The sequence below is a fragment of the Quercus suber genome, unplaced genomic scaffold (genome assembly GCF_002906115.3).
Source record: "Quercus suber isolate HL8 unplaced genomic scaffold, Cork oak 2.0 scaffold_628, whole genome shotgun sequence".
Taxonomy (NCBI): domain Eukaryota; kingdom Viridiplantae; phylum Streptophyta; class Magnoliopsida; order Fagales; family Fagaceae; genus Quercus; species Quercus suber.
In genome coordinates, this window is record NW_027070070.1 from 320532 (window position 1) to 431067 (window position 110536).

The following is a 110536-nucleotide window of genomic DNA, read 5'->3' on the forward strand; positions in this document are numbered from 1 at the left end:
CATGCTGGTTTTGGTTGTATAGAATTTGGAGTAACCGAATGAACTGTGAGAAAAAAATTGAAAACGAAGTGTACTATGAAATTGTCGGAAATGTTTTCTTTCTCTGAAATTTAGAGGGCCAGGAGTCTTACTTAGATAAGGGGGTTTATGGACCGGGCCTGCTCCTTATGATTTTTTTTTCAAAGAAAAAAAAAAGGACTCGAGTTCATTAATGAACTTCGTTATATATTCACTCTTTTTTATTTACTAGTAAAGAATGCATGTGCTCCTCTTGGGTGAAAAAATTTAAGATAAAATTATTTTATAAAATAGTATCAAATTATGTATTTAAATTTAAAATAATTATTTAACATATAGCTATCTATTTAGTATGATAATATTTTAGGATAAGGTATTTGATATAAAATGATACCATGTTAGTGGTATCAAAATCCAGTAAGTGTAAGGCATGTCAGCAAAAAATAACTAATCCACTAATAATTGAAAAACATGTGTTAGTGGGTAGTTATTTTTACATACATGTCTCTTGTTTATTGAATTTTGATACGGATGATATGGTATATCAAAATCCAGTAAGCGTAAGGCATGTCAACAAAAATAACTAATCCACTAATAATTGAAAAACATGTGTTAGTGAGTAGTTATTTTTACATACATGTCTCTTGTTTATTGAATTTTGATACGGATGATATGGTATTATTTGATACAAAATACTTTTTCATTTCTTAGAACCTATTTACTAAAGACAGTATCTACTCATAAAAAAATTATATTAAGAATGATAACAAATGTCATCTTCTTCCAACAATAAATTAGGGGATGTGGATCAAGCGATATATGAGGAGAATAGGTGTGGCGTCAACTTTGCTGCTGAGTGCTGGGCCTTGAGGGACGGGCTGCTACTTGCAATTCAATTGGGCATTAAATATTTAGCTATTGAACTTGATGCTCTCACTATTGCTAAACTTGTATATGACAATTCAACATCTAATAGATCATACTCCCATATTCTAAATGATTGCAAGTTCCTCCTGAGACAATTTCATCGCTTCAAGGTCAACCATACCTTTAGAGAGGCGAACCGATGTGCTGACTTTCTTGCTCGTGCTGGCTGCTCATTGGATGAAGATTTTGTTGTATTAGATAATTTAGATTTACCATCTAGTAATGTATTACTTAATATGTTAAGTTTAGATGCTACTGGTCTGTACTCTTTAAGGCTCACAGCCTCGACTTCACCATTTATGGCTTATTAGTTTAATATATATATTCCTCTTAACCAAAAAAAAAAAAAACAACTAAATTTTGATAAGACATTATCACAGTATTTAAATTTTCGTAATGAATGATGACATATGCTACAATTGAAACTTTTCATCAAATTAAATACTTACAATCATTTGCAATGAATATTTTGTTATTCATACTTCGTTCTTTATCATTTTATTTTATTAGCATAACTACAATGCTTAACTTACTTAATTTTTAATGAACACATTTTTAAGAAAGAAAACAAATAAAAAAAGAACAAAATAACAAAAGACATATGTCATTGAAGTTTCTATTAGATAAAATTATAAATTTAGAAGATTTAAACCACTAATAAATTAGTATTCTCTAGGTAACAAATAGAATACCATACATCACCATTTTTACTTTCTAAGTATGACTAACACATAAAACTCAAAATACACGAAGAAAATTTTTGGAACATTAAAATTTAGTGAGGCATTTTAAATATTGCACAATGAAATTTTTTAGGAACCATAAGATTTTGTTAGGGTTTAATTAAGAGAGTAACAACAAGGACTATATACTTGTCTACAAAATATAAAGGTGGAAATTATTCAACTTCAAAATTGGGGATGAAACTACCCCAAACATAAAGAGAGAATATTTTTTTTCCATAATTCTTTTTTGTTGGTAAAACTATGGGTTTTTTTTTTTTTTTTTTTTTTTAACTTTAAATAGTGTGTTGAAAAAAAAAGTTAGCCCAAGAAAATTGTCCGTAAAACTATGATTTTTTTTTTTTGGATGGAAAACATGATAACTTTATTAAGGTGAAGAGAAATATGTGGCATCTTGAATCACAAGAGACTCAATAATGGATGGATTTTCCTCTATCCAAGTTACAAAATTATTAATTCCTTTGGCATATTTTGCCAAAGTATAGACTGGTTTGTTGCCGCTTTGTAGTAGATAGAGAAAAAGAGTGGATTTGAAGGAGTGCAACTTGTCTTGGATGCCGACGATGAGATTCGCGATAGCTATTAGGGGAGTGATGGTTAAACTGAATGCGTCAAAAACTATGAGTGTGCCAAAAACTATTTGTGAGTCAGTCTCAAAGATAACGCCCCTAATCCCAATATCCCATGCAAAAGAGGCAGCCTCATCCATTGCTTTTCCCTCCGCTTCCAACGGACCCAACGGTAAGGGGAGGTGTTTGCTCATGGCAGCAACCACCGATCCTTCATGGTCCCGTATCATGATATTTTCTCAATACCTTTATTTTAGCTATAGTGGGCCCTGGTATGATATTTTATAATTTTATTTTAGAGTAATGTTATTCCATAACATTTTCATAACAAATCCTTGGTGGTAAATTGTTATTGGTTTTATTGGGACAACCACTTTAAACTATGCATTAAAAAAAACTGATAAACTTTGTTATAGCAGCGGGTTAAAAGTCTCGGATGCTGATGATTTTGTGGTAAGTCCTGAGAAAATAAGCACGAAATCAGAGGAGACCGGTGGAAGCTGGCCAAGAATCCTCCGATGGCAAAGTTAGTCTCTATAATTCAAAAAAGTTGGAAAAATCTGAACGACCTACCATCCTGTTGGCGATCGTTTATATAGCATGTGAGTAGCGGTTACTTATTTGATAACCGTTCCTACTGCTGAGTAGTACGAAAGGTTCGGAGACAATTTCCATAACCGCCATGGAAGTTACATTATGGGTATGCCTTTCTCAACGGTTGGACTTGGCTTACAACGGTTCGTCTATTCTCACACCTGGCAAAAATACACACGTTTAAGGCTCGAAGTGCTCAGGACACACAACCTCGTCCGTCCTTGAAGGATGGACGGACGAGGTTGTCATGGACGAGTAAGGAGTACCTTCTCTTTGGACGACCCTTATGGACGAGATGTGACACGGATTTTTATTACACCATCAGTTGCCCCCTCGTCTATGTGGGTTGTCTAAAGGGAAAGAGGTGACCTTGCGTTACTTGGGTGAGCAACTAGTGTTTGCGTGCCACGTGTCATCATTTCAATGGTGACCAGTCTCATCGATTCATTTTTTCGAGATGAAGACCACATGTCATCATTTGGTTGGTTGCATTGTCTCATGTGCTTAGGTCAGCCATCTATAAATAATGGAATGCCCCCACTGCCCTCTACACTTCTGAGATTTTCCTTCCTTAACATTCATCGTCTAGAGCCTCGTCTAAGAGTTTCCTCGCATCCATAGTTTCAGTTCGTCCTAGAGCCAGGTATTCCCTCTTTTCTCCTCTTTTAGGTTTCCAAAATTTTCTTTTCAAAAAATGTCAGAAATAACTATCTCCTCGTCTAGCGATAGTATAGAGAAAGCTATAGACGAGTATTATGACAAGAGTAGTGATAACTCTAGTGACACCAGTAGTAGTAATGGGGGAAAAACCACAGACGAGGAATATGTCTCAGGGGTCCTTGGGCTTCCCTTAGAAGTAGTACAAAAACAACTTAGAAAAATTTCAGGGTCCCAGGTAGGTACCTCGTCCTCCATTCCTCTGTCTAGTCTTTTGGACGAGACGGAGATAACTGTATATAGTTGAGCTGTAGATATTCCTTCTAAGACGGACGAGGAAAGACTAAACAACCTTAGGGAATGGTACCAAATTCAAGACGAGTTTAATCCTAGATTGCCTGTCTGTGGAGAGTGGTGCTGTAATCCCTATTTTGGGATAGGTGTATATGAGGCTTACCTTCTAGGAGGTCTTAGGTTTCCTTTAAATACTTTTACCAGAGAATTGTTAGTTAGATTAGGTCTAGGAGTATGTCAATTCAACCCAAATGCATGGAGATTAATTATCTCTATGCAAATTTTGTGGAGGGAAGTGTTTGGAAGGGACCGTCCTATTACTGTGGACGAGTTCCTTTACTACTACAAACCTTCAGAGATTCATCAATCCCCTGTCTTTTATCAATTCACGGCCAAAGGTAAAGATTGTAGGCTGGTGAAATCCTTGGCCTCGTCTGATAGAAAATGGAAGACAGAGTTTTTCTTCGTCTCTGGATTCTGGGCTGGAAATCCTGTAGACGTTGGCTGGGATAAATTTGGTCGTTTTACTGGGGACCTAGGGAACTTTCGTCCTGAGGTTAAGTCCCTTAGCTTTCCCCCCTTCTTTTTTTATTTATTATTATTATTATTTAACCTTCTTTTATTTCATTACAGCCGTTGGACGACTTGCCTTGAGCAAGCTGCATCGTGACCGCGTCCACAGGGCTTGTCTACACACAGACAGGGATTTTCATTCCTTGGTCAATCTCAGACGACTTGCCAAGTGGGGGTTAGGCCCTAACTCATCTGGCCATACACCCTTAGCCCCCTCAAGCCGAGTCTTGATTATTTTTAACAAGGATCGGTTTGCTACTTCAGCCTGGCCATTTGCTTGTGGATGAGCTGGGGAGGAGTAGTGATTCTGAATCCTGAAGAGAATACAAAAATATTTGAAGAGTGCATTGTCAAATTGTCGTCCATTGTCGAAGACAATTTCCATAACCACTATGGAAGTTACATTATGGGTATGCCTTTCTCAACGGTTGGACTTGGCTTACAACGGTTCGTCTATTCTCACACTTGGCGAAAATACGCACGTTTAAGGCTCGAAGTGCTCAGGACACACAACCTCGTCCGTCCTTCGAGGACGGACGGACGAGGTCGTCATAGACGAGCAAGGAGTATCTTCTCTTTGGACGACCCTTATGGACAAGATGTGACACGGATTTTTATTACACCATAAAAAACAACAAACAAAAAACCAACAGAAGAAAATTGTGCGTGAAACAGTGAATTTTTGCTTACCAAATTTGACTAAACCAAAAAAGAAGTCTAGGAACACAACAAAATGTCACAATATTTTCACAGTACCTTTATTTTTAGCCATGGTAAGTTTCGGTCTTATATATTATTATTTATTTTATAGAAATGCTATCTCTATAATACTTTCATAACAAATTATAAATAACAAATTGTTATTGATTTAAAATGGACTCGCGACTGATATCACGTTTTTATCCATCAACAGTAGCTTACCTATGATTTGTTGTAAAATTAGTGTGAAAATGTTGTGGGCTTAGCATTTATTTATTTGATTTATAAGAAACTGAGATATCAACAATTGTGAAAATATTGTGATAACAACAAGTGTTACAACATTTTCACAAAACATTTATTTTCAATTATGGTTCGTCACAATCTCATATTTTATTTTTTTATTTCAACCTATAAAAAATTGACACCTCAATAATTGTGAAATTTGTTGTGTCAGTATAATAATATATATGTCATCTCATATAAATAATAAAAGAAAGAGCACAAACAGATAGCTGGAACAAAAAAAAAAAAAAAAAAAAAATCCCCCCCCCCCCCCCTTCTTTTTTTAATTTATTATTATTATTATTTAACCTCCCTTTATTTTATTATAGCCGTTGGACGACTTGCCTTGAGCAAGCTGCATCGTGACCGCATCCACAAGGCTCGTCTACACACAGACAGGGATTTTCATACCTTGGTCAATCTCAGATGACTTGCCAAGTTGGGGTTAGGCCCTAACCCATTTGACATAGCACTTGCACACAAAATTACTGTAAGAAAAAGTAAGTTTCAAATTCCAACATTCCCTGCATCTTGTATTTTCATTTTCCTTTGTGTCAAAGTAAACTCTCTTCGTCTTTTTTCTTTATAGGAATGGCAACCATGAGAGGTAACAAGGGAAATGAGGTAAGTGCTGAGGGGGCTCATCTTGAGCCTGATCGTCAAGCTCGTCCATTGACTGGAGATAAAAGGAAAACTATATCCAAAAACTTGGATTTGAAAAATCTCCCAAGTAGACGTGGCAAGAAGATCAAGTATGGCTCGTCCCAAGTGGTCAAGCCTACTGCGTCGTCCCACCAGCTAGCCAAAGTCTTTGATGTTGACTCGTCTACTCCCGTTGAGTCCACCCCGTCCAAGACTCCTCCGTCTAAAAATGTGTCAACCTCGTCTCAACCTTCCCATAAGGTCCCTTCAAATATTATTGAAAATGAAGACCTAGCCTAGGAATGTTTCAAGAATGTTGTTTCTAACGAGGATATAAACGTTTGCTATGACATGTCCCTTAAGGATTTTGAACACTCTGGTGTCCATGACCTTTTCAAGGTAACATTTATCCTCGTCCTGACTAAATTTTCATTCTCCTTCTCCTTTTTTTTTTTTTTTTTATTATTAATTTTTATTTGTTGTTGGTTTTTATAGGGCATGTCCAAGTTTATAGCAGCGTCTAGACAGGTCACAGGGTTGGACAAGACGAGGATCTTGTTAGAGACGAGGATACAGGAGTTGAAGGACGAGGCTAAACAATGGGCTAAAGTGGCTACCAAAACTACAGACGAGGTGAGGGAGTTAAAAACTTTGGTTGAGGATTTGAAGGCTAGTGCTGCAGAAAAAGATGCTCGTCTTGAGGACTTGCAGAAAAAGAGCGACGAGCATAGCATTCTCCTCTCCAAGGCAAAGGAAGACGCAGTGGCTGAATTCAAAGCATCTAAATAATACACTGATGTTTTGGATACTAACTATGCAGCAGGGTTTGAAGATTTTAGGATGGACGCTATTGAAAAGTTTCCTGATGTAGACTTTAGCTCCATTGTACTCAATTTGAATGCTACCACCACTAGCTCTCTCCTTCACCTCGGCTCTGAGGACGCCAATATAGAGGACGATGCCACGACCCAACCTCAGGACGACCCCAACATTGATGCCTCAGTTTAAAAAATATCTCAATGTTTATGTCTTCATCCAAAACTTCTTTTTCTTTTCTTTTTTTTCATTTTTTTTTATGTAATGCAAGTACATTAGGCTTGTCCATGTTTAAGGACGAGTTTTTATAAAACAGTCAATTTTGTAAGGGTGTTTGGACGTTTCTCGTCCACCCTTTTGAAACAATTTAATGATTGCTCTCTTATATATGCATACCTTGTTTAGCTTGTCTACATTTCACATATATGCTTGAACCACTTTTATCGAAATTTTACTAAGTGTAGTTTATTCATGTGAAATGATGATTATCAGCGTTACCCGTCCTTAGGTTTGGCTGATTCTAACGTTTAATAATGGTCAAGACTTTTGTTTTTCTCGTCCATGTGTTAGCACATTCTTGGCATCTATGCGCTAGAACGTTTTTGTGCATGGATAAGTATATTTCCTTGTCCATGTCATGGATTTGCACGTCTTATCTCATCCATCATATGGACGAATGTGCTTCGAGCATTAAAATTTGCTCAAGGTTTTACCTCGTCTTACTTCGTCCATTATATGGATGAATATGCTTAGGGCATTGAGATTTTCTCAAGGTCTAGGGTTTTACCTCGTCCTTTACTTTGGACAAGCACGCCCAGATTTCTGACAAGCTGACGTTACATCTCTACATCCAGAGAATTTTTTTCGTCACCGAATACATATAGTGACGAAACAACATTCGTCACCTAAGCTCCGTCACAGAATGTATTGGTGACGAAAATGTTTCGTCACCAATAAAAAAATGATAGGTGACGAAATTTTTTCGTCGCCAATAAAAAATGACAAGTGACGAAAGTTTTTCGTCACCTAATATTTTCGCCACTAAACCTTATTTTCAGTGACGGAATATTTCATCACCAAATGTTTTTTATTTTTTCCAATTTCAATAGATTAGGTCACGAAGTTTTGCGTCACCAAATTTTTGCTTATAGTCAGATATGGCGAAGAAAATTATCGTCACCAATTTTATTTTTTTATTAATATTCTTTACATTTACTTGCTATTACATTAACCTGTTCATTTCTAACCAAATCCATAAAATAAAATAAAAACACATCCATTCATTTCTAACCAAATCCATAAAAAAAAACATCCATACAATCTAAAAATGCAATAAAGATGTTCACAAAGTAATTACAGCCATTTATATACAAATGATGTCTTAGCTTTCAAACTTTACAAAAAATTATTTGAGTTCAAGTAGTCCCACAAAAGCTATCTTTTTGCCACCAATCTCATATCTGCACAAGTATAAAGGAAAATATATTAATAACAAACTAGACTGCAAACCTATATCCCTGATAAGATGTACTACAACAACAACAACAACAACAACAACAAAATTATTATTAGTAAGACAATGCAGAAAATGCCCACAGAATACCCAATAACAAACTAGAAAAATAATCATAATGCAACATCATATGAAGCCAAACTATCAAAGAAAGAAAACCTACAACATTCTCATCAAATAAAAACCAAACCCACATTACAAACCATGGAGAAATCATAAAGAATGCAGAAAAATCCCAATTTAAAACAAAACAAATAAAGCGAAATCCAAAACAAAAACCCAGCCACCATCATAAACACAAACCCAACCACCACAAAGAATAAAAAATCTAGCCAACACTAGTTTAAAATAAAAAAAAAACTAGCCACCACCATTAAAAAAAAACCACAGCCACCACTATAAACAAAAAACCACCACCACCATTAAACAAAAAATACAGCCACCACCATTAACACAAAAACTCAGCCACTACCATAAACAAAAAACACAACCAGCACCATTAACACAAAAACACAACCAGCACCATTAACACAAAAACCCAGCCACTACCATAAACAAAAAACCCAACCGCCACCATTAAACAAAAAACACAGCCACCACCATTAATACAAAAATCCAGCCACTACTATAAACAAAAAACCCACCATCACCATTAAACAAAAAATACAGTCATCACCATTAATACAAAAACTCAGCCACTGCCATAAACAAAAAACTCAACCATCACAATAAACAAAAAAAATCACCACCAACATCAAACAAAAAAACTCAACCACCACCATAAACAAAAAACTCACCACTACCATTAAACAAAAAACACAGTCACCACCATTAACATAAAAACATAGTCACTACCATAAAGAAAAAACCCAGCCATCACAATAAACAAATAACCCACCACCAACATTAAACAAAAGGCCCAACCACCACCATAAACACCAAAACCCAACCACACTATAAACAAAAAATCCAGCCACCATCATTAACACAAAACTCACCACCACCATTAAACAAAAAATCCAACTACCACCACAAACATCTATAATAAAACATTCATTACAGTTTTCCAAATATCTATCATTGAACTCATCTATAGTCTTAAACGTGTGAAAGAGAAAATCTCCAGGATGCATGATTTCATTCCAATGCATAGAAGATGCATAAGAAAAAAAAAAAATGAGCAGCGTAGAAAAAGATAGATTAATAAAACCTTCAAGAATCCAACTTCAATGACAATCATAACATGTGCAGGGTCCTCAAGCTCTGACTGACATCAATTTGCCACAAATTTTGAACCTAACAAAGAAGAATGAAATATTAGAAGATAAAGGATGGTGCCTAACTTATTAAGTTCAATAATCTTCATAAACACAGTCATTTTGTTCTATTGCATTGTAATCACAGTTTTTATAAATTCAAGAAATCTAGCAAGCACATAAAATAGAGAAATCTGAAGGTTATGTTTAGTTAAGAGGGATACATCAGAAGAGAAGAACATGAGATTTGAGGAAACTCACAAATTTTAATGAACTTCAACAAAATAGGAATCAAATCAAAACCATAGCATTACAAAATTCTTGGATTGTCTATATCCATCATTTAACCACTCTGGCAGCAAACAGCACGAAATATTCTTCTTCTTCTTTTTTTTTGGTTAAGTGAGCATCAGATGGAAACACAAAAAAATAACTCCAAAGTCACTATATACAAAAAAGAAACACTGAGACATGAGAAGTGAATGTGAATGTACAAAGAAATAAATGGCTTACTCATTAACAATGGTGATCAATGAGAGAGAAAGAGAGAGAGGATCAATGAAAGAGAGAGCTTACCGATCAATGAGGGAGGAGAGGCATGAGGTCTGTGGGAGGCAAAAATGTGGGAGTAGAGGAGCGAGAAAGATAGATTAGGGTTTTTTTTTTTCAAATAAAAAATAAATGAAAAAAAATGGCGTTGAAAATTGGGCATGGTGCTGAAAAAAAAATTAAAATTAAAATTAAGCTAAAATTATGTTGGCACTGGGAATCGAACCCTTAAGGGAGTGTTACTCCAAAAAAAAAGTGCTACCAATAGACTACTAAACAACATGTTATTTGTATGTAGAAACTAAATTAATCTATTCTAACACTGATAGACAAGTTTTCTAGAACAAAAAAAGAAAAAAAAACACAAATACATTTTTCAAGAACAAAATGATTGAAGTATATTTTTAAAATTAAGTAGCCACGTTGAAGCATCTTAAAAAATGAACTTAAGCAACAACACCTAATTACTATACATGGATTTTATCCAATAAAAAATAATTAAAAGAAAAAAAAAACCCTAAAAATTTGAGAAACCGCCTGAAAATTGGTCTCCACGCAAAAAGAAATCAAAAAGGTTCACTACGTGCTGTTGACTACTCAAAAGAAAAAACTGAACCTCTACTTTTAGTTTACAAACCGTGTGCTTCACTGCTTTGCAAGTCTGCTAGTGCTATTTGTATACACAACAAATCAATGAGAGCCACACATTTTTTTTTAAACAAATTTTAATATAGAATGAATGAGAGCCACATAATTTTGATATTCTCTTAAGCCTTTAGCTTTTGTTTTACTTGCAACATTGTACATTATACTACTTTTTCTTTTTCTTTTTTGGTGAAGTGTACATTGTACTACGTACTACTTCTCAAAAACATTATAATATATAGGCATAAATGCTCTTTTCGTCCCTACATTTTGGGGTCATTTCTATTTTGATCCCTACATTTCTATTTTATCATTTTTAGTCCCTAATCCAATTAACACTTGTTATTTTAGTCCTTTCCGTCAGCCACCAAACAGAAATAGCTAACATGGCTATCGAACTGATTAAAATATTAATAAAAATACACCATGGCTCTCGTCACCCATGCCACATGGGTTTCCCACCCCTTTATTCACAGGTGACCCTCACGTGACCCTCACTACAACCACAAATCAGTACCAGAAACTCAAAATCCCCCAAATCAGTACCAGAAACCCTAAACTCCCAAATTTTGAGCTTCGACCTCCATCCACACAGCTAATCCTCATCTCCTCAAACCACGATCAAAACAAACAATCTTCGAAGCCCAATGGAAGCAAGCTGCTCAACAAGTTCCAGTGTGAGGAGGAGAGCACCAATGACATGCTACTGTAATCAAAAACCTGTCCTAGTTGTGGCGTGGACTGAAGACAACCCTGGCAGAAGGTTCTATGGTTGTCCAAACTACTGAGTATGTCAATTTCAGTAAATTGTTTGAATGGGTTTTAATTAATTTTATTTTTCATTTTTCATTTTTCGGAGCATTATCTGTGTTTCAGGTGGGGAGAAAGTGTAGGTTCTTTCAATGGCGTGATGATAAGATATGTGAACGTGGTAAGGTGATTATCCCACAGCAAAGGCAAAGGATCATCAAACTTGAGGCTGAGCTTGCAAATTGCAAGAAGAGAGAGAAGTTTTTAGTTGTAGTTGTGGCATTGTTAGTGGTGATATTTACAGTTCTATGTTTGCTTAGGTAGGGGTGGAAATAACTTGTGTGGGTTGTTGTGCTTGGTTGGGCATGTAGGGTTGCAATGTTTATGTATGAAGGGTTGGCAATGTGCTCTATTTTAATAGGATTAGTTATTAGCAATGACACACTTGCTGCTTATTTTGTACTCTTTCTGTTGAGAAATAAATGAATACCTTTTTCATTCAATATGTGGATGTATGGATTGAAAATGTCCATGTTGAACCAAGTAGCAAATTTCCAAGTGTATGTAACAAATGAAACTGATATTAACAGATAACATATTCCAAGAAAGCACTATACTACACATATAAAACAAGACAGAAGGAAACAACAAACTCAATCTTGAAATCCAAACATCTTAATTAACATACTGTCAAACTTAACCTAAACATCTTTATAGTTATCATCAAAAAAAGCAAAAGTATGTTTAAATAACAAAAGGGCATTGTTCAACTGCCAATCTTAACCCAAACAACAGGGCATTATTTAACTAATACCAATTATATAAAATAAGGGCTTGGCTATAATTATACAAAATACAAGTCATTCATCAAAAGATATAAAACAACAAGCTATTCATTTTTTCTTGGAGCATGTGTTGATGACTGACTCCTAGCAAACTTGATAGCCTCTATGTATCTAGATGCATTCTTAGAATCATTCAGGATTTCTGATGTGACCATCCTTTTCCTCCTCAATCTTGAAATTGAATAGTTGGATGGTGCAATTGGATTGGAGTTGGATTGAACTGGATTGGATGATCCAGTGGGGGTTTGGTGTGCACTTGGACTGGAGCTATGCATGCTGAACTGGGGTGGTGAAAAAGGTGTGGCAGTGCTATGCATGCTGTACTGGTATGGTGCACTTGGGCTGGATGAGAAGTGTATGTTGGTCTAGTATGGTGCACTTGGACTAGATGAGAAGTGCATTGGACTGGATGAGAAGTGCATACTGGTCTAGTATGGTGCACTTAGGCTAGATGAGAAATGCACGCTGGTTTGGTATGTTGCACATGGACTGAAGGTGTGCATACTAGACTGGAATGATGGCAATGGACTGAGAGAGCTTGTCCATGGCTGAGTTGGTACACCAGGAGTGATGGTGTGCATGGTAGACTGGGATGACATAGATGGCTGAGGTGGTGCAAATAGGGTGGCTAAGCTTGGTTGAGCTTAAGCTTGAGCTTGTCTTGTTGGCTGATTGATGTTGGAATAGCTTCTGCATCTGCTGGTCTACAAACAAGAAATCCACATTTATTGACATGTAATATGTAAAAACTCTCACACATTTACTTGACAGAATCCTGTAGAATGTTACCTTATTGGCTGCACTGGTTCTGTTTGTGGTGCCTAGTAGGGAAGATTTTCCTCTAATCTCACCCTTGCAACTTCTTTTATTGTGCCCTATTTTACCACAGATCCTACACTGTTTGGAGATACCAGCTCTCCTACCTACTATCTCACCAACCTCCCTTGCTCTCTTTTTCTTGGGCCTGCCAGGCGGTCTTCTTTTGATAGAAGGCTGAACAGGTTGTACACCACTGGGCCTCCACATATTCTAGCCATTGATAGGTGTAATTACTGGATCATAACAGGCCTTATATGTGGAGACCTGAAAACACATGTGCACATACTGCTTAGCATCTTACCTATTGAAGAATATGCAGGAAACTGCATGGGCACATGGTATGCCAGTCGTATCCCATTTCCTGTAATTACAATATCTTTTTTCCAAGTCCACAGTAAGCTTTGCAGTCCATTTTTAACCTCAAACTGTGTATGACCTGCCCAACAAGCAAGCCACTTGCTGCTTGCAGTCTTTTCCCTATGCAATCCTTAAGCACTTTAGGGCATATCTCTGATTCAACTTTCATGATCTTTTGTTTGTTCTCTTGAAATCTAGTCATAAGATATAACCTGATGAACTCCAGCTACAATCACACACAAGATGTTAATCAAACAATGTATCTGACTAACTATTACTCAAAGGCTTAGATTCATACCAAAGTAATTATAGGCTTATATCTAAACTTCAGAATCCTACTGTTAAAACTCTCACACATGTTGTTCAGTACTGTATCACTCAACCCATCCTCATTGAACATGTGTTTGGCCCATATGGTGATTGAATGATCTTGCAACCAACTGTGAGCATCCTCATCAATTACCTTCAATTCATCCATCACCCTATCAAACTCAGTTTTATAAGTAGCTTTGGCTGCTTTCCAAAACAACTCTTTGATCAGAACACTAGGATGGTTCTTCCTGAGATTATTGTAGAGGTGTCTGCAGCAGATCTTATGCTCATATTATGGCCAATTATCAATGAAGGTCTGCACCAATCCCTGTGAGTACAACAACAACAATTATGGTGTTAGTAACTCTATACATCCAATATGGTAATGCATATAGATATGGTAATAAACATATGTACCTTCTGCTGGTCTGATATAAATGTCCATCTTGTGTTCTGACCTATGTCTGCAGGTAGCAAATTTATGAACCATGTCCAGAGGTCTTTAGTTTCAGCCTCCACTATAGCATACGTAAGTGGGAAGTACTCTTCATTAAGGTCTCTAGCAACTGCTGTGATTACTTGCCCACCTGACTTAGTCTTCAAGTGGCAGGCATCTAAACCAATTATTGGCCTGCATCCAGCCATAAACCCTTTCTTGCAACCCTCTAGACATATGTACAACCTCTCAAAATATGGAACCCCACATACCAAGTCCATCTCAGCAGCCAAATCACCTTCATTGAAGGTGTGTACCTTCATAAGTATGGTACTGCCAAGGCTATCCCTCCTCAACTCTTCACAATACTCCCAAAGTTGATTGTACTGTTGTGTGTGAACCCCATCAACATATTCTCTTGCCTTCTCCCTAGCCTTGCTGGCTTTTCCTAGAGTTATGTTTAGTGTAAACTTCTCATGTAAAACATCTTAGATGTCTTTTAGTTTCATGTTAGGTTGTCTTTTCATCCTCTTCATCAACTTCTTTCCAATGTATGAAGAAGTGCACCATGGATTCTTATAACTCCTAGTGCATGTGTGTTGCAGGTTCAGTGTTCTTATTTGGTAGCTCTTCTCTCTTGGTAGTTTTGTTAGAAATGCCACAAACTTGCAATTTTCCTGGCAAACTACTCTTACCCTCTACAAATCATTTTTTGCAAATCTAATCCCCCAGCCACCATTAACTGCATAATCGGTTATAACTTCTTTGAATTGCTTAAGTGTTGTGAACAACATATCTTTCTCAAATCTGATATATTCAGCCTTAGCAACTAGCTTAAACACTGGGAAGGTCTTCCGTTATCCCCTTCCCTTTCCCACAAGTGTTTTCAGCTCATCCTCAGAGCTATCATCAGTGTCATCCCCAATATCATCATCAGGTGATGATTCCTTAAGACTGTGCAACTCCTCACTGTCATAATCAGAGTTCATTATACCAGAACCCATTTGTACTGGTTTAGTAACATCCTCATCACAACCATCCCAACTATCACTATTGTCCTCCACAAACTCCCTCTCATCAGGATTCACTACATGTTCATCCTCTAGGCCACTTCCTTCACCATCACCTCTTCCATTGTCACTGCTATCAACTACATCCTTGTCTTCAGATGGGTGCTGAGTCACAGGTTCCTTACCTGCTCTCCTAGAATACACCTTTGCAGCATCAACCTCAACAACATCATCATCATCAACCTCCTCAACCATTGGTGTGTTACTTTCTCTCCTAGAGTAGGCTTGTTCAGCATCTACTTCAATGTGATCCTCATTATTATTGTTATAATCTTCACTACCATTTGTACTATTATCACTACTTTCGTCATTACTGTCATCATCATTACTGCCATGTCCTAAAAGGTTTTGCTCCACTACCAATGGCTGCACATCTGCCCCAACATGCTCACCTTTATCCACTAGTATAAGATTATCCACAAGGTGCTCCAAAAACACATGAATTTCTTCATGACCAATCACTAAATCTGTCACAAACATGGCATCATCATCATTAACTATCAAATGGAAATTAGCCATCTCTAGATCACTACCAAGCATTTTATACCAAATCATGCTCACAGAGGTGTACCCAAACTCCCTGCATATACGTTCAATCTCTGTCTTAGACCACCTATCAGGGTCACAATTGTCCACTACATCCACTTTACCTCCCATATATTTTTGAGAGTTATCACTAAAATACCCACCATGATGCACAAACAAGCTAAATAGCTCACTCATGTTGCATGCAAAACACATATAAACCACAAATTAACAAAACAACACTCATTAGTTAACAAAATATTAACCATTAGTTAAATAATACTGACTACATTCCAAAACAGCACTCATTAGTTAACAAAACATCACACATTAATTATTTACCAACTCAGCACTCATCTTTCCACAATCCACCACAGCTGTTTTGAATTATATAATATGGTAATGCACATTATCTTCAACAGGGGAGTAGAGGGACCACATTGGAAGGCACAAACAAACACATATTAAACAACAATATCATAAAAAAATTAAAATAAAATAAAATAAAAAGACACATGCATAGTAATCCACAAACAAACACAAGTTAACATTATATATCATAAGCATTTTGGCCCACTAATTTAGTATACATCACACACAGAATCAGTCATTATCTTCAACAGGAGAAAACGAGGACCACATTGGAAGTCACAAAGATGCACATACCTAGACAAGGACCAACAAACAATCAAAAGTAACTAAAAAAAAAAATCGATAAAGTCAAAACCCAAACAATGAATATACAAAAGCAACATTGTGGCCCCTACGTATAATATAAAGCTAGCTATATATAAGGACATACAGAGAGAGAGAGCTAATACTTGTGTGTTTGGTCTCTATCTCTGTGATAGAGATCTCACGGCTTTTCTTTTCTCTGCTATTCCAAGAAAAATGGGTTGGGTATATCTATTTCTAGGTTTGTTTGTCTGCGATGGTGGTTTGATGGCTATCTCAAATCGACAGAGAAGGTGGATTGATTTGGTTTAGGGGTTCACAAAAAGATAAGGTGGAAGGTAAACCGATTTGGGGGTTCAGTTGAAGCCATAGGTGGTGGTAGTGAGGGTCACGTGTGAATAAAGGGGCGGAAAACCCATGTGACATGGGTGACAAGAGCCACAGTGTATTTTTATCAATATTTTAATAAGTCTGTTAGCCACGTCAGCTATTTTCGTCTGCTGGCTGACGGAAATGACCCCAAAATGTAGGGACGAAAAAAGCATTTACGCCTAATATATATATATATATATTACTATTACTATTACTACTTGACAATTATGATTTAGCTTTGATACTCATGGAATTTAGGTTTTTTTCTTCTTATGATAACTATGATTAGAAGAAAAAAAATAGTAGTTTCAATTAATTAAGTGAATAAATTTAAAAATTATTTAATTTTTCTCTATCATTAATTCATAAATATATATATATATATACACACACATATAAATAAATAATAAACAATTTATTTTTAAGATTACAATTCAACATATGGTACACCCTTCCTTAGGCCAAGTGCTTATAAGGCAAAAGTGGGAAGCGTCTCTCTCTGATGTGGGATTGAACAAATTCGTGAGGGTGGCATCCACTCCTTGGCCCATTCCCAAAGCGAACAAAACCTGATTGAGGAAAATTTTGTTTCTCCCACAATTATGTTTTTACATTTTTGCTATTTTTATTTTCTAAATATAAGATGTGAAAACACACATAAATCTTTTGCAAATTTTTACCTCAATATTATTAGTAACAAACTTATTATATTTTTATTTTTATAATTATAAAATAAATATTTATGACGTCACCGGTCGGACCAAAAAACCAGTAAACAGTCACTTTTTTGGTTCTTTGTTCGTATCGGTTTTTAAAACAACGATAGGCACTATCACGGTTCTAAAAAATGTTACACCACCCAATAACTTATTATTAAATTCATATTTTGAAAATTTAACCATTGGATTACATACTTTATATGTTCTTAACAAGCATGCCAATTTTCATGTCAATCGGGTGTAATTTAGCATTTGATCTTTAAACTCATCTTTTATCTGTTCTTTTAAACTACAAAAACTTGAACTTAGACAATTCATTGATGACGTGACTATTAATCTTTAATCACCTTCAAATTTTGTAAGCATGAAAAATATATGAAGATAATGTAATCTAACAGTAAATTTGTTAAAATTCACGTCGAATTAAGAAATATAGGGCTGGGTTCAAGTTACACCTAATGTAACTCTAAAAAATGTTACACTACCCAATAACTTATTATTGAATTCATATTTTAAAATTGTAACCGTTGAATTACATGTTCTATATGTTCTTAACATGTATGCCAATTTTCATGCCAATCGGGTATAATTTACAATTTGATCTTTAAACTCATCTTTTATGCGTTATTTTAAACTACAAAAACTTGAATTTAGACTATTGATTGATGAGATGACTATTAATCTTTGATTACCTTGAAATTTTGTAAGCATGAAAAATATATGAAGATGATTTAATCTAACAGTAGATTTGTCAAAATTCTCATCAAATTAAAAAATATAGAGCTTGGTTTAAGTTACACCTGATGTAACTCTAAAAAATGTTATACCACCCAATAACTTATTATTAAATTCATATTTTGAAAATCTAACCCGTTGGATTATATGTTCTATATGTTCTTAACATGCATGCCAATTTTCGTGCCAATCGGGTGTAATTTACCATTTGATCGTTAAACTTATTTTTTATGCGTTATTTTAAGTTAAAAAAACCTGAATTTAAACAATTAATCGATTACATGACTATTAATCTTTGATCACTTTCAAATTTTGTAAGCAAGAAAAATATATAAAGATAATGTAATCTAACGGTAGATTTATCAAAATTCACTTCGAATTAAGAAATATAGTATTGGGTTCAAGTTACACCGGATGTAATTCTAAAAAATGTTACAAGACCTAATAACTTACTATTGAATTCAGATTTTGGAAATCCAACCGTTGAATTACATGTTCTATATCTTCTTAACATGTCTGCCGATTTTCATACCAATCGGGTGTAATTTACCATTTGATCTATAAACTTATTTTTTATGCGTTATTTTAAACTACAAAAATCGGAATTTAAACAATTGATCGATTACATGACTATTAATCTTTGATCACTTTCAAATTTTGTAAGCATGAAAAATATTTAAAGATAATGTAATCTAACGGTAGATTTGTCAAAATTCACTTTGAATTAAGAAATATAGTGTTGGGTTCAAGTTACACCAGATGTAACTCTAAAAAAATGTTACAAGACCTAATAACTTATTATTGAATTCATATTTTGGAAATCCAACCGTTGGATTACATGTTCTATATCTTCTTAACATGTCTGCCGATTTTCATGCCAATCGGGTGTAATTTACCATTTGATCAATAAACTTATTTTTTATGCATTATTTTAAACTACAAAAACCTGAATTTAAACAATTGATCGATTACATAACTATTAATCTTTGATCACCTTGAAATTTTGTAAGCATGAAAAATATATGAAGATAATGTAATCTAACGGTAGATTTGTCAAAATTCTCATCGAATTAAGAAATATAGGGCTTGGTTCAAGTTACACCTGATATAACTCTAAAAAATGTTACACCACCCAATAACTTATAATTGAATTTATATTTTAAAAATTTAACTGTTGGATTACATGTTCTATATGTTCTTAACATTCATGCCAATTTTCATGCCAATTGGGTGTAATTTACCATTTGATCTTTAAACTCATCTTTTATGCGTTATTTTAAACTACGAAAACTTGAATTTAGATAATTGATTGATGACATGCCTATTAATCTTTGATCACCTTGAAATTTTGTAAGCATGAAAAATATATGAAGATAATATAATCTAACAGTAGATTTGTCAAAATTCACATCGAATTAAGAAATGTAGGGCTTGGTTCAAGTTACACTTAATGTAATTCTAAAAAATGTTACACCATCCAATAATTTATTATTGAATTCATATTTTGAAAATCCAACCGTTGGATTATATGTTCTATATTTTCTTAACATGTATGCCAATTTTCATGTTAATCAAGTGTAATTTACGATTTGATCTTTAAACTTATCATTTATGCGTTATTTGAAATTACAAAAACCTGAATTTAAACAATTGATTGATGACATGACTATTAATCTTTGATCAACTTCAAATTTCTTAAGCATCAAAAATATATGAAAATAATGTAATTTAATGATAAATTTTTCAAAATTCACATCGAATTAAAAAGTATAGTGCTGGGTTTAAGTAACACTTGCTATAACTCTAAAAAATGTTACAAGACCTAATAACTTATTATTGAATTCATATTTTGGGAATCCAACCATTGGATTACATGTTCTATATGTTCTTAACATGCATGCCAATTTTCATGCCAATCGGGTGTAATTTATCATTTGATCTATAAACTCATCTTTTATGCGTTATTTTAAACTACAAAAACTTGAATTTAGACTATTGATTGATAACATGCCTATTAATCTTTGATCACCTTAAAATTTTGTAAGCATGAAAAATATATGAATATAATTTAATCTAACGGTAGACTTGTCAAAATTCTCATTGAATTAAGAAATATAGGGCTTGGTTCAAGTTACACTTGATGTCACTCTAAAAAACGATACACCACCCAATAACTTATTATTGAATTCATATTTTGAAAATTCAACCGTTGAATTATATGTTCTATATGTTCTTAACGTGCATGCCAATTTTCATGCCAATCGGGTGTAATTTACCCATTATTATCCATTTAACTAATTAAATCTAACCCAAACGGGCCAAACCTAACTCAACTAAATTATTATGGGTAAACCTCAATCCAATTATTATGGGTATACCTCAACCCACCCAATTACCCAATAATCTAAATTACCAAATTGCCTCTAAAACTTGCAAATAACCAAAGTACTCCTAAAATCCTCTAAAATTGCCGAAATGCACCTTAAACCTAGAAAATGACAGAAATACCTTTAAAATCATAAAATTACCAAAATACCCCTAAAACTTAAAACATTTCCAAAATATCCCCGGAAACTTAAAAAAAAAAAAACCCTAAAATACCCCTAAACCTAAAAAATAACCAAATACTCCCGAAAACCTTCAAAATAACCAAAATACCCCCGAAACTTAAAAATGACAAAAATACGTCCTACACCTAAGAAATGACTGAAATACTCCCAAAATTTGAAAATTACCAAAATATCCATGAAACCTAAAAATGACCAAAATACCCTCGAAATATGAAAATTACCAAAATACCCCCTAAACCTAAAAAATAACCAAAATACCCTCGAAACCTTGAAAAATGACCAAAATACCCCTGAAACTTATATATATATATATATATATATATATATATATATAAAATAAATAATAAAAAAAAACCAAAATAACCCCTAAACCTAAAAAATGACTAAAATAGCCAAAAATTATAAAAATGAGTATTTTGGTCATTTAGGGGTATTTTGGTCATTTTTAGGTTTGAGGGTATTTCGATCATCTTTTAGGTTTATGGTGTATTTTTATCATCATATAGGTTTTAGGGCCATTTTTTGTCATTTTATAGGTTTCAGGGGTATTTTAGTCATTTTTTAGGTTTTGGGAGAGTATTTTGGTCATTTTTTTAGGATTAGGGATAGTTTGGTAATTTTCAAGCATCAAGGCTATTTCTGTCAGTTTTTAGGTTTCATAGGTATTTTGGTTATTTTTTAGGTTAAGGGGTTGTTTTGGTAAAAAAAAAAAATTCGGGAGTATTTTGGCCAAATTTTAGGTTTTAGGGGTATTTTGGTCATTATTTAGGTTCGTGTGTACTTTGCTCATTTTTTAGGATTTGGGGGTTTCGGTCATTTATTAGGTTTAGGGGATATTTTGGCAATTTTTAGTGGTTTTTGAGCATATTTGGTGATTTCATGGGTATTTTGGTCATTTTTAGGTTATTTCATGGGTATTTTGCTCATTTTAGAGATTTTGGGATATTTTGGTCATTTTAGTGGGTTTTTAGCATAATTGGTGATTTTAGAGATTGTAGGAGTATTTTGGTCATTTTAGAGATTTTGCGGATATATTGGTCATTTTAGTGGTTTTTGAGCATATTTGGTGATTTTATAAAAATTGGCTTTGGGTAGGGTATGGATATCTATGGATAAACAGACCGGATAACAATTGCGTATGGATACTAATTGGGTAAGGTAATCAGATATCCATGGATAAATTAATTGGGTCAGGTATATATGGGTATACCCTGCCCATGGTCATCCTTAATTATTTGTAAACAATAGGTGATGCACACTTATTTTGTCACCAAAAACACCTCCATCTTAATATTGGATGATGAATTTGGAATATTGTCACCTCCGGTTAGTCTTTGGTTAAACAATAGGTGACGAAAATTTGTTTTGTCACCAAAAACACCTACATCCTAAAATTGGGTGACAAATTTAGAATTTCGTCACCTCTAGTAAGTCTTTGGTGACATGAATATTTCTTCACCCAAGGTTTGCCTTTTTTCATGACCTATAGTGACGAAATAAATATTTCTTCACCAATTGGTAAATCTTTGGTGATGAAAAATTGATTCTGTCACCAATTGGTACATCTTTGGTTACGAAATATTGATTTCGTCGCCAATTTTAAAATTTTTATAATATTTGGTGACGAATTCTTCTTTTCCTCACTAAATGTTATCATTTGGTGATGAAACTGTTTATCTTCACTAAATTTTGTCACCATAGCCCACTTTTGTTGTAGTGCTAGATAGTATATATGGAGGTAGTATACATCCAGATAAAACGTTCCAGTAGCTAATTAGACAAAGAGGAGGTTGGTATGAATGAATAAAACAAAACTGCTCTCTCATTGATCCACATGCTCCAGGCAGTGCACAAAAGCATTATATGCAATTTACTAATGCTATTGGATTTAGAGGTAAGTTCTATGCTTTGACTTTGCAGGGAACTCTTGCAGTGATAGAAGAAGATGATTCTCATCTAAAAATCACTTCTTTGGGTACAAAAAGGGCTATCCCTTCTGTCTCAACAAGGCATTTTAGAGAGTATTTGGTGGAGTCAAATGGGGTGATTTTACTGATTTTTCTTATCTCTAAGAAGTCATTTAATGTTGTGGATGGTGTAGAGGTTTTTGGGCTCGACTTTGTTAGACTTTCAAGGATTAAGGCAGAGAGCCTTGGTGATCAAACAGTATTTATAGGATATAATTCTTTTCTGTCTGTCTCTGCAAGCAGGGTGGGATGCAAGAGCAACTGTTTGTATTTTCATTTCACCCATAATGCAATTGATGATTGGTGGCAGTATGATATGGAAAGTGGTCGCATCACTCAAGGGCGGAGTGATACCAAATCTAAGACACAATCACCAGTTTGGAATTAACTAGCAACGTATTAGTAATATTGTCTAGAATAAATTTATATATTTTGAAATATTAGTTTCAGCTTTCGATGTTTGTATGCTCTTTTATTCCTTCTTCTGGAATGTATATGACTAATTTGAATAAAGAAATTGTCCCTTTGTGAGTTTGTGTTGATATAATATTGTACCTCTCTATATAATATTGTACCTCTCTAACCCAGGTGGGTTGGCCAAGTAGCTGGGGACTTGGTCTCAAAAGTGCTTGTCCCAGGTTCGATTGAGTGTGCTCCTCAGTTCGAGTCTGGGTACCTGCACTTTGAAAAAAAACTCTTGAGCCAGCGATTTATCCCACTAGGGCTCACCCATCACTAACAGTAATTAACCTCTGGTTGAAAGTCTTGAGGATACACGGTGGAAACCAAAAAAAAAAAAAATGGTACCTCTCTTGCACCGAAGGTTTCTATATTCCTTTTCCTTTTTGGTAAAGGCTTAAATTAATTTAGAATCTTATGCCAATCTCAACAAAAAGTTCACACTAATAAATTCTTAGTAGCTATCGTTTCTTTCTATCTTCTTTTTATATATATATAATCTTAATAAGGTATGAAAGTGAATGAATGATGTCATTTCGACTAAGACAGACCTTAGCTTTGAGTCCTTACTCCTTACTTCTTAGGACCTACTAAATGTATCATGCTTGACCTAAATCCCCCACTGGAACATTTTCATGTTCTTCTGACTATGTATTGGTCAGAAAAAACACCTGCTCACTTCATCCATTTATCTAATCTCACCTTTGTACCTTGGAAACCGTACAATGGTTATGATGGGTATTTGATACCTAAATTTTCAATTAATAAATATGGAACTAAACAAATGAAGGGCATGAATAAAGATGAAGATTGAATGATACGAAACTTGGTTATTTTGGGAATTCATATTAGGTCGTCATGACCTTACTATGGATCAGTAAAACCTAGCATTAGTTGTGACCACTGGCGGAGCCAGAGGGGGGCGAGGGGGGGCACTTGCCCCCCCTGACTCCTCAAAATTTTTGGTGCCCCCCTTGACTCCTCAAAATTTTTAATAATAGTAGTCTAAAGTAGTTATATACTGACATGGAGGAAACAAAAAAAAATGAAAGGACTTTTACTTGTTGAAAGTGACCAAACCATTGCTTTTGTCTTGTCCTACTGCAACTTGCACTTATTTCACTATTTTTTATTTTTTATTTTATATCATTTTTTACACTATTTTTACTATTTACGATACTTTTCACAGTATTTTATCCTTGAATGATACTAGAAATACTACAAATTTTACAACTTATATCTTACAAATTGACATGTCACAAATAACAAAAAAATCATTTCAAACATTTATTCATTATATTTTTTAAGTAACACTGATCACATTCTTACTCCATCAGTTTATAAATTTTTAGTAGCTATGAATTGGTTAATTTTGTTTATTTATTTTAATAATATGAAATATATTCATATTTGCTTACAATTATTTATTTATTTTGCTATTATTGTTGATTAATATTTTTTAGATTAATTTCACTTTTAATATCATCTTTTAATTTTGCCCCTTCTAAACTAAAATCCTGGCTCCGCCACTGGAACTTGTGACTTAGTAGAGTAGCTTCAAACATATCATCCCAAATCAAGTACTCGCTAATTAATATAAGCTAGCTACCTGTCAACTTTTGGAATACTAATTGAAAGAATGATGACCAGAAAATACAAATTTTTAATCTTGAGAAATGTGATTGCCTAGAACCATTTAGTGGCAATAACAAGTTGTTGAGTAAAATACTAGAAGTTTGTTTCTCTTTGTTGTAATAATTAGCAGCAGGAAAGCCGAACCAAACAGATACTTATCTTTGTTCATAACTATGGACACAAACTAGTAACATCCTAAAAAAAACACTTTATTAGACATTATTACTTTGCTAAATCACAATATTATATGTCATGAAAATATGACAAAATATATATAATCATTATTATGTTTATTCTTATTATCTGAGTAATGATTATATATTTATTTTCAAAATTCACTAGGTTCAAATAGTTTATGGTCATTATGTTTATACATAATAATAATTATTTTTATTCTCTCAAAAATTAGTTAAAATAAGCTTTCCAACCAAAAAAAATTATAATACACATAAAACAATTTTGTTTATTAATTTGTAATTTGAAAACGCTATCGTGAATTTTTTTTTCCCCATTATGCTAAACCAAATGAGCACTTATCTTTGTTCATAACTTCATACAGAAATTAGCAACATACTAAAAAACACTTTATCATACATTATTACTTTCCTAAATCACCATATTACATGTCATGAAAATATATATATATATATATATATAATCATTATTATGTTTATTCTTGATCATCTTTGTAATTAATTTTTAATTACAAAACCAAATCTAAAAATCAAAAACCAACTATCTCAAGAATCTATGGCTCGTGCTTGTCATGAAGCAATTTAAGAGCGAACAATGGATTCTTTCAATTGGAATACGTTTTCCGCGTTAGAAAAAATAACATTGCTACTCCATTATTTCATAATTTTAAGACACATTATATTGTGATTTAAGATAATATTGTATAGAGTGTTTTTTCGAATGTTACTACCTTCTATCCAAATTTAATTAAGAATATATAGTTACTCAAGACAAACTTACCTTAGACATATTGAGAACTAGTATTAGTTAAACACGGCCATTGACTAGCATTAGAAAGCTCTTCTTCTTTTTTAAGAAATAATTACAATGTACTGCTTAACCAGTAGCTCGAACCCTTACCCCTTTAAACTCCCGAGCATTTGTACATACCAATTTAATTACAAAGCCTTTGACTAAAAAGCTTTTATTTTAAAGTGAAATAAACTCCTTTTTTATTTTGTTAGAAAATTAAACCTGCCCCTAATGTATTTCTCATGCTTTACACTACATAATCATGTGCTCACCTTTGATCATGGCACAATTTTCTTAGCCAATGGCTATGAATTGTCGACTACAAATTGCCTCTAAAGCTTTAGAAAAAGCCACAATTTTTCTCAATTTTTATGGTGACACTCACACACCCTTTGGCATGTACTTTGGCACCACAACTTGCTTAGGTGTAAACTAATAATCGGCTTACATCACTTATACATGGTCCACCACTTACAGCAAATCAACAATTGACACCAAAAGAAGTTGTGGCAAAGTGTGTAATAAGGCATTGTTGTTGCGGGCTGGGCCTAGACCAAATTCATCACCAACGTTTGTTTTATTGAAGACCAATAAAGAAAGGGAACAAATTGGGTCGGACCTGTGGTAGTTAGGCGGGCCCAACATGTTTGATCCAATGTCCAAGAGGCGATTAGAAGTTAGAACAGGGCTTGTCCCTCTCACGTGTCCACCCATGGCCATAAGAAAGATTTAGTTTCCACTTCTGCAAAGGAATGAAACCTAAGCTTCAACAGCAAGATGGTCGCTTTAGATTGTTCGCCTTGACACTCAATGCAATGGATCATCAGTTTACGGTTATAGATAATCTAAGTTTCCTTTACGTCTTAATGTCATTTTTCAAAACAATATCTCCCCTTAAAAAACAATGAAAAAAAAAAAACATATACATTTAAATATGTGAAATAACAATATATGAACAGTAGTTATAGGCTCCCAATCCTAATTACATTGTGGAGATCAAATTTTGGAAAGGAAGTCACGTGTTAGGTTACAGTTACGAACAAAGCCTTCAAAGGTAAGCAACCATCGAAATAGAACTTGCTTCAAGAAAGAGAAATTACTTATTATTAGATACTCCAGAAGTATACTTCCTCCCTCTCACATTGAGGTAGACTCTATGGTAGGTGAGACTCACTCCTATGTGAGAGGGAGGAAGTATACTCCCGGAGTACCTAATAATAACCCTTCCTAAGACTAATTAATTGGGTATCATTTTATGTTTTATCCATTGAGTTTTACTACTAGAATTAGAGGAACTAATGGGTAAAAATGGAGGACCAAGGTACAAGAGGTCTATATAAAAACACAAAAGGAATGGCAGTCTTTATTTGAAAAAAAAAAAAAAAAAACAAAAGACAACAACTCTTAGCAATCTAGACGTTCTTCATTATTTTTTTAGTCTTCTCATCGCAGTTTTAGACCACTTATCTTTTTTTAAAAAAATAACATAGACAAAAGACACAAGGAATAGGGAATGAGGGAGTGGGAAGATAACCTTAGTTTTAGAACCTAATCTAACCTAATTTGCAATAAGTCTCATTTTATTTTTAATCATGACAAAATAACAATTGATTCATGGAATGTCCATGCAAATTGAAACTGAAAGAAGGATCAATTGGAGTTTTAGAAAATTTTCACCATTCCAGATATTAGTAAATATGTAAAATTTATGTAAAAGCTAATTGCTTTTTGCAGCTAAAAAGCCTAAAATTGAGTTGACATTGACATTTTATTCATTTTTTAATAAAGCAAAAATTGAGGAAAGTGATAATAAGTTGTACATTTAACATTGACATTTTTTTTTAATAATAAGTTGCACTTGCATTGCTAATAGTGATGATAAATTCATAATACTATTGCTTAGTTACAAAGTGTTGCCTCATAACTCTGAAGCTTAGATTTTCTATTAGTCAAGTCTTTACTTCACGTTCCTAAACCAATTTCAATTTGTATGAAACTTTTGGCATGTTATGTCTTCATATGTCTTGGTTTTGCTTTTGGCATGTTTGACAGTAGTAAGAAAAAATCATTCGGCTTCTTCTTCAAAATTAGTTACCAGGTACTCCTACCTATCGGAACAATTAAATCCATTATGTTCTAATTTAAATATCTTCATGGGTGCAAGAGCATAAATCAATGCTATAAAAACCTACAACTTGAAAATTAGTCAAATAAGAGATTACACAAAAATAAGGCTCAAGATCTATTCTTACTTCTTGTTTGTCATCAGCGAACCCAATTTTTTTCTCTATCATTGTTTCGTGGTAAACGCAAGTTATAGGCTTTTGTGGTCGTTGAATTTTGATTTTTGGAATTAGCTTTGATGGGACATAAATAGATACAAAAAGTTGAAGAGGATTTATATTCCTTACATATCCAAATCTTTTTTTTTAAAGAAAACATACACAACTTAATACGACACCTCCCAACACTACTATAAATGCCCCCTAGTAATTATGTTAATAACAACAATAACAACAACAACAATAACAATAAAAGTATAAAACACCACTGCACACTCTTAGTGCAATGGTCACTCCACAAATATAAGTGTTTGTAGAGTATGAAGGGAAATGGTCGAGATTCAAGTCTTCAGGAAGGAGCTTCACACACATATACACTTAGATTATTCTAAAATAGAATTTCTATCTTATATAAAAAATAAACAAATAAAAAAAAGTATAAAACAAACAACAATTTCAATAAGAATAAACGGGGTGAATTTTTTTGTTGAAATAATTATTCTAACTTAACTTTATGAGAATAAATAAAAATAAAAATTATGTGTAAACATAATAAACATAAAATATTATACCATTTGAACCTGATGTATATTGAAAATATATATATCATAGCAATTACTAAAGAAATTAAGAATAAATACAATAATCATTATGTATATTTTCAAAACATCTATTTAAGATAATATTGTATGAAGTATTATTTGTGATGTTGCCACCTTTTAACAGAAGTTAGGGTCAAAAATAAATCTCTTTGATTAGGATTAGTAGTGAGTGTAAAATACCTCTTCAACACTCTATAATCATTTTTATCTATTTTTTGCTTTGCACTATTCTTGGTTGTTTATTTATAGATAGAAATCAAATTTTTTGAGTTGGGAGTAATATAAGAAGTGCTACATTTTAGTATTTCTTCCATAAATTTTCAGTTAGGTTTAGAATTTGGCTCTCACTTATTTTTTGCAACAACTGAAGTGGTATTATTGGACAATCTCCACCGCTATTTGGCGAGAATTTACAAATTGATGTATAGATGCCTAATCCTTTACCCAGAATTTACAAATTGAATGTATACCCTTACCCTCCATCTTTCTTTAGTAAATAGATGCCTAATCCTTTACCCAGAATTTACAAATTGAATGTATACCCTTACCCTCCATCTTTCTTTAGTAAGCTTAATCTCTCCTATCTCAACCAATGTACCTTCATTTTATCATCCGCATAAAATCTTTGGCAAAAGAAAATAATTCATAAGAGTTAGTAGGTTTAGCTTCCACCACCGTAAGAAGCACTTCCTTTCCCGCCCTTGAGAATAATTTGCAATTCCACCATTAAAGCTTCTTCCAAAATCGGACTTTTATGTGTCCAAAGGCTGAATACTTAACTCTATCTATAGATGAGGGTAGACCCAAGTACTTTTCATGATGTTTCACTTCAATTGCACCTATTATTGCCTTGATAGAATCTTGAATTGGACTTCTATTTGGGCTATAATAAAACAGAAGTCTTGTCATAGTTTGACCCGATACAAGTTCATATGTTCAGATTAAAGAAATGAGGTTTCAAAACTCACGTTCATTTTCCCTACACAATAACAAGCTATCATCAACAACAAAAATAAGTGGGTAAGCTTAGGGGGATTAAATAGAAATTCTCAGAATTTTCCCTTCCATTTCCCCCTTTTGTAGCAAGGATGAAAACCCTGAGCACACAAAAGGAAACGATAAAGGGATGGCAGGTCTCCTTGGACAAGTGGGGTGAAACGTTTGATAGAATTCCTATTTATCAAGATACAGTAGGCCACCGTTGTTATACAACCCATATTACTAGTCCAATCCATTTCTCATCAAACGCCATTTTTCTCATGGTATTCTCTAGGAACATTCACTCCACCCTTTCATATTATTTGCTCATGTCAAGCTTGAAAGCCATAAATCCTATTTTTCCCACTCTTTTTTGACTCATATAATGAAATGTCTCATAGGCCATAGTCACATTGGCAGTAATTAGCCTTCCAAGGACAAAGACACTCAGTTTCAACTATACCGCTAGGGAGAATACACTTTAGCCTTTTGCCAAAGTATTTATGTTAGTTTGTAAAGTCTGTTACAGAAGCTAAAATTGACCTAAATTCCATCACTTTTCCTGTCTTTGGGGATCAAGGCAAATATATGTGCTATTAATAGCCTTAAGCTTGATCAGAGAAAATGCCTACATTGTATCCTAACTTATACAAATAAAATGCTGGACAAAAAAATACAAGCAAAGAGAACTAACTGAACAGATTTCGAGTCAAGTTGCTAGTAACCATTAAGTGTAGATTAGGCAGTATCTCTAGATGGATTCATTTTTCCTCTTTCCTTTATTATTGTTGGATTAAACTGTATCCCTTTGGGAGTGTGACCAAGTCATGGAGAGCTGCACCCAAGAAATGCAATCCAAATGCAGTGCTGCGTTGGCTTCAAATCTCCAACACCAATACCAGTAAAGGAGATCAACAACAATGCAATTTAACTGACCCTTGGCCACCATATAGAGTACCCCAGTATCCATGGAAATACTATCTGGGGTGCACTAATGGTATATTGGTGGCCAGAGGACCAACACCTTCAACCTACATTCTATGGGATCCAGTTAAGAGATCATGGCGTAGTCTACCTTTATGGGATGCCAGCGTTGAACTATATCCTCAACATTGTCATTAGGTTGTATGGTGATGGTCTTGACAGGCACTAGTCATCCAGCTTTCATGTTCCATAGGCTAATTGGAGCACATACAGGCACTAGACATCCATCCTGCATGTTTAAGTATATAATTAGCCAAAAAGGAGGAGAGTGTGAATGGATAAAACAAGACTGCTTTCTCATTGATCCACATGCTCAGACAAATCACGAAAGCATTATTTGCAATTTACAAATGCCATTGGATTTAGAGGTAAGTTCTATGCTTTGACTTTGCAAGGAACTCTTGCGGTGATAGAAGAAGTAGATTCTCATCTAAAAATTACTTCTTTGGGTACAAAAAGGGCTATCCCTTCCGTCTCATCAAAGCATTTTAGAGAATATTTGGTGGAGTTGGATGGGGAGATTTTACTGACTTTCTCATCTCAAAGAAGTCAATTAATGTTGTGTATGAAGTAGAGATTTTTTCAGCTTGATCTTGTTAGACTTTCATGGACAAAGATGGAGAGCCTTGGTGATCAAACATTGTTTGTGGGGAACAGTGCTGTGTGTCTGTCTCTGCAAGCAAGGTGGGATGCAAGAGAAACTGTTTATATTTTCACTTCAGCCATAACACAATTTATGGTTGGTGGTTGTACGATATGAAAAGTGGCAGCATCTCTCCAGGGTGGAGTGAACAATTCTAAGACAATCTCCAGTTTGGGATGAGCCAGAATGGATGTGTGATTTTGTCAAGAGAAAATTAATTTGGTATAATTATTTCAGATATTGATGCTTTTAAGCTCTTTAATTGCTTCTAAAATGGATGTGACTAATTTGAAAAAGCATTGTTGTCCTTTGTCTTGAGTGACATAATGTTGTACCTCTCTTGCATTGACCATTTCTATGTTCTTTTTCTTCCTTGGTTATCAAAGCAAATTAGTCTACCGTTGATGGCTTAAAAAACATAGGGTGCACTTGGTTCCTGTCCTCCATGTAAAGCTTTCCATCTGCACAAAAATGAGCGGCTATAAGATACCACTTAAGACTCAAAAGTCAAAACACACAAGAAAATGTTGTCGTACATATCAAGTTGTAAATTGTATTTTTAAATAAAAGTGAAGTAAACTTCTTTATGTTCCAAGAGAAGAAAATTGATGTTTTTATCATGCTAAAATCATGTTTTGCACAGCTGAACCATGTGCTAGCCCTTGACTATGACCCAAATTTCATAGCCAATGGTTTGAATTGTCTCCTGCAAATTGCTTCTAAGCTTTAGACAAGCCATAGTAAATTATCCATCTTGACACTCTACGCAATGGATCATCAATTTACTGTTACAAAATCTGATGGTTTCCTCCACATTCACAATGTTACTCAAGAAATAGTCAAAACAATATTCCCTTTGGAGCTTCATGGAAATGCTCTATACTATTAGTGTTATATTGATTTTTGTTTTTCCTCCAGCTGTTCTAATCACCAATGTGTCACCAGTCAGGCAGCCATGCAGGTAAAAGTGATATATTGGTAATTTGAATGTATTAGCAATCCAGCTCAATGATGGCCGTTTCCTGCTATGCATATCCACACACTAATCAGGTTGGTAATTGCAGTTATGCAACACACACTGATAAGTGGTGTTAACAATTGATAAATGCTGAAGAAATTGATAAAGGATTAGATTGGATCCAACACAAATTTCAGGTCAACTTTAACTGCACAATTGCAAAATTGATAGTATTTGAGACATCTTGATGGAAATACAACTATTCCAATCTTTTCCCCCCTTTGGAAATTATACAAACACATGGGTCGTACAAGTCAAATGCAGTACGCAAAGCATCATATCTTTGTCATAGACCCTAAAATTTCATAATTTCATATAAAATCCACAAGTTAATTTACACGTACAAAGAGCAGGTGTGCTATTTTTTGAAACATTACTGAGTTCCAAACCATGCCCACAAGTTTCTGTAAAACCTGAAACCAACAAATTTTCCATTGTCTCCTGCTTTGATGAAGCAATGCATGGGAATGCCATGGAAAAATTAGATCTTGTGAAAGAGATCTGTTCAAGAGCAAAGAATACTAAGTGTCTGTTCGGGAATTGCTTATTTCTAGTAGCTTATTTGCATAATGCTAGATGGAAAACTAAAAGTTAGCTTATTTCCAAAAGGCTGAAACTTAAATAATTAGAAATAAAGTTGAGACAAAAAGTAGTGTGAAACCCACAAACAATACATAAAATAAGCAAAAACAAACTTATAATCAAATGCCAAACGCACACTAACTATTGAATCAGAAGCATCTTTATTAAAAAATTTATAGCTGGTTAAAAGCAGTTGGGTAAGCTCTAATTACCTTAAGCAAGTCTGCAAGAGCTGGGCCTGCACTTTTGTTGGCTGAAATATCCAAAGATTTCAATTGGAGCAAGAAAAGTGAATACTCATCCCATTGTCAGTCAATTCGATCAACCTCATCATACAAGCTTTGCCACAAGCCAATCAAACCTAGCAGCTGCCCACTTCAAAATGTATTAACATTCATATGATTTCACAATTACAGAATTTATTGAATGCATTGGTAAGAGAAGATTACACAGTAGAAAAGCTCCAATGCAACATTTATAATGCTTCAACAAGTTATACTACTCACATTTGGTAATTTAAGATAACTTATGGAAGCTAAGTGATCCTGCAATTCCAGAAACAAAAAGCCAAGCCTTGTCAGAGACATCCTAATGATACATGACAGTGAAAGAATGACAAGAAAGAATCCAACTTCAATGAAGGAGTTAAAATGCTACCCATCAAAAAAATAATAATAAATAAAGTGAGTTAAAATGCTAAATAACATTCTTTTCAAAGAGTAGTTTATACTTGGATGTAGTGGGTATTGATCTCTAACCTGATTAGTTTGTCTGTAATAATGCACAAAATACCAGTCCATACAAGCAAAAACCACTCAAGAATATTAGATAGAGCTCAAAATAGGGTCAACAGAAATTTAAAGAATACACAGTAGAATGTCTTCCAACATGGTAGCCATTTATTTCTAGGTGATCATTATCTGAGACAAGCATTAAATGCAAATTAAAGGTTCTCAAAATCTAGCAAAATATGATATTCTGGGACTTGCCATAACCCAAAAAGCGAAAATGTTTAACTTCTACGAGATTGACTTCAATGACAATATGCAGACAAGTGGTAAACCATAACAACAATGGATCTTTGTGCTGAAGGTGCCACTCTTCAATGGAATCTTAAATAGTATGTTCTTGAATTACTAAGGATGTGTTTGATTGAAATGATCTAGGAAATCTGGCTGTATATATATAAGTTTTTGGTTTATAATCAAATAAATGTAACCACAGCATAATGACCATAAGAACTGAATCAGGATGAAATACAACAAACTATGTTATTGGACACAATTTGACCCATGAACAGCCACACCAAAAAATAAATAAATAAATAGGAGGATAACGTAAAGAATTGCTTTAAACAATATGACTTTAAGATGTTATGAGCATACGTGCAATGTCCTTCAGTGCCAGAAAAGTTGCTCAGTAGCTCGGTGAATTGTTTAACTCTTTGCTTAGAGCACTGATCATAGGAGTCGTGATATAATGAAATATTGGAGGCATTATAAGACAAGTCTTGCTCTAAGAATAAAGAAGTTTCAAAGACCAATGGCAATGTTCTAAAAGTGGAAGAAAATTAATAACAGCAATGCATTTTTATTTGAACCTCAATCACTGTATACCTTAGCTCAATTAATCATTGGTTGATGACTGCTTCCACTCATGTCCAAATTCCGTATTCCACAACCAGACGAAACAACTCAAACAAGGCAAGGCCTTTCATTTGCTTGAAATTCCAAACTTGTTTCTTCACAACTAGAGACTTAGAACTCTGTAATCTCAAACGTGCTCAAATCAACAAATAAGATCCTCCAGGACATACTGAATTTTATTTCCCAATCTTACTCAAGTGCTCAACTAGCTCCTCATCTTCAAATTTCTTCAGGTGTCCAACTATACTGTCAAAATAAGAAGCTTTCAATCTAATTCCTTTCTTGAGCATTAACCTCGCAAGCTTTGCAGCCTCCATTGAATGGCTTTGTTGACAAAGCCCAACTAAAAGAATAGAATAAAGATCAGAATCAATGGAAGTAATGAACTCAAACTTCTCAATTTCATCAGATAAGCAAAATCCATCTAGCACCCTTCCCTCCAAACAAAGCTTTCTTATCAAAATGCTACATGCCAAACCATCAGGTTTCACCCCACCAGCTAGCATCTTCCTAAAGAGCTTCTCTGCCTCCTCAAGCTTTTGAAACTTTACCAAAGACACTATTAGAGAGCTATAGCAATCACCATATGAAACACTGCCTCCTGCAACAACTTTATCAATGACCTTATAAGCCTTTTCGACACACCCCCCCATACAGAGATGGTTTATCAAACAACTAACCGTAACACGATTAGGAGCACACCCAAAAGCTTCCATTCTATCCAAAATTTCCAATGCCTCCATTGTCTGACCTTTCTCACAAAAACTCTGGATCACAGATGTATATGTAACAACATTAGGACTACAATCCCCACCTTCTTTCTCCATCTCACCCAACAACTCCAATGCCCTCTCCATACTCCCACACCTACAAACCCCATCAAGAAGAGTAGAATACACCACAGCATTTGGAACACACCCATGCCCCCTCATAAGCTTAACCAATCCACAAGCATCCTCTAACCTACCCACATTACAAAACCCTTTAATCATCGCGACATGTGTGATCATATCAGGATAAAGATCACTCAAACCCATCTCATTCATCAACTCTTCAGCCATATCCATATCACCCTTTTCACAAAACAACCTTATAACCACATTATATGCCGTAGTATCCGCCTGCAAACCAAATTCCTTCATTTTCCTCAATACCCACAAAGCCTCATTAGCAAGCCTGCCTCCCCTACACAAATTCAAAACCACCTTAAACACCTTAGGACTAACTACAACCCCATCAACCCTATAACCCTCAACAACATCAACAACAACACCCGGGTTTCGATTAATATGAAGCAATTCACAAGCTTTGCTGTACATGAATGAACTGTGCCTATAATTGGATTGAAGGCCAGCCCAGATGAAAAACCTAAGACCCATTTGAGATTGGTTTGGTTGACATCTATGTAAGACATCAGTGACACATTTGGAGTCCAATGGGACATTAACTGTGGACAGGGTTTTTTCTATGTTGTTGGTTCCATTTCTCTGCAGGTGAGTGTAGAATTGCTCNTGAATCAAGTAATTGAAGTAAGAGTCATGCTTTTCATTATCAAGAGTGCTAGTCATTAATTCAATAATAACAAACAAAGGTGCAATAGGATCCAAATTCAATGAAGGGTTTCTTACTTTCATTAAAAGTTTCAATTTGGTTTACTATATCAAATTCAAACACCATATGCATAAAATTTATGAATAAACTAGCTTGTGATTTTTGAATACACATAAATACATTTAAGAATAAAAATAATTATGTACATATTGAATGTTTGTACCTAAATTTAATATTATTGATGTTCATTTTATAATTTTATAACACGTGGAAAGAAAAGGACAAACCACTTGTCATATTATATGAAAACCAGTCTAACATACATTTATAAATAGTCAAGAAATCAAAGTCTATTTCCTAGCCCGTGCGTCAATCCTTGTTAGGAGTTAGGACCACTTCAAGTGGTCCGCTTGCACCCAAAGCACTGGTTTTATACCAATTCATACCCCGAGTGCCATCCTTATACCATTTTTGACCTGAGTACTGACCTTGCACCCGTTAGAATCACTCGATCACAGTTCATTTCACAAATTGAGTTTCTCATTAGGGGCCATTCAGACTTATCACACACCATCGTTAAAACACGACTTTAAGGGTCTGTTTGGTTGAGGATGAAATGATAGAGAGAGAAAAAATAGTAGAGAAAATTGAAGATGAGTGTTTAGTTGGGGAGTAAAAAATGGAGGTGAAAGAGTTTTCTCATTGAGCCCACCATTTAAGGGGAAAAAGTAGAGAGAAAAATGGGGATGAAGTGGATTTGATGTGAAATTACCCATGTACCTTTCTATTATATATTAATGTTGTTGCATCTTTTTGTTTTATTTTGTTTTTGTTTTTGTTTTTGTTTTTTTGTTTTTGTTTTTTTTTTTTTTGTTCGGAAATGTTACCACTACGATACTGCCACCTTTTTTTTCTTCTCTTGTTTTCCTTTCCCTGGTATGGTGCACACATTTTGGCTCTTTCCTTTATTTCTTTCTCTTTTTTTTTTTTTAATATCAAATTTAATTTTTTTAATTAATTGTTTTGCTAGATGTGTTATTAGTTGTGTTAGTTTGTAGTATTAAATTTTTTTGTTTTATAAACTCATTAAAAAATATTTTTATGCATTAGGGGTATGATAGTAAATTTACACAAACTATATTTTTTTTCCTCCCATTTTTCTTCTCACACAAATTAAAAGAGTTTCCTTCTCTTCATTTTTTCACTCTCTTAACCAAACATGCTGAGGGAAATTAAATATTCTTTCCACTCCCTCCCTTTTTTTATCATTCCAACCTAATGGATCTAAGGTAGAGGTATACTCGAGGATAACATCTCATCCATCTCAATGGGTCTGGTTCTTGGGAATGTGATAAGGAAGTGAGTGGATCTCCATGTGGCCCAAACCTTATGCTTGTTGCTTATGTAAATGCATGTGGAAGTTTATTAACCTACAAAAATGGTTAGTCACAAACCGCAAGTCATGGGTAACTGGATCTAATGCTCAACACAACTAAGCTGGCACTGTAAACTTTTTGAAACACCTATACTCAAAAGCAGCATGGTGTGGTATTATTTCAAAGATTCTAGATCGAGAGGTTTGTACGTTTGAAAATTTGAAGTTACCACTTATCTTATTTTAAAGGGGAAAAAACCATAAAAAAAATCAAAGACATCATTTTTTATTTAATTTAAAAGTATTAATTTACATTTTAGATAGAATATTAAAAAATATTTAAATTACCATTTTGGTCCTAGATATTTGCTCTATGTGTCAATTAATCCTAACTTTTTAAATGTTTTTTAGTCCATAACATTTTGGTATTATGTCAAAAAAAAAAAAAAAAAAACAAAAACAAAAAAACAACAAACAAAAACAAAAACAAAATAAAACAAAAAGATGCAACAACATGAATATATAATAGAAAGGTACATGAGTAATTTCACATCAAATCCACTTCATCCCCACTTTTCTCTCTACTTTTTCCCCTTAAATGGTGGGCTCAATGAGAAAACTCTTTCACCTCCATTTTTTACTCCCCAACTAAACACTCATCTTCCATTTTCTCTCCTATTTTTTCTCTCTCCATCATTTCATCCTCAACCAAACAAACCCTTAAAGTCGTGTTTTAATGATGGTGTGTGATAAGTCTGAATGGCCCCTAATGAGAAACTCAATTTGTGAAATGAACTATGATGAAGTGGTGATCGAGTGATTTTAACGGGTGCAAGGTCAGTACTCAGGTCAAAAATGGTATAAGGATGGCACTCGGGGTATGAATTGGTATAAAACCAGTGTTTTGGGTGCAAGCGGAGTGGTCCTAACTCCTAACAAGGATTGACGCACGGGCTAGGAAATAGACTTTGATTTCTTGACTATTTATAAATGTATGTTAGACTGGTTTTCATATAATATGACAAGTGGTTTGTCCTTTTCTTTCCACGTGTTATAAAATTATAAAATGAACATCAATAATATTAAATTTAGGTACAAACATTCAATATTTATATAATTATTTTTATTCTTAAATGTATTTATGTGTATTCAAAAATCACAAGCTAGTTTATTCATAAATTTTATGCATATGGTGTTTGAATTTGATATAGTAAACCAAATTGAAACTTTTAATGAAAGTAAGTAACCCTTCATTGAATTTGGATCCTATTGCACCTTTGTTTGTTATTATTGAATTAATGACTAGCACTCTTGATAATGAAAAGCATGACTCTTACTTCAATTACTTGATTCAGTTTTCTATGTTTTTTATTGGCAATTTTGCATTTCCAGTTGGACCCTCCACCTACAAAAGACTAAATAATAAAAGGAAAAAAGTTAAGGCATTTTCCTCACCATATTGTTTTATTTGAAAATATTTATATTTGAGTGTATGACATGTTCAAAATTTACAAATTGACATGTTAAAATAATATAAGAATATTATTTATAGTTAAGGATTTTGTCTAGCATTTTTTTACGCTGGATAAAATACGAGATTGACACATAGTTATTTTATGGCACGTATTGTGCATGTGTCATGTCCAGTACACAAGAGTACTTTTTTTTTTTTTTATGGGAAATACTAGAAACTTTATTAAACCAAAATGGAGTACGTTACATCTTGAATCAGAGTACTTGACGCAATCAAAACCCAACATAAAAACTAGGGATAGTAGTTTTGTATAATACCTTAGACTACCATAATTTTGTAACTCCAATAATTTTAAGAATACCTTGTTTTTATACATTTACTATATTTGTATACATTTTTCTCCAAAAAAAAAAAAAACTATATTTGTACACATGGCATTTTATCGATACATTACAATAAATAGGTTAATGTTAACGCATACATTACAATAATAGGTCCATTAAGGCCAAATAATGTTAATTATATTATTATTACATTATTTTTATCTCCTACCCACTTAAATTTTTCATATATTTATATGATTTTAACAAGGGATTTATTTTATTATCTTTTTCTTATAGAAAGTTTTTTTTTTTTTTTGAAAGCTTTCTTATAAAAAGTTAGAAACAACTCAAACGAATCTTTCATGATGTGAATCATGTGATAGCTAACAAAATTCAAAAGGGGTAACAAAGCAAGCGGTGATTTTTACTGTACCATTACTGACCATTTCAAGTGTGCAATGTGCAACGCAACATGCCAGACGTGCCACAAACAATTTGAACAATAAAACCAATGAAGGGGCACTAGCACGTAATTTTCACCAAATTCCAGGTGCAAATCCATTTACCACTGCCATTAAATTAAGTACAAACTTTGGCTATATCTCCTACTAACAAAATTAACATATTTTAGAAATTTAACCGTTGAATGACATACTCTTTATATTCTTAATACTTGTGGGAGGAAACTTAGGGGGTGTTTGGATTTTTTATTTCCATAACTCAATTCTCATTTTCCATAACTCATAACTCAAAAATGGTGGGACCCACAGCAAAAAGGTTGTTTGGCATACAATAACTCTGTTTCCATAACTCTATTTCCATCACTTAATTCTCTGATTTTTTAATTATGAGTTATGGAAACTGAAAACACATTTTGGTTGTTTTCAGTTTCCATAACTCATAATTCAATAGCATTTTTGTAATTAAACACACATGGGGGGTCCACTGTCATAACTCAGCTGCACCTTTTTGACCAATCTACCTTCTTCTTTTTTCTTTTCTTTTCTTTTCTTTCTTTCTTCTCCTGGGTTCGGTCTCAGGTGTCTTCCTTCTTCTTATTCTTCTTTTATTTTCTTTCTTTCTTCTCCTAGGTTCGGTCTCAGTTGTCTTCCTTCTTCTTCTTCTTCTTCTTCTTCTTTTCTTTTCTTTTCTTTCTTTCTTCTCTTGGGTTCGGTCTCAGGTGTCTTCCTTCTTCTTCTTCTTTCCCCCTTTCTTCTCCGTTCGGTCTCAGGTGTCTTCCTTTTCTTTTCTTTTTTCTTTTCTTTTCTTTCTTTCTTCTCCTGGGTTTGGTCTCAGGTGTCTTCCTTCTTCTTCTTCTTCATTTTCCCCCTTTCTTCTCCGTTTAGTCTCAGGTGTCTTCCTTTTTTTCTTTTTCTTTTCTTTCTTTCTTCTCCTAGGTTCGGTCTCAGGTGTCTTCCTTCTTCTTCTTCTTCTTCTTTTTTTCTTTTCTTTCTTTCTTCTCCTGGGTTCGGTCTCAAGTGTCTTCCTTTTTTTTTCCTTTTTTTTTTCCTTTCTTCTCCTGGGTTCAGTCTCAGGTGTCTTCCTTCTTCTTCTTTTTTTCCTTTCTTCTTCTGGGGTTGGTCTCGGGTGTTCTTGCTTTTTTTTTTTTTTTTTCCCTTTCTTCTTCTGGGGTGTTCTTCCTTCTTCTTTTTTTTTCCCCCTTTCTTCTTTCACAAGGTTCAGGTGATCTGGGTTTCTTTTCTTTTTTTCCTTTCTGGTTCGGGTTTCTGGGTATTAAAAAAAAAAAAAACTGCACCGGGTGACAGGTATGAGGCCCACAAATAGTGTGAAAAATATTGAGTGATAGGAATTGAGTGATAGGAAGTGAGTGATGGTGCCAAACAACTTTGGTATTTTAAGTGATAGTGATGAGTGATAAGTGATGAGTGACGGAAATTGAGTGAGGAGTGATGAGTGATCAAAAAAAAAAAATCCAAACATGACCTTAGTCTCGAACCCCAATTTGCTTGAAGATTAGGCCTGCGCCCCGAGCCGCTAATTCCAAAAATAACAATATCTAATTGGAGTTCGAGACTAAATTTTCTCCCACAAAAAGGCGCCTTTTTGGAGTTTAAGGGGAAACCCCCACCTTCCCCTTCTGATTTAAAGCGTTGGGCTCAACCGAAGGAGTGCATAGTGCATGCGTGCGCAGTTTTTGAGACTTGCTCACATCACACACACTAAGGTACACCCTTCCTTAGGCCAAATACTTATAAGGCAAGAGTGGGAGGCGTCTCTCCCTAATGTGGGATTGAGCAAAATCTTAAGGATTATGCCTACGGCCCGTGGTGCTGATTCCGAAGAGGACAATACCTGATTAGGGTTTAAGACTAAGTTTCCTCCCATAACTAGCATGTAACCCCTTCAAACGCATAAATGCATTTAAAGTTAAATACAAATTTTATTATAAAAATATAAATAATTAGTCAAATTATTTATAAAAAAAAAAAATAGCATGTGACACATGCATATGTATTGTGGGGACAATTTTTGCTTCAAGGCCAAGGGTTAGACTGGTTGGAGTCTTAGGCAATTTTTGCTTGTCCCACATTGGAAAGAATACCTCCCTCTTTTGAAGAAGGAGAAACCAAATTTCTTGCTTAAAGAATAGTGTTGGTGAATGGATTCAGGAGGAAACACAGATCATGAGTTTTGTCAGAGAAGCTTTTGTCAAGCTTTACACCACAAGCCATCTTGAAGCTAAACTCCATTCGGGGCCCATATCTCCGTGGCAAATAGGCTTCACTGATATGGAGAGAGATGACTTGGTTGTTCCTGTTTCAGTGGAAGAAATTAAATCAGCCCTTTGGTCTATGAAGGCGTTTAAAGCGCCGGGTCCGGATGAACTGCATGCTGGGTTCTTTCAGCGTTTCTGGATGATAGTTGGAGGTTCAATTGTGGAGGAAGTCAAGAAGTGCTTTGTGACAAAGAAAATTCCTGAATCCCTTAACAACATTAATGTGCGCTCATCCCCAAAATCCAAGGCCCGAAAACCATTGGTAATTACCGCCTTATTAGTCTCTGCAATACAGTTTACAAGATTATTACAAAAGTTATAGTTGCCAGAATTAGGCCGTTGTTGAACAAGTTAGTGTCTCCTGTTCAATCAGCTTTTATGCCGGGGAGGAAAGGGGTTGACAATGCAATCATTGTGCAGGAACTTATCCACACTGTTAGTAGAAAGAAAGAAGGAGTGGGGTATTTGGTAATCAAAGTGGATCTTGAAAAGGCATACGACAAGCTCGAATGGAGTTTTATCAGAGAAACTCTCTTGAAAGCTAACTTACCTAGGGAATTGATAGAACTTATTATGAATTGTGTGTCCTCCACCACCACTTCTGTGCTTTTCAACGGGGGTATGCTTGAACCATTTAGGCCTTCTCGAGGCATTCGGCAAGGGGACCCATTGTCGCCCTATCTTTTTATTCTTTGCATAGAAGTATTGGGGCACTTAATTGAAGAAAAATGCAGGGAGAAAAAATGGACTCCTGTTAAAGCGTCTAGGAGTGGCATAGCTTTTTCCCACCTCTTCATTGCGAATGATCTTGTATTATTCGCTAAGGCAGATGGTAGAAACTGTTCTACAATTAGAGATGCGTTGGATGAATTTTGCAATAGATTTGGTCAGTTAGTTAGTGAAGCTAAATCCAGAGTGTTTTTCTCCCCTAACGTTGATAGAGATACGAGGGAATCCTTGTGTGATATTCTGGGGTTTTCTTCAACACCTAATCTTGGCAAATATCTGGGGTTTCCTATTCAACATAGAGGGTCAAATAGCCAAGACTTCAACTTTGTCCTAGAGAGGGTTAAGCAAAAACTTGCTGGTTGGAAGGCCAATCTACTCTCCTTTGCTGGCAGAACGATTCTTGTCCAAACATCTTCTTCTTCCATTCCAGCTTATGTCATGCAATGCAATGCTCTTCCGGGTAAGCTTCTGGATAACATTGATAAAGTTAATCGGGATTTTTTGTGGGGTTCTTCGGAGTCGGGAAAAAAGATGCATTGGGTGGCAGAAAATTACTCAGCCTAAAAGTGAAGGGGGTCTCGGCCTTCACACAGCTAAGGGCAGAAATCTTTCTCTTCTTGCCAAGCTTAACTGGCGATTCAATATTGAGAAGGATGCATTATGGAGTGAGGTTTTAAAAAGTAAGTATTACACTAGACAAAGATTGAATGCCACAAATCCCACTAAACTGCATTGTTCCAGAGTGTGGTCTGCAATGAGAAAAGGCGAAGATATCTTCCAGAAAGGAGTGAGTTGGGTTGCGGGTAGAGAAAGTGAGTTGAGCTTCTGGCATGATAAGTGGTGTAGTGTTGGGCCTATCAGGAGTTTGGTGCAAGGTCCTTTGTCTATTGAAGAGGAGAACCTCAGAGTAAAAGATGTAGTGTCAGCTGATGGATGGGATTGGTAAAAAATATCCATTCCTATTCCAAAAAGTATCAGCAATTTTTTAAAAGCCACTCCTGTATCTCTTGCTGCAAGAGGACAAGACAGAATAGCCTGGGGTAAGTCCATTCATGGCGGATTTGAACTCAAAAGTGCCTATAAGATTGCTATTGGAAGTGAAGTTGCTCCTTTCTCGAGTCAATGGGTGTGGAAAGCTAACATTCTTCCTCGGATACAAACATTTGCGTGGATATGTCTGCATAGTAGTATTGGTGTTAAGGAGTGCCTAGCAAAGAGGGGGGTTCTGGTGGATCCCAATTGCCCTCTATGTCTCTCTGATTCTGAGTCTATAATTCATGCTCTAAGGGATTGCAGCAATGTTAGGGAGTATTGGACTTAGCTGGGTGCCGAGGAGGTAAATTCATCTTTTTTCAGTGGCAATTTGCACCAATGGATTACCACTAATGGAAATATTAATACAAAAAAATACAAAGACCATCCCCCTTGGAAAACCTCCTTCCTATTCGCTATTTGGCGCATCTGGAAGCATAGGAATAACATTGTTTTCAATTATAAAACCATCCATCCAAATTTGGGTCATGAGATCTTCCGTGAGGCAATGGAGTATGAGCACTGTGTGAAGCTTCCTAAGTTAGCTCCGGTTCAAGTGATAAAGAGGATTAGGTGGGAAAAGCCAGAGGTGGGATGGTTCAGGCTTAATTCAGACGAATCTTCTTTGGGCAATCCAGGCCTAGTTGGAAGTGGAAGACTCATTCGAAATGGGGATGGCGGCTAGGTTTGTGGTTATGCTAGGAAGATAGGAACCACAACAAGTTTTGCTGCAGAGCTTTGGGGCCTTAGAGACGGTATTTTGCAATGTTTAAACCTCCACTTACCTGCTATAGAGATCGAAATTGATGCTAAATCTATAGTTGAGCTGCTGAATAATCCAAGGGCTGTTGAAAGTGTTGTTTCTGCCGTAGTGGATGACTGCAGGTACCTTATTTCCCAGCTTCCACGGGTTCGTGTTAAGCACTATTTTAGAGAGGCTAATAGGTGTGCAGATGTTTTGGCAAGGCTGGGTTCGAATCAAGAAAATGATTTCCTTGTCTTTAGAAGTCCGCCTGTGGACATTTTGGATTTTCTTATGGCTGATGCCAATGGTCTGTACTTAAACAGAATCTGCTCTGAGCCTATTTTGGCTTTTTAGCTTCAGTAATACAATCCATTTTACCAAAAAAAAAAAAAAAAAAGAATACCTCCCTCTTTGCTTGTCCAACCGGTCTAACCCTTAGCCTTGAAGCAAAAATTGTTTCCACACGTATAGATACATTTAAAATTAAATACAATTTTTATCATAAAATATAAATAATTAGTCAAATTATTTTTTTAAGTAAACGTAATTAGTCACATATTAAAATTTTTACCTAGATTTAATACTACTTATGATCATTTTTTTTCTAATTTTTAATAAGATGTGATCTTTGTTGTGTGTTGATTTTTATTGAGTATATGTGATTTTTTTTTTTTTTAATTTTATAGTTCATTAATATCAAATTTTTAGTATTTTGCACTCATTAACTTACTTGACACAAAAATTAAAAAAATTAAGTAAATAATTATGTGTAGTCCCTATATAAATTTAGACACATGACGTAAAATTGGATTATAATTTTAAATTATAATTGAACTTTCTCTCAGTTTTACCTATTAATATAATATATATATATATATATATATATAGAGAGAGAGAGAGATTATAATTTTAAATTATAATTGAACTTTCTCTCAGTTTTACCTATTAATATAATATATATATATATATATATATATAGAGAGAGAGAGAGAGAGGTAAATGTGCATACATTACAATAATAGGTCCATTAAGGCCAAACAATGCTAATTATTATTACATTATTTTATCTCTTACCCTCTGACTTTTTTCTTATATATATAATTTAACAATGATTTAGTTTATTATATTTTTCTTATAGAAAGTTAGAAACAACTCGAACAAGACTTTCATGATGTGGATCATGTGATAGCCAACAAAATTCAAATTCAAAAGGTAACAAATGCAAGCGGTAATTTTTACAATACGATTATTGACCATTGACCATTTCGAGTGTCCAATGTGCAGCCCAACATGCCAGACGTGCCACATAATTTGGACAATAAAACCATAGAAGGGGGCACTAGCACGTAATTTCCACCGAATCCCAGGGGCAAATCCATTTACCACCACAATTAATATCTTAATCAACACTGCCAAAAACGAAAACGCAGTATACCAAGAGCCAGTGGCACCACACGTAAATTCATAAAAATAAGATTGGTTTTTGTATCATTGGAGACGTGGTTCCTCATGTGTTAAATTTATAACGAGCATGGGTGTTATTAAATATAGGTATGGGTACAAATATTTACTATGTACTATATAATTGTATTTATTTATGTTTAAGCAATTATAAGCTAGTTTAACTATTCATTTTATGCATATTTGGATATGGTGTTTGAATTTGGTGGAGTTGAACAAGTTGAAACTTAATGAAAGTAACAAACCCTTCATTGAATTTGGATCCTATTCACCTTTGTTTATAAGTTTTTCTTTTTAAGGCACTTTTAGATATGCATTAGTAATGCAGTGTTACTGTAAGTTTTTTAAAAAACCTTCTCTCCTCTCTTCGTGTGTGTTAAAAATACTTAGTATTTTCAAATTTGATTTGTCTAGTCCCAAATTTTGTAGATTTATAGATAAAGTGTGGAAGTAAATTTGTGGTTGTCATCTCATAAATAAGAATATGTCTACATGGATATTTAAATTTCATTTTCCGTATTGTTGCTAAGTTAATTATTACTTTATTAGTACTCTTATGATGAAAATCATGACTTTTTTCAATAACTAGTATTAGTGTCTGACTATACAATTTTACTTTTGTTATATTCATATTTGCCTTACCAATTGGTACTTCACCAACGACGGAACCCTAAAATTTCGATTTTTTTTTTTTTTTTTACAGAAATTTTGAAAATTTTTATCATCCTATCTAAATGTTTTCAATTAGTTTAGGGTGTGGCCGTGTGGGCATATAAAAATGTAAATTAGCCCCTCAAATTTGGGTTAATCTCCAATAAAATTAGGAAAAAAAGGCACCTCCCCAAAATAAAGCAGAAATTTTTTCTTATTATTATTAAAAGGTTCCTTTTGTTATTGCCCTTTTTTAATGCACACAGGGATCATCCTTTTTTTTTTTTTCTTTTTTCTTTTTTTATGCACACATGGGTGTTTTGAACATGTGTTTTGTAGTTTGAAAACATGTGTGGAAATATGTGTAGGTGAAAAAGTGTATAAAAATATGTGTAATGTTGTTTAAAAACTGAAAACATGTGTTGAAGTTTGTTTACCAAACAACCCCAAATGTTTCAATTGAAAACATTAGGATGTGACAACTAATTGAGCTTCAAGACTCTTTTGACTCCATTATGTTTTGATGAAAGAGAGAATCATTAAATATATTTGTAGGGTCACAATTTGTAGCCCAAGCCCAAAATATATGGGATATGAGCCCAATGAGCCAAGTACAATGAGTTTGTAGAGAGTAGGTGAAAGAGCTGGGCTTTTGGTGAATTGGACAACGGTTAATAATGATTTCAAAAGACGAACAAGCATGCAGCACATGTAAACCTCAATAAAATAATTGTCCGAGGAGATAGATTATGAATTAATCTAATAGTTTTGATAGTTAATACAATTCTTAGTGCTACAGTAATACATTTTCTCTCATTTCTCTCTCTTTTTTCTGTCCCCCTATTATGGGAGGTCTTTTACATTATATAGTTCCTTCCAGGCCATCCTGATTGTACATTTGTTAATCATCTAAGTCTTCACTCGAGTGCATGTCCCATCAGACATCTTTTTTGGCTCTTTGTGAATGGTGGTAACTGAGATTACACTGTTCAGGGGTCTTCTCCACATAAATACGGTCAGAAAAGTTGCTGCAGTGCATTTAATGCGGTGGTAGTTGCTTTTCTGTTAGATATTTCTGTGTTTTTATCACCTTTGTACGTGTTTGAGATTCATCCTGATCATCGTTGGAACTCCCTAGAAGACCACCTAAATTACCCAAATGTGTGCTTGACTGATATTCATCATATCCGAGAGGGAACTACTCCTCGGAATTTTTTAATGCACACAGGGATCATCCTTTTTTTTTTTTTTTTTTTTTTTATGCACACAGGGGTGTTGTGTACATGTGTTTTGTAGTTTGAAAACATGTGTGGAAATATGTGTAGGTGAAAAAGTGTGTAAAAATATGTGTAATGTTGTTTAAAAACTGAAAACATGTGTTGAAGTTTGTTTACCAAACAACCCCAAATGTTTCAATTGAAAACATTAGGATGTGACAACTAATTGAGTTTCAAGACTCTTTTGACTCCATTATGTTTTGATGAAAGAGAGAATCATTAAATATATTTGTAGGGTCACAATTTGTAGCCCAAGCCCAAAAGATATGAGATATGAGCCCAATGAGCCAAGTACAATAAGTTTGTAGAGAGTAGGTGAAAGAGCTGGGCTTTTGGTGAATTAGACAACGGTTTATAATGATTTCAAAAGACGAACAAGCATGCAGCACACGTAAACCTCAATAAAATAATTGTCCGAGGAGATAGATTATGAATTAATCTAATAGTTTTGATAGTTAATACAGTTCTTAGTGCTACAGTAATACATTTTCTCTCATTTCTCTCTCTTTTTTCTGTCCCCCTATTATGAGAGGTTTTTTACATTATATAGTTCCTTCCAGGCCATTCTGATCGTACATTTGTTAATCATTTAAGTCTTCACTCGAGTGCATGTCCCATCATACATCTTTTTTGACTCTCTGTGAATGGTGGTAACTGAGCTTACATTGTTCAGGGGTCTTCTCCACATAAATATGGCCAGAAAAGTTGCTACAATGCATTTAATGCGGTGGTAGTAGCTTTTCTATTAGATATTTCTGTGTTTTTATCACCTTTGTACGTGTTTGAGATTCATCCTGATCATCGTTGGAACTCCCTAGAAGACCACCTAAATTACCCAAATGTGTGCTTGACTGATATTCATCATATCCGAGAGGGAACTACTCCTCGGAATATATGCCTCCATTATTTTCTTCCGTGATTCTCAACTTTAGGGCCTCTTCCAATCATTTACTCCTCCTCAGACATATCCACATCCTCGGATAAGACCCAAGACCTAATATACAAATTTGGGTTCTTATCCCCACAATATTTATATTTAATTATTTTTTGGGACATGTTTAGAGTAAAATAGACAATTTTTATATACTCATTAAAGTTTAGAACGATTATGTTTATTATGAAATAAATTAGGAAGTTGACGAGTTCTTGTATATGTACATGTTTTGAATTTATCTAGATTGATTTATGAATAACACAGTTAGGACCTCTCAAGCCAAAATTCCTAGCTAAACCATTACCTTTACCTAAACCAACCAAATAATAAAAGGAAAAAGAATAAGAGCATTTTTCATGTCTTTTTTTTTTTTTATTTGAGAATATTTATATTTGAGTTTTGGCAAGTTCAAATTTATAAATTAATGTCTTAAAATAATATAAGAATACCATAAATGATAATGGATTTCCTTCGATACTCCTTTATATTGAACAAGATACGAAATTGACACATGATCATTTTAAGACATGTGTTGTGTCTATGTAATGTCTAGTGCACAAAAGAATTGGATACAAGTAAAACCTAGCATAATATAGTGGACTATGATTTTGTAAAATACATTGGGATACTGTAGTTTTGTGGTCCCTTTGCCTTCCACCCGACGCCGGCGGGTCGGGTTCGGGCTGGGTCAAAAACCGACCCGTGGACAGCCCTACCAAACACATATTACCCAAGATTCAAAATCGCTAATTTATTCAAGTCACTTTATCTTTTTTCTCAATAGAACAATGCTAAAATTTATCTTTTACCAATACTATAGCACAAGAAAAAAGAGCACAAATTATCTTAAAACAATATCTCCACGAAACAAGAAGCTAAAACACTGGGTAATAGCCATTGCATTAAAGCACCTCAAAATGAATAATCAATAATGATGGCCAAACTTATCGATGAGCTTGTCGGAGTCGATCTTGCCTTCGTCTTTGTCCAACACTACGCTTCTATCTCCGCTGCTTTTCTATCCATCAATCCCATGACCCACGGCGAGCTACTACCCACGGCCCACGAACCTAGGTCCACCCACAGCACCATGTCCCCATGCTGATCTGAAGCCCACACAATAAAGAGAAACATAAACTGATTAAGACTGAAAGTGTTCCCAAACATGAACAAGTTGGTAACACTTAAAACCCAAAATCTGTAGGTCTCCTTCTTCCATGGTTTCCTTGCACGATGAAAACCTAGATGATTCTGGGATTAATAAATCAAGTGGGTGCCATTGTAGCATCTATGATCTCAGGTGGGTGAGCAAGTGTGAGAGAGTGTGTGGGAGAGGAGTGTTTTATCTGATTTCTTATTTGATTTTTTGATGAAACTTGTTAGAGTAACATAAAAATTAGAGGTGGGTTACAGAGTATCAACGGAATGAAACGTGGGTGGGTAAAGTGTCAAAAATGAAACCACAAGTGGGTAAGTTAAATTTAAGGCAAATCAAAGGTGGGTAATATGTAATTATCCAAAAAAAAAAGTATAAGTACTTATGGAGTGTGGGGGGTAAGGGTCATGGTTCAAGTCATCAAAAGAAAGCTTCACACACATATTTACTTAGATTAGGTTAGAGTAGAATTCTATCTTGTATTAAAAAAAAAAAAAATTCAAGCTATTTTAATTATAAATTTTATGTTGCCAAAGGTCTTGTAATTGAATTGGCATCTCCCCATGTATAAAGTGCTTGGGGATTTAGGAGGGAAAATGTTCAAGCTGCGAAGTTAGCAGCATATTGTAATTATCTATAAAATTAAAAATTAAAAATTAAAAATTAAAAATTTTATGCATATTTGAATATTTGGATATGGTGTTTGAATATGGTCAAATAATTGAGTAAACCAAATTGAAACTTAATGAAAGTAGCGAACCCTTCATTGAATTTGGATGTTGCTGCACCTTTGTAATTTTTAATTACCAAAGTCCTAAATTTTTTAGGTTTAAAGATAAAGTGTGGAAGCAAATTTGGGATTGTCATCCCAAAAATAAGAATATGTCTACAAGGATTTTAAAATTTCATTTTGGCATTGTTACTAAATTAATGATTAGCACTCTTGCTGATGAAAAGCATGGCTTTCTTCGAAAACTTGACTAGTGTCTAAGTAGAGGTGTTCACAAAGTGGTTTAGTGCGATTTTGGTCCTTTTTTTTTTTTATTTATTTTTTTTTTATCATCATACTGCACAGTGCAATTTCGTCAAAATCATCATTGCATTGCACCTCAATTGTGCGGTCACATGTGTAGTATGGTGCAGTTCATTGCAGTGTATCACTGTGCAGTTTGGTCAATTTTGGATTGGGATGTTTTTCAAAATTTTGGACTGGATTGGTGTAGTCAAGCAAGGTTTCCTTTGTTTTGGGTAAATTTTAAAATGTTGTGCTAATTTTCTTTATTTTTGCCCAATAAGTTTTTAGGTGTGAAATGACTTATCTTTTATAATAGTATTATTAGTGTGTGTGTGCGCGCGCGTACAATGAGTGCAAATTTTTTTTTTCACCACTACTTGTGGTGTGTGTGGTTACTTGATTTTGCGAGCGATTTTGGTTGGTTTAAGTGTAATCATGCAATTTGAGCGGTTTTGTGAACACCCCTATTTCTAACTACAAAATTCACTTTTGCTATATTCATACTTGCATTACCAATTGGTCCCTTCACCTACAAAAGAAAAAAAAGGTATTTTCCTAACAATATTCTTCTCACCCCATCCCCGCCCCTTGGGGCCCCGTGAAGCCCCGCCCCACCCCGTAAAACTCTACTTTTTGTTAATTTGACCTAAAATTAGTACAATTTTTTTTAATGAAGCATATTTCATTAATAAAAATATACTTGAAATTACAACTAAATTTATCCCATCAAATTAAATCAATTTTTAGAAAAAATTGAATAATATATCCAAACGTTTAACAAGATAATTACAAAAAAAAAAAAAAAATCTTATAATATAACACATAACAAAATAAAGGTAAAGAACCACATTGGGTAGACTATAATAAACTAATATTGATATGTTTGTTTAAATAGTAAGATTTTAGGGTATAAAAAATTTACAATTATAACCCTTAGTAATGCGGACGAGGTGGGGATGGGAAGGGGCGAGGCGAGGTGAGTCTAAAAAGTCTAAATCTATCCCCATCCCGCCCCGTGGTGCGGAGTTAAAATCTTGCCCTATCTCCGCCTCATCACCTTTGTGGGGCGAGCAAAACTCACGCGGGGTGAAATAAGGAGAGGCGGGTTGAGTGGGGCAAGGCAAAATTGTCATCTCTAAGTCTGTACGACTAAATTGATAATGAATTAAAATGTTAGAGATCAAATTGACACAATTGAAAGATTGTGGGCTAAATTAAAATATAATGTAAACAATAGAGAGCATAATCTTTAAAAAAAAAAAAAAGCAAGCGGTACTTTTTCATTTTACTGTATCCCCATTACTGACCATTTGGAGTTTGCAAGCACAACGAGCAAGACATGACATAATTTCGAATTGGGGGGGCACTAGCACGTAATTTCCGCCGAAACCCAGGGGCAATCATTTTACCACTACAATTATTATCTTAATAAAAGCTGGTACCCTTCGGCAAAAAGTGAAAAGAGCCAGTGATACTGGCACTCGTAAATTCATAAATAAAAGATTGATTTTATTTTTTATTTTATTTATTTATTATCATTTCGTGTTTCATCATTTTCTATGCACGTGTTCTAATAACTAATATTTTTTTTTGATTCAATAAATTTAGGTATATATGTTTATGCAATTACAAGCTACCTCTTAAAAAAAAAAAAAACTATTGCGTATTTTTGGAGTGATAGTTACTACACAAATATAAGTATTTTTTTTTAAAGCACAAATATAAGTACTTGTATCTTATAAAAAAAAATAATTATAGATTATTTATTTGTAATTTAGCCCAAATTTAACTTACCCACTCGTGATTTTATTTTTTACACTTTACCCACTTAAGGTTACTTTTGTTAGTCTCTGTTACCCACCTCTGTTAAAAAAGAGGGGTAAATAAGTCTTTTGCACCTATTTTATGTCTCACTCCTCCCAAAACAAGAAAAAAAAATAAAAGAAAAAAAAGAATAAAATATGGTATTGGTTTCTCACAATTTACAAAAACGAAGAACATACACCTAGAAAACTAATACAAATCAAATCAAGCAATACAATCAAAGTAAAAATGGAACTACTGCAACTCCATAATAAACTGTATTGCCTCACTAGTTTTTTTACACATAGCTTTTTATTTTTCTTGTACAAATATATTGATTTGAACACCAGCATTGCACGAAATTGCAATTACTATCACTAATCCTAGTATAAACTTTAATAGAACAGAATATAACCAAATTTATAAACATTTTTTTTTTTTTTGATAAGTAAAATTTATAAACTACCATGGCAATAGCTCACAGTTTTCCTCCACACATGAATATGGGTTTGTAACATCAGTATTACCACTAAGTAAAAAGAAATGAAGTAATTCAATTCCATGAGAATGAAAACACATATCAGAATTATATTAATTGCAGTATTTACAAACAAACTTATTACATTACAATATTTAACATCTTGGCCTCATGTTCCAGAACTGAGTAAATAGTTTCTTCAAGTTCCCAAACACTAGGGCTGTCCAGACCCGTCCCCGACCTGCCGGCCTGACGAACCCGCCTGATTTTCACCTGATTTCAGCCCGAATCGATCCTTACGCCAGTCGGTGACGGGTTTTCACGCCCAAGACTAGACACTGGCGGGTCGAGTGGCGGGTTTTCTTTTCCAAAACCTGAGCCACCCGACCCGACCGATGTAATATACAAAGCCAAGAACTCCGGCAAGATCAAGCTCAGATTCGAGGAGATCCAGCGAGATCTCGACCATATTTGGTGAGATCTGGTGAGATTCGAGGAGATCCAAGTGGATTTCGGCGAGATCTGGACCATACTCGGTGAAATCCGGCGAGATTCGAGGAGATCCAAGCTGATTTCGGCAAGATCTCGACCATATTTGGTGAGATCCGGCGAGATTCGAGCTTATTTCGGCGATTTTCGGAGCAAATGTACTGAGTTTTTGAAAATTTCGGCGACTCTTTTGAAGATTCCGACGACGTTTGCAGAATCCGGCGAACTGACCGAACCGACCGAACACTACCCGAACCCGAAACCGACTCGACTGATTGACTCCGGCTGTTGGATTCGGGTCCCTTTGCCTTCCACCCGACGCCGGCGGGTCGGGTTCGGGCTGGGTCAAAAACCGACCCGTGGACAGCCCTACCAAACACATATTACCCAAGATTCAAAATCGCTAATTTATTCAAGTCACTTTATCTTTTTTCTCAATAGAACAATGCTAAAAATTTATCTTTTACCAATACTATAGCACAAGAAAAAAGAGCACAAATTATCTTAAAACAATATCTCCACGAAACAAGAAGCTAAAACACTGGGTAATAGCCATTGCATTAAAGCACCTCAAAATGAATAATCAATAATGATGGCCAAACTTATCGATGAGCTTGTCGGAGTCGATCTTGCCTTCGTCTTTGTCCAACACTACGCTTCTATCTCCGCTGCTTTTCTATCCATCAATCCCATGACCCACGGCGAGCTACTACCCACGGCCCCACGAACCTAGGTCCACCCACAGCACCATGTCCCCATGCTGATCTGAAGCCCACACAATAAAGAGAAACATAAACTGATTAAGACTGAAAGTGTTCCCAAACATGAACAAGTTGGTAACACTTAAAACCCAAAATCTGTAGGTCTCCTTCTTCCATGGTTTCCTTGCACGATGAAAACCTAGATGATTCTGGGATTAATAAATCAAGTGGGTGCCATTGTAGCATCTATGATCTCAGGTGGGTGAGCAAGTGTGAGAGAGTGTGTGGGAGAGGAGTGTTTTATCTGATTTCTTATTTGATTTTTTGATGAAACTTGTTAGAGTAACATAAAAATTAGAGGTGGGTTACAGAGTATCAACGGAATGAAACGTGGGTGGGTAAAGTGTCAAAAATGAAACCACAAGTGGGTAAGTTAAATTTAAGGCAAATCAAAGGTGGGTAATATGTAATTATCCAAAAAAAAAAGTATAAGTACTTATGGAGTGTGGGGGGTAAGGGTCATGGTTCAAGTCATCAAAAGAAAGCTTCACACACATATTTACTTAGATTAGGTTAGAGTAGAATTCTATCTTGTATTAAAAAAAAAAAAAAATTCAAGCTATTTTAATTATAAATTTTATGTTGCCAAAGGTCTTGTAATTGAATTGGCATCTCCCCATGTATAAAGTGCTTGGGGATTTAGGAGGGAAAATGTTCAAGCTGCGAAGTTAGCAGCATATTGTAATTATCTATAAAATTAAAAATTAAAAATTAAAAATTAAAAATTTTATGCATATTTGAATATTTGGATATGGTGTTTGAATATGGTCAAATAATTGAGTAAACCAAATTGAAACTTAATGAAAGTAGCGAACCCTTCATTGAATTTGGATGTTGCTGCACCTTTGTAATTTTTAATTACCAAAGTCCTAAATTTTTTAGGTTTAAAGATAAAGTGTGGAAGCAAATTTGGGATTGTCATCCCAAAAATAAGAATATGTCTACAAGGATTTTAAAATTTCATTTTGGCATTGTTACTAAATTAATGATTAGCACTCTTGCTGATGAAAAGCATGGCTTTCTTCGAAAACTTGACTAGTGTCTAAGTAGAGGTGTTCACAAAGTGGTTTAGTGCGATTTTGGTCCTTTTTTTTTTTTTATTTATTTTTTTTTTATCATCATACTGCACAGTGCAATTTCGTCAAAATCATCATTGCATTGCACCTCAATTGTGCGGTCACATGTGTAGTATGGTGCAGTTCATTGCAGTGTATCACTGTGCAGTTTGGTCAATTTTGGATTGGGATGTTTTTCAAAATTTTGGACTGGATTGGTGTAGTCAAGCAAGGGTTTCCTTTGTTTTGGGTAAATTTTAAAATGTTGTGCTAATTTTCTTTATTTTTGCCCAATAAGTTTTTAGGTGTGAAATGACTTATCTTTTATAATAGTATTATTAGTGTGTGTGTGCGCGCGCGTACAATGAGTGCAAATTTTTTTTTTCACCACTACTTGTGGTGTGTGTGGTTACTTGATTTTGCGAGCGATTTTGGTTGGTTTAAGTGTAATCATGCAATTTGAGCGGTTTTGTGAACACCCCTATTTCTAACTACAAAATTCACTTTTGCTATATTCATACTTGCATTACCAATTGGTCCCTTCACCTACAAAAGAAAAAAAAAGGTATTTTCCTAACAATATTCTTTTATTTGGGAATATTTGTATTTGAGTTTTGGCAAGTTCAAATTTAGAAGTAGAGGTGTTAAAATAATATAAGAATACCATAAGTGACTATGGATTTCCTCCAGTACTTTGTTGTGTTGGACAAAATGCAAGATTGACACGTGATCATTCTAAGACACATATGATGTATGTGTCATGTCCAGTTCACAAAAGCATCGGACGTAAGCAGATGCCACCATAATATTGTGGAATGTAGTTTTGTATAATACTGTGGGCTACCGTAGTTTTGTAATACTACTGTAATTTTAAAATTACCATATATATATACACACACACACATATACACATGACATTTTAACACACACATTATGATGAATAGTCAATTTTAATTTTATTATATTCTTTTTATTTTCCACTCTTTTTTGGCTAATCTACAATATATATAAGATGATTTTCCTTTTTTAATTGGACTTTTATATAGTTCAAAAATATCATCATTAATAAAGGGTAACCTCATTTAGAAATACGATTATAAATGTCAAATAACAAATTTTATTTTAAATTCAAAAGGAGAACTCCTAAAATTTAGAATTTTTTTCCCTTCAAGTTCACTAAAAAAAAAATACTACTTGTCTTTAAAGTTTATCATTTTTATTTATTTGAAAAATAAAAAATATTTTTCCAAATTATAATAGATACTATACAAATTAATAACTTTTATCAAAAATAAAAATAGAAGAGTTCCTATATACGCAAAATGTGTGTGTTTAGAGGCTAACACACCCAAAAAAAAAAAAAAAAAAAACTTTGATAAAGTGTGAATCACTTGAGCAAAACAAAATGCCTAAAAAAAAACAACCAGGGGCACTAGCACGTAATTTCCACCAAAACCCAGTGGCTATCTTTCTTTTTTCAATAGAAAGAGGAGAAGACTAAAAGCCAGTGTCATGACAAGTAAATTCATAAAACCCGAAGGGCAAAATTTAAAGGAAAATTCCACCAAAATATCTGAATACCAGTTTTGTCCTCAAAAGGAGTAGACGGTTCCGCTTCCCCGCTTCTATAAATACCATACCCCACCCCCTTTCCTAATCCCACGCCATTCTCATTTCGCTCTGCATTTTTCTCTGTCCTAGGGTTAGGGTTTCCACAGTCTCTCTCTCTCTCTCTCTAAAAGTCTCTCTCTTTTCACTCTCCGAGACTCAATGGCGCAACAGGAAGTCACCAATGGAAGTTCCGAGAAGAAGACCGGTGGTGGAAACGACATCATGGAGGTGATTGAGGTGAAGTTCACGGCGTTGAAGCCGCAGCTGGTGGTGGAGGCTCCGAAAGCAAACGAAGCCATTCTGTTCTACAAGGCTGCTTTCGGCGCTGAAGAGCTTGGCCGTACCTTGCACCCTAAGCGTAAGGCTGACCAAGAGCTCCCTCTCATTCTCTCTGCTCAGCTCAGCCTCGCTGGCTCTACGATTCTCGTCTCTGACCTAGCTGATCCTTCTGAGACTCCGTAAGCCTTTCTCTCTCTCCGTAAATACTTGTTTATACGTGTTGTTTTCGGTTTTCTTTTAGATCTATAGGAGATAGTTGTGATACTGGCTGTTCTTGCGTTTCGAAGAGGTTTTCTGCTGTTATTGTAGTGGTTTTGCATGTTTCGTCTGGTTTTGATATTTTACTCGTTTTACTTGTATTTTTCATAGCAACGATTTGGAACTGTTAGATCTTCCTCTTGAACACTGGTTTGTTTCATAAATACTAGTTTTCCTTTCTGATTTTGCTTGACTTCGTCTGGTTTTGATTTTTACTTGTTTTTCTTTTCATTTTCAGTGTTATGTAAGGCTTAGGAACTCTTAGATCTTCATCTTTAGCACTGGTTTTGTTTCATAAATGCTTGTTTTTATTTCGCTGCTTTAGTCAAATCTGTAATCTACTGATGCTTTTGTTTTTTCCTTTGTAGTTCAGGCTTCTATTATTAAATAATTTATTATTTCTAAATATCTGACCGTACCTGCTTTAGGTTTTTTCCCCCTTATCTTTCGTTCAGTCTTCAATTATTAATTTATAATTTCCAAGTCTCTGGCCGTACACATTTCTTTTTGTTCGCTAGCTATGCCTTGCCTGTTTCGAAATCTGTTATTTCAGGCTCTGTTTGGTTGTTTATTTGGACTTATTGTAGCCTTATATATTAACAAAGATAATTCAATTATCTTCTTATTTTAGTTTAATTTTTAGACGTGGTTTTTTTTCGTCATTATATTATTATCTCTAAATATCTGCTCGTACATATTTCTATTTGTACGGTATGCTTTTTCTTTTTCCAAATTTGTTATATCTGCTTCTGTTTGCTTCTGGTTTTGGACGTATTGAAGCTTTGTTTATCAGCAAAGATTATTAAAATCTTTTATTATTATTTAAGATTTTAGATATTTGTATGAATGAGTTTGAACGTGTTTGACCAGGGCCAAGACTGAGGGAACCGGACTCGTTTTCTACTTGGAGACTGATGACGTGGCGAGTGCTATCAACAAGGCGGTGGGCGCTGGAGCTGTTGTTGTGAGCGAGATCGCCGAGGGTGAGGGCGCGGGCTGTGGACTATCGCGCGTTGGCAAGGTGAAGGACCCTTACGGCGTCGTTTGGGCTATCGGCTCTCCCGCCGCGAAGGCTGCTGTCGTGGAAGCTTGATGACCCTTGGATCTTATCATTTCTCTGTCAAGCAACTGTTCATCTTTTGTGGGACCCGCGCATCAAAAAAAAGTCTCTAGCGGTTAGGATTTAGGTGGTGATAGGTTTTAGGCCTAGAATTTGATAATTCTGTCATTTTGAAAAAAAAAAAAAAAAGGAAAAAAAGAAAACTCTTTTGGAATAGGATGTTTAATGGACAGCTGGCAGTTCCTTGACTTTTAAATGCTACTAGTACTATGGCTATGAGGCTCTATTTACTTTTTCTGGTTCACATTAACGGCATTTTTATGTCTTTTTAAATACCTCTCTGCCCAATATCTCTCCTCTCTATTTAATTATTGTTTATATTCTGTGTCTTTGAATTGGAATTTGGTTTCTTCTCCAAAAAAAAAAAAAAAAAAGAATTGGAATTTGGTAAGTCAAAACGTCTAGGTTGCCCTTTGTTTGGTTGGGAACAGCCTGATAAAAGTGAAGGGTAATCGTGACTTTTTGTTCATCGTGGATAATGGATATATGATATGGATGTTGTCTGTCTGTAACCTTGTTATAGGCTAATTTCTTTAGTTAATACACGGAAAATATTTAATAGTACATTATTGAATAATGAATGGGGGGTTGATTTTGGGTAGTGGGACCGTTTGTGGGGGGATATTCATAAAATACGAGTAGGGGTAGAGGTAGGAGAAACGAGAAAGATGCAGGAAGGGGGGGGGGGGGGGGGGATTTCTTCTCAAAAAAAAAAAAAAAAAAAAAAAAAGAATTGGAATTTGGTAAGTCAAAACGTCTAGGTTGCCCTTTGTTTGGTTGGGAACAGCCTGATAAAAGTGAAGGGTAATCGTGACTTTTTGTTCATCGTGGATAATGGATATATGATATGGATGTTGTCTGTCTGTAACCTTGTTATAGGCTAATTTCTTTAGTTAATACCCGGCAAATACTTAATAGTACATTATTGAATAATGAATGGGACATTTTGGGTAGTGGGACCGTTTGTGGGGGGATATTCATAAAATACGAGTAGGGGTAAAGGTAGGGAGAAACGAGAAAGATGCAGTAAGGGGGGGAGACTTGACTTCGACGCTCTAGGTACGGCAGCCAATAAGGGGTGGACACGCGTGGGGATACAGGCACGAATCGGTTTCAAGTTAAGTGTCTTTTGAGGATACGAAAAATCTGTATGTATGGGCGTCGTAGTTGGGGCAGAGGTCGCTTTTTAAGTGTGGTCCCAATTGTGGAAGAGGGTTTTGGGGAGATGGGAATCTCGTGAATCGTCGCTCGTGTGAGTAAGAGTGATACAGATACAAGAATTGAGTCAGTTGGTTGTTGTTGGTGTCTTTATTATTAAGTTTTACAATAACTGTTCGAGACCAAAAAAATATTATTTTCATAAGAGCTAGTGGCTTTGAGAAGTGGTAGCAGAAGTAATGTTAATTCAATCAGCAAATACCTCAAAAGTAGGATTGTGAAGACAAGTTGGTCTAAGCTTTGCACAAAATTTAGCAATGAGATTTATCTTTTGAATATTCGAGGTGTCTTTTTATCAATGGGTTGTTTTATTTGGTGTGACCTCTTTGGTCTTCTACTAATAATGCCAGTGGAGTTGTCTTTTTCCCACATATTATTATTATTATTATTATTATTATTATCAATAGCGGGGAGTGGTGCAATTGTGTCAGTTTGCAGGCTTATGAAGCTTCTCTTGCTTCTCCATATTGTACGTCAAGTTGCAACTTCTTGGAATTAAACTTTTGTGTCAAAGAAAAAGTTTAGCTCCAATTCATTACTAAGTATATAGTTTCTGGTGTTTTATTCTCTTCTTTGATTCTCTTTCTGATTTAATAAAAAATATTGTGCTTCCTAAATTTGTTTACTAAATTTGATTCTCTTTTATAGTTGTATTCTGGTTAAATAATGTATTATAAATTCGGTTTAAAACACTAAATATTATTATTTTTGTGTTTATTTTGATAAATATTACTATTTACTCGAAAAAAGAAAAAAAAAAAAGGTGCATGTGCATGTCAAGTTAAGTTGTTTCAAACTTTTTTCTGGATAGACACTGCTTGTGTTTTAAAATCCAACTGCATTTATGTTTTTGTCAACTGACATTTGAGTGACTGCTAGTGTTTTCAAATATCATTTTGTTCCAATATATTGTCTCTTGTTTGGTATAATTTCAGAAGAAAAGGATGGAAGAAGTGGTCCATAGAATAGAATTATGTTCTATAATAAGTCCACCCCGGCGATAACAAGCTCTCTACATATATCTATATATTCGTTCTTCATTAATCTTCTGGTTGGAGTCCCAAGCATATATTATTGGTGTGAAAATTATATATAATAATAGTGCTTTCTTTGAGGGAGCTAAGCACTGTAGCACGTAGCAGAAGATTAACAAGTTGACATTTTGTTTTTATTTTTAAAATGGTAAAGAATCTGACCTAAGTCCTTAACTACTTCACCCATATGAACTATCTTTATGTTTGGATAAGATTGAAGCATGTGTCAAAGAAAAATTGTGGTCTTAAAAAATTGGATTTCTTGGTTCTAAACTTTCACCGGTCGAGAAGAATAATATTTAGGGCATTCCTTCAATTGCGCTGAAATAAAAATTGAGCAAACGAAACACGGAAAAAAAAAACATTATTCAGGCACACACTCTCACACAAAAGAGAAAAGTAGAATATTTGGCTGAGTTCTTTTCAGTTGTGTGGAAAAACTCCTTAAGAGTGTACACGAAATTTGGGTTGAAAAAAAAAAAAAAAAAACTTGTGGTTTGCTAATCTCTTGTCATGAAAATCCTCTCAATAAAAATCTTATTTCCTATTCTGAATGTTTCACATTATGGTTCACTAATCAGAACTTAGCACAACCCCCCTCCCCACCCCACCATTTTCGTTCTCTTGTAAAAATAAAAATTCAAAATTCAAAATTTAAAAAGACATTGGCTCTTGTGATTTTTTAAAATGAATTTTGAAGGAAAACTTGAAGGTCAAGTGGTAAAACTCAAGCTTGCACACATCAAGGCTTGTTAGTAATGCTCAACAATTCCAAGTCTCCATCCATCATCAAGTGAAGTCACTACTACCAATTTTAAACTGTTTCAATGGCTCCCTAAATTAATTATGTGCAAGGAATTTTTCTCTTGATTAATGAGAAGTGAGCTTGTCACTAAAAATACTCGTTCATACGTAGCTAAGGTAGCTTTATGATTCTTGGTGTTAGAGGCATAGTAAAAAAAATTTGGTTGGAGGACCGTGGTAATATTATCATATTGATTTGCAATTCAAGAAAAATACAAAGTATGACATATATACATACATACATGTCTTCTTGCATTAGTTTTAGAAAAAAACATTAAATCTAACCAAAATTAGATTACATTTACAATAAATAATGTTCATAAAAATTAAATATAACAAAGTTACTATAAACAACCATAAAATAAATAGCATTTAAATTCAGCCAAATTAGACTACTATGGTAAAAAATAAATTCAAAATCAATTTCATTTCTACTAATAGTCTAATACTGTACCCTCAGTCTCTCTACTCTCTAATAATAATTCCCACACTAGTACAACATAGGTCCTTGAATAGCAATGGGATATGGTCTCACTCAAGAAAAAAAAAATGTAGGATATGGCTGACATGTTTTAGAGGAGGGAAGGAAAAGTCAAAAGATGAAAAGTAGGGATTTGGGGTGGGGAATTTCTATGGCTTACGTATTAGAGGAGGGGCCAAGCTTTTATCATAGGGAGGCTAGCTCTTTTTTTATAACTAAGAGGCTAGCTCTTAAGTGAGAAGGTGTGAAACCTATTTCTACCTACTATTATAGAGGTTTTAAAAATTTTCGGATGGCCCCTCCTCCCCCCCCCCACCCCCAAACAAAATTTTTGGTGTCCTCATAACAACCTAAAAAAAGACATTAGCATGTCTAGTCACAATTGAAATTTCTTATAGTTGTTTATAAAGCTTACATCAACCAAGTGTATGCTTGATGTGAGACTTCAAAATTCAAATACACCCACACAACACACACTTAATCAATTTAAGGCATCATATTTGTAATGGTAATTTAGTTGTATTTTCCATTTTCTTTTTCTTTAAAGGTAAATATTGTTGTAATAGTGGTTTTGGCCATCTTACCTAATATGACCTACAAGAGTTAATTTATGAGGGGTGAGACTTGGCATTGACCACCAAAGGTGTTAGATGAAGCGGTGATGTGTTGGTTTCGATTGATTTGGTCGGTTGGGTTAGGTGGTCGGGTTGCTTAGTGTGTGTTTGAGATGCACGTTTTGCATTTCTCCAGTTTATTTATTTATTTATTTATTACCTTTCAGTGTTCCCAGACGAAATGTTTGACTTTTCCCGTGAACAGTGCACCGTGTGTACTGTTCACGGACCCACAAATTTCACTTTTTAACAACTTTTTCATTAAAAATGGATTTCATGATACTATTCATACATTTAAAAATTATTTAGCTCCAGTGTTTTTCAGTTTTCAATTTTCAACTATATCCAAACAGACCCTTAGACAACCCTAGTTAAAGATATGGTCCTAGGGTAAAACTTCATGTCACTTTACTAGATGGTTAGTGACTTGATTGTTTCTTAATCATAAAGTCCACCTTTTTTTTTTTTTTTTTTAACATAAAAATTTAGAACATTAAGGCACCGGAAATTGCTAACTTTGTTGTTACTCGTATTTCTGCCACTAGTATCATTTAAGAATAAAACCTAGGAATTTATGCTATGAATATAATTAGTAATATTTGGCATTAGTGAAAATAACATGACTAAAGTTGCTCACGTCTTTTTGCTAATTTAAGCTTATAAAAGTTACATTTTGTTTTAATTTTGTTATAACCATATAAAATGAGAGCAATTTAGACATTAAAAAACGATAGCAAAGGGACTACTCTAGGATTAGTTGTTACACACACATATTAAAAATCAAATTATGTCCCCAAAATTTTCAATAATTTAAAAATTACCCTTCAATTTAGTTAATATTTTCAAAAATATATGGATGCCCCCAATTTTATGTTTATCATTACTTTAACCTCCTCCCTCTTAAAATTCTAGTTTCATTGATGCATACCACGATGTTAAAATTATTTTTGTAAGGTTGAATTTAATCAACCATCTTGTTGGCTTTATTCCATGCCAAATTTGCTTGTATTTTAGCAATTAGTAACCCCGTATTTAGGTGGGAATCATGTAAGGGTAGTGAGTGAGAGAGTGTGAAGAAATGTTCAAAATTGTGCAAGGATGCAGAGATTTGCGACTGAGACTTGCGGGTGACTTGGGATTGGCAAACTGCCAACTGCAACACATGAGTGAAGCGTGTGAGAAGATGAATAGTCGCGCCAGCTGGAGCACTATAGGACAAAAAGTCCAACCTGGCCATTCTGTTATCTCGCGGCTTGAACTCGTGACTCAGTCAAGTCGCGAGGCCCAATAGTCAGACCACCTTGTTTGGGAAAAATTGACTCTTCGTGTTCCTTTCTCACCCAAGTATAAATGCCCTTTATACCCACAAAATGTAGAGAGCTTCCAGACAAAATTTTGAGAGAGAAACCCTAAAGAAAAACAAGATTGATTCATCCACAATCTTTACATAGAGACTCTTCAAATTCCTCTACTCTCACCCTCTCCATTGTTACATCCTTGAGAGGTTCTTATCCAAATCCTTTTCTCACCATATACCCATATCTGTGAGAAGGCTATTTGGTGCTTTGGGAAGCAGTTAAGAAGGGACCAATGACTAATGATTGATGTTATGGTCTACAGCGGAATCCGGTAAGCTAAAGAAGAAATAAGTTCAGCGTAACTTCGTTGGAGCAAGAAGCTTGGAGGGCTTAGATACATTGGGTAGATTAGGTTTGGAGGGTCTTCTGCTGTTCATGTATCCCAACTACATTCTTAATAGATTATTTACCGCTTGGAGGGCGGTAGAGAGGTTTTACGTCGAGAGCTTCGGTTTCCACTTCAATAACACATTGTTGTGTTGTCCTTGTATTTGCATCTCTTTTTCCTTCATTTTTGCCTTTTAATTTTTGCTGTGGATGTGTTTTTAATTGGTTTAGATTGTTTATCAATTCTGTTATTAGCTTATGTTCGTGTTTCGCACATTTATTATTTGATAATAAGCTTGAATTGGTAATTTGTAATTGGGAGTTTAAACGTTCATAGTGTTTTCAACGCTATTTGAACATTCAATTTCTCTTTAGCCTCTTTCGTTACAATTTAAAGAAAAGTCAAGAAATCCATTCTCAATAAGATTAGTGCTTTTTTGTCCACTTCAAATGTTTAACAAATCACTGTATAAAAGTCCCTTGTCATATTAGCAAGATTTTAGTATCTTATTCTTAGAAAGAGGGCTACTCTAGTAATAGTGATATAGATATGTTATACCTTAAAAATACACAAGTTTAACCAACTTTACCGTTTTCTTATAATCATAAGGCTATTTTTAAATAACAAATTTTAGTTACAAAATTGGTTGTAGCCTAAGGTTACAATCTTACTCAATATCTTTTTATTGGAGTTGAATTTTAAGAATTTCACCATTGGATTACATCTTCTTCTTATATCCTCGATACTTGCAAAATTTCTAGAAAATTAAAGACCAATAACTATGTCATCAATAAATTGTTTAAATTGCTAGTTTTTGTAGTTTAAAATTATGTATAAAATATAAGCTTATAGATCATATAGTATATAATATCTAATTAACACAAAATTTGACATGTGTATTAAGAGTGTGAAGAATGTGCAATTCAATGGTTAGATTTTCAAAATATGTAGTAATATTTATTTTTATTGAGTAAAGTTGCAGTCTAAGGCTATAATCAATTTTGTAGCTAAACTTTGTCATTTTTAAAAAATAAATAAATTATAAAGGTCACTTGAATAGTTGACTTTAATGTTAATTGTAGTTCTTTCTACTGCTAGAAAGATTTAAGAATATGCACAACAATTTATGCTATAAATATAATTAATAGTCTTTGGCCTTTTCATTACATTCTAAAGATAGAGTTGACCAATTTTTATAATCATAAAGGCCACTTTATTTTTTTGTTGAGAAAAATCATAAAGCCCACTTTAATAGCTTACTTTAATGTCGTACTCCATCCGTCCTAATTTGTTTGTTTTATTTGAAAAGTCAAATTTTTTAAGGGAATATTATTTATTATCTTGTCTACCTTATAAAAATGCATAAGTTTACAAAACTACCCTTAAATAAATTTATCAGTTATTCAGCAAAAAAATAAAAAATAAAAAATTTATAAGTTTCTTTTTTTAAAAGTTTTTCTTAATGAAGCAACTAAAAAGGTGTCCCAATTAGATTGATTTTTTAAATATTTGTTAGTTTTCTTTTCAAATAGTTTTGAAAATAAAGTAAGGGTATAATAGGAATATTAGTGAATTAATGATTTTTATTTTTAAAAATAGGACAATATTTTGGGACATTCCAAAATGGAATAGGGGACAAACAAACTAGGACGGAGGGAGTATGTTTTTTACCACTATAATGATTTAAGAATAGGAGTATTTTTTTTTTTAATAGGGAAATTTAAAAACAAAAGTAGCGAACAAGAGTAATACTACTTCCAAATTATTTTCACAACAAATCATAAGTGTCAAATTGTTATTAGTGGATAAAAATGTGTTGTCAATAATGGTCTCATATTAGAACCAATAACTTACTATATAGAATTTGTTGTGAAAATATTGTGGACTAATTTATGCGATAAATATCATTAACAGTCTTTTGTTGGCATTAGTGAAAAAAAAAATGGCTAGAATTGTTCATCTCTTTTTGGTCTTCATTCTCTTAGTTCTTCTTATAAACATGAGTGAGTTGATTTACACATTCGTGATGTTCTCACAATTAGCTTATTGTATTGTATGATTTTTAATCCATCCTTTGTTAATGTGAAGATATATTAATTGTTGTCAATCAATTTTACACTTTAAGGCGTTTGCTAATTTATATTTTGTAACTAATCTATATTATAGTTACTGTTCAATGTATACGAATATCCCTTTCATTTTATGTGATTTTGCAACATACAGAGGTAGCATTGGCGATTGGACTTGATAAAAAAGTTTGTACAAAGCAAAGCAGAACATGGCATGGCGCTTGTAGGAGCACTGCAAATTGTTTCATCGCATGTGTTCATCGTGAGCATGCAGAAGCTGAAGGATGTTGGGGGCTCATTCATCAGAAATGCTTCTGCCTTTTCAAATGTTGAACACTGTAAGGGGGTGGGCCTGACTTGGGGTATTAGGCAAGCTCCTGCCGCACTAGGCTTGGGTAGTTTTTGGGTGAGGAGTTGGGACTGGCCCAATTGGAGCACACCTTGGCCCGTCTTATGCACAATCTTTGCCACGTCTGCCAAAGTCTATTTAATAGCTCACAGCAGACATAGTTATTGTTGACAAGTTATGGCAGGCAGACATAAAATAAAAAACGTAAAGAAAAATGCATTCACTGTTTCTTCCGCAACGAACAAGATAAATGATTTAGAGGCCTTGCTTTTAAATAAAAATTCTTAAACAAAATATTAGAGTAAAATTAGTGGAGTAAAATAACGAGTTTGCCATATTTAGTATTGCCGCAGGATTCCAACCACGAAAGGGAAAACTACTCCCTCAACGCAAGTAATTTCACTTGGTGAAATTAATTGCTTTGAGAGAACAGCCCCAAATGGTATATGCCCAAGTATAGATTTTGTATTGCCTTTTGAGGACAAGGCTATTGAGGGAGAGAGGGGGGGGTTAATCCATTTAGGTGCATACCTGCCATAAGCGCTCTGTTTTTTCTTTCTTAGAATTCCCTTCTCTCTGTTTTCTTTCTTCCGATTCTTTTTCTCTCTGTTTTCTCTCTTTCAATTCTTTTCACCCTGTTTCTTTGATCCCCCCTCGTTGCCCCTTTTGCACACAGCCACGGGTCCCTTATATAGGGCCTGTCGTGGCCGATTTTATTGTTCTAGCCTTTCTATGGCCCTATTCTGCTATCGTAGCCTTTTGCCATCCACTTACCGAGTCAAATGGTTCTGATCCACCGTTGACCCGTGGCTTTCAGACAACGAAGCTTCCTTTTCTACTTCGTTCGTGTGTCCTCTCTCTCTCAGTCTCTCATGGCATGCACCCAGCGGTCCTTACCCACCCTTGCCTTTTTTGGGTGGCATGTCATCCCAGCAGGACTGTGCCCACCGAAAGAGTCTGGGCAAGAAACGCAAAATGGGTCCCTGCTCCTCTCCCCACCGCCAGACCATGCCCTCACCCATGACGTCACCCTTTCCCATAGTGGCTGGGTATAGGCTGATGATGCCTGGGTCGTTCGCATGCATTACCTTATTGGTGTTTCATTCATTTGCCGAGGTCTGAAAATGGGTGCGCATATCCTGCCGTGCGCTTTTTGGCATTTTCTGATGTGAATTGTTTTCCCGGTAGGACAACGCCCATGTGTTGTCTCTTTCTTTGGAGGGTTGAGCTTTGTAGTGGGCTTCCCTTTAGTTTGGGCATTTTGCTTTGTGACTTTGCACCTTCTGCTGTGCCAGGTTTGCTATTCCTGCTGCTCAACTTAATCCCGCTGGGCCCTTTCAAACCTGCCATGTATTTTCCTTCTCAGTAGCCCAGTATGCTTGCTGGGCTTCTTTTTCATTTCTTGTGGGCTCCAATGTCCCTTTTTTTTCTTATGGGCTTCCCTGGCCCGTTGATTTTGTTTCACACATGGATTTTTGCTAACTCACTTCGGGCTTTCTTGGCCCAATTTTCTCTATAAACTTTATTCCTTTGCGCTTATGGGTTCCCCATTTGCCTGTTACTCTTTTTTTTTCTTATTACAGTGGGCCTGCTGTGGCCCATTCTTCCTTTTCCCTTATCTTTTTCACGAATTTGTTTCTTTTCTCTTTCCGGGCCTATTCAAGCCCATTTGCTTATTCTGAACCCATCTCATGGACCCTTAAACCATTCATATGCCTTCTTTTTTTTTTTCTTTTTGCTTTTTCTTTCAGTTTGTCCGCAACTCTGGGCCTTGGGCTTGCTGGGCTTCATAAAAAAATGAGCCTCAACAAACACAAACCATTTGGACTTCTAGCAAAAATGTGTCATGTGAACCTAATTCTGTTTTTTCTTTGTAATACATACATGTTCTATAGATAAATAAACATGTTTGCAAGGTACATTAATTAGAATTTCATCCACAAATGATTGATAAATTTGAAGGGTATGAGAGTGCTTTTTTTCTTAGCACACAGGCCCAAGTAGAGACAAGGATCTCGGGCCCAAATACTTGTTGTTTTGGTAGACTGGGCTTGATTCACTGCAGCTAAATGGGGTTGATTACGAACCAAGTTGTGCGCAAGTCATATAAAGCTCCTCAAGATGAAAAATGCAATTTCTCTTAGTACCCTGGGGCGTACTGTCGTGGGATCCTGGGCATACTGTCGTGGGATCCCGGGCCGTACTAGGCCTGTAATAACCCAGAAGCTCTGGTTTTCTGAACTATATGGTCTTTTTCCATGTTTTATGCTGTCAATTTTTCCAAGTGAGCAGAATCAATTCCTGCTGGGTTAAAGGTTTTCCCAGCCACTTCCCTTTATAGTTCTTCATTCTGGGTTCCCCGGGGTACCAGCCTTTTGTTCATGAATTGTTACTCTCCAAGCTTTCTGATTCTTTGCTGTACCACTGGGTGCTTGAGAGGGACATATCTGTTCTTCATTTCTTGTATTTCGTGGTACTCATTCTGAGCTGTCTCAATCCCACTTTAACTGCGCACGTCCCGAGGATCCCAAGCCTCTGGGGATCCCGGCCCAGTTCTTTCACTGGATTTTGCTGGATTTTTAATGGTCTTTTTTGCTGGAAATCTGAACATGCATAGGGCCTTAATGTCGATTCTCCTTGCTGCATGAATTGGGCCTTCTTTTGTCAAAGCCCATGGTCTTTCTTTTCATAGAACAAGCTTTCCTGTGAAATTTTGGCCTTCAACAAAGGGTCTCATTTTTTCAAGGAAACTATATAAGCATGTTATTGTCAATATTGTTACCAAACTGGTTTTTTTTTTTTTTTTTTGGTCAACCGTTGAACATATTATGTGATCGTTAAAGAGGCTCAAAAAATTACTGTATAAGAGTCTCTTGTCATACCAGCACGATTTGAATATCTTACTCTTAGTCCATGCATCTTCATGTTTTACATGAAAGATATGGCTCTTTTTCACCCAAAAAAAAAAAGAGGGTCCTAGCTCCTAGGGTTATTCCTAATGTCTATTCACTAGAAGGTTAGTTCACTTGACTGTTTCTTAATCATAAATGCCACTTTTTCTTTTTTAATTATAAAAAAATTATAATATAAAGGCAATACGTTGATTTACACATTTGTGGTGTTCTCAAAATTAGCTTATTGTATTGTATGGTTTTAAATCCATCCATTTTGAATGTGAAGATATATATTCTTGTCAAGCAATTTTACGCTTTAAAACGTTTATGAGTAGAGTTTTATACTTACTGTTTAATGCAAACTAATATCCCTTTTGTTTTATGAGAGTCTGTAACATACAATGATAGCATTGGTTTTTGGACATGATGAAAAAGTTTGTCCAGTGCCAAGCAAAACATGGCATGGCGCTTGCAGAAATTTTGATACTAATTGTTACAAGAAATGTGTGGTACATTAGCATGCATAATATGGTGGAGGATGCTCTGGGTACTACTGCTTTTTCCCATGTTGAAATACAAACCATTGGGACTTACTATTACTAAGATATGCCATGGAAACCTAACGTTCTCCATGTGTATACTTTCGGATGATTTTTCTTTCTTTCTTTCTTTGGGTAATGCATATTCTGTGACAAATATATAGGTTCTTGTTTCTTAAAGGGAAATATATAATCATGTTAGCTGAGGAAAAGGAATAGCAAATTGGCCAAAATACTGTTTAATGTAAACTATTTCCTTTTGGTTTTATAAGATTCTGCAATATTAATGCAACAGAGATAGAATTGGTTTTTGGACGTTTAGTAAAATTTGAATTTTGAAGCAATACATGTCTACTAAATACTGTTTAACGTAAGTTGTAAACTAAATCCTTTGGTTAAATGTGGACATTAGTGTATTCCTAAACTTATCGTAAAAAAAAAAAAAATATATATATATATATATATATTTTTCAAAATCTTAGAATGCACATACCCACGTTTAAGGGGAATCCATCCCCTTGAAACGAGAACCAAACCCTCAAAATGAGAATTATGCGTCTACTTAAGAATTTGAAAAATCTTGATAATTCGGATACTACTTCGATCCAATAGATTTTTTTATACCATGAAAATGATTCTCTTTATTTAAAATTGACGATTTTGATTCAATTAAATATTGTAAATTTAAAGATGTTTTGAATGAAATGAGCCTCCATGTATGTAAAAGGATCATTCTTATTTGAACTATTTTTCAAATAGATAAATATTAGTGAATGGTAGGTAAGGTTCTAACAATAAGCATAGTGCCTCGTAAATGATGTTATTACTACTAGGTTATTGCTTGAAATTTCATTTAAAATTGTTTCATTATTTTGATTAGATCTTGTAAATATAAATTATATCTAATACTATCCATTTAAAATTTTAAATAAATTCTTCTTAAAAAAAAAAAAAAAATTAAATAATGTGACAGTAGTAATTTTTTTTTTTTTTTACAGTAAGAAAGTGATATCCCTAGCTAATGACTAAACTATTTTACTGCCTATGAAACAACTTATGTAGCGTTCGGTTAGAGGGAAAAATATGTTGTTATGAGGGATTTTGGTTAGAGGGAAAAGGGAGAAGATTTTTGTGAGAGTTTGGAGAGGGATTGTCACCGGCTGTGGCAGCTTCGGTAACCAAATGTGGGAGTGCCGGAGAGGGTTTTAGGGACTCGGGTTCGGCGCCGGGAGAAGAAGTTGCCGAAATGGTGGCCGGTTTCTGTGCCATCTGGTTGATTCAAGGTCAGTGCTTAGTGCTATGATTGGCATGCATTTTTAGAATTGTTTAAACTGCTTATTTGTTTGTGCTGAGTAATGTTGTGCTACAAACATGAGTTTTGCCCAGTAATGTGCTGCTATCAAAAAAGAAAAAAAAAATCAACATGAATTTTGACTACCATTTGATCTCTAAGAAACAACTAAGTACTCATATTAGAGTGAAGATTGCACCTTGTTGAACTCAATCCATTGGGATTTTTTAAACAAGGACCATGGCACTGTTTATTTATTTTTTCTCTTCATGACAAGTATTGGGTTATAGCCACCATTGTGATTGTGACCGTTTCTTGACGAAGTTTGAATGTGGCCTTCCTGCTTTGTTGAGGGCTTAGCACCCGTTGCTTGCAAAGTGATTCTTATTTGACTAGGTTGGGAAGGGAAAGAGGTAGTTCAGTTGGTGTTAAGAAGGGGCCATGATCAGCTTTTCACTTTCCTTTCTTCGGTTGAAGAATGAACTTGGTTTACATTTTTGCCTTCAAAGACCTTACAACAATAGGGCAAGCCCTAAATGAGTGAGGCCAAACTAAGTCCTCAAACAAATGCTAATTTCTTTTCCTAACTTGCCAATGTGTTCTGTCCTTCTGATTGTTATTTGATATAACTCTTGTGGTTTTATGTCTATCAGTATATAAATGTTTTCACAAGCTTGGTCTTAGTGCTGGACTTTTGCCTTTGTTGTAGGTCAAAAATGCATTTCTCAAGTTTTCATGTTGTTATGGTCATTCTATACTTCTTCAAGTTGCAACTCATCCATTTGATTTCCAATGATGACGGACAATAGAATCAACAGGAGGGACATAATGGAGGGTGACATGATTCAAGTCAGTACTTCTTTTATGTGATATCTTTGATTGTCAAAAATATGCATATATAATTTCACTCAGTTTTTTCATTGAAAAATTCTTTTAAAGGCATACAATTTTTCCATTTTTACAGGTGAATTTGTTTCGAGTTTATAAAGTTCAATTTTTTTTTTTTAATGGAGATAATCTGGTTGGTTTGTCCTCATACAAGTGCAAGACACACACATGTGAGATAAAGATGTATGGACAGTGAATACCTAAATAAATAAATGCAATTACAATGTTGAGTATTGATGAAGTGGAAATAATTGGATACCATGGTGCTTTATGAGGATCAAGAAAAGGTTGTATCATTTGCAAAGCTGATGCTGCATGTTGATTTCATAATTTTTGACGAATTTAGTGATGTGGTAGAATGCATATTTTCTTTGTGAATATTAGTTATTCTTAATAAAACTAATGTGCATATACAAGATAATTAATGAATATATTGGATGCATTTTATATCTCTGATTCAACCTTTATATATATTATCTAAGTTCATGATTTTTAAATTATTTTTATATAAGTAATAAGTTTTATTGAAGGGTTCTAGTCCCCTCATTCCCAACTATTGAACTATCCAAAAAAAGAAAAAGAAAAAAGCAATAAGTTATTTGAATTGGAAACATCAGGTACACAGGAAGTGTACTAGATGAATCACTACATAAGAAAATTCACTTCATTAATGGGGTAACCTTTTTGCTACTATTGTAACATGTAATTAAAATTTTTTGTTTTTAGTAACTGATATTTCCATAATGCATTGGACTCTTCTTTCCCTGTATGGGTGAGCAGTTATGTCAAATATGCAGGACATCTGGAGTACGGGTCTCCTTTGACTCAACAAATACACGTGATTCCTTCTATCGTGCTTCTGTTGACTTTGTTTTAAATGTTTGCAGGAGGTGTGTTTTTACACTTGCATAAATAAAACAATTTAAATATATGCTACTTCCAGTATTTATTTGCACATGTTTTCTCCTGGTGTTGTAACTTGTTCAGGAATATTGCAGGGCCCCGACTCATTGTACTTCTGTTCAGATTGATGGTGAAGATGCTTGGAAATTTGTTGCTGGGCTTGCTGAAAACATTTGTGCTGCAATAATTGTGTCAGCAGCTGTTGCTGCAAGAACTCGTTCACGGTTTTTACAGGCGTGGGTAATTTTTCAGCTCATTTTTATGATTCAGCTTTATATATGGTCATATAATAAAAGCTGGTGGGGAAGTGGAGAAATGTATTGAAGGTATTATGTAACTAGCATATCTATAAAGTTTTAGTGAAATGTCTATAAGATCATTTCATGGCCTGTTATGATCTCTGGTACAATAACAACAATACCTTAGTCCCAAATTTTTTTGGGTTGGCTGTGGATCCTCACTAGATTAGTTATTGTCGGCCACGTGTATTCTTTTTCTCCGTTCTATTTTATTTTAAGTTATACTCTTTGTTACTTCTTTAATTGACATGTTTTTTTTTTATTACTATTATTATATGGGGTCTTCCTTTACCTTTTTTCCTTGAATTAATTCACTCTTTCTTAAAAAGTTACATTCACTTGAACTAAGCTGGGATGAATGTTGACATGGTTGTTTAAGAATAATAGGAAAAATATGATAATGAATTCAGTCATATGGACAAAGGAACAGATATCATTTTGATGGTTTGTTCATGTGCGGGGAGATTGATTAATGCATATGAGAAAGAGTAATTTAATATAAGTTAACAGAGTGAAAAGAGGTAGAAGGCAAATCATGTGGTTAATCTGTATATTTTATTTGAATTTTTCTATATGATTGCAGTGGCTAATTAAAGTCTTCCATATGGTGATCATATTGTTTCTAAAAGCTTGGGGTACAAAAGACTGATTTTAAAAATTATGGGACTGAAGCACAGTGACTAATATCCCGTCATTTATGAATTATTGTTATTTGAATTTTTTTTAAGAAGCGATTTTTCATTGGAAACGTAAATTTCAACACTCCCTGTCAATTTTAAGGTATTTGTGGTAGCCTCACTATAATTCCTACATTTTTTAACCTCAATATTCTTGTCCTTTAGTGCTGTTCCTATGTAATGTGCTTTCCTTTTGTCTTTATTATAATAAATAATAACAAATAAAAAAAATTGTAGTCCTTTTATTACTTAGTTAAATTAATGTTTTATATGATATCCATTTCACCACAGGCTTTGGAAATTCAAGGTAAACATGCTGAAGCAAAATTTGAACTGTCAAAGATATGCCTTATGCTGTGGATATTTCCTCCCGAGGAGTCTTCTGTATGTGATTTGGTTTTCCTATATTTACTCTATGAATTTTAGAAATTTCACTCTATAATTGTTTCTTTTTGAATTTTTTTTGTGGAATTTATCATGATGATATATTTGAAAGCATTCTTCTTCTAAATGCTTTTAATGCATACTTAGGAGATTAGGGTACGCGTTTTTGAGAATGATTGACTAATATCTTCAGCAGCGGTGTCATCACCCTTCTTTTGCTAGTTTGGAAAGTCAGCAGTTCTAAATTTTTTTAAAAGCAGCTTCTTAGAGTTTCTATATGCAGCATCTTTTTCTTCTTGTGCGCTTGTGTGTACATTTCTGATCTTTTTCACCTTCAGCTTTGTAGGTGCCCTCTCAAGAAGGTATTGGCAATGGACAGGAAAGCAAGTATACAAAAAAAGTATGTTTGTAGCAACGCATTGAATTTTAAATTCTTTTGAATAAATTCTTTCATGTGTATATAATGTATATCTGCTCAGTTCATATCTCATTGTTTTCTGCAATATATATATATTTTTCCTGCGTTCTTCTTTTTTAGATGGGGTTGGGGAGGATAGGTGATTAATTATCGTTTTTTTGATAGGTAATAGGTGATCAATTATCTTATTCTAATACCATGAGCAACTCTGTAGTTTACAGTCTCAAATCACTTCAGTTATTTTTTCTCGTTTTTAATTAGCAAGAGCATAATCTTCCTGGTAACAATTATTATACACCAAGATGTCTTTGTGGTATGGCCACACTAGGTATTTTAAATGAGCAATAATATTCTGCACATCAGGTTTCCATTCAAGTGAGTTCTCATGCTATTCATATAAAGTTGCAGAATTTATATCGTTTAGGAAAAATTACAGCAACTCAGCTTATCCTGAATGCCATCAATAAATGTGGATGAAAGTTGGTATTAAACTACCATCAAACCGTAAGGTTGAAATGAACTAATATCCTCTCCAATATTGCAGGTGGTATCTTGTGAAAACCCTTTTTGCAACTGATGAATGCATAAGATAAGTGCTCCCAACCTTAAAGTCAATGTTTACTTTTATCCATTATAGTTTTGATCCCACCAATTAGTATTTTTTTAACTTGATATGTTTAATAAACCTCNGTGGCAGAAATGAAAATGGAACTCATCTTCAAAACTTGTTTCAAATACGAATCCAAATTCTATGAATGCACAAAATGCATTTTAATGCATACTTAGGAGATTAGGGTACGTGTTTTTGAGACTGACTGACTAATATCTTCAGCAGCGGTGTCACCACCCTTCTTTTGCTAGTTTGGAAAGTCAGCAGTTCTAAATTTTTTTAAAAGCAGCTTCTTAGAGTTTCTATATGCAGCATCTTTTTCTTCTTGTGCGCTTGTGTGTACATTTCTGATCTTTTTCACCTTCAGCTTTGTAGGTGCCCTCTCAAGAAGGTATTGGCGATGGACAGGAAAGCAAGTATACACAAAAAGTATGTTTGTAGCAACACATTGAATTTTAAATTCTTTTGAATAAATTCTTTCATGTGTATATAATGTATATCTGCTCAGTTCATATCTCATTGTTTTCTGCAATATATATATATATATATTTTTTTTTTTTTTTCCTGTGTTTTTCTTTTTTGGATGGGGTTGGGGAGGATAGGTGATTAATTATCTTTTTTTTGATAGGTAATAGGTGATCAATTATCTTATTCTAATACCATGAGCAACTCTGTAGTTTACAGTCTCAAATCACTTCAGTTATTTTTTCTCGTTTTTAATTAGCAAGAGCATAATCTTCCTGGTAACAATTATTATACACCAAGATGTCTTTGTGGTATGGCCACACTAGGTATTTTAAATGAGCAATAATATTCTGCACATCAGGTTTCCATTCAAGTGAGTTCTCATACTATTCATATTAAGTTGCAGAATTTATATCGTTTAGGAAAAATTACAGCAACTCAGCTTATCCTGAATGCCATCAATAAATGTGGATGAAAGTTGGTATTAAACTACCATCAAACCGTAAGGTTGAAATGAACTAATATCCTCTCCAATATTGCAGGTGGTATCTTGTGAAAACCCTTTTTGCAACTGATGAATGCATAAGATAAGTGCTCCCAACCTTAAAGTCAATGTTTACTTTTATCCATTATAGTTTTGATCCCACCAATTAGTATTTTTTTAACTTGATATGTTTAATAAACCTCCATATTCACATCCAGTTAAAAAGTTGGACAATTCTTTTTATTTTATTTTAATAATTCGATAGTTGGAGTAGGAGATTTGAACCTTGGTTAGAAACACTAAAAAGTATCAACTAGTTAAATTACAGAGTAAGGGTCATCAAATAGTCCATGGTTTATAGCCCGACCCAGAAACCCGACGGTCCACCAGGCTAATGGACGGCCCGACTTGTTGTTATTGAGGCTCATAGGTAGCCTACTAGCTAGTGGGTCAGGTCGTGGGCTAGTTTTTATGCCCATAGGTACCTGGCGGGCTAGTCCAGTAGCCCAATCCGGTGGTCTAACCCATTGGTCTAGCCTAATAACTCATAATTTATAACAAAAATATATAGGAAGTGTATGAATGATTGATTTTTGAGATATTATAGAGGAATTTCTTAAGAGAACTCCCTCAACCACTAAGATACATTGAGTAATTGTGCTAAATTTAGTTTACTAAATACATATTTTTCTAGTAGTCTATCAAATTTGAATTAACCATTTGACATTTTTTTTTTATTAAAGATAAAAATAAAAAAACTATTTAAAGCCTTAATAAATAAAAAATTAAATAGGTTTTCATAAAAAAAACAAAAAATTAAATAGATTTGGCTGAAAAAAATTTGTAATTAAGTATTAAATTCTTAAATTCTTTCCTTTAAAAAAATAGATTGATTATTCTCTTATAAAAAATTGATTCTTTCCTTATAAAAATAATAAAATAATAGGCTAACACAAGCCTATGGGTAACCCATTAGGCCCAACCCGATAGCCTAGCTTGCTAAAGACAAAATGGACATTGCCTATGGGCAAGGTCATGGGCTAAGGTTTTCTCTTTTAGTCCAGCCCAACCAGGCCCGTTAATTAGTTAATAGCTTATTATGCCCAACTCATTGTGCCCATGGGCCAAGAAAAATTGGTTGGGCCGGCCCGACCCGGCCCATTGACGACCCTTATTAGAGAGCACTTGGCTGGACAATTCATTCTTGATTAAGAAGTTTATGTACTTCCCAAGCTAGAAATCAATTTATATTCTACATGCTTTTGGGTATAGTATTTTGTTAAAGCTAGTTAAAATATGGTTGTAATTAGAAAAGTGAGATTTTAAATGGTTGCATATAATCAAATAAGCCAAAAAGCTTCTTCTTAAAAAAAAAAAAAAAAAAAAAAAAAAATTCTAAAAGGCTAAGTTGCAAATAATCAAATTAGCCAAAAAGCTTCTTCTTAAAAAAAAAAAAAAAAAAAAAAATCTAAAAAGCTAAGTTGCGAGAATTTTTTTTGTTTTTTTGTTTGTAGTTTTGAGTTAGTGTCCATTTAGGTATCTCGAAGTTTCGGCGCTTGTTTGGTAAATATGATACAAAGAAAGACTTTTTTATTTTATTTTATATAGCTTTTTTCTAAATGTGTTACAAAAAGTTAAAAAAAGAAGCTAATTTTGTTAAATTTCGTATTAAAACAAAGAGACAAAAGTTAAAAGTTAAAAGCTTTTTTATTTTTTTTATTTTTTATTTCAAACAAACAATAATTAGTCTTTAATTTTTTTTTTTTGGGAACCAACAAGATTCATGTTAAAGGCACAATCTTAGGTTCAATTCAAAATATTGTCTTAGAGATACGATCTTAAGTCTAAAGCTTGATCTTGCCAAGGCCTCTATACTCCATCCACTTAAGCTGGTCCATTAGCTTAAAATCTATCAATATAATTTTTAATTATGTGAGTGAGAGGTTTTTGCAACAAGATATACCAATGGTATATAGGAGGGTGACAATAGGATTAGGAGGGACGATGATTATTTGTTATTAGCATAACAATGTCCAATGCTCAAGGTTAAGTAACACTCAAAATTATGCACTCAATTTGCATCCTTAAGTATGGCGTGTGGCATTATGCCTTGCCCATTATTTATATGAATGTATGTTCCAAAGTATGTTCCAAAGGGGTTTACCATTTCATTATTTATATCGGTCCAAGCTTCCTTATCAGTTGCACTCCACTCATCAAATAAGGTCATTCAACGTGAGGAATAGTGGTTTAAAAAAAAAAAAAAAAGGAAGTCGTCATCTTCACGTTTATTGTTCTCACTTATTAACATCATAGTCGATATCTAAGTTGATTCGGTTGTTTAATTGGACTTTATGCAATTGAATTGATATAGTCCACTGATTTTTTTTAAACATTAATTAAATTGGAAAAACAATATTTTAAAAAAAATTTAAATTTCTAATAATTATATTTATATTTAACCATATTGTTCGATAAGTGATCATTTGTTCAACTACTGATCCAATAATCTGACTCTTAACGGGGTTAACAAATGGGTTTTCAAAATTTCTTTTAATTTTTTTTAAAAGAACCAAAAAAGAGAAGTAAGAGATTTAATTTTATAATTAATCAAAGTAAAATTAAATATAAAAATTGTAAAATTACCAATTTTTTAAAAAAGGTTTTAAATTTTTAAAAAATATTTATTTGTCGTTACTATTTCATCAATGACAACTAGTTCAATTAGTGACTAATAACCTGACTCATACACTAGATTAAAAAAAAAATTTAAAAAAAAAGGATTCATGATATTATAATTAACTAATTAATTAATGTAAAAAATAAATACAAAAATTTTAATAGTACCTACATTTATTTATTTATTTATTAAATTAGAAGCCTTTTTTTTTTCCTTAAAGAAATTCATAAAGTCTTTTTATCCTACCACCGACTCTGTTTAGTTTTAGCTTATAGAAAAAGCAACGCTGTTTTCCGAAACTTATTCTTATTAGCTATTAAAAATTTAAAAATCAAAATAAAGGTTTTCCGAAACGAAGTCGTAAACTTTTGTTGTTCGAGTTTGAAATTATCCGACCGTTAACTCCAGCCCTTAAACCGACGTATATATATAGTCAGCGTCGAAAATAAGCATCAAAATTATTCGACCGTTCTGAAACAAGAACACGCTTCTCTGTTTCTCATCAAACCCTCCTTCTTGAAACCACTGCTTATTCCACTATCAGCAAAGTTACTGTTTCGTAAACCCCACTCCACTCTTTGTTTCTCTTCAAACCCGTTGCTTGATACAAATTTTCTACTAATCAATCGAAATTCAGTCTTCTGCACACTACACCCAAGTGCCCAAATATCTGAAGGCGCTTCCTGAATTCCATACCTCACCATCTCAGGAGAAAAGAACAAATGTGTGCCTCTGACACCACTAGCATCCCTCACATTCTGCCTCTTTGCCAACCCAAAGTCCGCAACTTTAGCAACGTAACCATCCCCATTAGGTACTAACAGGACATTGTGAGGCTTGATATCACAATGTACAAATCCACGGTCATGAACTTGCTTCAATCCAATCAAAATAGACCGCGTACAATTCCTGACTAGAACCTCAGGCATCCCAGTACCAGAACCATATTTCTTGATGAAATCGGCCAAGCTTCCTGAAGCAAGCTCAAGAAAAACGTTGTGAATGATGTCACCAGAGCCGGTGGTTGTGATGTCTGATCCAAAGTATTGAACCACATTTGGACACCCTTTTAGAGCCTGAAGAAACCGTTGCTCAATTGAGAGTGAAGATGGCCCAGAAGTAGAGTTTTCTGATTTCACAGCCATGATTGGAGGAAATCCCAAACAGGGTTTCTTCAGTTTGGCAACGAAAACAGAACCAAACCCTCCACGGCCAAGCAATTGGCCTCTGCACCAAGAGGGTGCTCTGTAACCCAGAGAAACCTCACCACCGGCAATGTAGTCCTCTCTGCTTCGCTTCATTCCTCCCATGATACAACCAGAAGACTGAATTTCGATTGATTAGTANTTTTATCATAATACTTAGTCTAGGTGGGTTAATAGTCTACCACAGAAGCCAACATACACTTTGACAAAACATATTGAACTGCCATTATTTGCCTCGATACAAAGGGCAAGATTACTAGGAAGGGACCATGGAGTTGTTTTCCAATCCATGGAAGCTGCCTTACGTGGATCGCTGATTATTGGAAATGTCACACCATTATTTCAGGGGCAGGGACATCCTGTGTCTCTCCAGGAAAGTTAGCCATCATTGAAATGTTATGAAATCAAGGCTCTAGAATTAATATTATAAAATTATCATAAAAAACACTTTAAACCAAAATGATAGTTCAGCCAACACACAGAGTGGCCCGAACCTAGTTCACCAATCATGGATAAATGATTAATACCTTATATCAAGAAAAACTGGATAACAGCACTGGATGATAATAGTTCAGCAACCCAACTCCTACATATGAATGGCAAACAGAAGTTTCAGACAACAAACCCTATATTTCTTACCATCTTCAAAATTAGACAGGTCTGGTGTCTTGCAAGTTGCAACCAGTGCAGTATGGCATGACCTGCGAACACAACGACATCAAAGAAATTAATTTGAACCCACTATAAAAATAAAAAACCAACCTATCTTCAAAAACCAAAATAATTACAATCTTAAAAAAAAAATCAACTCAAAATATCATGTTTAGACCCTAGAAAATGTAATAAAGCATGAAAAATTATATCTTTTATTCGTTAGTGAACACAGTACACACAACTGATGGGTCTTGAATCCAAAGTTATGACCTTCACCTTGTTCATACAAGGGAAGAAATGCCACCTAAACTAGATTTTCATTGGAGTATGAGACAAAATAGGATATTATGACCTTCAAGTATCATGGACTGCCAACATAAATCCCTACCTAATAATCTTAGATGCGTTTGAGTTAAATACATAGTTCACTCAAAATGAAAATGACTAAAACAAAAAACCAAAAAACTTTTTGACTTCTTCCTTGTACTAAAACTTTCCGACAGCCATTAAAATGAACCATCAGCAACAGAGTGAAACCGTCATATCACATTAGAAGGAACTCAGTATGAAATTCAAGATCAAAATCATAAAATGATTCATTAACCAATAAAGGACACGTATCAATTCAATAGGAAGTCAATTCTCAAATTAGAATATCAAGAAGCATATGCTTAACAGCTTCATTACCCAATTCACTGAAAAAAGAACAGATAATAATAACAAACAAGTTTCATTAACCAATTCATAAATATACAGACCTTGAAACCCTTAGAAACAAGGCCCTTCTCAAAGGCTTGGCAAAGACCCACCACACACTCTCCATGAAGATCAAGGCCATGGACCTGTACCCATCCTTGTAGCCAATCCACTGCCCCCTCCTGCGCACTATCTTCTCCCACTCCTCCACATACCTAGCAATCCTATGATCCATTAATACGAATTAGAATATGTGCAAAATTCAAATCAAAGAAATGCTGATTTAACACCAAAAAATATAACGTACAGACCTGGTGACAATGATCCCGCACTCTTCATTCGAATTGCCAAAACCAACAACAAGCACATCAAACTGTATTACCATTAGCCTGCATTGTGATAACCCCATCTCTTTCTTGGCACTTATATACTATTTTTTGTTACTTCATCAATTTATAGTCTTTTACTAATATCTTTGATACCACAGTCAAATACAGATGGAAATAGGATTACTACAATTGAAGTAGAAACAGAACACAAGTTAAACAAGGATATCAGTTGAAGTACAAGCATAACCAAGTTAAACAACCTTATAATTAAAGTAGATTACTAATATCTTTAGGCTGCATCTCCCAGCTACCCTGCTTAGGGCTAAGGGCACTATCACATTTAGAAACTACCTCTACTAGTATAAAAATGAACAATGAAAATAAAAAACACTTAAAACAGTAAACCTTGAAGAACCAGAAACACAAAATTCTTTATATTTACTAATTCATTACTATACAACTTCTGAAACCAAAAAAAAAAAAAATGAATCAATTACAATGAAAAAATGATTTACAAATGCAAACAAAATGTTTGCTATGTCTCAATTCGCACGAACAGTAAAAGTGACGGGAGGTTGGCAACCCATGATTGCCACAGGATGGATCTGTCTGTAACATGTTCGCTTCGCTGCAACAGGGATGTCCTCTTCTTCCTCCTCAAATGATGATGAAGAAGGAAGAGGTATAAAACTCGGCAAAGCTGAAGGACAACGTTGTGATTTAGGCTTTACTTCAAGACTCTTCTCATCTGAAACTTTAGCCTTTTCTTGAATGTATCCCTCTTCACCCTCATCTGATTCTAGCAAAAAGATGTGACTCAGTAGCTCTGTAGCCGTCAACCTCTTCACAGGATGCCTCACAAAGCAGCAACTCAAGAAGTTCTGGGCTGCTTTTGAGATATGAGGTGGAATCGTCGGTGACTCAGTAGCTATCTGAGACATAAGTTCGGATTTAGGGGTAGAAGCCCACGGTGGTTTTCCAGTCAACATCATCAGCACACTACACCCAAGTGCCCAAATATCTGAAGGCGCTTCCTGAATTCCATACCTCACCATCTCAGGAGAAAAGAACAAATGTGTGCCTCTGACACCACTAGCATCCCTCACATTCTGCCTCTTTGCCAACCCAAAGTCCGCAACTTTAGCAACGTAACCATCCCCATTAGGTACTAACAGGACATTGTGAGGCTTGATATCACAATGTACAAATCCACGGTCATGAACTTGCTTCAATCCAATCAAAATAGACCGCGTACAATTCCTGACTAGAACCTCAGGCATCCCAGTACCAGAACCATATTTCTTGATGAAATCGGCCAAGCTTCCTGAAGCAAGCTCAAGAAAAACGTTGTGAATGATGTCACCAGAGCCGGTGGTTGTGATGTCTGATCCAAAGTATTGAACCACATTTGGACACCCTTTTAGAGCCTGAAGAAACCGTTGCTCAATTGAGAGTGAAGATGGCCCAGAAGTAGAGTTTTCTGATTTCACAGCCATGATTGGAGGAAATCCCAAACAGGGTTTCTTCAGTTATTTCCAATTTCAGCCTTTACATCAAATGATTATGTTGGTTGTTGTTGGATTTCAAAACAGACTCTATTATTTCAATGATTCTCCATTTTTTACACTTATCAGAAAAATAAAATAAAATAATTTTCAGTATTTTATACTCGTGGGATTGAAGAGTGGCTGTTTGAAGCTTCTTTTCTTTACCTTTTATTTGAAGCTTTTCCTATGGAATTTGGGTCATTGGAGGCAGAAGCTTTGATGCCTCAACCTTATGTATCTGCATGTGCAGTAGGTATTGTTATAGTAGCAAGGTATGTGTCTGCATAGTTTAACAGAACTATATGGTACTTACTAGGTTAATTGATAGTTCTGATATTTTTGTAACTATTATAAATAGATTTTGGTGAAATTTTTTTACTGATTATATTTAATTGATGTAAGTATTTCTATAGCCCTTTTATTGGCACATGTTTTCCTGTCTTCTTTTTGGCTGTAATTAACATTGTTGCTGCATAATTGTTTCTGTTTCTTGTCTTTAATTTTTCACTTAGCCAACATTTTTTTTTTTTTTTTGATAAGTAACTTAGCCTACATTTTGTGGGAGTGTTCTTTTATATTTTATTTTAGTATCTAATTTGAGGTGGAAAAGAATACCAGGTTCGCAAAAAGTACTTTTAGAAAAGCATATGTGGTTGCTGAATCCTGCATGTCAGCCCTTCCTGATGACCAAAAAAATCCAATCTGAAGATCACAAGTGGTAAAACTAGAGATTTGGTGGGAATGAAAAGAGCACTGCCATTACTCATTCTTTTTTCATAATTACTATCTGTTACCAGATTACTTCCAGATGATTACTGTTGTTTTTGGGAATTCCTTTTTAGTAAAATATGTTAGATGCACTTATTGACACAAATTTGAGGTTCAGAATTTTGTTAATCATATGTTCTGTGTAGTCATAATTCTATTTTGTATATTATTTTGTTAAAACATTTGCATTTTTCAATTTATCCCTCTACATTGTCAGTTCCCTCTCCTTTCCCTTCCTACCCCTCCACTTTAGATTTGGTTAGTTATGCGAGGATTTCCATATATCATGGTTTTCTTTTTTATCCTTCTTGTGTGTTTGGTGTAAAGCACATCATATTGTGTGAATTCATGGGGAATCCATGGACCACCTTATCTTACTCTATTTTGCAGCTTTGGAGATGTAGGAACTGGGAACTACTGTTATGCCTATTCAGAGTTGGTTGTGCAATGCGTAATTGTGGCTGCTTTTTTGGATTCTTTGAAGGGAAGTTTTGGCAAAATCAATTATGGGAAAACTTGGAAGGCGGGTTCTTTATGCCTCATGTTGTCTTTGGAGTGAGTGGAATATTCATTTGTTTAAGGGAAGGGAATGCCACATTATCTTTGATTTTCTCAAGACTTTATGAGAGTAGAATTCAAATTCTATTCATTTCTCCGTGCTTAGATTTATGGATTTTTTAGAAGATTCATGTTTAAGATGTCGATTTCTATGTTTCAGGGTTTTTTTTTTTTTTTGGTGTTGCTCTTTCTTTGTATATACCCCATGTAAGGATAGCACCTCTTTTTTGCTCCTAATGAAAGTCAATTACTTCTAAAAGATCATTTTGAGGATGTCGGCATTTATGAGGACAAATGGATTAGTTGCAGTTGGAGAGATCTCTATTATGTGAGAATTGTGTGTGTGTGTGTGAGAGAGAGAGAGAGAGAAGTTATCATGGTTGATGAGTTCTAGTTCAAATGGAACCTCCTTCCCTTCTAAGAGTAAGGTGGACAGTGTTGTCGTGGGCTCAAGACCTACTAAGTGCATAACTTATCAAAAAATAAACTTACTGGAAATTATTAAAGTGATTTATTACTATGCTCAATTCAATAATCTACTGATTGATTTGTATTAATACTGATCAATTTTCTCGTGTTCTTTTAGGTCTGTTCCATGTTAGATCTTTGCCAATAGTTGATTGCATGTTGAGTTGTTTTACCAGACAATTCATTACTGGTTCTTTGATTTCATTAGCATGGATATGCTGCAAATCCCAGTCTCTACATCATGGGAGTCTGCCATCATCTAGGCACTTCTATTGTAATACTCTCACTTATGTTGTTTAATGTGCATATTTAAAATGCTTCCATTTCACCAGACAATTCATTACTGGTTCTTTGATTTCATTAGCATGGATATGCTGCAAATCCCAGTCTCTACATCATGGGAGTCTGCCATCATCTAGGCACTTCTATTGTAATACTCTCACTTATGTTGTTTAATGTGCATATTTAAAATGCTTCCATTTCCCCCAAATACCTTCTAACTAAGATTTTGTTTATTCTTTCTCGTCAATTTGTTCTGGTGCTCTAAGATTTGCATTGTTTTATACAAATGCTTTTTGGATGGTTTTATTGATGTTCAAGTCCCCCAAGAAATTTGCGCATACATGCATTACTTTCCTATCTTGGCTCAAAGTTGCTTCAAGTTTTTTTTTTTGTCTGTAGGGAAAGAACATAATTATAGTAGTGGATGATGACGGCCGCAAAGAACATAATTGTAGTAATGGATGATGACGGCCGCTATACTGCAAAAATTACAAACTCCAGTGGGTAGAATGTCAAAAATGCAGATAAGGATATTATTGAAGTGGTTGAGGTATGGTTCATGTGAATTTGAATATGAGATTGTTTATGCACTAAATATGATAATGTTTATGAGGGGTAACAATCTGAAAAGCACCCAAATTCAATCCAATAAATGGGTTGCTAGTTGGCAGCAATTTGCACAATTATGTGCATTCAATTCAAGGTACTCAATTTTTAAGAATATACACAATACTATACTTTCAGCGCACACAATTTTGAAAAATGTATGCAATTTTGTATATTCAACATACTCAATTTATAAAGTCTACAAATACATTCAACACAATTATTAAGAATGTACAAAAATATTTACATTTAATGTACACAATTTTTAAGATTATACACAATTCTGTATATTTAATATACACAAAATTTTAAAAAAGTACACAATTATGTATATTCAATGTATATTCTGTATATTCACCTTACAAATTTTTTAAGAATATTCACAATTTTGTTCGTTCAACGTACCCAAATTTTCAAAGAATGGGCAAAATAATGTGTATTTAACGTATAAAATTTTTAAGAATGTTTACAATTTTATACATGTGACGTACACATTTTTTTTAAAGAGTGTACAAAATTCTATCTATTTAACATACACAGTTAAATATATTAAACGCATACTATTTTGATGGAATTTACATTATTTTGATCATTTAGAGTACACATTTTTTCGAAGAATATATACAATTCCGTATATTTAACATATACAATTTTTAGGAATGTAAAAAATTTTGTATAGTCAACGTACACAATTTTTAAAATTTTTTAAGAATGTAGCCAATTTTTAAGAATGTGGACATTGTTGTACATTTAGCATACACAATTTTTAAGAACATACAACTTTGTACATAAAACGTATATAATTTTATATATTTAGCGAATATAATTTTTAATAATGTACACAATTCTGTACATTCAACGTACACAATTTTTAAGAATGTTCAAAATTTTGTACGCTCAACACACAAATTTAAAAAAATTGTACAAAATCTGGATAATTAATGTACACATTTAAAAAAAAAATGTATAAAATTTAATACATTTAACATACGCAATTTTGTACATTCAACGTACACAAATTTCTGTATATTCAGCATCAACAAACTTTACGAATCTTGACTATTTGTTATTTCAAAGCAGTGGCGAAGCCGGAATTTTAGTTCGGGGGACAAAATAAATTTGAAATTATTAATAAATATTTATAACAAAATAAATAGATAATTGTAAATAAGTAAAAATTTACTAACTCAACTATTGTGAAAATTATTGTGTTTCTTACCATTTAAATAAATTAAATTAAAAAAAAAAAAAAAGTAAAAAGTGTTATGAGTTATCAAAGACCAGCTTGTTTGAGTTATCAAAGACCCCTAATACACAGATGTGTGTGCATGGAGTACCATGTCCATAGTGGGTATTTTTGTTAAGACTCAACAGCGTCTAATAAAAACGCAGCGCATCTTTCTAGGATGACAAAGGAAGAACCAGCTCCAACACAATTTTCTGTATATTAGGCCCGTTTGATACATGTGTTTAAAAATAGAAAATTGTTGTCTAAAAATATTTATAGAAATATGTGTGGGTGAAAAAGTGCGTTGAAATGTGTGAAATGTTGTTTAAAAACTAAAAATGATTGTTTGAAAACTATTACCAAACACCCCAATCTCCCTCTAATACTTCACTTACCTCTCTCTCTCTCTCTCTCATAAACACATACACCTTTGTAATCATTTTCTAGAACATAGTGGATTATTCAATTGGCTTGAACCTATGCTTTTCTCCCTCTTCAGACAAAGAAGGTTTCCACGCAAACATGTTTGTGTTTGAGTTAAGTCCTACATTTTCTTCTTCTTAAAGCTTTATTTACGTATAAAAATTAACATCCATTGGTTTCTTAGCAACCAACTAGCCATTCCAAGAACATTCAAAATTTAGTTCGGGGGACAAAATAAATTTGAAATTGTTAATAAATATTTATAACAAAATAAATAGATAATTGTAAATAAGTAAAAATTTACTAACTCAACTATTGTGAAAATTATTGTGTTTCTTACCATTTAAATAAATTAAATAAATAAATAAATAAAAAAAGGGAAAAAGTGTTATGAGTTATCAAAGACCAGCTTGTTTGAGTTATCAAAGACCCCTAATACACAGACGTGTGTGCATGGAGTACCATGTCCATAGTGGGTATTTTTGTCAAGACCCAACAGCGTCTAATAAAAACGCAGCGCATCTTTCTAGGATGACAAAGGAAGAACCAGCTCCAACACAATTTTCTGTATACTATCTCCCTCTAATACTTCACTTACCTCTCTCTCTCTCTCTCATAAACACATACACCTTTGTAATCATTTTCTAGAACATAGTGGATTATTCAATTGGCTTGAACCTATGCTTTTCTCCCTCTTCAGACAAAGAAGGTTTCCACGCAAACATGTTTGTGTTTGAGTTAAGTCCTACATTTTCTTCTTCTTAAAGCTTTATTTACGTATAAAAATTAACATCCATTGGTTTCTTAGCAACCAACTAGCCATTCCAAGAACATTCAAATTACCTAACAAATGAATCAATAATCACTCTTGATTATTTCTAAGATCAACAAAATTAGACCCTTGGAGAAGTTGATAACCACAATTCACAATGCATAAGTGAAGCCCTAGTATCAATCATATTGTTATACAAGTAGTCTCATATAAGCCTCAGTACCAGCTGGAACTGCCTAGATGAACATTTCTTTGCTAACACAGTCATATCTAGGGCCATATTCTGTAATGCATCTTTGATTGGCCAAAAGTTTTTCTAGAATAAAATAACTTCGTATTCTATCTTAAAGACCATACAGATTACAGTTTGAGGAAATTTTTAAACCATTCCATAAATCTAGCAGTAATTGGCCTTCTAATTTACCAAAGACCTAGGCTTTGTTGCACATTGGAGATTCTAAGTCTAAATTGTAATATGTTCTATAGCGAAGTACTTTGAAGAGGCTCAATAAGTTTGCAGCAAATTTGTCAGTAGAAACTGCTCAACTTAACACAAAATGATCTATTGAAGATATTATTACTTTCATGACTTCACAGAAAGCTAGTCTATGGCCAAGAAAAAGAAATGCTAGTGTTTGTGGTGCTGCATCTGCTTTGAAGGGTTTTAGTGTATCAATATAACAAAGTAGGGTCTTGAAAAAATCTATCACCTATTTGAACGCCTAATAAACCATTACATAGGCTACATTTTGACATTGGAATTCCATAAAATATTTGTTTAGGAAATTATACTAAGAAGTTACTATTCCTCCCTTGGGGCATAGGTCTTTACTATATGTGTTGGTGTTTCCTTCTTAGAAGGCTTAAATGCTGACGGAGAACTGGTAAAATGAATTTCATGTCCTGTCCACATCAACACTTACCCATTATTACAAACGAAAGGCAATGACAGAACTTCCATCAAAACAATGATGAACAACTTCATCAACCAGATAATAGAAACCTTTACAATAAAATGACAAGGAGTAACATCCTATGAGCTAAAATATGAAGTTTTAAGACCATTTAAGATATCCTAGAAAAAATGACTAACCTCCAAGTCTTTGCAATCCTACAGCTGATGTCTGATGAAAAGACAATAAAAATAAGCAGCTTGCAGTATTTTCTGCACAAAACTCAGCAGTCAAATAAAACATAATATAATATCTTAACTGTAACATCATATTACTAACTGATATGTAGGTGTGATTCTCTTATACATGTGTAGCATTCTTTGCAAAGTAATTCAACTAATAGCTCTCAGTTACTGGTTAAGAATTTGCCTTGCAGATCATTTGTTCAGATACCTCAGACTCTTTCTTCGTCTTTGTCTGACTTTAGGATTATCAGCAGTTACTAAGGTTACATTATCCTCTCCGAATGAGTTGGTTGGATTTGAAGCACTTTTTCTCACCCTCCCTCCAATCCCATTCCTAGTGGCATCTGATGAAATAGCCCTATCACTATATGTACTCTTACCATGAGAGTTTGATGAAACAACTTCATCTTTCATTCCAGAATTCTTCAATCTAGACGGGCTTCTTTTGCAAGCAACTCTAGTTGGGGTGAGGACATTCGTGCCCATCTCAGAATGACAACTGGCTTTCTGATGTTCTTCTTTTGTCATATCCCTTGAATTCAATATAGTATTATCATTGTTGAACTTATAATCAACCTTAGTCTCCATTTGATTAACTGGTGTCTCATCTGACCCAGAATCCACGTTTTTCATTGGACTATTTCCCTAAAATTTTCCAAGTACATCATTAAAAATGCTCTTTGTTAGCAAACAATTTTCTGGGTCACCAAAAGGGGGCAGTAGGAGATCATGTATCCTAGTCACTGGGAGATCATCGAAAGAAAATGGCAAAGTTTTATTTGCACTGTCACCTGAAGACATGTTGAACTCATTAGAAGCCGAAACTCTATGTTTGTCACCACAAAAACCAACAGCGTACTCCTCCCAGTTATAAGGAAATCCGCACTGGAAATGATTGCATACCTTTCACATCAGAATTCAGAATTTGAAATTATGTTAAAAGGACATGTTAACAAGAACATTTATAGAGATAAATAATAATAAAAATATAACGCCAAAAGGAAAAAAAAAAAAAAAAATACTGTCTGACACTTAATAGCATGGTTCCATTTTTGCTTAATATTAAACCTTTTCATACCAGCTTATAATACTAGTCCAAGTAGGTCTTCATCTCACTTGAGTCATGCTCAATTTTCAACCAGCAGTTATACCCAAGATGAAAGTCATATCATGCAGCCAGTAATGTAACAACAAGGAATTACATACCTCCGAAGAAAAGCAATTTTGATGCATTCATGACTTATTTATACAATTACTGATTGTAATGTTGATGCCATCTGCTGTCTCAAGGGTGATGGCGTCATGTCTCTTGGAAATTGCAGCAGAGCAAAAAACTCTTGTTCTACTCTCCTGTAAAGGAACAAGGATTTAAGAATAATCAATAAACAATGGATTGCTTGCGCAACAATCTCAAAAATTATAGTAATTGTGCAATTATGATATTATTAGCCAGCATTCATCCGCAGAGTATAAATTTCTTGTGGGGCAGTTTGATTTTATAGTATCAACAGCATATCTACTTTTCTGATGAAAATTGCCAATAAGCACTAACACAAATTGTACTCCTTCTCCACAAGAGTGAGTGGAGGGTGAGATTGTGTGTTTAAGACTCAATAATGCATGTGTAACTTACCATATATATATATATATATATATATATTTAAAAATCTTGTATTTTTCATTGATTGATATTAATAAAGAACAGTCATATAAAACATTTCTAAGGGAACAAAGAATCATAAAATGAAAAAAGAAAAACTAATAATTTCTTTTCCCAAATGATATTATTAAAAACAATCATATAAACAGATAAACGTCTTGTTCTTTCCTAATATAATATCCAATAAGAATGTCATTTTCTCACTGGCAATGGTGAGGGTTTTATATAATAATCCATAATTCAGACTACAACTACTCTAACAACTTAAACAACATCCAAATCCCCATCTGGGTCCTCTTCATTTCTCTCAAATTTCTTCAAATATCACACAAAGAAAGCATTTTTATTATATGGGAAACCAAAAAAAGAAAAAAGATTAGAGTGAAAAGCACTCTTACTCTAAAGAAGCAAACCTCCAACAGCTAACTCTTGCCATTAGCAGGCTTCATCAACCACCAATCATGCAACAAAACCTGTACAACAAGTTTTTTAAGCCCAAAAAAAAAAAAAAAAAAAAAAAAACACTTTTTGAAGAGTGAGGAAGAGACGATCGAGGTGGTGCGGGTTTGGGTTATCGGGTTGACATGCTTCAGTACCGATTTGGGTGATGCATTTGGGACTGGAGCTTTAGCAGAGTCCGGGTTTGTTTTTGTCTTCACCATTGCCTGTGATTGCAGAAGGGCGGGAAGGCAATGGCCATAAATCGATACTGGCTTACGTTAATGGGCAACCGGGTTGAACTTGGGTATTTATTTGAAGAGTTTAGATCTTGGGCTTTAATAAAATCGATTGGTGGGTTTAAAATGGGTTTTGATTGTATTGGGTTGGTCATAACCCAACCCAACTTATCCAAAAGTGATATGAGATGGCCAACCAATCAGATTGCATAAAAAATAAAGAAAATAAAAAAGTTTTGTGTACTTCTTTTGCTTTTAGTTTTTAGCATTTTTTTTTTTTTTTTTAATGTGTGTGTTCATGTATAGCTTTAAATTTTTTTTTTCTCACTTTCTCAAAGACCAATTATGTTATCTGTTCATCTAGTTATGATATGATTAGCCAAAATTATCGGCAGATCCATTCAACTAAATATAAAAAAGTGTAAATTTCTTGTAGGGCTATTCGATTTTATAGAATAAAAAAAAAAAATCAACTTTCTGATGAAAATTGCCAATAAGCTCTACTTAAATTTTACTCTCCTCTCTCACAAGAGTGAGTGGAGAGTGAAATTGTGTGTTTAAAACTACATAATGCATATGTAACTTATCAATAATAATTTTTTTAAAAAATTCTAGTTTTTTCATTAATTAATATTAGCTTGTAACCTCATGCGTATGTATAGATACACTTAAAGATATACAATAAGATGCATAATATATAATTCCTATATTATAATTTAAATACTATTGATAGCCATTTTATATTTTATTAAGTTTTTAAAAAATTTGTAAGGATATTATTAGGTATTGTAAAGCATTTTTTTTTCTTTTTTTACAATTATTTATTCTAGACTTTTTGTTTTTGTATTAAAACTCACTTTGATGAATATTTATGATGTGTCCCACATTTAATTCTAAATTTAGAAATAAAACTCTTTAAGAATAAATAATTTGGAATATGGCCAAAATTGAAACTCTAATTTGAATTTTAATTTAAGTTTCTCTCAGTTTCACCTATTATTATATAATAATATATAGATTAATAAAGAACATCATATAAAAAATTTCTAGTAAAGAATCATAAAATGAAAAAAAAAAAAAATTTCGTTTCGCAATTGATATTAATAAGAACAATCATATAAAAATGTGAGTTTTAATTAACTCAACTATAAATCTTTGATGGTTGAATAAAGATTTACGATTCAATCCTCGTCTAACCAAAAATGATTGTGTCTTAGTTGATGATAAAAATTATCATCAGGAACGACACCATAGAGAGAGAGAGAGAGAGAGAGAGAGAGAGAGAGGGTCTTTTAAGGTAACATCAATTGAACTTTGTGACTTCTTTCTCTTTTTTCGTTTCATTTTTTTTTTTTTTTTTTGAGAAGTTTTTTCATTTCATTGTTAATTGACCCCCCCCCCCCCCCCATCTTAAAACCTTCCTTGATGGAACAACACTAATAAGAATATATATATTTGCTTAAAATGTGATCCACTTTTATATAACTATCAAAGAATATATCCATTTTTTATCGAAATGATATTATCAAATAATTCGGCTAATTATGCCACATACAATTGCCAAGGAATTTCACAGGCTTATGTGACATGCACTCATTTGCCTAGCTAGCTAGGTCAGAATCACACCATTTAGCCCCACACCTCCGTTTTCACAGTACCAACATAAATTTAACAAAATAAATTAAAAAAAAAAAAAGTGTTTATACCACTATGCTTAATTACCACCAACGGTATTCAACTCCTATTATTGCATCCCTCTCGTATAAGTTGTTCTTAATCTAATATTCTAGACATTCTAAGAATTTGAAACCTTCCTCAAGGTTTTGTAATTTTTTTTTTTTTGGGGAACAATAGAGTTTAAAATTAGTTAAGAATCATAATCATTTCACTTGTAGTTTCCCCGAATTGATGAGTCAGATTGCTTCAATTTTTGTGTGAATTTAGTTTTTTTTTTTAATGAATTTTCAAAACATTTTGATTGAGAAGTTTTTTTTCCCCTTCTTTCAGGATGGGGGTATTAACTATTAAGTGTTTTTAGGTTTGGCTCTAATCACAAGCATACATACTCTATATTTTTTGTGATTGGATTTTGAGAAAAAAGAAAAGAAAATAGTTTGAACTCATGAAATATGGATTATTTGCCATTTAGGAAAATAATCTCTCTAAGGTAAATGAGTAATTATATAATATCCAACTAAATTGTATGCCGTGTAAGCATGTTATAGTGTTTTTTTTTTTTTTTTTTTTTTTGGAGATAGGTTTTTGCGTAGGCTTTGAGCCTTTCACTATTGCACTATTTTCTGATAAAGTTGTTTCATAAAATTCAAATATTTTACAACACAATTCAAAAGAGTACATGACATAATCCAAATAACTTGCTCAGAGTACATTCAACACGACAATGTTTTGGGGGAAATAAAGAGTAAAACAAGCTAGTAAAGACAACAGATAGTTTGGATAATTCGCAACCCTAGAATTGCAATTGTGACTCTGACAACATGAATGTGTGGTAGATTCCTTCAAAATACCTGAAAGAATGAAAAAGACAACAAATTTAGACCCTATTAGTTTGGCAGAATTAAGCATTAATAAATGTTAATGATAAAAGACAGAGAGGAAATAGAAAACATTACATAAAAATTTTACGATTATATTATATAAAAAATATTTGTGAATTAATTAGGAATATAACGACCAAGTTAATTGTATCATGTACCCCCAACATGTCAAATGGAAACCCCCAACTCGACCTTGCCTTAGGGTTAACTTTGATGGTGTTGTTTTCAAAGAGGAGAATATGGCAGGACCGGGAGTAGTGATACGCGATGAGAATGGTCAAGTTATAGCTTCAATGGCTGAGAAGGTATCACTTCTAAACTTTGTGGCTACTGCAATTGAGGAAGCTCTAGCTATAGTTAAGGTTGTTACTTTTGCTCAAGATATTGGTCTCACTTCCGTCATTGTGGAAGGAGACTTGGAGATTATTATCAATTCTTTGAAGAGTGATCATGAATTTTTTGTTACTTATGGTCATCTGATTGAAGGATAAAGGGTATTCCTCCACATCTTAGTATTGTAATCATAGCTAATTTGGCTATTCTTTAGTAATAAAGATACAACCTTCTTGTTTTAAAAAAAAAAAAATATTATCGTAGTAGTATAGCAAAAAATAAAAATATTGTTGTAGTAAATTATGCATAATTTCCTTAAACCACTTTTTTTTTTTCTTTTTTTTTTTAAAAAAATCTTGCTAAAGGCTTAAACCATGGGCCCTCTTGGTTTCAAAAAGATTCTGAGCAATAGAGATAGGTTTAAGGAGGAGACAGCCGAAAAGAAAAGTATTGGGCAAGCCTACAAAATGGTCACAAAATAAGTAACTGATGGCTCAACTAAGATTAATATAATTGGAGTACTGTATGAGTCACCAAACTTAAATGGCCTGTGAACAGTATCTAAAGGCTAAAGGTATTGGGGCCTTTTACTGTTTTGCAAGCTCTAAGGACCTCCTACACCTATATATATATATAAAAAAATCTTGCTAAAGGCTTAAACCATGGGCCCTCTTGGTTTCAAAAAGATTCTGAGCAATAGAGATAGGTTTAAGGAGGAGACAGCCGAAAAGAAAAGTATTGGGCAAGCCTACAAAATGGTCACAAAATAAGTAACTGATGGCTCAACTAAGATTAATATAATTGGAGTACTGTATGAGTCACCAAACTTAAATGGCCTGTGAACAGTATCTAAAGGCTAAAGGTATTGGGGCCTTTTACTGTTTTGCAAGCTCTAAGGACCTCCTACACCTATATATATATATATATATATATGCAATACTAGGCTAAATTATATATTTAGGCTTGATTCTTCTTCTTTTTAACAAACTTGAGTTTGTAAAGAGTTACTTGATTAACTTATTTTTCTATTATTTAAATTAAATTTCATGATTAATTTTTTAATCTCTTCACAAATATATGATAATAATTAATGACTAAGTTATAGTTAAGATTATATTATTTAAGTTAACTAATTAAATAGAAAAATTTTGTTCAATTAACTTATAAAAATTAGATTCACCAATTTTGTATGGCTAGAAATTATATGTAACTCTAACTATGAAATGGATTATTTATTTTATTAAAAAAATAAAAAATTATACCTTCATATATTATAAATTTATTTCCAGACTTAGATAATCTAATCTCAAGTCTATAAACATATATTTTTTACATATATACAAATTAATATACAATCTACATTATAATCAAATCGAGCTCCATACTTATGAGCTCGCTGCTCATTACTACATTTAAAAAAAAATATTTTGATTTGTTTAATAATTTAACTTAAACCTGAATTTACAATTGACTCACATTTTATGAATAAATGAATATAACAAAAACGCCAATTGTTGACGAGAGAATATCCATGAGATCTTATATCATAAGATGATTTTCACAGGGCGCAGCAAATTCAGGAAGTGCCCATCACCCGTGACTAATTAACATATCAGACATTTGTGAGTGGAAATATAGTTACTACATCACAATCATTTTAGAGAGAATATCCATGAGATCTTATATCATAAGATGATTTTCACAGGGCGCAGCAAATTCAGGAAGTGCCCATCACCCGTGACTAATTAACATATCAGACATTTGTGAGTGGAAATATAGTTACTACATCACAATCATTTTCTTCTTATGACAAATTTTATCACACTCAAATTGGAAAGGAGAGAGGGTACGTAGCTTGGTTAATACATTTTTAATTGGTGAATTTGGTTAGCATGGACTATAGAAAAAGATGTCATCATAAGAAGTAAAATTTATAGCCCAAGCTCAGGGGCCACTCTAAGATTTTTTTTTTTTTTTTTTTCTTCCTGGGAGGCTCAGTAATAGTTGAGCTAGGAATTTGTCATTTGTGAAGCGGGCTGAGTAAAAAATAAAATGATTAATCTTTTTCTTTTTTTATATATGCAACTTCGATATTATATACAATAATCTAATAGTATTCTAAATACAATTTAGTACAATACAACTAAATTGTCCAATAGTCCAAAAAAGTTATTAATTGTTTACAAATCGGTAAGGCAACAATTATTGAATGCATAAACAAATATAATTAAATAACTAATCATACTTTTTTGTCAAATTAATAATAACTTATTATATTTATATGTAGCATCAATTAGATAAAAATAAATGATAAAGGTCGATAAAAAAAAATAATGTCAGTTGTGAATCCAGATAAAAATCAATTACCATTTGCCACTTATTATTGTTACAATATTGTAAAAATAACATTAAAATGATCATATTCAAATTTATTTCAGTCGTGTTTAAACAAAATTTAGGATTGAGAAATTTTAAAAATTATATATATAAAAAAAAATTTAGGCCAGCCTTAATGTAATGCCGCCCATGGGCCATGCCCATGTTGGAAGCATGCATAGTGGATCAAGCTATTCTAGCAGCATGGACCATACAAAATTATGGTATATATAGTTTATTTGGTTTTTTTTTTTTTGCTAAAAATGTGTTAAAGTATACTTAAATTTTAACAAATAAGATTTTAAAAACGATACATAAACAAAATAAGTTAAACAGCTAAACGAAAAGGCCAACAAATGGTAATAGATATGTGAGAGAGTGAGAGAGAGAAGACCTTAGCAATTGGCAGGAGGGGTGATATTGCACTTGGCAGGAAGTCCCATGGCAAGATTAGGATCAATCCCAAGAGCAGGCAAAACCATTGAGTTCTTATATGAACAAAGGCATGGCAAGTCAGCCCCAGAGATAGCCTTGCAACACTCGGGTGTTGGTTCAACTGGGTTGGGCTGAGTCACTGCTGGCTTGCAGGCTGCAAACCCATTATCATCCATCTTACACAAGGTCACTGCACTCGACCTTTCAACCAACAAAACCACCAATATTAACATCACTAACTTCTTTCCCATCTCTATGCTTTCTATTATATTCCTAGCTACAACAAACTTAATTAGTCACTTCACTACGTACTCACAATATTCATGGTGATACAAATGAATGAATGATTCAATTATATAGAGAATGGAGTGTATGATTATGAACCATATGTTTGGTGCCCGTGAATGAGAATTGGCTGCATTAGGCGGCCACTGACTCAGTGACTCACGGGTGCTTATTGGTCTATCATGAGTTTATACTGACATATGAAGACATGCATTGGCCATTGGTTGTGTAGGAATAGTTTTAGATAATGGACACTTTTTGTCAAGATGGCACTCACCACTTTTCTTCAACCACTCATAATTCCACAAATGAGCAGATTGTAAAATTGTGAGAATAGGCAGCGATGGACCTACATAGGAGCAGGGATCCCCCCCCCAAACAAAAAAAAAGCTAGTACCCAAAAAAAAAAAAAAAAAAAAAAGATAGGAATATTGGTCAAAACATGGCTCTCATTTGGGAAGTTTCATTAAATTTAAGGTGAGCTATTTTCTCTTTTGTTGCAAACTTGATGTTGTACCAATCATCTATTCGCCGTTTTTTACTCATAACTTCATCTCTTTCGCATGCCATAGACTATAGAGTTTGTGGAGGTAGTTTTAAGTCTGTATTTCATTTCCTGAATGATGTCCCCAACAGAACTTCTTCTTCTAGATTTCGGTAAGATTTTAAATCCATCCTTTAAATTTATTTCTTTTCCAACTTTTTTTTGTTCATTACTTTTGTTCATTATTATTATTTTGTCAATCATAGATGACTTTCGAAACTTTAAAGAGCGTCGAGTTCCATTTTGATAAATGTGTTGAAATGTTTAAAAAATACTTATTTGGTATGTTATACTTTGTCGACATTTTTATAATATCAAATGTTTAAGAAGCACTTATTTTATATGTAGTATTTTGTTGAATATGAAATAGGTGCTAGTTTTTATTTTCATTAAAAAAAAAAATTATTTTAAGCCTTGACCCCCTAGGTTCAAATCCTGGTTCTGTCCATGAGAATAGGTGTCCCTACAATCCTATCGTTTTTGTACTCTACGTGTTTGTGTGGCCTGAAGTAACATGCAGAAGTAAAGTGGCCTTTTATTGGATTTCAACTTTGAAGGAATAATTTGGTTTGTCGTTTTTATGTTGGTTCAATAATGTAATGAGTATAGTTTTTTTTTTTTAATGCTTAATTGGAAAAGTTGGAGGTTCACGAGATTGGTTCTTATCTTCTGTTGAACAGCACGAAGAAGTATAGTCACTATATTCAATTCAATTCATTCTCAATCCGCCACAGACAAAGTCATTTTCATATCTAATTTCACTGTTAATTTGTGCGATGTATGTAGTATGTGTTTTCTTTGTTATTACTCTTTTATTTTTAATAGTAATTTTTGCTTATAGCTTTTACCATAGTTGTTGCCTCTTAAATAAATAAATAGCATGCAGTATCAGCTCTAGGAATTATTTTGAGGGTAGTCATTAAGAAATTTAAATTATACAAAATCTAATAAAAAAAAGAACTTCATATATTAACGAAAAGAAAACACATGCAAACATATAAAGTCTTACAATTTCCTTTTACAAATTTTCTTATTTTGAAATCGTTACATAATTTAACTTTTTATTATATTTAATTCATAAATTGTGTTTATATAATTTTCCATAATGTTTGATATGTTGGACACGCATATTAGCTTAGAGATCGCTAGGTTTGAATCTTTGTGCTGACTAATTTTAGCATTTTTTTCAAAAACAATATATAGGTTGACAACATTAGGTGAGAGAGTTTTTCTTGAGAGGCCTGTTTGATCAATTTTCTTTTATATTTTGTGCCTTAAAAATGTTTTTTCTAATGGAGAGAGAGAGAGAGAGAGAGATGGATTATGAAACTCTAATAGAGGTCACCTCAGATAGATTTTTAATTCGATGACAAGAAACTTTATTAGTTAAACTAACTAATTACCCATTATTTTTATAAACAAAACATATCAAAATGTTTAGACATTGAATATAGTCATATTGACTGTGGGCTCTAGATTCCCATGAACAGTACTATATCATGAACAAACTCTGTTATAATGGGACACATCCCTCGAAACAGACATATAGAGCATTGTTACCAAAGGACAAAAATTGTCCACGAAGCATTATCCGTTCAATCAGTTTAGACTTCAGAGTTATCAAGTCTTCAAATCAAGGAAGAGTTCAAAATTTCGTTTTCACGAGTAATCAATTTATTTTTTGGATACATGCTCGACAAGATGCTTGAATATATTTTGGATACATGCTCGACAAGATGCTTAAACGGTCTCACCATTATGAACTTCAAGATCCATCATCCAAAAAATTCCCAAAACAAATTTGTTGGCCATTTCAGACACATACCCAACGGCCAAATCCCAATTACTTGACACGTATGTTGGATCAAAACCAATCAATACAATATAAAGTATCAACAACAACAAAAACATGAAACCTTCTTTCAATCTTTGGGTTCTTGGTAAAACCGATGAAACTGAAATATAATAAACAAAATTTTATGCAACATATTGTCGTTTTTTTGCTTCTAGACAAAATGAAACACTAAATTCAATGGAGCAGAGGACAAAATTGTGATGACGAAATTGTGATGCTGCCTATTGTATTGCTAAAAATGACTATAACCAGCCCCCAACTTTCACTGGGAAGTGGATTTGGAAGCTTGACACACTGCCTGAAATCCAAACTTTCATTTGGAAGTGTCTTGCATAGTATCCCTACTAAGAAAATTCTTAAGGAGAGAGGTTTAACCGAAGATATCCATTGCCAAATCTGTAACAGTGGCAGGGAAAACGTCCTCCATGTTCTTAGAGATTGCTCATATGCGAGGGCCTTTTGGGAAAGAACTCCATGCAATTTGTTCTGAGATGCATGATTATTTTAGCCTCGACTTGTGTCGTTGGTTGGAAAAGAATTCTAGCGCATCTTTTCGGAAGGATGCCACTCTTCCCTGGAATCTGCAAGTGATTGATGTCAGATGGAATATGCCTGGTGCTGGGTGATAGTGGAACAAGTTCATAGTTAGTAAAATACGGTATAATAGGAGTATATTTCGGCAATTTAAAAAAAAAAAAAAAACATTTTAAAAATTTGGCATAAAAATATGAAAACGGAGAAAAAATGTACATGTATAAAAGGTGTATGATACGTTTATTCATGAACATATTCATTAAAAATACGGATTCATTTGCAAATAAATCCGTTAAACATATATTAAAATTATGAGTAAATAATATAATATAATAAACTTTATTTACTTTTATTTTTTTTACGTCTTTTTGCCTTTCCATCCTTGATATACCAACTTTGAAATTTTTACCATTCCAATCAGTCCAAGGTTCCCAGTACTAAAACTATATACAAGCATATACATTGTATATTAAACAAAATATTTAATAGAGAAAATAAAATACATTAATTATTTTATGCCAAAAATACATTAAATTGGGAGAAAGAACTTGCTAGTGTATTGTGTAGAGACGTCCGGTGTGAGGCACAAATGTGATAATTTCTAGTTTCCAAGGAATAAAAGAGAGGGTTCACTTTTGAGTATTTGTAATTATTGGGACTCTTTCTTAACATTTATCTTTTCTGTTTCTTACCAAATAAACGTTAGACGTTATCAATATAAAGCTAATTGTACTTTTCATTTGAAATAGCACGTATATGTCCGAACAGTCGAAAGGAAAACATCATACTGGAGTTTATTTATTTATTTATTATTATATTATATTATATTATATTTTATATATTTAATTTAATTTGATGGATGTATGTGTATTGTATATGTAACATACGCGTATTTACTAACTACGGTACAAGCTCAATACAGGATTAAACCATTAAAGGCTAAATCGAGACTCTTATGGGTAGTGGATTAAAGGCTTTTGATATAATATTGGGCTTTCTTTTGGATAAGGGTGTGCATGAGTCAAGTTGGGTTAGGTTGGGGAGTTTTTTAAACCCAAACCACCACGGTGAGTTAAAAAAATCCAACCCAACCCAACCAACCCAACTCATCATAGGAGTCTAACCTAACCTAATCCACCGTGGATTGGGTTGGGTCGGATTGGACCCATGGGTTGGACAATTTTTTTTTTTTTTTAATTACTACTATTATTATTAAATTGAGCATTAGAACACCACTACTACCACTAGAAATAAGAGTAAATTTATAACCAGATAATCATGAGTAAAAATGTGGGCGTAAGCGCCCATGACGTGGTTTCAACCTCGCGATTGGGAAGTACGTCTTGGCCTAGGGTAAACCATGGGGTAGGGTGTAAATGGAGTTGCTATCTAGTTTAGGGCTAGGAACCATAAATATATTGTCTTTTCGTAGAAGGACTGATCTTTTACCAGAGCATATGTTCGGAGTTTAGGTATGTGAATGGGAAGGTGTTAGGCACCCAACCCCACTTGACCTATAGGTTGACTTCTCCTCATTGTGTTCCAAATCTTAATCTCATTAAAGGCAAATACAATATGTTATTCTAACCCATACACACACTAGCATGCATCTAAAACACATAATATGGCATAATCATTCCAAACCTAATCATTCATCTATCATGGCATTTAAACATAAATCTCCAAGGGCAGAAATATCACATGGCAGAATCAAACAAACATGTTATGTTAAAGTATCTAAACATCATAAGCATGGCATTCAACCAAACGTGTTCATGTTATTCAGATAAATAAAGTTCATATTCCAACCAATGCATGTTAATGTGAGTGCATAACTTACCTCACTGCATCACAACACCTACACATCAATGCATATTCATATTCATATACATGTTCATGGTATTCAAACAAATCAAAACCCTAATAGACATAAAAGAGATAAAACAAAACAAAACAAAGAAACAAAGACATGGGGTGTGAAAACCAGGCTAGACAGAGATTAAAACATATAAATAAGACAAGGGAAAAGCAAACAGGAGTGAATTAGGATTTTTGGGCAAGACTATGCGTGCGCATACACAGGGCATGCATGCACATTCCAACTGTATGTGTACACATACTCTGAGTATGTGTTCGCATACACACTTGAAACCCTAACCTAGAAACTTAGAACAAAAAACTTAGAAAACAAAAAATCTAACAACCTAACATGCTCAAAACACAAACGCAAAGTAAACCTATACTAAACAAACATATTAAAGCAAATAAAACACATATATAAACACAAAACCAAAAGCAAAGTAAAGAAAAGTGAAAAGTCAAAGTTAAAAACTTTACCTCATGTTAGGGATTTCACACTTTGCTCCAATACTAATGAGCTTAGTCTACAATCGAATACTATAAAAGATTTGTGCTCCCTCATCCTTCACCAATTGGTCGTTGGATGGATCGGTAAGGCACACAGTTTGATAAGTGGTATCAGAGCCCGGTCATAGGTTCGAGTCGTTGGAACGTCATTGTAAGGGAGGGATTGTGAGGGATTTCGCAATTTGCTCCAATACCAATGGGCTTGGTCTGTGATCGAATGCTATAAAAGATTTGTGCCCCCTCATCATTCACCAATTAGTCGTTGGATGGATCGGTAAGGCACACGGTTCGACACCTTAACACTAGAACTCTCTAGAGTTTAGTTTTGACAATTCCCCTCAGTCAATTTATTCACAAGTAAATCAAAGACAAATTAGTAAACTTAGAACTCAAAGATCAAGACCAGAAAAGGTCGTAATCAAATAAAATTTGACTTGAAGATGTTTTGTGAAAAACTCCCTCTTTGATCTACTATTTTCTAGTGAATCTTATGTGTTTTACCACCAGAATTTGTCCCCCTTGAAAACATACCATTTATGACTTTATATTGTCGAAAAATAAGGGTTTAGGGCGGCACCCAGATGACAAGTTTTAATACAAAAAACCTTTCTTTTCATAGTTTCTCGAACCCTAGCATGCGCACACATGCACATGTATGCATACCAGTGACGGAGCCAAGATTTCAGTCTAGGAGGGTGAAATTTTTTTAAAAATATATTAAAATATAAAACTTAAAAAAATTAATCGATATTAATAACAAAGTAAATATATATTGTAAAAAATATGTAGAATTCAACATTTTTGTTCTATATTCTTCAAAGTATTTAAATGCAAAAATCAAGAGTTTAAAATTGAAAGGTAAATTGACAAAAGATAAAAAATAATTAAAAAAAAAAAATAGAGGCTTTAGAGTTTGAGTACAAGGAAATTAGTTAAAATATAAGACACACAATCAATTGAAATTACATCAAATAAACAAAGCAAAAAAAAAAAAAAAAGGATAAACATTCAAAATGCCGTGAAAGTGAAATAAAGGGACAAGATAAAAGCTTTTTTTTTTTTTTTTTATTTTTTTTTTTTTGGTTTAAAAAGAAATAGGATATAAAAGTTTTTATTTATAAAAAAATGGGAGATAATTTTTTTTATTTTTTTATTTTTTAAACAAAAGTTATGATAATGTGGTTAAAACTCTCATGAATATCTCCTTAAACTGTTGTTTGGGAGCCTTTTTCGGTTGCCTAGCCACATGTGGTCCATTGGAGGGATGACTTTACTAGGCCCGGGTTCATTTGGGGAGTTGCGTCCAGAACTCAACATTGGGCCATGTAATCCAACGGCTACCGGCGTACTTTTAAGTCTACAAAGCCATTAAAGCCAAAAGCTAAGAATATCAATAATGGTTGAATAAATATGCAACATGCATTTGATATGATAGCTTTGATTAGTAGTTGTAATAACAGTTGAAATAAAGTAATTTATTTAGAGGTAAAGTAATTATGTACTCAATGATGTAAATTTAAAGATATGAAAGCAAAGTCACTTATCTTTGTATGGTTTATAGCTCCAGCTGTGTAGCATCAGTGAGCTGATAGGATTCCAGTAGAATGACCCTAAGCGGTAGAGAGACAGTTTGCCATGATAACTCTAAGATTGAGGGGGGAAAATGGGTGCAACTGAAGGGAGAGAGAGTATACCCAGCTGTGTGTAGGGGTTGGCTAAGCTTGCTCTTCTTATCATGCACTTAAATGAGTTTCCCCTTTGATAATACTCTTTTAGTTATTGTGAAGTTATGAATAGTATTGCCTTCCGTGGGAATGGCTTTTGTAAGATGTAATTTGTGCCTTCTAAGGGAAGAACTTTGTAGATTTTTTGAAAGATATAGATGTTTTGTAGGATTTAGTATTTGTGATATGTATGATATATGGAAGTATGAGAGACATGGAGGTTAAAGATAGTAAGAATATGAGCTTATAACTGCTGGAGAAATTGTAGAGATTGCTTTCCAAGAAGAAAGATTTTGTAAGAGAAGAGTATAGAGATGTGTTTAGGTATTTGGAGATAGGAGCAGTAAGATAGGTGTATTTTATGAATATAGAGAGTGAGAGAATGAGTATAGGATGGGTAATAGTGCTGTAATGTGTTCAACAATGTTGCTGGGATTTATTGTTGGGATTTTTCTGCTGGAGGGTGTATGAAGGCTTATGAAGGGCATTTGTCAGCTAAGGGTTGAAGAGTTTAGTCTCATTTAGAAACTAAAAATAACTCAAAAGTTCAGCACTTCATTAATAGCTTAGGAAGATAATTCAAGGGAGAAAGAATAGGGAAGCTTATGAGGGAGTTCTCTATTGGTGTCCCCCCTTGAGGTGTTGATGAAGGGTCCCCTTTAAATTGAGTTTAAGGGGGTATTTTAAGTAAAGAATATCAGCCAAAATCTATCCCAAATAGCAATGAATTGTTTAGCTTTAAGGTATTTTTTGCTATTTTGGGTAAGGGTTGCTGGGGAAAAAGTAGCAGAAAAGGAAAGTATTTTAGCAAGAGAAATGTAGTTTCTTTAGTTGATTTTGGTTTTAACCCAAAGTGGAAAATCAATAATGCTCAGGTTGCTGGGTCAGCTGTTACAGCTGTTCTGAAAAGGTTGTCCCAACTGTCAGGAAAAGCTGTGACAACTATCATGAAAAAGCTATCCCAAGTGTCAGGAAAAGCTATGACAGCTATCATGAGACAGTTGTCACAGGATAGCTATTTGCTTTGGGTAGAAGCCAATGAGGTCAGATGGGTGATTTCAAATTGCTGGGAGGTCATTTTATGGATTTGGCTGAAAAATGGTAAGATCTCTTTGAAGGGTATCTTGCTATTTTGGGTATAGCAGCTAGCTGCTGGGATTTCAACATTAAATGGCTGATGATATCACTTTCAACAAGGTGTCAAATGCTGAATACACTGCTGGGATTCAGCTGAAGATGTTTCCTTTTTCGGGTGTTTGTGTTTTTGGTGCAAGGTTCCATTACAATACATTTCTAGTAAGTAATAGAATGATTGGTTGAAAGTTAATGAAACTTTAGAGATCTAGTCAATGTCTCGTTGTGTTATGACTTAATCTTGGTGAGCAAGAAGAGTATTTAAAGCTCTGCTCTGGTAGCTAGCAGAGAAATATATGGTCTGATTGTGGCAGACAGTAGCTGGATATCAGAGATATCATGAATATTTTGTATAGAAAGAGATAAAAGATAGCCAATCAGATTAGGCCATGTGTTTGAGTTGGATTTTAGCTGAAAGTAGTAATAAGATTTATGTAGAATAATATAATGAAGTTTCTAAATTTGTATAGCAACAGCTAGGGATTGAATGAACAATTATCTTCCCAGCAGTTAGATGGTTGGAGATATTAAGTATTTGTCATATGATGAATATTAAGTTTTAGGAAAAAAGTAATAAGGAATTTTATCATCTAAAGTGCTATGTGATAAAAGATGCTTACCATATGTTACCTGCTACACACGGACTCGTCAGAGTTTAGGGAGTTGGAGAAGACACGCAAGCAACATGTTTCTTTTATCAACTTTAAACCACATGAGCTTTACTGAACATACCTCTTAGCCCTCCAAACCACAACTCCCAAAGTTTCCCCAAAGAGACTTATAAGCTTAGATCATAAGCCGAAGATAAGATGACGTACCTCGAGTTGTATTGTCATTTTGTGTAAATATGGGCTCTTATTGAAAAAACCGCTTTTTATGAGTGCAAGAGAGTAATATGGGCCGTGAGCTTTGATTCATTGCTTAAACCCAATCCATATGTTGATGTTGATAATATCATGGGTTATGATCCCAATTGATGAAAAGGAAATGTGGACCATGAATCCGCTTCTTGAAGTAAGGATCTCACGGGTCATGTGAGCCTAATTCATATAGTTGAATGAAATATGAGCTTATTTTGGGTTTTAAATAGATTTACCCGAAAAATCAATAATATGTTGATGTGGCATGGGTTGCCAATGAAGTAATACCACGTGGGCCGAAAAAATGGTCCTCAACAACTGTTCCTCATTTTTGTTGGCGTTATAATTATTTTCTTAGAAATAGGAACTGCCTTTTGTTCTTCTTCTTAGGTGAGATGGGGCAAAGCATTTAAGTAGGTCCTATATACTAGCACTTATAAGCATTTTTAAGAGGAGCCAGGGGGGCACTTGCCTCCTCTCCCCCCTAGCTCCGCCTTTGATGCATACACATGCATGAAGTATGTGCACGTAGATTTTAAACATGCATACGCATACACGACAAACCTTGAGCATGCATGCACATATGTGTGTATGCATACACATGCTCTAGGGTTTTCGTGGCATTTCTTTCCCAAAAATAGTTTATTTGGCATAAAAATAAGTTATATTTTTCATAAACACTTTCCTCAAGTCAATTTTCATCTGATCAAGCCCTAAACCAATCTTTGGCTCTAGAATTCTTACATCATTGAGGAATGAAGGTTCGAGTCATAAGGGATACAAAATGCGGTGTCTACAATAATACCAAACAAACACAAACTATATGATAAGAACTTAGGGTTTGAGTTTTATTTAGGAAGAGGGAAAAAAAACTAAATAACAAAATTATATAATTTATTTTTTTAATTTTAAAAATGTATTAAATATAGGTGGGTCGGATCGAGTTAAGCAAATTGTAAATCTCATGACCCGAACCCAACTCTACCCACTGTAAAAAACATTTCTTGACCAAACACAACCCACAAAAACCGACCTAACCTAGTGGGTTGGGTCCGGTCAGGTCAATTTTGGTGGGTTTGGCAAGTTCGTTGCACACCCCCTACTTCTAAACTTCCAATATAGATGTGGAACTCTGGGCTCTAAGGGATGGGCTAAAGTTATGTGTTATCCTTAACATATTGGCCATGGAGATTGAAATTGATGTTAAAGTAGTGTTTGATTAGATTTCTAATGAGTAAAATTGTAATTTACATTATGCCTCTCTTATTATGGATTGCCGGATTCTTATCGGCCAAATTTCTCAAGTGAAGATGAATCATTGCTACCATAAAGTTACTAAATGCACAGATTCCTTGGCTAGGAAATAATCAATAATTCACCATGACTTTGTTATTTTTTAGCCCGCCTGTGGACATTGCATGGTTTTATTTTGAATTTTGGTTTGTACTATGAGAGAAGAACATCTGTTGGTGCTGGTTAGTTTATGAAAGTCATATTTTTACCCCAAAAAAATCTATTTTAAATTTTTAATCCTTATTTTGAGATATATATATATATATCTCCCTACAATCTGGAGCATAACACTTGCCATCTCATTGCAAACACAAACTACTCCTAGGTCATAGCAAGTATCAACCTTTAATTAATAGTCCCTTTTAGAGCCAACTAAGAGAGAAACCTTGGCCATATCTCTGCACAACATGATTGCCCAGCTCATCCGATCGTATATAGGAGCTTACGTTAAAAAGCAGCAAAAGTTGCAATCCCATTGGGAAAAGTTGGAATTCAATTGGGAAATGCATCTTACAACAAGGGAACAAATCACTTTAGCATTACTTTTAGTTTTTGCTGAATAATTCACTTTAGCATTAGAACCTTAGTAAATGGTTCGCATGCATCAAAAACTCCACCATCGATCCTCTTTGAACATTTTCAATGCATCAGGACCCACTAAATATTCTTCCATCTTTGCTAGTCTAGCAAATGTGTCCAATAGATTATTGACACGTGGATAAGCATTGGTTCCTGAAGTGATTAAAGTGATCAATGATGGAGGGTATAGCTAAGATTACCGTTGCTTTTCCACCCCCTCTTTATTCATCCTGTTCTTTCACTCGACGTATTTTCAAGAAAAGGTAATTATCGTATCTTTGTTTTGTTAAACAACATTATGTGCATTATCAGTTTACTTCTTTTCTCCTTAAATTTAGCGTGGCATGCAGGAAGGGCATGATGAGGCACACTATATATGCTACTTAAATAATTGATATAGCTTGACAACAATTCCTTTTCATATGGTTTTCTTGGAAGTTTTACTTAATTTGAAACGTATTACAAATTTAGGAAGCGTTGGATTTGAGTCACATTTAATTTTTATATTGTTAAGAGCCTTGTAAACTTAGAACTAAGTGGCATTCCTAGATTCTTCCAGTAATCAAGGTTTAAATCAACCTTTTCCACTTGTTGCAGTTAAAAACAAATTAATTTTTATTTCACCATTCTATTCTCTTCCTAATAGTCGTTTAAATGGATTTGTGTGGTTTACGTACCTTGATTTTAAATGTCACATATTTTACATATGGATTGAATGTCCAAGGAATTTGGAGGGAATACTTTTTCTAATTTATCACTCTATAGGCATCATTTGTATTGCTTTATGTCTATGATATGA

At 34.0% G+C, this 110536-nt stretch overlaps 6 protein-coding genes across 11 annotated transcripts; 4 read left to right on the forward strand and 2 right to left on the reverse strand.

Moving 5' to 3' along the window:
• Positions 1-30326: 30326 nt before the first annotated feature.
• Positions 30327-36230, reverse strand: LOC112003384 (pentatricopeptide repeat-containing protein At5g47360). 5 transcript variants are annotated; one of them, XM_065765445.1, is made up of 5 exons: positions 34719-36230; positions 33609-33647; positions 33315-33463; positions 31838-31963; positions 30327-31088 (listed from the first exon to the last, which is right to left on the reverse strand). In XM_065765445.1, exon 1 carries the CDS (start codon positions 36125-36127, stop codon positions 34925-34927), a length of 1203 nt encoding a protein of 400 aa, XP_065621517.1. In that variant the 5' UTR covers positions 36128-36230; the 3' UTR covers positions 30327-31088; positions 31838-31963; positions 33315-33463; positions 33609-33647; positions 34719-34924. The 5 variants fall into 5 exon arrangements, with proteins under 5 accessions (XP_065621517.1, XP_065621516.1, XP_065621515.1 ...); XM_065765444.1 differs by having other exon boundaries at positions 33315-33470; XM_065765443.1 differs by having other exon boundaries at positions 33315-33477.
• An 8247-nt stretch (positions 36231-44477) lies between these two features.
• LOC112017742 (uncharacterized) lies at positions 44478-45068 on the forward strand. Its single transcript, XM_024050197.1, has 2 exons — positions 44478-44646; positions 44764-45068. Exons 1-2 carry the CDS (start codon positions 44478-44480, stop codon positions 45066-45068), a joined length of 474 nt encoding a protein of 157 aa, XP_023905965.1.
• Positions 45069-57444: 12376 nt separating this feature from the next.
• On the forward strand, positions 57445-59337 carry LOC112017744 (uncharacterized protein At5g48480). The gene is made up of 2 exons (XM_024050200.2): positions 57445-57863; positions 58813-59337. The coding sequence occupies exons 1-2, from the start codon at positions 57565-57567 to the stop codon at positions 59033-59035; spliced, it is 522 nt and encodes a 173-aa protein (XP_023905968.1). The 5' UTR covers positions 57445-57564; the 3' UTR covers positions 59036-59337.
• A 12492-nt stretch (positions 59338-71829) lies between these two features.
• On the forward strand, positions 71830-76290 carry LOC136061411 (uncharacterized). 2 transcript variants are annotated; one of them, XR_010625760.1, is made up of 7 exons: positions 71830-72033; positions 72751-72890; positions 73727-73819; positions 73928-74072; positions 75100-75192; positions 75531-75592; positions 76155-76290. XR_010625760.1 is itself a non-coding variant. In XM_065765447.1 (5 exons), exons 1-5 carry the CDS (start codon positions 73698-73700, stop codon positions 76201-76203), a joined length of 471 nt encoding a protein of 156 aa, XP_065621519.1. In that variant the 5' UTR covers positions 73593-73697; the 3' UTR covers positions 76204-76290. The 2 variants fall into 2 exon arrangements, 1 of the variants encoding a protein (XP_065621519.1); XM_065765447.1 differs by lacking the exons at positions 71830-72033; positions 72751-72890 and having other exon boundaries at positions 73593-73819.
• A 6849-nt stretch (positions 76291-83139) lies between these two features.
• On the reverse strand, positions 83140-84255 carry LOC112003369 (mitogen-activated protein kinase kinase kinase 20). Its single transcript, XM_024035553.2, has one exon. The coding sequence runs from the start codon at positions 84227-84229 to the stop codon at positions 83276-83278; it is 954 nt and encodes a 317-aa protein (XP_023891321.2). The 5' UTR covers positions 84230-84255; the 3' UTR covers positions 83140-83275.
• Positions 84256-95570: 11315 nt separating this feature from the next.
• On the forward strand, positions 95571-95909 carry LOC136064118 (uncharacterized). Its single transcript, XM_065765438.1, has one exon. It carries the CDS (start codon positions 95571-95573, stop codon positions 95907-95909), a length of 339 nt encoding a protein of 112 aa, XP_065621510.1.
• Positions 95910-110536: the final 14627 nt, after the last annotated feature.

Bases quoted from the DNA above. Each gene is read 5' to 3' on its own strand.
- LOC112003384 (XM_065765446.1), bottom strand. From the start codon at position 36,127: ATGGGTCTTAGGTTTTTCATCTGGGCTGGCCTTCAATCCAATTATAGG.
- LOC112017742 (XM_024050197.1), top strand. From the start codon at position 44,478: ATGGAGTATGAGCACTGTGTGAAGCTTCCTAAGTTAGCTCCGGTTCAA. The intron at 44,647-44,763 runs GCGGCTAGGTTT...TACCTGCTATAG, and splicing joins ACTCATTCGAAATGGGGATG to AGATCGAAATTGATGCTAAA.
- LOC112017744 (XM_024050200.2), top strand. From the start codon at position 57,565: ATGGCGCAACAGGAAGTCACCAATGGAAGTTCCGAGAAGAAGACCGGT. The intron at 57,864-58,812 runs GTAAGCCTTTCT...GTGTTTGACCAG, and splicing joins GCTGATCCTTCTGAGACTCC to GGCCAAGACTGAGGGAACCG.
- LOC136061411 (XM_065765447.1), top strand. From the start codon at position 73,698: ATGGGTGAGCAGTTATGTCAAATATGCAGGACATCTGGAGTACGGGTC. The intron at 73,820-73,927 runs GTGTGTTTTTAC...GGAATATTGCAG, and splicing joins GTTTTAAATGTTTGCAGGAG to GGCCCCGACTCATTGTACTT. The intron at 75,593-76,154 runs GTATGTTTGTAG...CCAATATTGCAG, and splicing joins AAAGCAAGTATACAAAAAAA to GTGGTATCTTGTGAAAACCC.
- LOC112003369 (XM_024035553.2), bottom strand. From the start codon at position 84,229: ATGGCTGTGAAATCAGAAAACTCTACTTCTGGGCCATCTTCACTCTCA.
- LOC136064118 (XM_065765438.1), top strand. From the start codon at position 95,571: ATGTACCCCCAACATGTCAAATGGAAACCCCCAACTCGACCTTGCCTT.